The sequence below is a fragment of the Oncorhynchus kisutch genome, linkage group LG6, assembly GCF_002021735.2.
Source record: "Oncorhynchus kisutch isolate 150728-3 linkage group LG6, Okis_V2, whole genome shotgun sequence".
In the NCBI taxonomy this organism is placed as follows: Eukaryota; Metazoa; Chordata; class Actinopteri; order Salmoniformes; family Salmonidae; genus Oncorhynchus; species Oncorhynchus kisutch.
Genome location: NC_034179.2, coordinates 79,381,689 through 79,525,867, shown reverse-complemented (window position 1 = coordinate 79,525,867; position 144,179 = coordinate 79,381,689). Strand labels below are relative to the sequence as shown.

The 144,179-nt window shown below is 42.1% G+C and overlaps 1 protein-coding gene across 1 annotated transcript; it reads right to left on the bottom strand.

Annotated features, from left to right (window-relative positions):
• Positions 1–64,775: 64,775 nt before the first annotated feature.
• LOC109893561 (transmembrane protein 104) lies at positions 64,776–141,830 on the bottom strand. The gene is made up of 10 exons (XM_031827797.1): positions 141,631–141,830; positions 141,014–141,086; positions 132,982–133,103; positions 132,224–132,305; positions 130,873–130,960; positions 129,243–129,329; positions 122,513–122,612; positions 120,485–120,581; positions 89,079–89,172; positions 64,776–73,384 (listed from the first exon to the last, which is right to left on the bottom strand). Exons 2-10 carry the CDS (start codon positions 141,056–141,058, stop codon positions 72,621–72,623), a joined length of 1,479 nt encoding a protein of 492 aa, XP_031683657.1. The 5' UTR covers positions 141,059–141,086; positions 141,631–141,830; the 3' UTR covers positions 64,776–72,620.
• Between the last annotated feature and the right edge of the window lie 2,349 nt (positions 141,831–144,179).

The window sequence follows — 144,179 nt, the reverse complement described above, 5'->3', positions numbered from 1 at the left end:
CACACAGTCAAGGTCCCCTCCAATGACCAGGTTAGTATGGGAGATATCTGGAGTCAGGGCAAGGACTCCAAAAAAAAAAGGGGTTATCAATGTTTGGCCCATAGATATTTAGTAGAGTTACTGAGGTAGAGATTTCTCCTATTACGATCACATACCGACCCTCTTTACCCGCAAGGGTGGTTTTATGTAGAAAGGGAATTCCTTTCCGTACCAGAATCGCTGTGCCTCTCGTTTTGGCAGAGAAGTTATAATGATACACTTGCCCCACCCACCTACACTTAAGTCTGCTATGAGAGTTATTCTTCAGATGGGTTTCTTGCAAAAATATAATATCAGACGAGAGTGCTTTCAGGTGGGCTAGGACCTTGCCCCTCTTAATTGGTTCGTTTAAACCCTTGACATTCCAGGAAGTGAATGTAAGCCCCGCCCTCCTCTCATTTGTAGTTCCTATGGTGGCCTGCATACCATGTAAATTGATAAAAAGTTAAGAAAGCGCACCAAACCATCATGATCAGCATATGTAGCACCTACACCCGAGCAGTATCCAACCCAACCCTCCCACCCTGCAAGCACCTTTACTTCCCACCCTGTTCCCCTAATTTCCCCAACACTTACCCCCCCCCCCCATCAACCCATATTTAACAGGCATGCACAAACAGAAAAAAAAGGAAAAATAAAAATAATAAACACATTGTCTGGCCGATGCCAAAAAAGCACGGCGCGACCTCGAACAAGAGGTAAAACAAAAATAAAATACCAACTATACGTTCACCTCTCACTATCCTAGAACTTCTACTAACATATGAACTGAGGAGGCTCCCGCGAATAAAGTGTTCAGTTGGCATCTAATAAACCTAAACAGAATAAATTGCAACTTAAACATATTGCGCATTTAAGCGTCATCCTGGGTCAATCCCAGAGATAAGCAAGATATAGCCTCAAGATTATATTGCTAAGCACTGCCGGTCAAAAAATAAACCATCCGCAACCGACATAGTCAGCCGTACCTTTACATACTGTGGGTCTGGAGATCGGAACAAGGATTTGCTAAATTAAACGTTCCCCCCATTAAATTGTTTTATTTTTATAAAAAATAAAATAAAATAAAATATATATACATACACATACATACACACATGCACATACATACATATATATACACATACACACATACATATACATACATACATACATACATACACACACACACACACACACACACACACACACACACACACACACACACACACACACACACACACACACACACACACACACACATACATACATACCCACACAATTTTTTAAAATATATATTTAAAGAATATGTATATACATCCATATGCACACCTACACATACAAACATTCATACCCCAGAATAACAATCTACACTGATTTAAAATATACACATACATAATACTAAAATGCTAAGAGAAAATAGTAATAAAGTACAAATAGTAATTATATGTACGTACACCTACACAGACATAAGCACTACAGAGGGCTGGTGGGACTCTAGTAATAGTAATTATATGTACGCACACCTACACAGACATAAGCACTACAGAGGGCTGGTGGGACTCTAGTAATAGTAATTATATGTACGTACACCTACACAGACATATAAGCACTAAAGAGGGCTGGTGGGACTCTAGTAATAGTAATTATATGTACGTACACCTACACAGACATATAAGCACTACAGAGGGCTGGTGGGAATCTAGTAATAGTAATTATATGTACGTACACCTACACAGACATATAAGCACTACAGAGGGCTGGTGGGACTCTAGTAATAGTAATTATATGTATTATTATATTACATGAGCGTAAAAGGAGTATTCCCTACCCGTAGGGTTAGCGATCCTCCATATATCAAATAAGTTCACATTTTTTATGTAGGTATTCAAGAATTCGCTTGAATAGGAGGTAGGGGTTCGCCGGGTAGAGGATCTATCCAAATACTGGTCTAGCACACAGTCAAGGTCCCCTCCAATGACCAGGTTAGTATGGGAGATATCTGGAGTCAGGGCAAGGACTCCAAAAAAAAAAGGGGTTATCAATGTTTGGCCCATAGATATTTAGTAGAGTTACTGAGGTAGAGATTTCTCCTATTACGATCACATACCGACCCTCTTTACCCGCAAGGGTGGTTTTATGTAGAAAGGGAATTCCTTTCCGTACCAGAATCGCTGTGCCTCTCGTTTTGGCAGAGAAGTTATAATGATACACTTGCCCCACCCACCTACACTTAAGTCTGCTATGAGAGTTATTCTTCAGATGGGTTTCTTGCAAAAATATAATATCAGACGAGAGTGCTTTCAGGTGGGCTAGGACCTTGCCCCTCTTAATTGGTTCGTTTAAACCCTTGACATTCCAGGAAGTGAATGTAAGCCCCGCCCTCCTCTCATTTGTAGTTCCTATGGTGGCCTGCATACCATGTAAATTGATAAAAAGTTAAGAAAGCGCACCAAACCATCATGATCAGCATATGTAGCACCTACACCCGAGCAGTATCCAACCCAACCCTCCCACCCTGCAAGCACCTTTACTTCCCACCCTGTTCCCCTAATTTCCCCAACACTTACCCCCCCCCCCATCAACCCATATTTAACAGGCATGCACAAACAGAAAAAAAAGGAAAAATAAAAATAATAAACACATTGTCTGGCCGATGCCAAAAAAGCACGGCGCGACCTCGAACAAGAGGTAAAACAAAAATAAAATACCAACTATACGTTCACCTCTCACTATCCTAGAACTTCTACTAACATATGAACTGAGGAGGCTCCCGCGAATAAAGTGTTCAGTTGGCATCTAATAAACCTAAACAGAATAAATTGCAACTTAAACATATTGCGCATTTAAGCGTCATCCTGGGTCAATCCCAGAGATAAGCAAGATATAGCCTCAAGATTATATTGCTAAGCACTGCCGGTCAAAAAATAAACCATCCGCAACCGACATAGTCAGCCGTACCTTTACATACTGTGGGTCTGGAGATCGGAACAAGGATTTGCTAAATTAAACGTTCCCCCCATTAAATTGTTTTATTTTTATAAAAAATAAAATAAAATAAAATATATATACATACACATACATACACACATGCACATACATACATATATATACACATACACACATACATATACATACATACATACATACATACACACACACACACACACACACACACACACACACACACACACACACACACACACACACACACACACACACACACACACACATACATACATACCCACACAATTTTTTAAAATATATATTTAAAGAATATGTATATACATCCATATGCACACCTACACATACAAACATTCATACCCCAGAATAACAATCTACACTGATTTAAAATATACACATACATAATACTAAAATGCTAAGAGAAAATAGTAATAAAGTACAAATAGTAATTATATGTACGTACACCTACACAGACATAAGCACTACAGAGGGCTGGTGGGACTCTAGTAATAGTAATTATATGTACGCACACCTACACAGACATAAGCACTACAGAGGGCTGGTGGGACTCTAGTAATAGTAATTATATGTACGTACACCTACACAGACATATAAGCACTAAAGAGGGCTGGTGGGACTCTAGTAATAGTAATTATATGTACGTACACCTACACAGACATATAAGCACTACAGAGGGCTGGTGGGAATCTAGTAATAGTAATTATATGTACGTACACCTACACAGACATATAAGCACTACAGAGGGCTGGTGGGACTCTAGTAATAGTAATTATATGTACGTACACCTACACAGACATATAAGCACTAAAGAGGGCTGGTGGGACTCTAGTCGGGAGAGCGGCCCACGGCTAGCCAAAGGCAGAACGGCACAAAACATCAACTTGCTAACCAGGTGTCTGCGTCTGCCCCTTCCCAACCATCACCCCCAGTCCCCTGCAAGCAATAAATAAATGGTATGGTAATAAGAATAATGTAAGGATTGTAAAATAAATAACGAAACAAAACAAAAGTGGGGGAATATAAGTATATCCATCCGAAGGTGTCAGTGATCAAACCTGGAAGTAAAAATATGCATCGCTCTGAGCACAGCCGGGATGAAAGTGAATTTAACGTTAAATGAGAGCTCTGACCGCCATCCATTGGTCGGCTCAGCGTCTTACATGTTCGGTAGCCCTTGTTGAGCCCGTTTAATACGGTTTCACCCAATATGGTATAGTATGGATTCGAGTCCATGAGCAGGCCCTAACACGCAATGACAAGGCACTCTAACCTGTACAGGGGATTGGTGTATATCCCCGGATAAACTTCTCTGCGTCCAAAACCGAGGAGAGCCAAATCTTCTCACCGGAAAGCGGGGTAATTCTTAGTCTTGCAGGGAAGAGTAAGGCTGGGCGAAGATGGAGTTTGTAGAGTTTGGTCATGACATCTCTGTAGTCGGCGCGATGCTTTGCCACATCGGGCGCATAATCCTCATATACACGGAATGGATGCCCTTTATGTGACAGGTTGCCCCTCATTCGAGCTTCACGCAGGATAAGATCCTTGGTCTTGAAACTGTGACAACAGACTGGGCGAGGACGTTGGCCCGGTCCAGGCACTGGGACAAGGGAGCGATGTGCACGGTCCAGCTGGGGATCCGAATCCAAAACAGCCTCTCACGCACAGCCATTCACTCCAACATGTTAGCTCCGCCCCCCAGAGCTGGTGTAATTGAATCAGGTTTGTAGGCCTCCTTGCTCGCACATGCTTTTTCAGTTCTGCCCACATAATTTCTATAGGATTGAGGTCAGAACTTCGTGATGGCCACTCCAATACCTGGTCTTTGTTGTACTTAAGCCATTTTGCAACAACTTTGGAAGTATGCTTGGGGCCATTGTCAATTTGGAAGACCCATTTGCGACCAAGCTTTAACTTCCTGACTGATGTTTTGAGATGTTGCTTCAATATATCCACATAATTTTCCTGCCTCATGATGCCATCTTTTTGTGAAGTGCACCAGTCCCTCCTGCAGCAAAGCACCACCACAACACGATGCCGTGCTTCACGTTTGGGATGTTGTTCTTGGGCTTGCAAGCCTCCTCCTTTTTCCTCCAAACATAACGATGGTCATTATGGCCAAACAGTTCTATTTTTGTTTCATCAGACAAGAGGACATTTCTCCAAAAAGTACGATCTTTGTCCCCATGTGCAGTTGCAAACCGTAGTCTGGCTTTTTTATGGCGGTTTTGGAGCAGTGGCTTCTTCCTTGCTGAGCGGCCTTTCAGGTTATGTTGATATAGGACTCGTTTTACTGTGGATATATATACTTTTGTACCTGTCTCCTCCTGTTTCCTCCAGCATCTTCACAGGGTCCTTTGCTGTTGTTCTGGGATTGATTTGCACTTTTCGCACCAAATTACGTTCATCTCTAGGAGACAGAACACGTCTCCTTCCTGAGCGGTATGACGGCTGCATGGTCCCAGGGTGTTTATACTTGCATACTATTGTTTGTACAGATGAACGTGGTACCTTCAGGTGTTTGGAAATTGCTCCCAAGGAAGAACTAGACTTGTGGTCTACCATTTATTTCTGAGGTCACGGCTGATTTCTTTTGATTTTCCCATGTCAAGCAAAGAGGCACTGAGTTTGAAGGTAGGCCTTCAACTACATCCACAGGTACACTTCCAATTGACTCAAATGATGTCAAATAGCCTATCAGAAGCTTCTAAAGCCATGACATAATTTTCTGGAATTTTCCAAGCTGTAAAGGCACAGTCAACTTAGTGTATGTAAACGTCTGACCCACTGGAATTGTGATACATTGTTGGAAAAATGACTTGTGTCATGCACAAAGTAGATGTTCTAACCGACTTGCCAAAACTATAGTTTGTTAACCAGAAATTTGTAGTGGTTGAGGTTCAATAACATTTTGAATACAATTCATCCTGAGGAATACAATTTGCCTAATAATTGTGCATGCAGTGTATGTTGATCCAATTAAGAATGGAAATGGAGTGCTACATTACGTTTCTGGAGATAGAAAGTCAATGTACTGCTTCAATCAATTACACCATTTTTGGGCACTAAATGCTCCTCCTAGTGTAATTACGGTGATGAATAAATATTGATATTTTCTATCCTGAATTACATTATCAATGCACTGTGCTACGGATTCATTACAGGCTGGGTATTCAGATCATAGTTCCTTATATGAAGAATAATAAAACATGAATATGATTAAGGACGCAATTATGGGAATCATTTGTGTGTGTGTGTGTGTGTGTGTGTGTGTGTGTGTGTGTGTGTGTGTGTGTGTGTGTGTGTGTGTGTGTGTGTGTGTGTGTGTGTGTGTGTATGTGTAGGGGTGTGTGTCGTTATGAAAAAGTGGTTTGTCTGAGAGAAGCATTAATGTATGAAACACACTGAAGATAAGTCACAGGTTGAGAAGAGTTTGGAGCACATTGAAACATGTAATTGCTGTATTGTACCACATGAGATATAAATGTACGGTAAAGTGTAGGGATGCATTGCTATTAAAGAAGACAATATTACCTTCAAGTCGTATAAGGAATCAACCACTTTGGAAACACATCCAATGTTACCTACTCTACAGTACATGCAAATACCACTGGGATTACATACATTGTTGCGTGTGCCATAGCAATTACAAACTGATTGTTTGATGAATGTGTTGTATTTACTATGTCTCTTTTCAAAGGAACTCCTCTATCGTAAAGAACATGGAAATAATGCATGGGTACTGGGCTCATATTATTGACTTAAATGAAGCCATTAAAGTCCAAACAGAGACAGCTGTCTTCCTGTTGTGTAAAAGGCAGGAGTAGCTAGGTTTCCATCCAATTGGCAACAGATTTTCATGCGAACATTCTAAAATCTGCATTAAAAACAATATGCACATTACCACCAGAGGGATGTTTCCATCAAACTGACTTGTTATAAAAAGCTGTGAATGACGACGTAGTGCACATAAAAAAACACTTGTGGTTAAGTTTCCATGTACCGAATAAAGAATATCAGTTAAATGGGTTTCCATGGCATTTTCAACTCTACCAGTGGTTTTGTCACAAAACCGATAACATTGCGATAATATTGCAAACTTGCCCAATCTAGTTTTGGTGCATGCTCTATAGACAGTTCGCTGATAAATTGGACAGGGTAGGTTATATGATGAGACATGGATAAAAGCCAGATCATTTGTATTTGATAATTGCAGCCAAGCACCATTCAAATGATAGCCTACCCTCAATCTAAACATATTATCGTGTGACTCCAAGTTTACTGCGAAAACATGCTTTTAATATCAATATTTGTCCATAAATACATTTCCACTGGAATTTTTTCATAATCTATTTCACAGACCCAAAAAAATCCCACCTTGTCTTGTGTGTTTTGTTTTGTCGACATTGGGACATTTCACCAACAAATTAGCTGTTTCCATAAGTCCTGGTGTTTTTTATGCATCAAGTTATTCATTTGCCTGAAATGACTGGATCGAAACCTGCTTACTGATAGGTTTCATTTCACACCTTGAGGAACATGGACAGACAAATAACATTATATTTATCCAATGTAATTCCTAGAACAACTTTGAGCAAAGGGATGGAGGGAGGGAGGGGGAAGGGAGGGAGGGAGGCAGGGATGGAGGGAGGGAGGGAGGGAGGGAGGGAGGGAGGAAGGAAGGGAGGGAGGAGGGAGGGAGGGAGGGAGGGAGGGAGGGAGGGAGGGAGGGAGGGAGGGAGGGAGGGAGGGAGGGAGGGAGGGAGGGAGGGAGGGAGGGAGGGAGGGAGGGAGGGAGGGAGGGAGGGGTTAGGTGAAGGAGAATGTACCTCTCTACCTCCGACTGTCTGGAGGAAAATGATGTGACAGCCTATAAAAATGAGACTTTCCTCTTGCTTTCCGTAATACATTTTTCCAGCATTTTAGGTGATGCAATAAATAGGACAGCTGAAATGGGAAAAGGAGGCAATGGCTATTTCATCAGTCGGAAATGAGTCTTGTCTCTCACCTTAAAAGACTCCCGTCACTTCTGCTTCTGATACGCCTGCTATTGCCGTCCTCACAGACCTGTGGCAGCACGTTTGTCATTCACAGTGGACTCAACTTGCCCTATAGATCGTATTTACACACTTCTTCAGATTCCAATTCCAACAGGCCTGTCTCCTATGGGGTCCTTCATGATTTACCAGGAGATGGCTGGACACTAAGACAGAGGTGATACTGGGCGGGCGAGGAGGTGTTACTGCGTGGGGTCTGGGAGTCTAGTGCTGGTGACTGCATGTCAGGGTTAGGGTCAGGGTCAGGGTCAGGGTCAGGATCAGGCTCAGGCTCAGGCTCAGGCTCAGGCTCAGGCTCAGGCTCAGGCTCAGGCTCAGGCTCAGGCTCAGGCTCAGGCTCAGGCTCAGGCTCAGGCTCAGGGTTAGGCCAGTTTGTTTCATCATCCTTCCTAACATCTATCTATATTAAATACGGGCAGGAGAATACCACCCTGCATCCCACTGCTAGCTTGCTTCTGAAGCCAAGCAGGGTTGGTCCTGGTCAGTCCCTGGATAGGAGGGCCAGTAGGAGGCACCCTTTCCTCTGGTTTCTAAATAAATATCCCAACGCCACAGAGCAGTGATTGGGGACATTGCCCTGTGTAGGGTGTTTCGGCAGGAATGTTAAACAGGTGTCCTGACTCTCTGTGGTCACCATAGATCCCATGGCACTTATTGAAAGAGTAGGGGTGTTAACCCTGGTGTCCTGGCTAAATTCCCAATCTGGCCTTCGTACCATCATGGTCACCTAATCATCCACAGCTTACAATTGTCTCATTCATCCCCCTTCCTCTCCCCTGTAACTATTCCCCAGGTTGTTGCTGTAAATCATAACCATCCCACAGTATTGCCTGTGACCTCGATGGACATGATAGGAACGTGGCAGAACTGAGGCCAAATTTTAGGACTCATCTTGGTGCTGTTTCCAATATGCTCCTCTCTATTATAGAAGGAGTCATCTATCTCAAACACTATTTATCAAGCTAACAGTGATGAAATCTCATACATTGAAAGTCATTTCTGTACAATTAAACATAGCATTTGCTATCCAAAAACGCATGAACATATTCCCACCGTAGAGAGAAACACGTTTGAATGGGACGCATGCAATCAATCATTTATTTTCTTGAGAGGTTATTTTAATTTCACTATTTTAGTGAGAAAAAAAAATATATTCCTATTTTAATTTCACTAGGGCACATTACATTGATGTTGTTTGTCATCCATTTCCATAGTTGTTAGGGGTTTTTCAACAAGGCAATCTTTTGTTCAAGATTTGATACAGGTGCACTTGGCAACAATATAAATATCATGGCAGCAACTACTGTATACTTGACACTGATTAATGTTGTTCTCATTCACAACAAAACACTAACTCAGTCACTGAATACATTTACTGTCAGCGAATAAGAGTTATTTCTCATCTCCCACCTCCCAATAGGCTAACACCTGTTTGTACAGGAGTCATGAATTTTTTAGCAATGACAAAGACTAAAATAATGTTTTTACAGTGAGCTTAATTTTAAGCCGATAGTCATTTTGAGATGCATAGAACCACTGTATAGCCTCCAGGGACTCAGAACAACAACAATCAACTGGCAGACAATGAATGGATAAATTCCCTGTCTGAAATCATGAGGGTCGATGGGTTAACAAACAGATCCTTCCTTTAGCCAACACCCATCCTCTTCCCTCAGTCAATTAGTGCCAAAGTCCCTGGAGTTGCCCAACCAGACCAGCACAGAGCTGCCTTCTGCCCCTTCTCCACTCAGTCTCCCAGTCCCTTCAGATCAGCACAATATACTGTGTTATGGAAGGTTGCTTCTAGTCACTTGTTTCTACCAAAATTGTGGACCGTTGTGAGTAAAGAATGTGAATATTTAGGTGCCAAAAATCCCAACTCAAAAACATTCAATAACTCTAACATAGCACAGTGAAGCATGGAAGGACATCCCATTTTTTTAATATGCAATATCCCTGTCATAACTCAAATGTATGATCACTTTTTTGTTTTTACCTTGACAGCCCAAAGAGAAGTAGGGTAATTTCTTAACACTAAATGAATTAGAAAATAACACTTAACTTTTATTAAATGATTAAAAGGGATGGGTTATTATATAGCCCACTTAGAAATTAAACCCCTGCACAGTGTGTGTGTGTGTGTGTGTGTGTGTGTGTGTGTGTGGTGTGTGTGTGTGTGTGTGTGTGTGTGTGTGTGTGTGTGTGTGTGTGTGTGTGTGTGTGTGTGTGTGTGTGTGTGTGTGTGTGTGCGTGCGTGCGTGCGTGTGTGCGTGCGTGTGGTGAAGCCACGTGTTTGGTTTTAAATGAACATTGCAGAAGGGGTGATGCGAGTGCCATGGTTACCAGGATCCAGGCTCTCTAAGACCACCTAGAGCATGTCTCAATGAACATCAGGCTCTGGTATTACAGACAGTGTGGACTATTATTACAGTGCCTTGCGAAAGTATTCGGCCCCCTTGAACTTTGCAACCTTTTGCCACATTTCAGGCTTCAAACATAAAGATATAAAACTGTATTTTTTTGTGAAGAATCAACAACAAGTGGGACACAATCATGAAGTGGAACGACATTTATTGGATATTTCAAACTTTTTTAACAAATCAAAAACTGAAAAATTGGGCGTGCAAAATTATTCAGCACCCTTAAGTTAATACTTTGTAGCGCCACCTTTTGCTGCGATTACAGCTGTAAGTCGCTTGGGGTATGTCTCTATCAGTTTTGCACATCGAGAGACTGACATTTTTTCCCATTCCTCCTTGCCAAACAGCTCACACTCAGTGAGGTTGGATGGAGAGCATTTGTGAACAGCAGCTTTCAGTTCTTTCCACAGATTCTCGATTGGATTCAGGTCTGGACTTTGACTTGGCCATTCTAACACCTGGATATGTTTAGTTTTGAACCATTCCATTGTAGATTTTGCTTTATGTTTTGGATCATTGTCTTGTTGGAAGACAAATCTCCGTCCCAGTCTCAGGTCTTTTGCAGACTCCATCAGGTTTTCTTCCAGAATGGTCCTGTATTTGGCTCCATCCATCTTCCCATCAATTTTAACCATCTTCCCTGTCCCTGCTGAAGAAAAGCAGGCCCAAACCATGATGCTGCCACCACCATGTTTGACAGTGGGGATGCTGTGTTCAGGGTGATGAGCTGTGTTGCTTTTACGCCAAACATAACGTTTTGCATTGTTGCCAAAAAGTTCAATTTTGGTTTCATCTGACCAGAGCACCTTCTTCCACATGTTTGGTGTGTCTCCCAGGTGGCTTGTGGCAAACTTTAAACGACACTTTTTATGGATATCTTTAAGAAATGGCTTTCTTCTTGCCACTCTTCCATAAAGGCCAGATTTGTGCAATTTACGACTGATTGTTGTCCTATGGACAGAGTCTCCCACCTCAGCTGTAGATCTCTGCAGTTCATCCAGAGTGATCATGGGCCGCTTGGCTGCATCTCTGATCAGTCTTCTCCTTGTATGAGCTGAAAGTTTAGAGGGACGGCCAGGTCTTGGTAGATTTGCAGTGGTCTGATACTCCTTCCATTTCAATATTATCGCTTGCACAGCGCTCCTTGGGATGTTTAAAGCTTGGGAAATCTTTTTGTATCCAAATCCAGCTTTAAACTTCTTCACAACAGTATCTCGGACCTGCCTGGTGTGTTCCTTGTTCTTCATGATGCTCTCTGCGCTTTTAACGGACCTCTGAGACTATCACAGTGCAGGTGCATTTATACGGAGACTTGATTACACACAGGTGGATTGTATTTATCATCATTAGTCATTTAGGTCAACATTGGATCATTCAGAGATCCTCACTGAACTTCTGGAGAGAGTTTGCTGCACTGAAAGTAAAGGGGCTGAATAATTTTGCACGCCCAATTTTTCAGTTTTTGATTTGTTAAAAAAGTTTGAAATATCCAATAAATGTCGTTCCACTTCATGATTGTGTCCCACTTGTTGTTGATTCTTCACAAAAAAATACAGTTTTATATCTTTATGTTTGAAGCCTGAAATGTGGCAAAAGGTCGCAAAGTTCAAGGGGGCCGAATACTTTCGCAAGGCACTGTAGCAGCTGTGGTAACTGGATATTTTGGACGCATTAGAAAAGCTATTAGAAGATTCAGGTACGCTCTGCTGGTTGACTGTCGGCAACTGGAGGGAATGATTGGTAATATACAACAGGTATGTGTTGTGGCAATGGAAAGGAGGTCACCGGACAGGACGCTATAATACAGCGCTACAAAGATTTTAAAACCTAACGCATTTACTGTTTTGAAGGAGAATTAGGATGCAGCGGTCAATATTTCTATAAAGTCCATTGTGCATTTCAGCTGGAATCAACTGGACCCGTTTGTTTCTCCACACAGGCCGTCCTCCCACCCTAATGTACAGTACTCCTCATACTCACTGCCTGCTGCTGCCACCTGACCTGTGTCAGGATGTCACAGTGCAATTTTCCACCCTATAAAGTAGCAATACACTCTAACAAGCTTACCCTCCAGGCTGAAAGTCACAGTATGGTGTGTTTTTATTGCTTTCTCTCCATTTTAAACTTTCCAATAAACTCAATCTCCCTCCTTTCTCTCTCTCTCTCTCTCTCTATACTTTGCTCTCTAGGCTGTCTGAGAGACATCTAGGGTTGTGTTCACGTGAATTCATCTTAATTGTGTCAGGCTTTGGACTCGGAGGGAGTGGAACGAGAAGCTAATGGCTGACGTCGGATCAGCGTGAGGAAGAGAGCGACCTTCAGAGGGCATCGGTCCACAGAGAGGTCTCCCTGATAAGTGGAGCAGCAGCGTTCAGATTGCTCCACTAATCAGTAGCAGAGCCTCAGGTGATCCTTCAGTACCCCAGCGTCTACTCGACTGTGTCTATGCTAACTACGTGGCTAAATCAGCATTCTAATTTGTGCAACTTGTAGAGAGACAGACACGCTGACATCAAGGTTGCTCCTGATTCAATGTCATGTTCAATTTGTTTGGGACTTGTTTGAAGCTGAACAGCTTGTTGGAGGGATATGTGCGCTTCTGACAGTGCTATAGTTGTCTCTTAAGCCGTAACCCAAGGGCTGAGGTCATTGGTCTAACCCTGAGTTAATGCATACAGGATTGAGATTGAATGGGGGAAACACTGGTAAGAGGAGCAATAATGTGCTCATCCATAACTTGCTGGGCGAATATCCCATAATTACAGAACACATTAGAGTCCACAGATACATAAGCATTGATCATTACAGCACAATGCACCTGGTTGAACCACCTCAGCCGACAAATCCCTGGCATAATAAAACCCATTTAGCTTGACTGGCTAGTTTGCATGAGAGTGATTAGTTTAGTTGTGAATTAACACATCTGTCCCCATATGATGCAAAAGCTATGCTTTCTTGTACATCAGCAATTACCATGAACCAATTTAGGGGCTGTGGATGTGGCAAATTCTTTATATTCCTAGTTCCACAGAACCACAATGACAAACTACTGGCCATAAGCAGACCTTGAAAGTGCTTTAAAAGTCATTTTCAGAAAGTAATAGTTTGAGGTATATACAACCCATTGGGAGGTTTTCTCAGTTGGGATTTAAGAAAACGTAAATGGGGAAATAGTTTGATTTTCAAATGACTTTGGTCACTTAGCAAAGTGATGAGCCATTGCACTGTGCCCTAACGACTTGCTTCCCCAAGCTACTACAGGAACAAGCCTGTGGATTTATGGGTGTCGGTGTGTGTGTCAGAGTTGCTGTAAAATACATGTTATGGATAATGTTATGGATTAACATTATCCACAGGTAGGGATGGAAAGAGCAGGGGCAGGAGGCATTCAGGGATGGAAGGAGGGGGTCAGAGGAAAGGGGGGAGGGGATTTGGGAGAAAGACAAATCCCGGGTGGCGCAGCGGTCTAAGGCACTGCATCGCAGTGCTAGCTGCGTTACTACAGATCCTGGTTCGATACCGGGCTGTGTCGCAGCCGGTCGCGACCATGAGGTGACGCACAATTGGCCCAGCGTTGTCCAGGTTAGGGGACTCTCTAGCGACTCCTGTGGCGGGCCAGGCATATACACGCTGACACGGTTGCCAGGTGTACAGTGTTTCCTCCGACACATTGGTGCGGCTGGTTAAGCATGTATTGTGTCAAGAAGCAGTGCGGCTTGGCAGGGTTGTGTTTTGGAGGACGCACGGCTCTCGACCTTCGCCTCTCCCGAGTCTGTACGGGAGTTGCAGCGATGGGCCAAGACTGGAACTACCAATTGGATATGATGAAAAAGGGGGTGAAAAGAAAAGACGCGTCAACATTTAAATGTAATCATGTTGCTGCCATTTCACCAACTAAGCCCTTTCTCTTCAGCAATGTAAACTCAGTCACATTCAGATAGACATTAGATGTGAAGCAAACACTGTTTGATACTACTGGGAAACCTTCCCACAAACCTCCAGCCACCCAGATTTACTCTGCTGTCTCCCATTCTAATTGGCTGCTTCTAATTCTAAGTGGAACAAAGGTGGTGGGAATCTAACACCAATTAAGAGACAATGAGGACCAGAGGCTTTAGGGAGGCTCACAGGCAGTCAGAAGGACGCCTAAACCAAAGCCCTGCTGGGTGAAATAGTACCATTCCCAGGTCCACAAAACGGCCTGTGTCTGGCACGTGCCAAGGCACATTAGTAGTGATTTAGCTGTGGTGTGCACTGTGTCCCTGGGGAGGGAAACAGAGTGCTGGGGCTCCTGGGAAAAGAGAGGGCGAGGAGGAAGGCAGTGAGAAGGACTAGTGTAAATCTCCACAGCATTTCGGGGGGAAGAAGCAGCAAAGAAGTAGACAAATATTACGCATCGGCACCATAAATAGTGACTGTAAAAACAGGACCTCCAAGAGCTCTCAGCAAATCAACCCAGAATACTGAGGTAACAAGGGCACCATGTGTCCATGTGTATCAACTTGCATCTCTGGTGTGTTTACCACATGAAGCAATTGAAAGCAAGGTAGGAAATGACAACAATATGTAGCCCATACTGATATTTACAACTTTGCAGAGTCATTGAACCTATTCCTTTTCCAGAATGTGTGTGTTATAAGTCCACTGCCATCCTCTTATAAAACAAGCCCTTTTAAAGGTAAGTGCTGCTGTCTGTTAGAAGGCGATATAGAGCTAACTAGGAGCTTGTAAAGGACGTTTATGAAGGTGTTATATTGTCTTCCTGTCACGTCCTGACCTTAGTTCCTTTTTTATGTCCCTATTTTAGTTTAGTTTTAGTTTGGTGAGTTGGGGTGGGCATTCTATGTGTTGTTCTATGTATTTCTGTGTTGTTTTTTGTATTTCTGTGTTTGGCCTGGTATGGTTCCCAATCAGAGGCAGTTGTTTATCGTTGTCTCTGATTGAGAACCATACTTAGGCAGCCTGTTTTCCCACTATGATTTGTGGGTAGTTGTTTTCTGTGTCTGTGTTTCACCATACAGAACTGATTTGATTTTCATTGTTTCACTTTGGTTATTTTGTATTCAGTGTTCTGTTATATTTCATTAAAATGGACACTTACCACGCTGCGTTTTGGTCCGATCTTTCCTACTCCACCACAAATGGACCAAGCAGCGTGGTAACCAGGAGCAGAGGGTTCTGGACTCCCGGACTTGGGAGGAGATATTGGACGGCAAGGGACCCTGGGCACAGGCTGGGGAATATCGCCGCACCAAAGAAGAACTGGAGGCAGCTAAAGCTGAGCGGCGGCGATATGAGGTAAGGCAGCGCAACAGGCACGAGAGGCAGCCCCAAAAAATGTTTGGGAGGGGCACACGGGGAGATTGGCGGAGTCAGGAGATAGACCTGAGCCAACTCCCCGTGCTTACCGGAAGAAGCGCAGTACTGGTCAGGCACGTGTTATGCGGTCAAGCGCACGGTGTCGCCAGTACGCGCTATAGGCCAGCCCCCCGCAAGTGCCATGCGAGAGTGGGCATCCAGCCAGGGCGTATTGTGCCGGGCTCAGTGTGTTTGGTCTCCGGTACGCCCAGGGTATCCTGCACCGGCGCTGCATGCTGTGTCTCCAGGGCACCGGGAGGGTGCAGTGCGCCCTATGCCGAATGTGGGCATTGAGCCTGAGGGAGAGGTGCGAGTGGTATGCACCAGATCTCCAGTGCTCACCCACAGCCCGGTTCAACCTGTGCCTGCACTCTGGAGGGTCCGGGCTAAAGTGGCAGCTCCAGACAGGAGGGTGACAGGAGGGCCACAGGGCCCACCAGGCTGGGGAGACCTACAGGAGGCCTGGTGGGCCCTGTGGCAGCGCCAAGCACCAAGCTGTCTCTCCGTCTCCTACCTCCAGGTTCGCCCTCCTGTCCGGAGCTGCCAGAGCTGCCCGTCAGTCAGGAGCTGCCAGAGCCGCCCATCAGAGCCGCCCTTCACTCCGGCGCTGCCAGAGTCGCCCTTCACTCCGGTGCTGCCAGAGCCGCCCATCAGTCAGGAGCTGCCAGAGCCGCCCTTCACTCCGGTGCTGCCAGAGCCGCCCATCAGTCAGGAGCTGCCAGAGCCGCCCTTCACTCCGGCGCTGCCAGAGCCGCTCATCAGTCCGGCGCTGCCAGAGTCGCCCTTCACTCCGGCGCTGCCGGAGTCTCCCACCTTTCTGGTGCTGCCGGAGTCTCTCGTCTATTCGGGGCCCGCTGCAAGGGTCCCCAGTCCGAGGTCGGCGGCGAGGGTCGCTGCTCCTAAGGCGCCACCTAAGTGAGCCAAGACTAAGGTGGAGTCGGGTCCACGTCCCGCGCCAGAGCCGCCATCGTGGACAGATGCCCACCCAGACCCTGGGTGACCCTTTCATTCAAATGGACACTTACCATGCTGCGTTTTGGTCCGATCTTTCATACTCCTCATCAGATGAAGAAGATCGTTACACTTCCATTTGAAGCTTTCATGAAGTTGACAGCTGCAGAGACAAAAGAAGAGAGAGAGAAAGATGGAGAGGCAGGGGTCACCAGACCATGACTTCAATCGTTAAATCGATGAATAAAACTTCTGCTGAATTAAGTTTGAAAATGACACTGAAGCTTCTCTCCAAAGCTCCTCACCTTCAGTCGGCAGAGTCGTGAGTGGACGAACTCCAGGAACTGCAGATGTGACCGATTGGCTGATTCCTTATACTTGGCGGCCAAATGGGGCATGCTTAAGCAGGCCTATTGACAAGTAATTTGGGTGAAAACAAATTGGAGTTTCAGGCTGACATTAATAAAACAAAGTCATGGAGAAAGAGAAAGGGTGGGGTGACAGAGAGAGAGGATGAGGTGTGGGAAGAGAGAGGATGGGGTGTGGGGAGAGAGAGGATGGGGTGTGGGGAGAGAGAGGATGGGGTGTGGGGAGAGAGGGGATGGGGTGTGGGGAGAGAGAGGATGGGTGTGGGGAGAGAGAGGATGGGGTGTGGGGAGAGAGAGGATGGGGTGTGGGGAGAGAGAGGATGGGGTGTGGGGAGAGAGAGGATGAGGTGTGGGGAGAAAGGATGAGGTGTGAGGAGAAAGGATGAGGTGGGGGAGAGAATAAGGTGTGGGGAGAGAGGATGAGGTGGAGGGAGAGAGAGGATGGGGTGTGGGGAGAGAGGATGGGGTGTGGGGAAGAGAGGATGGGGTGTGGGGAGAGAGGATGGGGTTTGGGGAGAGAGGATGGGGTGTGGGGAAGAGAGGATGGGGTGTGCGGAGAGAGGATGGGGTGTGGGGAAGAGAGGATGGGGTGTGGGGAAGAGAGGATGGGGTGTGGGGAGAGAGGATGGGGTGTGGGGAAGAGAGGATGGGGTGTGGGGAGAGAGGATGGGGTGTGGGGAGAGAGGATGGGGTGTGGGGAGAGAGGATGGGGTGTGGGGAAGAGAGGATGGGGTGTGCGGAGAGAGGATGGGGTGTGGGGAAGAGAGGATGGGGTGTGGGGAAGAGAGGATGGGGTGTGGGGAGAGAGGATGGGGTGTGGGGAAGAGAGGATGGGGTGTGGGGAGAGAGGATGGGGTGTGGGGAGAGAGGATGGGGTGTGGGGAGAGAGGATGGGGTGTGGGGAAGAGAGGATGGGGTGTGCGGAGAGAGGATGGGGTGTGGGGAAGAGAGGATGGGGTGTGGGGAAGAGAGGATGGGGTGTGGGGAGAGAGGATGGGGAGAGGATGGGGTGGGGGAGAGAGGATGGGGTGGGGGGGCACACTGAGACTAATTAGATATGACATCCAAAGCCTGCTATCAATTTATACACCACACACCACACACAGACTGACCTAGAGGAAGGGCAAGGTAGGAGAAAAAAAACATACACCTTGTTGACATTGACCCTCTATTACTCTATGCTTGAAAGAGATAACTACACTAAGTCAAGGATGACTTAGACAGAGTAGGCCTTAATGGAGAATTTTCCTTTTTTACAACCAAATCTCTATTTTTGATGTAAATGGCATGTTATGGAAGGGTCCAGACACTTTTCTTTTGCGATTTCACTTGATTTTGAAAAACGTACCCCAAGCAGCGATTCATTTCCTCATCCTCTTTGTGCAGTACGGGGCTCTGGAATAACAAGAACAATGGCTCCAAAAACACCCAACTAAGCTCTCAGTATAGTGACGCAGGTCTTTAGAAGTTGTACACATGAAATTCTGTCATTCGGAACTTTATCCGCAACATTTTCATCTTCTTCCATTTTTTCCCCCACACCAGATACACATTTATACATAAGAAAAACCATTTACAGACGCACACAAACAATGACTACTATTATCTGCCCAGACCTGCATACTCACAACCCCATCCCTAGTGTCTGCATTATTGTTTGCCTGAAATTGTATCAATTTGTTTTTCTCGGTCGCCCATGCTATTTCAGTATTTACATAATAAATAATTCGATTTTCCCATTGTATTAATGATGGCGGATTGATATCCAAGTTTTTAGTATACGTTTTTTCAAGATGAGTTATATTCCATTTGGTTGCGACTCAAGTAATACCTCTCCATCCATTCTAGCAGCAGGCTACACTGAGAATGGAACAGCTGGATAAGGGAAACAGCTCGAGTGCACAAAACGGAATATAACATTGTGAATAAAGTTTGGGATGACACAATTTAATGTGTACAACATTGTCATGACGTTGCCCTCTTTGAGTACAGCGAGCACCATCCCCCGCTCTCTGCTTCTACAACCAGACTGCTGTGGTCAGAGGTCATAAATTCCTCAGAAGACCCTGCCTCATGGCCACACAGTATTAGAGATAGGGTAAACTTTCACAGAGGACAATGGAAATCCTTCCACCTCACAGAACTTGAGGTACGAACAAATTTCATGTTCCAGAGAAAGTGTAAAAGATCAGTGAAGCATCCAGCTACAAACTGGTCCGTTTGTCACAACTTGGGAAGCTCAAGAGAGATGGTGTGGCAACATTACCATAACGTTGTTTATATAATAGCCACAGATATGAGGTTTACATCTAATTGTTGTATAAGATGAATGAGTGAGTATGATACTGTTTGTATAATGGTGTAATATGATTGTGGACTGTTTAATGAAGAAAAATACTATTCGCAATTGGATTTGAACTAAATCAGAGGACCGCCCCTGAGCCCAGTTAGGGTCAGACATCCTGGGACAGCCCTTTTCTGCCATTCCGAATAAAACCCAACTTTGAGAACTTATCGTCAGACCAAGCTTACCTCAATTATGAGATGGCTGAAGGTTGTAGAATCTTTTAACCATACCACGTCGTTAAACTCTTAGACTATCGATACCGACAGAATAAGAACAAGTCTTTGATACTAATTACTAGTCCGTAGCTAGGAATTCGGTAGCATTGAACGTGAAGAACGACAACCGCCGAAACATCCTTTCTATAACGAATGTCTATCCCCTTTAACCAAGACAGAGAGAGAGAGGGAGAGAAACGGACAATTCTACAAAAGAAAGACTTTTCACCAGCGATCAAGACGACACACTGAGCGTAAATATATATATATTGATTGCAATTGTTCCCGAATGGGTGAGCATTCATGTGTAAAGGATTAGCATTTCAATTGTTATAATTATTAACTCTGTAGTGACTTCTTAGTCGACCCCCACTCCCCTTTTGTCAAACAAGCCGCCATGCCGGCTCAGCCCACTAGGGCACATTCTATCATTTCATGTAACCATATTTACTGTTTATTTATGCATTGCTGTGAATTACTTAGTTAGTAATAAATAAAGTATTTAAGACAATTGATGTATGGATGACTCATAGTGAAGACTGGGTTTGTGCAGATAACCAACAATTTACGACGTTTGGAATGAGACTAACGTGAGGTAAAATAAATACATCATTAATCAGAAGACTATTTGATCAGATATGAAAATATCTGAAAGGTTATATTAGGAAATTATAACTTTGTAATCTGAATACTTTCCTTGGTGCCCCAACTACCTACAGTGCCTTGCGAAAGTATTCGGCCCCCTTGAACTTTGCGACCTTTTGCCACATTCCAGGCTTCAAACATAAAAATATAAAACTGTATTTTTTTGTGAAGAATCAACAACAAGTGGGACACAATCATGAAGTGGAACGACATTTATTGGATATTTCAAACTTTTTTAACAAATCAAAAACAAAAAAATTGGGCGTGCAAAATGATTCAGCCCCCTTAAGTTAATACTTTGTAGCACCACCTTTTGCTGCGATTACAGCTGTAAGTCGCTTGGGGTATGTCTCTATCAGTTTTGCACATCGAGAGACTGACATTTTTTCCCATTCCTCCTTGCAAAACAGCTCGAGCTCAGTGAGGTTGGATGGAGAGCATTTGTGAACAGCAGTTTTCAGTTCTTTCCACAGATTCTCGATTGGATTCAGGTCTGGACTTTGACTTGGCCATTCTAACACCTGGATATGTTTATTTTTGAACCATTCCATTGTAGATTTTGCTTTATGTTTTGGATCATTGTCTTGTTGGAAGACAAATCTCCATCCCAGTCTCAGGTCTTTTGCAGACTCCATCAGGTTTTCTTCCAGAATGGTCCTGTATTTGGCTCCATCCAAATTCCCATCAATTTTAACCATCTTCCCTGTCCCTGCTGAAGAAAAGCAGGCCCAAACCATGATGCTGCCACCACCATGTTTGACAGTGGGGATGGTGTGTTCAGGGTGATGAGCTGTGTTGCTTTTACGCCAAACATAACGTTTTGCATTGTTCCCAAAAAGTTCAATTTTGGTTTCATCTGACCAGAGCACCTTCTTCTACATGTTTGGTGTGTCTCCCAGGTGGCTTGTGGCAAACTTTAAACGACACTTTTTATGGATATCTTTAAGAAATGGCTTTCTTCTTGCCACTCTTCCATAAAGGCCAGATTTGTGCAATATACGACTGATTGTTGTCCTATGGACAGAGTCTCCCACCTCAGCTGTAGATCTCTGCAGTTCATCCAGAGTGATCATGGGCCTCTTGGCTGCATCTCTGATCAGTCTTCTCCTTGTATGAGCTGAAAGTTTAGAGGGACGACCAGGTCTTGGTAGATTTGCAGTGGTCTGATACTCCTTCCATTTCAATATTATCGCTTGCACAGTGCTCCTTGGGATGTTTAAAGCTTGGGAAATCTTTTTGTATCCAAATCCGGCTTTAAACTTCTTCACAACAGTATCTCGGACCTGCCTGGTGTGTTCCTTGTTCTTCATGATGCTCTCTGCGCTTTTAACGGACCTCTGAGACTATCACAGTGCAGGTGCATTTATACGGAGACTTGATTACACACAGGTGGATTGTATTTATCATCATTAGTCATTTAGGTCAACATTGGATCATTCAGAGATCCTCACTGAACTTCTGGAGAGAGTTTGCTGCACTGAAAGTAAAGGGGCTGAATAATTTTGCACACCCAATTTTTCAGTTTTTGATTTGTTAAAAAAGTTTGAAATATCCAATAAATGTCGTTCCACTTCATGATTGTGTCCCACTTGTTGTTGATTCTTCACAAAAAAATACAGTTTTATATCTTCACGTTTGAAGCCTGAAATGTGGCAAAAGGTCGCAAAGTTCAAGGGGGCCGAATACTTTCGCAAGGCACTGTAGTTAATTACAGTTACATGATTATTCAGTTTAATCGAGTAACTAATTTCAGAGAATCTTTGATAAAAACGAAGTCTTTAGTTTAATGATAGTTTAACGACAACATCTAAAGACCTACATCACTATACTGAAGTTTCAGATTCTAAAAGGATGTATTTGGGTGTTTTTGGAGCGTATGCTCATGCTTTTTTAGAGTACTGCACAATGTACTGCACAACGAGGATGAGGAAGTGAATTGATGGTTGGGATACGTTTTTCAAAAACAAGCAAAATCCCATCAAAAATAGAGATTTGGTTGAAAAAAGCAAACTTCTCCTTTAACAACACCTTGCTGAATGCAATTAAGGCTGGCCATTATATAATGTAGTGGGTTGACTTAAATTGAACCTTGGCCTGTTTTATGGGGCCTCCGCCTCACCAATGCTCTCACATTACAACAGGACTTCACAGGGAAGTGCTTTGGGGGAATGTACATGAAGAGGGTTCCTGCGATTGGTCACAGGCAGATATCACTGTGGCGACAGCTTCACAATGAATTTAGACTTTCAGCCATTTACTCTGCCTAACAATGGGAAGGCGATGTCCCCTGGGGGAATGCAATTAAGACCCTCTCGTCACTGAACCCCCTCCTCCCTAACCCCCACCTCTCCTCCCTGTAAAGAAGGTAGTAAGACAGCAATGTGGATGGTATGTGGATGGTATTTCACTGTGCCTGTCTCACTATATAGACTAATACCCCAACAATTCGTAGTAAATCCTAACATTTGAATGCCCATTTTCGGTGTATAAAACCACTTTTTGGAGAAAAGATTAGACCTTTAAAACATTTTCTATATGTTCTGTGAAGTGTATTTCAATGAGGGCTGTTGTTGCCTCCTCGATAAGAGGATAAAGATGAAGAATGACCTTGACCCGTACCCCACTCCCCACTCTGCTCTCTATCTCTCTTCCCCCTCTCTGCCTCTTCTCTCTCTCTGGCTTAATGACAGGGTGATGAAGTGGCGAGCGAGGAGTTCTTTGTGAGCTTTTTGCCCTGCACCGCCCTGGCTGCAGAACACTGTGTGACTGCAGACTGCTGCGTGATGGTGTCACTGCACATCTGCCCAGCTGGCCATACCTCCAGCTTGGTAGTCGAGAAGGAGGAGGAGGAAGAGGAGGAGGGACAGGGCCGATATGGGACAGGGACAGATGGCTTCAGAGGAATGGGCAGCAGTACAGTATGCCGTCAATTCATTTGCAATGGAACCCAAATCCCAACTGGTGCCTCCATAAAATTTCAAAGGCAAAGGAACAGATTGAACCCTGAGCGTGTATGGAAATCCTGAAATTAGGGTTTAATTGGGAGTGAGGAGGTACAAATCTTACCTAATTTAATCATATAGTGCTGAGATAACATAATAGTAATGAACGATTCACCAAAATGTCAGTTTAATTTTGGGGGGTTATTAATAACTTTTCATGTTCAAAACTGTGCACTCTCCTCAAACAATAGTATGGTTTTCTTTCACTGTAATAGCTACTGTAAATTGGACAGTGCAGTTATGGGGTGGGGCCACAGTGTCTCCTGACCCCTCCTGTCTCAGCCTCCAGTATTTATGCTGCAGTAGTTTATGTGTCGGGGGGCTGGGGTCAGTTTGTTATATCTGGAGTACTTCTCCTGTCCTATTCGGTGTCCTGTGTGAATCTAAGTGTGCGTTCTCTAATTCTCTCCTTCTCTCTTTCTTTCTCTCTCTCGGAGGACCTGAGCCCTAGGACCATGCCCCAGGACTACCTGACATGATGACTCCTTGCTGTCCCCAGTCCACCTGGCCATGCTGCTGTTCCAGTTTCAACTGACCTGAGCCCCAGGACCATGCCCCAGGACTACCTGACATGATGACTCCTTGCTGTCCCCAGTCTACCTGGCCATGCTGCTGCTCCAGTTTCAACTTCCACCTGACTGTGCTGCTGCTCTAGTTTCAACTGTTCTGCCTTATTATTATTCGACCATGCTGGTCATTTATGAACATTGAACATCTTGACCATGTTCTGTTATAATCTCCACCCGGCACAGCCAGAAGAGGACTGGCCACCCCACATAGCCTGGTTCCTCTCTAGGTTTCTTCCTAGGTATTGGCCTTTCTAGGGAGTTTTTCCTAGCCACCGTGCTTCTCCACCTGCATTGCTTGCTGTTTGGGGTTTTAGGCTGGGTTTCTGTACAGCACTTTGAGATATCAGCTGATGTACGAAGGGCTATATAAATAAATTTGATTTGATTTGATTTGAGTTAGATTAACAAGAATTTAAGCTTTCTGACAATATCAGATATTTCCTTGGAAATGTTCTTGTTACTTACAACCTCATGCTAATCTCATTAGCCTACGTTAGCTCAACCATCCCGTGGTAGGGACACCGATATCGAAGAACTAATTGACTGACGTAGGTTCAATGACTTGAATTCGATTTAGTTAGGGTTTTTTGTGAGCTCAACACACCGTTTCTCTAGAAAGAAATCAAATCGTTCACTTGAGAAATTAAGTCAAGAACTACAGTGCCTTGCGAAAGTATTCGGCCCGCTTGAACTTTGCGACCTTTTGCCACATTTCAGGATTCAAACATGAAGATATAAAACTGTATTTTTTTGTGAAGAATCAACAACAAGTGGGACACAATCATGAAGTGGAACAACATTTATTGGATATTTCAAACTTTTTTAACAAATCAAAAACGGAAAAATTGGGCGTTCAAAATTATTCAGCCCCCTTAAGTTAATACTTTGTAGCGCCACCTTTTGCTGCGATTACAGCTGTAAGTCGCCCAATTTTTCAGTTTTTGATTTGTTAAAAAAGTATTCGGCCCCCTTGAACTTTGCGACCTTTTGCCACATTTCAGGCATCAAACATAAAGATATAAAACTGTATTTTTTTGTGAAGAATCAACAACAAGTGGGACACAATCATGAAGTGGAACGACATTTATTGGATATTTAAAACTTTTTTAACAAATCAAAAACTGAAAAGTTGGGCGTGCAAAATTATTCAGCCCCCTTAAGTTAATACTTTGTAGCGCCACCTTTTGCTGCGATTACAGCTGTAAGTCGCTTGGGGTATGTCTCTATCAGTTTTGCACATCGAGAGACTGACATTTTTTCCCATTCCTCCTTGCAAAACAGCTCGAGCTCAGTGAGGTTGGATGGAGAGCATTTGTGAACAGCAGTTTTCAGTTCTTTCCACAGATTCTCGATTGGATTCAGGTCTGGACTTTGACTTGGCCATTCTAACACCTGGATATGTTTATTTTTGAACCATTCTATTGTAGATTTTGCTTTATGTTTTGGATCATTGTCTTGTTGGAAGACAAATCTCCGTCCCAGTCTCAGGTCTTTTGCAGACTCCATCAGGTTTTCTTCCAGAATGGTCCTGTATTTGGCTCCATCCATCTTCCCATCAATTTTAACCATCTTCCCTGTCCCTGCTGAAGAAAAGCAGGCCCAAACCATGATGCTGCCACCACCATGTTTGACAGTGGGGATGCTGTGTTCAGGGTGATGAGCTGTGTTGCTTTTACGCCAAACCTAACGTTTTGCATTGTTGCCAAAAAGTTCAATTTTGGTTTCATCTGACCAGAGCACCTTCTTCCACATGTTTGGTGTGTCTCCCAGGTGGCTTGTGGCAAACTTTAAACAACACTTTTTATGGATATCTTTAAGAAATGGCTTTCTTCTTGCCACTCTTCCATAAAGGCCAGATTTGTGCAATATACGACTGATTGTTGTCCTATGGACAGAGTCTCCCACCTCAGCTGTAGATCTCTGCAGTTCATCCAGAGTGATCATGGGCCTCTTGGCTGCATCTCTGATCAGTCTTCTCCTTGTATGAGCTGAAAGTTTAGAGGGATGGCCAGGTCTTGGTAGATTTGCAGTGGTCTGATACTCCTTCCATTTCAATATTATCGCTTGCACAGTGCTCCTTGGGATGTTTAAAGCTTGGGAATTATTTTTGTATCCAAATCCGGCTTTAAACTTCTTCACAACAGTATCTCGGACCTGCCTGGTGTGTTCCTTGTTCTTCATGATGCTCTCTGCGCTTTTAACGGACCTCTTATACTATCACAGTGCAGGTGCATTTATACGGAGACTTGATTACACACAGGTGGATTGTATTTATCATCATTAGTCATTTAGGTCAACATTGGATCATTCAGAGATCCTCACTGAACTTCTGGAGAGAGTTTGCTGCACTGAAAGTAAAGGGGCTGAATAATTTTTTCAGTTTTTGATTTGTTAAAAAAGTATGAAGTATTCAATAAATGTCGTTCCACTTCATGATTGTGTCCCACTTGTTGTTGATTCTTCACAAAAAAAATACAGTTTTATATCTTTATGTTTGAAGCCTGAAATGTGGCAAAAGGTCACAAAGTTCAAGGGGGCCGAATACCTTCGCAAGGCACTGTATCGTTCTCACTCTTCTCAATGAGCAGCAGGTGCTGCCGTAGACCCCACCCCCATCCCAAAGCACGCACAGGCAGCCCAGTCCTCGTGCAGCAGTCTCTCCCAGCTGCAGTCAGAGCAAGAGATGTTCACCCCTCCGTCCAGACTTCAAATGAATCGTGCATGCGGGAAGCCGCCGCTGGCTTACATTCAGGGGGGATGTAAATGTGAAAAACAAATCTAATCAAAATCAAATCAAATGTATTTATATAGCCCTTCGTACATCAGCTGATATCTCAAAGTGCTGTACAGAAACCCAGCCTAAAACCCCAAACAGCAAGCAATGCAGGTGTAGAAGCACGGTGGCTAGGAAAAACTCCCTAGAAAGGCCAAAACCTAGGAAGAAACCTAGAGAGGAACCAGGCTATGTGGGGTGGGCAGTCCTCTTCTGGCTGTGGCGGGTGGAGATTATAACAGAACATGGCCAAGATGTTCAAATGTTCATAAATGACCAGCATGGTCGAATAATAATAAGGCAGAACAGTTGAAACTGGAGCAGCAGCACGGTCAGGTGGACTGGGGACAGCAAGGAGTCATCATGTCAGGTAGTCCTGGGGCATGGTCCTAGGGCTCAGGTCCTCCGAGAGAGAGAAAGAAAGAGAGAATTAGAGAGAGCATATGTGGGGTGGCCAGTCCTCCTCTGGCTGTACCGGGTGGAGATTATAACAGAACATGGCCAAGATGTTCATAAATGACCAGCATGGTTGAATAATAATAAGGCAGAACAGTTGAAACTGGAGCAGCAGCACGGCCAGGTGGACTGGGGACAGCAAGGAGTCATCATGTCAGGTAGTCCTGGGGCATGGTCCTAGGGCTTAGGTCCTCCGAGAGAGAGAAAGAAAGAGAGAAGGAGCGAATTAGAGAACGCACACTTAGATTCACACAGGACACCGAATAGGACAGGAGAAGTACTCCAGATATAACAAACTGACCCTAGCCCCCCGACACATAAACTACTGCAGCATAAATACTGGAGGCTGAGACAGGAGGGGTCAGGAGACACTGTGGCCCCATCCGACGACACCCCGGACAGGGCCAAACAGGAAGGATATAACCCCACCCACTTTGCCAAAGCACAGCCCACACACCACTAGAGGGATATCTTCAACCACCAACCACCATCCTGAGACAAGGCTGAGTATAGCCCACAAAGATCTCCGCCATGGCACAACCCAAAGGGGGGCGCCAACCCAGACAGGATGACCACATCAGTGAATCAACCCACTCAGGTGACGCAACCTTTCCAGGGACGGCATGAGAGAGCCCCAGAAAGCCAGTGACTCAGCCCCTGTAATAGGGTTAGAGGCAGAGAATCCCAGTGGAAAGAGGGGAACCGGCCAGGCAGAGACAGCAAAACAAAACAAACAAAAAAATAAAAAAATAAGTAACTCCGCCAGAGTGTCTCTTTTGGGTCACAAGCCCGGATAAAGGAGAAGGGTTGGAATTGTGACATAAAAAAAAACAAGAATCGAGAGAAGAAAGTTCATTTGAAGTTCTAAACATATTTAGGGTGTTTTTTACTCCCTTTTTGTCTCTCCCACAACGTTATTCCCCTCTCCTACAGCGTTCATCACAATTACATGCACATGGCCAATTATGCAAATTAGGTGATGACATCATTTAGCGACTTTTAGGACAGCCAATAGCTACTTTCCTTACTGAGGAGTTGGCAACACCGCACAGACCATATGAGACTGCATGAGAGCGGAATGACACAAAGACAAGAGGGATTACATTTCAAATTTAGCAGACGCTCTTGTGCAGAGCGACTTACAGGAGCATTTTGGTTGGGGACAATGCAAATAGTCCAGATAGGCATTTGATTAGCTGTTCAGGAGTTTTACGGCTTGGGGATAGAAGCTGTTAAGAAGCCTTTTGGACCTAGACTTGGTGCTCCGGTACTGCTTGCCGTGCGGTAGCAGAGAGAACAGTCTATGACTAGGGTGGCTGGAGTCTTTGGCAGTTTCTAGGGCCTTCCTCTGACACCACCTGATATAGAGGTCCTGGATGGCAGGAAGTTTGGCACCAGTGATGTTTTTTTTTTTTTTTTTTTCCCCACCTTTATTTAACCAGGTAGGCAAGTGGAAGAATGTGCAAAGTAGAAATAAAAATAATGGGGTGCAAAGGAGCAAAATAGATCAAATAAATACAGTAGTGAAAGAGATAGTTGTTTGGGCTAAATTTAAGGTGGGCTATGTACAGGTGCAGTAATCTGTGAGCTGCTCTGACAGTTGGTGCTTAAAGCTAGTGAGGGAGATAAGTGTTTCCAGTTTAAGAGATTTTTGTAGTTCGTTCCAGTCATTGGCAGCAGAGAACTGGAAGGAGAGGCGGCCAAAGAAAGAATTGGTTTTGGGGGTGACCAGAGAGATATACCTGCTGGAGCGCGTGCTACAGGTAATGGGCGACTTTACCTAGCAGGGTCTTGTAGATGACATGGAGCCAGTGGGTTTGGCGACGAGTACGACGCGAGGGCCAGCCAACGAGAGCGTACAGGTCGCAATGGTGGGTAGTATATGGGGCTTTGGTGACAAAATGGATTGCACTGTGATAGACTGCATCCAATTTGTTGAGTGGGGTATTGGAGGCTATTTTGTAAATGACATCGCCGAAGTTGAGGATTGGTAGGATGGTCAGTTTTACAAGGGTATGTTTGGCAGCATGAGTGAAGGATGCTTTGTTGCGAAATGGGAAGCCGATTCTAGATTTAACTTTGGATTGGAGATGTTTGATGTGAGTCTGGAAGGAGAGTTTACAGTCTAACCAGACACCTAGGTATTTGTTGTGGTCCACATATTCTAAGTCAGAACCGTCCAGAGTAGTGATGCTGGACAGGCGGGCAGGTGCAGGCATCGATCGGTTGAAGAGCATGCATTTATTTAGTTTTACTTGTATTTAAGTGCAGTTGGAGGCCACGGAAGGAGAGTTGTATGGCATTGAAGCTCGTCTGGAGGGTTGTTAACACAGTGTCCAAAGAAGGACCAGAAGTATACAGAATGGTGTCGTCTGCATAGAGGTGGATCAGAGACTCACCAGCAGCAAGAGCGACATCATTTATGTATACAGAGAAGAGAGTCGGTCCAAGAATTGAACCCTGTGGCACCCCCATAGAGACTGCCAGAGGTCCGGACAGCAGACCCTCCGATTTGACACACTGAACTCTATCAGAGAAGTAGTTGGTGAACCAGGCGAGGCAATCATTTGAGAAACCAAGGCTGTCGAGTCTGCCGATGAGGATGTGGTGATTAACAGAGTCGAAAGCCTTGGCCAGATCAATGAATACGGCTGCACAGTAATGTTTCTTATCAATGGCGGTTAAGATATCTTTTAGGACCTTGAGCGTGGCTGAGGTGCACCCATGACCAGCTCTGAATCCAGATTGCATAGCAGAGTAGGTATGGTCGGTAATCTGTCTGTACTGGGCCGTACGCACTAGCGTCTGTAGTGCCTTGCGGTCAGAGGTCGAGCATTTTCCATACCAGGCAGTGATGCTCTTGATGTTGCAGCTGTAGAACTTTTTGAGGATGCATACCTCGCAAGTGTTCCTTTTGTCGAGGTGGGAAAGGGCAGTGTGGAGTGCAATAGAGATTGCATCATCTGTGGATCTGTTGGGGCGGTATGCAAATTGGAGTGGGTCTAGGGTTTCTGGGATAATGGTGTTGACGTGAGCCATGACCAGCCTTTCAAAGCACTTCATGGCTACAGACCTGAGTGCTACGGGTTGGTAGTCATTTAGACAGGTGACAGGGTTGGTAGTCATTTAGACATCTTGGTGTTCTTGGACATAGGGACTATGGTGGTCTGCTTGAAACATGTTGGTATTACAGACTCGGTCAGGGACATGTTGAAAATGTCAGTGAAGACACTTGACAGTTGGTCAGCGCATGCTCAGAACACACGTCCTAATAATCCGTCAGGCCCTGTGGCCTTGTGAATGTTGACTTGTTTAAAGGTCTTACTTACATCGGCTATGGAGAGAGTGATCATACCGTCGTCTGGAACATCTGATGCTCTCATGTATGCTTCAGTGTTGCTTGCCTCGAAGTGAGCATAGAAGTCATTCAGCTCGTCTGGTAGGCTCATGTCACTGGGCTGCTTACGGCTTCCCTTTGTAGTCTGTAATAGTTTGCAAGCCCTGCCACATCTGACGAGCGTCGGAGCCGGTATAGTACGATTCAATCTTAGTCCTGTATTGACTCTTTGCTTGTTTGATGGTTCGTCAGAGGGCATTGGGGGATTTCTTATATTAGCCTAACGCTCTTATCTGCTAGGCTACATGCCGCAGATAGAGACAGTTTGTGAGGTAGCTCTACTTGATTGACAGTTGGGGTTAGTTGGTAATAAGCAGTCTTGAAAGTATAAACTAGTGAAATTATTTTGTAAGCCAACTAGGTACTACTACTAGCTTAGCTAAATAGGATGACTCCTTCAATGGGGAGCACAATGGCTGGCTGGCTGATACTACCTGAGCAGAGATTTGATGATGTCTTCAAGGAAAAATAATCATAAAATAACTAATGTGAATACATTATGGTTAATAAGTGATAAGCAGTAATGGATATTTACTAGCATCATGGGGCTCTTATTAATTGTTTTATTTGGTTTTGTTACAGAATTCAATCCACTGTCAGGGTCATGGAAAAGGCAGGTGATGATTTCATAATGCATTTAACATTTTAAAAAATGATTAGCCGAACCAACCTCAAAAAGCACTAATCGCTCAGCATTATATTGTAGATTAAAGACACTTTCAACAAAAATCAACATAATTAACAACTGTGTAAAATAAAGGTTGTCTAAATGCAGGTGTCCTTGTCAGGAATGTGATTAAGATCTTGTGAATCAATACTAGCCCATTCAGCACATGCAGGCAGGGCCCGGGTCCCAGGGACAGAGGACTATTCACAAGATGGATGCATAGAGGACTGTAGGAAAGTCAAACTGCGCTGCGAGACAGATGAGCTAAATGACCTCCCTGTTCTTTATCACACCCTTACAGTAAACATGAAGACACACACGATCAATGCCACACTTTGACACACATGTAGTGCACAACATATCTCACATTCATACAACATAAACATGTTCACAAATGCTGAAACAAAGTGTTTTATCTCTGTCCCTAAACATAAATACAGTTGATATACATACACTCTAGTTGACACAGTCTAGTATACACACACTCTAGTTGATATAAACTCTAGTTGATACACACTCTAGTAGACACACACTCTAGTAGACACACACTCTAGTAGACACACACTCTAGTTGACACACACTCTAGTTGATACACAGTCTAGTATACACAATCTAGTAGACACACTCTAGTTGACACACTCTAGTTGACACACACTCTAGTTGATACACATTATGGTAGACATAATCTAGTAGACACACACTCTAGTTGACACACACTCTAGTTGATACACATTATAGTAGACACAATCTAGTAGACACACACTCTAGTTGACACACACTCTAGGAGACACACACTCTAGTTGACACACATTCTAGTTGATACACACTCTAGTTGATACACATTCTAGTAGACACAATCTAGTAGACACAAACTCTAGTTGATACACATTCTAGTAGACACAATCTAGTAGACACATATACAAACACATTCTAGTTGATACACACTCTAGTTGATACACACTAGTTGAAACACTCTAGTTGACACACTCTAGGAGACACACACTCTAGTTGACACACACTCTAGTTGACACACACTCTAGTTGATACACATTATAGTAGACACAATCTAGTAGACACACACTCTAGTTGATACACATTCTAGTAGACACAATCTAGTAGACACACATACAAACACATTCTAGTTGATACACACTCTAGTTGATACACACTAGTTGATACACTCTAGTTGACACACTCTAGGAGACACACTCTAGGAGACACACACTAAAGTTGATATACACTCTAGTAGACACACACTAGTTGATACACACTCTAGTTGATACACACTCTAGTTGATACACACTCTAGTTGATACACACTGTAGTTGATACACATTCTAGTTGATACACACTCTATTTGATACACACTCTAGGAGACACACTTTAGTTGATATACACTCTAGTAGACACACACTAGTTGATACACACTCTAGTTGATACACACTCTAGTTGACACATTCTAGTTGATACACACTCGAGTTGATACACACTCTAGTTGATACACACTGTAGTTGATACACATTCTAGTTGATACACACTCTAGTTGATACAAACTCTATTTGATACACACTCTAGGAGACACACTTTAGTTGATATACACTCTAGTAGACACACACTAGTTGATACACACTCTAGTTGATACACACTCTAGTTGACACATTCTAGTTGATACACACGAGTTGATACACACTCTAGTTGATACACTAGATGAAACACACTCTAGTTGATACACACTAGATGAAACACATTCTAGTTGAAACACATTCTAGTTGAAACACACTCTAGTTGATACTCACTCTAGTTGATACACATTCTAGTTGAAACACACTCTAGTTGATACTCACTCTAGTTGAAACACACTAGTTGAAACAAACTCTAGTTGATACACACTCTAGATGAAACACACTCTAGTTGATACTCACTCTAGATGAAACACACTAGTTGATACTCACTCTAGATGAAACACACTCTAGTTGATACACACTCTAGATGAAACACACTCTAGTTGATACTCACTCTCGTTAAAACACACTCTAGTTGAAATACACTCTAGTTGATACGCTCTAGTTGAAACACATTCTAGTTGAAACACACTCTAGTAGATACACTCTAGTTGATACACACTAGTTGAAACACACTCTAGTTCATACACACTCTAGCTGAAACACACTAGCTGATACTCACTCTAGTTGAAAGACACTCTAGTTTAAACACACTGGTTGAAACAAATTCTAGTTGAAACACACTCTAGTTTAAAAACACTCTAGTTTAAACAAATTCTAGTTGATACTCGCTAGTTGATACACACTCTAGTTGATATTCACTCTAGTTGATACACACTAATTGATACACACTCTAGTTGAAACACATTCTAGTTGAAACACACTCTAGATGAAACACACTCTAGATGAAACACACTCTAGCTGATACACGCTAGTTGAAACACACTCTAGTTGATACTCACTCTAGTTGATTCACAGTCTAGTATACACAATCTAGTAGACACACTCTAGTTGACACACTCTAGTTGACACACACTCTAGTTGATACACATTATAGTAGACACAATCTAGTAGACACACACTCTAGTTGACACACACTCTAGTTGATACACATTATAGTAGACACAATCTAGTAGACACACACTCTAGTTGACACACACTCTAGGAGACACACACTCTAGTTGACACACACTCTAGTTGATACACACTCTAGTTGATACACATTCTAGTAGACACAATCTAGTAGACACAAACTCTAGTTGATACACATTATAGTAGACACAATCTAGTAGACACACATACAAACACATTCTAGTTGATACACACTCTAGTTGATACACACTAGTTGAAACACTCTAGTTGACACACTCTAGGAGACACACACTCTAGTTGACACACACTCTAGTTGACACACACTCTAGTTGATACACATTATAGTAGACACAATCTAGTAGACACACACTCTAGTTGATACACATTCTAGTAGACACAATCTAGTAGACACACATACAAACACATTCTAGTTGATACACACTCTAGTTGATACACACTAGTTGATACACTCTAGTTGACACACTCTAGGAGACACACTCTAGGAGACACACACTCTAGTTGATATACACTCTAGTAGACACACACTAGTTGATACACACTCTAGTTGATACACACTCTAGTTGATACACACTCTAGTTGATACACACTGTAGTTGATACACATTCTAGTTGATACACACTCTATTTGATACACACTCTAGGAGACACACTTTAGTTGATATACACTCTAGTAGACACACACTAGTTGATACACACTCTAGTTGATACACACTCTAGTTGACACATTCTAGTTGATACACACTCGAGTTGATACACACTCTAGTTGATACACACTGTAGTTGATACACACTCTAGTTGATACAAACTCTATTTGATACACACTCTAGGAGACACACTTTAGTTGATATACACTCTAGTAGACACACACTAGTTGATACACACTCTAGTTGATACACACTCTAGATGACACATTCTAGTTGATACACACTCGAGTTGATACACACTCTAGTTGATACACTAGATGAAACACACTCTAGTTGATACACACTAGATGAAACACATTCTAGTTGAAACACATTCTAGTTGAAACACACTCTAGTTGATACTCACTCTAGTTGATACACATTCTAGTTGAAACACACTCTAGTTGATACTCACTCTAGTTGAAACACACTAGTTGAAACAAATTCTAGTTGATACACACTCTAGATGAAACACACTCTAGTTGATACTCACTCTAGATGAAACACACTCTAGTTGATACACACTCTAGTTGACACATTCTAGTTGATACACACTAGATGAAACACATTCTAGTTGAAACACATTCTAGTTTAAACACACTCTAGTTGATACTCACTCTAGTTGATACACATTCTAGTTGAAACACACTCTAGTTGATACTCACTCTAGTTGAAACACACTAGTTGAAACAAACTCTAGTTGATACACACTCTAGATGAAACACACTCTAGTTGATACTCACTCTAGATGAAACACACTAGTTGATACTCACTCTAGATGAAACACACTCTAGTTGATACACACTCTAGATGAAACACACTCTAGTTGATACTCACTCTCGTTAAAACACACTCTAGTTGAAATACACTCTAGTTGATACGCTCTAGTTGAAACACATTCTAGTTGAAACACACTCTAGTAGATACACTAGTTGATACACACTAGTTGAAACACACTCTAGTTCATACACACTCTAGCTGAAACACACTAGCTGATACTCACTCTAGTTGAAAGACACTCTAGTTTAAACACACTGGTTGAAACAAATTCTAGTTGAAACACACTCTAGTTTAAAAACACTCTAGTTTAAACAAATTCTAGTTGATACTCGCTAGTTGATACACACTCTAGTTGATATTCACTCTAGTTGATACACACTAATTGATACACACTCTAGTTGAAACACATTCTAGTTGAAACACACTCTAGATGAAACACACTCTAGATGAAACACACTCTAGCTGATACACTCTAGTTGAAACACACTAGTTGAAACACACTGTAGTTGATACACTCTAGTTGATACAAACTCTAGTTGAAACACTCTAGTTGATACATTCTAGTTGATACTCACTCTAGTTTAAACACACTAGTTGATACACTCTAGTTGATAAACCCTTATTGATACACACTAGTTGAAACACACTCTAGATGAAACACACTCTAGATGAAACACACTCTAGCTGATACACTCTAGTTGAAACACACTAGTTGAAACACACTGTAGTTGATACACTCTAGTTGATACAAACTCTAGTTGAAACACTCTAGTTGATACATTCTAGTTGATACTCACTCTAGTTTAAACACACTAGTTGATACACTCTAGTTGATAAACCCTTATTGATACACACTAGTTGAAACACTAGTTGATACACACTCTAGTTGATATACTCTAGTTTAAACACTCCAGTTGAAATACACTCTAGTTGATACACCCCAGTTGAAATACACTCTAGTTGATACACACTAGTTGAAACATTCTAGTTGAAACATTCTAGTTGAAACACACTCTAGTTGATACACATTCCAGTTGATACACTCTAGTTGATACACATTCTAGTTGATACACACTCTAGTTGATACACATTCTAGTTGATACACATTCCAGTTGATACACTTTCTAGTTGAAACACACTAGTTGATACACATACTAGTTGATACACACTCTAGTTGATACACCCTAGTTGATACACATTCTAGTTGAAACACACTCTAGTTGATACACTCTAGTTGATACATACTAGTTGATATGCTCTAGTTGATACACTCTAGTTGATACACTCTAGTTGATACACTCTAGTTGATACATTCTAGTTGAAACACACTCTAGTTGATACACATTCCAGTTGATACACTCTAGTTGATACATTCTAGTTGATACACTCTAGTTGATACACTCTAGTTGATACACTCTAGTTGATACACTCTCGTTGATACACATTAGTTGATAGAAACTAGTTGAAACACTAGTTGATACACACTCTAGTTGATACACTCTAGTTTATACACCCCAGTTGAAATACACTCTAGTTGATACACACTAGTTGATACACACTAGTTGAAACACTAGTTGATACACACTCTAGTTGATATACTCTAGTTTAAACACTCCAGTTGAAATACACTCTAGTTGATACATTCTAGTTGATACACTCTAGTTGATACACTCTAGTTGATACACTCTAGTTGATACACTCTCGTTGATACACATGAGTTGATAGAAACTAGTTGAAACACTAGTTGATACACACTCTAGTTGATACACTCTAGTTTATACACCCCAGTTGAAATACACTCTAGTTGATACACACTAGTTGATACACACTAGTTGAAACACCATTTGATACACACTCTAGTTGATATACTCTAGTTTAAACACTCCAGTTGAAATACACTCTAGTTGATACACCCCAGTTGAAATACACTCTAGTTGATACACACTAGTTGAAACATTCTAGTTGAAACATTCTAGTTGAAACACACTCTAGTTGATACACATTCCAGTTGATACACATACTAGTTGATATACACTCTAGTTGATACACATTCTAGTTGATACACATACTAGTTGATACACACTCTAGTTGATACACCCTAGTTGATACACATTCTAGTTGAAACACACTCTAGTTGATACACTCTAGTTGATACATACTAGTTGATATGCTCTAGTTGATACACTCTAGTTGATACACTCTAGTTGATACACTCTAGTTGATACATTCTAGTTGAAACACACTCTAGTTGATACACATTCCAGTTGATACACTCTAGTTGATACATTCTAGTTGATACACTCTAGTTGATACACTCTAGTTGATACACTCTAGTTGATACACTCTCGTTGATATACATTAGTTGATAGAAACTAGTTGAAACACTAGTTGATACACACTCTAGTTGATACACTCTAGTTTATACACCCAGTTGAAATACACTCTAGTTGATACACACTAGTTGAAACATTCTAGTTGAAACATTCTAGTTGAAACACACTCTAGTTGATACACATTCCAGTTGATACACTCTAGTTGATACACATACTAGTTGATACACACTCTAGTTGATACACATTCTAGTTGATACACATTCCAGTTGATACACTTTCTAGTTGAAACACACTAGTTGATACACATACTAGTTGATACACACTCTAGTTGATACACCCTAGTTGATACACATTCTAGTTGAAACACACTCTAGTTGATACACTCTAGTTGATACATACTAGTTGATATGCTCTAGTTGATACACTCTAGTTGATACACTCTAGTTGATACACTCTAGTTGATACATTCTAGTTGAAACACACTCTAGTTGATACACATTCCAGTTGATACACTCTAGTTGATACATTCTAGTTGATACACTCTAGTTGATACACTCTAGTTGATACACTCTAGTTGATACACTCTCGTTGATACACATTAGTTGATAGAAACTAGTTGAAACACTAGTTGATACACACTCTAGTTGATACACTCTAGTTTATACACCCCAGTTGAAATACACTCTAGTTGATACACATTAGTTGAAACATTCTAGTTGAAACATTCTAGTTGAAACATTCAAGTTGAAACACACTCTAGTTGATACACATTCAACGTTGATACACTCTAGTTGATACACATACTAGTTGATACACACTCTAGTTGATACACATTCTAGTTGATACACATTCCAGTTGATACACTTTCTAGTTGAAACACACTAGTTGATACACATACTAGTTGATACACACTCTAGTTAATACACCCTAGTTGATACACATTCTAGTTGAAACACACTCTAGTTGATACACTCTAGTTGATACATACTAGTTGATATGCTCTAGTTGATACACTCTAGTTGATACATACTAGTTGATATGCTCTAGTTGATACACTCTAGTTGATACACTCTAGTTGATACACTCTAGTTGATACATTCTAGTTGAAACACACTCTAGTTGATACACATTCCAGTTGATACACTCTAGTTGATACATTCTAGTTGATACACTCTAGTTGATACACTCTAGTTGATACACTCTAGTTGATACACTCTCGTTGATACACATTAGTTGATAGAAACTAGTTGAAACACTAGTTGATACACACTCTAGTTGATACACTCTAGTTTATACACCCCAGTTGAAATACACTCTAGTTGATACACACTAGTTGATACACACTAGTTGAAACACTAGTTGATACACACTCTAGTTGATATACTCTAGTTTAAACACTCCAGTTGAAATACACTCTAGTTGATACATTCTAGTTGATACACTCTAGTTGATACACTCTAGTTGATACACTCTAGTTGATACACTCTCGTTGATACACATGAGTTGATAGAAACTAGTTGAAACACTAGTTGATACACACTCTAGTTGATACACTCTAGTTTATACACCCCAGTTGAAATACACTCTAGTTGATACACACTAGTTGATACACACTAGTTGAAACACTAGTTGATACACACTCTAGTTGATATACTCTAGTTTAAACACTCCAGTTGAAATACACTCTAGTTGATACACCCCAGTTGAAATACACTCTAGTTGATACACACTAGTTGAAACATTCTAGTTGAAACATTCTAGTTGAAACACACTCTAGTTGATACACATTCCAGTTGATACACATACTAGTTGATATACACTCTAGTTGATACACATTCTAGTTGATACACATACTAGTTGATACACACTCTAGTTGATACACCCTAGTTGATACACATTCTAGTTGAAACACACTCTAGTTGATACACTCTAGTTGATACATACTAGTTGATATGCTCTAGTTGATACACTCTAGTTGATACACTCTAGTTGATACACTCTAGTTGATACATTCTAGTTGAAACACACTCTAGTTGATACACATTCCAGTTGATACACTCTAGTTGATACATTCTAGTTGATACACTCTAGTTGATACACTCTAGTTGATACACTCTAGTTGATACACTCTCGTTGATATACATTAGTTGATAGAAACTAGTTGAAACACTAGTTGATACACACTCTAGTTGATACACTCTAGTTTATACACCCCAGTTGAAATACACTCTAGTTGATACACACTAGTTGAAACATTCTAGTTGAAACATTCTAGTTGAAACACACTCTAGTTGATACACATTCCAGTTGATACACTCTAGTTGATACACATACTAGTTGATACACACTCTAGTTGATACACATTCTAGTTGATACACATTCCAGTTGATACACTTTCTAGTTGAAACACACTAGTTGATACACATACTAGTTGATACACACTCTAGTTGATACACCCTAGTTGATACACATTCTAGTTGAAACACACTCTAGTTGATACACTCTAGTTGATACATACTAGTTGATATGCTCTAGTTGATACACTCTAGTTGATACACTCTAGTTGATACACTCTAGTTGATACATTCTAGTTGAAACACACTCTAGTTGATACACATTCCAGTTGATACACTCTAGTTGATACATTCTAGTTGATACACTCTAGTTGATACACTCTAGTTGATACACTCTAGTTGATACACTCTCGTTGATACACATTAGTTGATAGAAACTAGTTGAAACACTAGTTGATACACACTCTAGTTGATACACTCTAGTTTATACACCCCAGTTGAAATACACTCTAGTTGATACACATTAGTTGAAACATTCTAGTTGAAACATTCTAGTTGAAACATTCAAGTTGAAACACACTCTAGTTGATACACATTCAACGTTGATACACTCTAGTTGATACACATACTAGTTGATACACACTCTAGTTGATACACATTCTAGTTGATACACATTCCAGTTGATACACTTTCTAGTTGAAACACACTAGTTGATACACATACTAGTTGATACACACTCTAGTTAATACACCCTAGTTGATACACATTCTAGTTGAAACACACTCTAGTTGATACACTCTAGTTGATACATACTAGTTGATATGCTCTAGTTGATACACTCTAGTTGATACATACTAGTTGATATGCTCTAGTTGATACACTCTAGTTGATACACTCTAGTTGATACACTCTAGTTGATACATTCTAGTTGAAACACACTCTAGTTGATACACATTCCAGTTGATACACTCTAGTTGATACATTCTAGTTGATACACTCTAGTTGATACACTCTAGTTGATACACTCTAGTTGATACACTCTCGTTGATACACATTAGTTGATAGAAACTAGTTGAAACACTAGTTGATACACACTCTAGTTGATACACTCTAGTTTATACACCCCAGTTGAAATACACTCTAGTTGATACACATTAGTTGAAACATTCTAGTTGAAACATTCTAGTTGAAACATTCAAGTTGAAACACACTCTAGTTGATACACATTCAACGTTGATACACTCTAGTTGATACACATACTAGTTGATACACACTCTAGTTGATACACATTCTAGTTGATACACATTCCAGTTGATACACTTTCTAGTTGAAACACACTAGTTGATACACATACTAGTTGATACACACTCTAGTTAATACACCCTAGTTGATACACATTCTAGTTGAAACACACTCTAGTTGATACACTCTAGTTGATACATACTAGTTGATATGCTCTAGTTGATACACTCTAGTTGATACACTCTAGTTGATACACTCTAGTTGATACATTCTAGTTGAAACACACTCTAGTTGATACACATTCCAGTTGATACACTCTAGTTGATACATTCTATTTGATACACTCTAGTTGATACACTCTAGTTGATACACTCTCGTTGATACACATTAGTTGATAGAAACTAGTTGAAACACTAGTTGATACACACTCTAGTTGATACACTCTAGTTTATACACCCCAGTTGAAATACACTCTAGTTGATACACACTAGTTGATACACACTAGTTGAAACACTAGTTGATACACACTCTAGTTGATATACTCTAGTTTAAACATTCCAGTTGAAATACACTCTAGTTGATACACCCCAGTTGAAATACACTCTAGTTGATACACACTAGTTGAAACATTCTAGTTGAAACATTCTAGTTGAAACACACTCTAGTTGATACACATTCCAGTTGATACACATACTAGTTGATATACACTCTAGTTGATACACATTCTAGTTGATAAACATTCCAGTTGATACACTTTCTAGTTGAAACACACTAGTTGATACACATACTAGTTGATACACACTCTAGTTGATACACCCTAGTTGATACACATTCTAGTTGAAACACACTCTAGTTGATACACTCTAGTTGATACATACTAGTTGATATGCTCTAGTTGATACACTCTAGTTGATACACTCTAGTTGATACACTCTAGTTGATACATTCTAGTTGAAACACACTCTAGTTGATACACATTCCAATTGATACACTCTAGTTGATACATTCTAGTTGATACACTCTAGTTGATACACTCTAGTTGATACACTCTAGTTGATACACTCTCGTTGATACACATTAGTTGATAGAAACTAGTTGAAACACTAGTTGATACACACTCTAGTTGATACACTCTAGTTTATACACCCCAGTTGAAATACACTCTAGTTGATACACACTAGTTGAAACATTCTAGTTGAAACATTCTAGTTGAAACACACTCTAGTTGATACACATTCCAGTTGATACACTCTAGTTGATACACATACTAGTTGATACACACTCTAGTTGATACACATTCTAGTTGATACACATTCCAGTTGATACACTTTCTAGTTGAAACACACTAGTTGATACACATACTAGTTGATACACACTCTAGTTGATACACCCTAGTTGATACACATTCTAGTTGAAACACACTCTAGTTGATACACTCTAGTTGATACATACTAGTTGATATGCTCTAGTTGATACACTCTAGTTGATACACTCTAGTTGATACACTCTAGTTGATACACTCTAGTTGATACACTCTAGTTGATACACTCTCGTTGATACACATTAGTTGATAGAAACTAGTTGAAACACTAGTTGATACACACTCTAGTTGATACACTCTAGTTTATACACCCCAGTTGAAATACACTCTAGTTGATACACACTAGTTGAAACATTCTAGTTGAAACATTCTAGTTGAAACACACTCTAGTTGATACACATTCCAGTTGATACACTCTAGTTGATACACATACTAGTTGATACACACTCTAGTTTATACACCCTAGTTGATACACATTCTAGTTGAAACACACTCTAGTTGATACACTCTAGTTGATACATACTAGTTGATATGCTCTAGTTGATACACTCTAGTTGATACACTCTAGTTGATACACTCTTGTTGATACATTCTAGTTGAAACACACTCTAGTTGATACACATTCCAGTTGATACACTCTAGTTGATACATTCTAGTTGATACACTCTAGTTGATACACTCTAGTTGATACACTCTAGTTGATACACTCTCGTTGATACACTCTAGTTGATACACTCTCGTTGATACACATTAGTTGATAGAAACTAGTTGAAACACTAGTTGATACACACTCTAGTTGATACACTCTAGTTTATACACCCCAGTTGAAATACACTCTAGTTGATACACATTCCAGTTGATACACTCTAGTTGATACATTCTAGTTGATACACTCTAGTTGATACATTCTAGTTGATACACTCTAGTTGATACACTCTAGTTGATACACTCTAGTTGATACACTCTCGTTGATACACTCTAGTTGATACACTCTCGTTGATACACACTAGTTGAAACATTCTAGTTGAAACATTCTAGTTGAAACACACTCTAGTTGATACACATTCCAGTTGATACACTCTAGTTGATACACATACTAGTTGATACACACTCTAGTTGATACACATTCTAGTTGATACACATTCCAGTTGATACACTTTCTAGTTGAAACACACTAGTTGATACACATACTAGTTGATACACACTCTAGTTGATACACCCTAGTTGATACACATTCTAGTTGAAACACACTCTAGTTGATACACATTCCAGTTGATACACTCTAGTTGATACACATACTAGTTGATACACACTCTAGTTGATACACATTCTAGTTGATACACATTCCAGTTGATACACTTTCTAGTTGAAACACACTAGTTGATACACATACTAGTTGATACACACTCTAGTTGATACACCCTAGTTGATACACATTCTAGTTGAAACACACTCTAGTTGATACACTCTAGTTGATACATACTAGTTGATATGCTCTAGTTGATACACTCTAGTTGATACACTCTAGTTGATACACTCTAGTTGATACATTCTAGTTGAACCACACTCTAGTTGATACACATTCCAGTTGATACACTCTAGTTGATACATTCTAGTTGATACACTCTAGTTGATACACTCTAGTTGATACACTCTAGTTGATACACTCTAGTTGATACACATTAGTTGATAGAAACTAGTTGAAACACTAGTTGATACACACTCTAGTTGATACACTCTAGTTTATACACCCCAGTTGAAATACACTCTAGTTGATACACACTAGTTGAAACATTCTAGTTGAAACATTCTAGTTGAAACACACTCTAGTTGATACACATTCCAGTTGATACACTCTAGTTGATACACATACTAGTTGATACACTCTCTAGTTGATACACATTCTAGTTGATACACATTCCAGTTGATACACTTTCTAGTTGAAACACACTAGTTTATACACATACTAGTTGATACACACTCTAGTTGATACACCCTAGTTGATACACATTCTAGTTGAAACACACTCTAGTTGATACACTCTAGTTGATACATACTAGTTGATATGCTCTAGTTGATACACTCTAGTTGATACACTCTAGTTGATACACTCTAGTTGATACATTCTAGTTGAAACACACTCTAGTTGATACACATTCCAGTTGATACACTAGTTGATACATTCTAGTTGATACACTCTAGTTGATACACTCTAGTTGATACACTCTCGTTGATACACATTAGTTGATAGAAACTAGTTGAAACACTAGTTGATACACACTCTAGTTGATACACTCTAGTTTATACACCCCAGTTGAAATACACTCTAGTTGATACACACTAGTTGAAACATTCTAGTTGAAACATTCTAGTTGAAACACACTCTAGTTGATACACTCTAGTTGATACACTCTAGTTGATACACTCTAGTTGATACACTCTAGTTGATACATTCTAGTTGAAACACACTCTAGTTGATACATTCTAGTTGATACACTCTAGTTGATACACTCTAGTTGATACACTCTAGTTGATACACTCTCGTTGATACACATTAGTTGATAGAAACTATTTGAAACACTAGTTGATACACACTCTAGTTGATACACTCTAGTTTATACACCCCAGTTGAAATACACTCTAGTTGATACACACTAGTTGAAACATTCTAGTTGAAACATTCTAGTTGAAACATACTCTAGTTGATACACATTCCAGTTGATACACTCTAGTTGATACACATACTAGTTGATACACACTCTAGTTGATACACATTCTAGTTGATACACATTCCAGTTGATACACTTTCTAGTTGATACACTCTAGTTGATACACTCTAGTTGATACACTCTAGTTGATACACTCTCGTTGATACACATTAGTTGATAGAAACTAGTTGAAACACTAGTTGATACACACTCTAGTTGATACACTCTAGTTTATACACCCCAGTTGAAATACACTCTAGTTGATACACACTAGTTGAACCATTCTAGTTGAAACATTCTAGTTGAAACACACTCTAGTTGATACACATTCCAGTTGATACACTCTAGTTGATACACATACTAGTTGATACACACTCTAGTTTATACACCCTAGTTGATACACATTCTAGTTGAAACACACTCTAGTTGATACACTCTAGTTGATACATACTAGTTGATATGCTCTAGTTGATACACTCTAGTTGATACACTCTAGTTGATACATTCTAGTTGAAACACACTCTAGTTGATACACATTCCAGTTGATACACTCTAGTTGATACATTCTAGTTGATACACTCTAGTTGATACACTCTAGTTGATACACTCTAGTTGATACACTCTCGTTGATACACATTAGTTGATAGAAACTAGTTGAAACACTAGTTGATACACACTCTAGTTGATACACTCTAGTTTATACACCCCAGTTGAAATACACTCTAGTTGATACACACTAGTTGAAACATTCTAGTTGAAACATTCTAGTTGAAACACACTCTAGTTGATACACATTCCAGTTGATACACTCTAGTTGATACACATACTAGTTGATACACACTCTAGTTGATACACATTCTAGTTGATACACATTAGTTGATAGAAACTAGTTGAAACACTAGTTGATACACACTCTAGTTGATACACTCTAGTTTATACACCCCAGTTGAAATACACTCTAGTTGATACACACTAGTTGAAACATTCTAGTTGAAACATTCTAGTTGAAACACACTCTAGTTGATACACATTCCAGTTGATACACTCTAGTTGATACACATATTAGTTGATACACTCTCTAGTTGATACACATTCTAGTTGATACACATTCCAGTTGATACACTTTCTAGTTGAAACACACTAGTTTATACACATACTAGTTGATACACACTCTAGTTGATACACCCTAGTTGATACACATTCTAGTTGAAACACACTCTAGTTGATACACTCTAGTTGATACATACTAGTTGATATGCTCTAGTTGATACACTCTAGTTGATACACTCTAGTTGATACACTCTAGTTGATACATTCTAGTTGAAACACACTCTAGTTGATACACATTCCAGTTGATACACTAGTTGATACATTCTAGTTGATACACTCTAGTTGATACACTCTAGTTGATACACTCTCGTTGATACACATTAGTTGATAGAAACTAGTTGAAACACTAGTTGATACACACTCTAGTTGATACACTCTAGTTTATACACCCCAGTTGAAATACACTCTAGTTGATACACACTAGTTGAAACATTCTAGTTGAAACATTCTAGTTGAAACATACTCTAGTTGATACACATTCCAGTTGATACACTCTAGTTGATACACATACTAGTTGATACACACTCTAGTTTATACACATTCTAGTTGATACACATTCCAGTTGATACACTTTCTAGTTGATACACTCTAGTTGATACACTCTAGTTGATACACTCTAGTTGATACACTCTCGTTGATACACATTAGTTGATAGAAACTAGTTGAAACACTAGTTGATACACACTCTAGTTGATACACTCTAGTTTATACACCCCAGTTGAAATACACTCTAGTTGATACACACTAGTTGAACCATTCTAGTTGAAACATTCTAGTTGAAACACACTCTAGTTGATACACATTCCAGTTGATACACTCTAGTTGATACACATACTAGTTGATACACACTCTAGTTTATACACCCTAGTTGATACACATTCTAGTTGAAACACACTCTAGTTGATACACTCTAGTTGATACATACTAGTTGATATGCTCTAGTTGATGCACTCTAGTTGATACACTCTAGTTGATACACTCTAGTTGATACATTCTAGTTGAAACACACTCTAGTTGATACACATTCCAGTTGATACACTCTAGTTGATACATTCTAGTTGATACACTCTAGTTGATACACTCTAGTTGATACACTCTAGTTGATACACTCTCGTTGATACACATTAGTTGATAGAAACTAGTTGAAACACTAGTTGATACACACTCTAGTTGATACACTCTAGTTTATACACCCCAGTTGAAATACACTCTAGTTGATACACACTAGTTGAAACATTCTAGTTGAAACATTCTAGTTGAAACACACTCTAGTTGATACACATTCCAGTTGATACACTCTAGTTGATACACATACTAGTTGATACACACTCTAGTTGATACACATTCTAGTTGATACACATTCCAGTTGATACACTTTCTAGTTGAAACACACTAGTTGATACACATACTAGTTGATACACACTCTAGTTGATACACCCTAGTTGATACACATTCTAGTTGAAACACACTCTAGTTGATACACTCTAGTTGATACATACTAGTTGATATGCTCTAGTTGATACACTCTAGTTGATACACTCTAGTTGATACACTCTAGTTGATACATTCTAGTTGAAACACACTCTAGTTGATACACATTCCAGTTGATACACTCTAGTTGATACATTCTAGTTGATACACTCTAGTTGATACACTCTAGTTGATACACTCTCGTTGATACACATTAGTTGATAGAAACTAGTTGAAACACTAGTTGATACACACTCTAGTTGATACACTCTAGTTTATACACCCCAGTTGAAATACACTCTAGTTGATACACACTAGTTGAAACATTCTAGTTGAAACATTCTAGTTGAAACACACTCTAGTTGATACACTCTAGTTGATACACTCTAGTTGATACACTCTAGTTGATACACTCTAGTTGATACATTCTAGTTGAAACACACTCTAGTTGATACATTCTAGTTGATACACTCTAGTTGATACACTCTAGTTGATACACTCTAGTTGATACACTCTCGTTGATACACATTAGTTGATAGAAACTATTTGAAACACTAGTTGATACACACTCTAGTTGATACACTCTAGTTTATACACCCCAGTTGAAATACACTCTAGTTGATACACACTAGTTGAAACATTCTAGTTGAAACATTCTAGTTGAAACATACTCTAGTTGATACACATTCCAGTTGATACACTCTAGTTGATACACATACTAGTTGATACACACTCTAGTTGATACACATTCTAGTTGATACACATTCCAGTTGATACACTTTCTAGTTGAAACACACTAGTTGATACACATACTAGTTGATACACACTCTAGTTGATACACCCTAGTTGATACACATTCTAGTTGAAACACACTCTAGTTGATACACCCTAGTTGATACACATTCTAGTTGAAACACTCTAGTTGATACATACTAGTTGATATGCTCTAGTTGATACACTCTAGTTGATACACTCTAGTTGATACACTCTAGTTGATACATTCTAGTTGAAACACACTCTAGTTGATACACATTCCAGTTGATACACTCTAGTTGATACATTCTAGTTGATACACTCTAGTTGATACACTCTAGTTGATACACTCTCGTTGATACACATTAGTTGATAGAAACTAGTTGAAACACTAGTTGATACACACTCTAGTTGATACACTCTAGTTTATACACCCCAGTTGAAATACACTCTAGTTGATACACACTAGTTGAAACATTCTAGTTGAAACATTCTAGTTGAAACACACTCTAGTTGATACACTCTAGTTGATACACTCTAGTTGATACACTCTAGTTGATACACTCTAGTTGATACATTCTAGTTGAAACACACTCTAGTTGATACATTCTAGTTGATACACTCTAGTTGATACACTCTAGTTGATACACTCTAGTTGATACACTCTCGTTGATACACATTAGTTGATAGAAACTATTTGAAACACTAGTTGATACACACTCTAGTTGATACACTCTAGTTTATACACCCCAGTTGAAATACACTCTAGTTGATACACACTAGTTGAAACATTCTAGTTGAAACATTCTAGTTGAAACATACTCTAGTTGATACACATTCCAGTTGATACACTCTAGTTGATACACATACTAGTTGATACACACTCTAGTTGATACACATTCTAGTTGATACACATTCCAGTTGATACACTTTCTAGTTGAAACACACTAGTTGATACACATACTAGTTGATACACACTCTAGTTGATACACCCTAGTTGATACACATTCTAGTTGAAACACACTCTAGTTGATACACCCTAGTTGATACACATTCTAGTTGAAACACACTCTAGTTGATTTTTATTTTTATTTATTTATTTTACCTTTATTTAACCAGGTAGGCAAGTTGAGAACAAGTTCTCATTTACAATTGCGACCTGGCCAAGATAAAGCAAAGCAGTTCGACAGATAAAACAACACAGAGTTACACATGGAGTAAAAACAAACATACAGTCAATAATGCAGTATAAACAAGTCTATATACAATGTGAGCAAATGAGGTGAGAAGGGAGGTAAAGGCAAAAAAGGCCAAGATGGCAAAGTAAATACAATATAGCAAGTAAAATACTGGAATGGTAGTTTTGCAATGGAAGAATGTGCAAAGTAGAAATAAAAAAAAATAATGGGGTGCAAAGGAGCAAAATAAATAAATAAATTAAAATTAAATACAGTTGGGAAAGAGGTAGTTGTTTGGGCTAAATTATAGGTGGGCTATGTACAGGTGCAGTAATCTGTGAGCTGCTCTGACAGTTGGTGCTTAAAGCTAGTGAGGGAGATAAGTGTTTCCAGTTTCAGAGATTTTTGTAGTTCGTTCCAGTCATTGGCAGCAGAGAACTGGAAGGAGAGGCGGCCAAAGAAAGAATTGGTTTTGGGGGTGACTAGAGAGATATACCTGCTGGAGCGTGTGCTACAGGTGGGAGATGCTATGGTGACCAGCGAGCTGAGATAAGGGGGGACTTTACCTAGCAGTGTCTTGTAGATGACATGGAGCCAGTGGGTTTGGCGACGAGTATGAAGCGAGGGCCAGCCAACGAGAGCGTACAGGTCGCAATGGTGGGTAGTATATGGGGCTTTGGTGATAAAACGGATTGCACTGTGATAGACTGCATCCAATTTGTTGAGTAGGGTATTGGAGGCTATTTTGTAAATGACATCGCCAAAGTCGAGGATTGGTAGGATGGTCAGTTTTACAAGGGTATGTTTGGCAGCATGAGTGAAGGATGCTTTGTTGCGAAATTCGCCAATCCTTGTCGCCAATTCTAGATTTAACTTTGGATTGGAGATGTTTGATATGGGTCTGGAAGGAGAGTTTACAATCTAACCAGACACCTAAGTATTTGTAGTTGTCCACGTATTCTAAGTCAGAGCCGTCCAGAGTAGTGATGTTGGACAGGCGGGTAGGTGCAGGCAGCGATCGGTTGAAGAGCATGCATTTAGTTTTACTTGCATTCAAGAGCAATTGGAGGCCACGGAAGGAGAGTTGTATGGCATTGAAGCTTGCCTGGAGGGTTGTTAACACAGTGTCCAGAGAAGGGCCGGAAGTATACAGAATGGTGTCGTCTGCGTAGAGGTGGATCAGGGACTCACCAGCAGCAAGAGCGACCTCATTGATGTATACAGAAAAGAGAGTCGGTCCAAGAATTGAACCCTGTGGCACCCCCATAGAGACTGCCAGAGGTCCGGACAGCAGACCCTCCGATTTGACACACTGAACTCTATCAGAGAAGTAGTTGGTGAACCAGGCGAGGCAATCATTTGAGAAACCAAGGCTGTCGAGTCTGCCGATCAGGATATGGTGATTGACAGAGTCGAAAGCCTTGGCCAGATCAATGAATACGGCTGCACAGTAATGTTTCTTATCGATGGCGGTTAAGATATCGTTTAGGACCTTGAGCGTGGCTGAGGTGCACCCATGACCAGCTCTGAAACCAGATTGCATAGCAGAGAAGGTATGGTGAGATTCGAAATGGTCGGTAATCTGTTTGTTGACTTGGCTTTCGAAGACCTTAGAAAGGCACGGTAGGATAGATATAGGTCTGTAGCAGTTTGGGTCAAGAGTGTCCCCCCCTTTGAAGAGGGGGATGACCGCAGCTGCTTTCCAATCTTTGGGAATCTCAGACGACACGAAAGAGAGGTTGAACAGGCTAGTAATAGGGGTGGCAACAATTTCGGCAGATAATTTTAGAAAGAAAGGGTCCAGATTGTCTAGCCCGGCTGATTTGTAGGGGTCCAGATTTTGCAGCTCTTTCAGAACATCAGCTGAATGGATTTGGGAGAAGGAGAAATGGGGAAGGCTTGGGCGAGTTGCTGTTGGGGGTGCAGTGCTGTTGTCCGGGGTAGGAGTAGCCAGGTGGAAAGCATGGCCAGCCGTAGAAAAATGCTTATTGAAATTCTCAATTATGGTGGATTTATCAGTGGTGACAGTGTTTCCTATCTTCAGTGCAGTGGGCAGCTGGGAGGAGGTGTTCTTATTCTCCATGGACTTTACAGTGTCCCAGAACTTTTTTGAGTTAGTGTTGCAGGAAGCAAATTTCTGCTTGAAAAAGCTAGCCTTGGCTTTTCTAACTGCCTGTGTATAATGATTTCTAGCTTCCCTGAACAGCTGCATATCACGGGGGCTGTTCGATGCTAATGCAGAACGCCATAGGATGTTTTTGTGTTGGTTAAGGGCAGTCAGGTCTGGGGAGAACCAAGGGCTATATCTGTTCCTGGTTCTAAATTTCTTGAATGGGGCATGTTTATTTAGGATGGTTAGGAAGGCATTTTTAAAAAATATCCAGGCATCCTCTACTGACGGGATGAGATCAATATCCTTCCAGGATACCCCGGCCAGGTCGATTAGATACACATTCCAGTTGATACACTCTAGTTGATACATTCTAGTTGATACACTCTAGTTGATACACTCTAGTTGATACATACTAGTTGATATGCTCTAGTTGATACACTCTAGTTGATACACTCTAGTTGATACACTCTAGTTGATACATTCTAGTTGAACCACACTCTAGTTGATACACATTCCAGTTGATACACTCTAGTTGATACATTCTAGTTGATACACTCTAGTTGATACACTCTAGTTGATACACTCTAGTTGATACACTCTCGTTGATACACATTAGTTGATAGAAACTAGTTGAAACACTAGTTGATACACACTCTAGTTGATACACTCTAGTTTATACACCCCAGTTGAAATACACTCTAGTTGATACACACTAGTTGAAACATTCTAGTTGAAACATTCTAGTTGAAACACACTCTAGTTGATACACATTCCAGTTGATACACTCTAGTTGATACACATACTAGTTGATACACACTCTAGTTGATACACATTCTAGTTGATACACATTCCAGTTGATACACTTTCTAGTTGAAACACACTAGTTGATACACATACTAGTTGATACACACTCTAGTTGATACACCCTAGTTGATACACATTCTAGTTGAACCACACTCTAGTTGATACACTCTAGTTGATACATACTAGTTGATATGCTCTAGTTGATACATTCTAGTTCATACACTCTAGTTGATACACTCTAGTTGATACATTCTAGTTGAAACACACTCTAGTTGATACACATTCCAGTTGATACACTCTAGTTCATACACTCTAGTTGATACATACTAGGTGATACACACTCTAGTTGATACACTCTAGTTGATACTCACTCTAGTTGAAACACTCTGGTTGAAACACACTCTAGTTGATTCACATTCTGGATGAAACACACTCTAGTTTAAACACTCTAGTTGATACACTCTAGTTGATAAACTCTAGTTGATACATTCTAGTTGACACACTCTATTTGAAACACACTCTAGTTTAAACACTCTAGTTGATACACTCTAGTTGATAAACTCTCGTTGATACACATTAGTTGATAGAAACTAGTTGAAACACTCTAGTTGATACACACTCTAGTTGATACACACTCTAGTTGATACACTCTAGTTTATACACCCCAGTTGAAATACACTCTAGTTGATACACACTAGTTGAAACATTCTAATTGATACACTCTATTTGAAACACACTCTAGATACACATTCCAGTTGATACACTCTAGTTGATACACATACTAGTTGATACAGACTCTAGTTGATACACTCTAGTTGATACACTCTAGTTGATACACATTCTAGTTGATACACACACTAGTTGAAACACATACTAGTTGATACACACTCTAGTTGATACACCCTAGTTGATACACATTCTAGTTGAACCACACTCTAGTTGATACACTCTAGTTGATACATACTAGTTGATATGCTCTAGTTGATACATTCTAGTTCATACACTCTAGTTGATACACTCTAGTTGATACATTCTAGTTGAAACACACTCTAGTTGATACACATTCCAGTTGATACACTCTAGTTCATACACTCTAGTTGATACATACTAGGTGATACACACTCTAGTTGATACACTCTAGTTGATACTCACTCTAGTTGAAACACTCTGGTTGAAACACACTCTAGTTGATTCACATTCTGGATGAAACACACTCTAGTTTAAACACTCTAGTTGATACACTCTAGTTGATAAACTCTAGTTGATACATTCTAGTTGACACACTCTATTTGAAACACACTCTAGTTTAAACACTCTAGTTGATACACTCTAGTTGATAAACTCTCGTTGATACACATTAGTTGATAGAAACTAGTTGAAACACTCTAGTTGATACACACTCTAGTTGATACACACTCTAGTTGATACACTCTAGTTTATACACCCCAGTTGAAACACACTCTAGTTGATACACACTAGTTGAAACATTCTAATTGATACACTCTATTTGAAACACACTCTAGATACACATTCCAGTTGATACACTCTAGTTGATACACATACTAGTTGATACAGACTCTAGTTGATACACTCTAGTTGATACACTCTAGTTGATACACATACTAGTTGATACACACTCTAGTTGATACACATTCTAGTTGATACACACTCTAGTTATACACATTCTAGTTGATACACACTCCAGTTGAAACACATTCTAGTTGATACACACACTAGTTGAAACACATTCTAGTTGATAAACACTCTAGTTGATACACACTAGTTGATATACACTTTAGTTGATACACATTCTGGTTGATACACACTCCAGTTGATACACTCTAGTTGATACATACTAGTTGATACACTCCGGTTGAAACACTCTGGTTGAAACACTCTGGTTGAAACACACTCTAGTTGATTCACATTCTAGATGAAACACACTCTAGTTGATACACACTAGTTGATACACATTTTAGATGAGATACACACACTAGTTGATACACACTAGTTGATAAACATTTTAGATGAGATACACACTCTAGTTGATACACATTCTACTTGATACACACTCTAGTTGATACACATTCTAGTTGATACTCACTCCAGTTGAAACACATTCTAGTTGATACACACACTAGTTGATGCACACTCTAGTTGATACACACTAGTTGATACACACTCTAGTTGATACACATTCTAGTTGATACACACTCCAGTTGAACCACATTCTAGTTGATACATACACTAGTTGAAACACACTCTAGTTGATACACACTCTAGATGAAACACACTCCAGTTGATACACATTCTAGTTGATACACACTCCAGTTGAAACACAATCTAGTTGATACACACTCTAGTTGAAACACATTCTAGTTGACACACACTCTAGTTGATTCCCACTAGTTGAAACACTAGTTGAAACACATTCTAGTTGAAATACACTCTAGTTGATTCCCACTAGTTGAAACACTCTAGTTGAAACACATTCTAGTTGATACACACTCTAGTTGAAACACATTCTAGTTGATACACACTCTAGTTGACAAAGCGATAAATTGTCCGTCTCAAAGTGACAGGGACAGGGACAGAGACAGGGACAGAGATGGATGGGGACAGGGAGGGGGACAGAGACAGAAACAGGGACAGAGACAGTACGAGGACATTGACACTGACAGGGACAGGAGAGGTGACAGTGACCAAAGCTGCTGCCTGGCTGCCGCGTCTCTCTCAAGTCCCTCTGCGGCTGTTTCAGCATCATCACTCTACGGGGCTTAAGCTGCCATCAGCGGCAGACATTTTACATTCCGCCGGCGTATCCTAATGAGAGGCGTGGAGCTGACTGTCTGACACTGTTGGACCGCATCAATCCAAACTATGTCTCTTAATCCTCTCTTGCCAGGCGCACGCTAGCCTGCCTCCTTCCTCCTGCCGACGGTCAGAGCCCTTGGGGAAGGGGGCGGGATGGTCGACGGGTGGGTACACACACTTACACAATCACACAAACACACAGAGTTTAAATTCTCACTGTTTTTGTCAGACGAGTTAGATAGCCCAGGGGAAGTCTATGGACTGCATCCTGTCTGAGAAGCTTTGGACTGCTAGTCTCAGATCACTCATTCATGCCAATTACCCACCCAGCACACACACAGATGTAGCATGCCTGTCATATTACCACCCATGACCTTCTCCATATCTGGGGAATGTGATCACATAGACTCAGTGCTGTCCAGAAGTTGAGTGATGGCCCATTTAAATGTTCAGGCCCAGTGTGAAATATCCCTATACGTTCCCCCATACTGATTACCTACATGGGAAAGGTAGCTTATAAATAATGAGAGAGCAAGGTATTGAGAGAATGCATGATTAGCAACTGCCACTGTCATCCTCAAAGAGACTGTGTAGTACTGTCGTAATTAACACTATTAACCTTGCCAAGGGTTTGCCTGCAGGTGTGTCAGAGGCAGTGAATGTTCCAGTCCCTGTGCTGCGCTGATGTTGAGCCAAAACGTGTATAGGGACTGTAACTAACATGACATTTGAGAAACATAAGAAACCAGGCTCAGGACCTATGCTGCAATGTGTCTGGGCTGTGTGTGTGTGTGGGGGGGGGGGGGGGGGGGGGGACTGCTGCACTCTGCCCCATCTGCTATGCAGCACACATTGCGGCGATGCGATTGTGGCGGTGGCGGCTCCCCAGGCCAGTGATGGATGGCGAGGCAGGGCTCAAACAGCTCTGGGCACTGATAGAGAGAGAGAGCCTTATCGCCCAGATCAAATTCACACACCTCCACCCCCTCTTACCAGCACCCCCTCCTCCTCCTCCCCTCCTATCATCTAAAATCTATTATCAGTTTTTTTGGAGAGGGAGCGGACCGCACTCCAAAGGAGCCAGTCGATTGGTCAAATGTCTAAACCAAAACCACAGCAGTTTGTGGTCAGCAATGGCTTGAGAGTGAGGGAATAGGGGTTTAAGATAAACCTTTATTCTAAAGAAAATATTGATGCAATCAGACAGTAACTAAGACTCCCATATAAATCATCTTGACTAAGCATTACGTTGTCACATGGGCTCGCCAAGATAAACCGATTTAAAAACATTTTAAAAACATCAAAAACAGACATTAGGGTAAATCCGGGACATGAGAGAATTATGTTGAAATAATATGGGTTTGCCAGTGTCTGCGGATTGGTAACTGACTGTTTGCACACTGTTCCAAGGACACTCCTGACACTGTAGCGAGAGTAAACAGCAGCCAGCCAGCGAGACAACCCCACCCATGGTGTTTGCTCACTCACTGTGATCCTCAGGGAGAAACCCTTGTGAATCCTGGGTAAATACGGCAGATTGAGAGCCCGGTCCGGTCTGAGGCTGGGCTGCCATACTGTCATGGAGCTATGCAAACACGCAACAAGACAGAGAGTAAGGCTCCGTGTAGCAGGCCTACAGTATGAGTGCACGTCTGCATCCTGGACTGGGACCTTTCCTAGTGCTACCCCACCTAAACACTGACCTCCAGGTGACTGATAGCTAACCAGACAGATCATCTTCTACTAGGACACCCCTGAGTGGACACTGTCAGTGTTGTACTGTAGGGGCAGAGAAAGGGTAAGAGGTGAGTATGGACTGGAGAAACCCATGCCATGTCACAGGCAATTTCATGCCATTGAGAGTGTGTTAACCAGACAGGCGTCAAGTCCTCCCCCGTAGACAGCAGTGAGATAGGAGACAGCAGATAGGATTAACCTGTTCTAGCCACCTGTGTCCTGAATCCTGAACAGCTGTAATGGTACATAAAGATACCATCATGTGGTCTGTCTGTCACTTATACAGAACACGCTTTCTACTATCACCTTTTCCAAACATCAGATATTCCTCTACATGTATATGCAGTATTCCAGGCATGGATTAAACATCCATTTGAAACTCTCTACAGCCCAGCATGAGATAAGCTATTCACACATTTTGGTATTCCATCTATAGTCTGTTACGATGCTACTTTTGAGGAACCAGTGCAGACCGAATGAATATTGAGTATTGTGACAGTAGGCTGATAAAGTTGATTAATGATGAACAGCTGAAGGGAAAGGCAGATCACACAGACTCCTTAACATCCCTAAAACGTAAACAATATAAACTTAAGTCAATTGTATTTGTGTTCCACTGTGAGTCCTGTAATGGTCATAAATCAACCACTGAGATGTTTTCCAGACAGTGGCTCCTCTAGAATATTCAACCAGTGCTGGCTTCCTACCTATCGATAGAGAGAGAAAAAGGGAGAGCAATTTAAAAACGATTTAAGACAGGTAACTGGAGAGGAGGGGTAATTTAGTTGGAACCTATTATCCCTACTATCGATGCCTGTCTATTCCCTTCCCGATGCTAGCCAATAAGACGCTAAGAGCTTTTTCTACACGCAGGGCTTGGCCATCGTCCCTAAAACACTTCTTCCAATGTGACCTGAATCTCTCCCATTAAACTTCCATTAAACCCACCGACTGCTAAGGAGGCTCAAATACATGATACATACTGCATGCCGTGAAAAATATATTACTCTACTAATAAATATCCACTTTAGCAATTAAACTGACTGTATTCAAAACTGGACTATCACATAGTATATATACAGTGCCTTGCGAAAGTATTCGGCCCCCTTGAACTTTGCGACCTTTTGCCACATTTCAGGCTTCAAACATAAAGATATAAAACTGTATTTTTTGTGAAGAATCAACAACAAGTGGGACACAATCATGAAGTGGAACGACATTTATTGGATATTTCAAACTTTTTTAACAAACCAAAAATTGAAAAATTGGGCGTGCAAAATTATTCAGCCCCTTTACTTTCAGTGCAGCAGACTCTCTCCAGAAGTTCAGTGAGGATCTCTGAATGATCCAATGTTGACCTAAATGACTAATGATGATAAATACAATCCACCTGTGTGTAATCAAGTCTCCGTATAAATGCACCTGCACTGTGATAGTCTCAGAGGTCCGTTAAAAGCGCAGAGAGCATCATGAAGAACAAGGAACACACCAGGCAGGTCCGAGATACTGTTGTGAAGAAGTTTAAAGCCGGATTTGGATACAAAAAGATTTCCCAAGCTTTAAACATCCCAAGGAGCACTGTGCAAGCGATAATATTGAAATGGAAGGAGTATCAGACCACTGCAAATCTACCAAGACCTGGCTGTCCCTCTAAACTTTCAGCTCATACAAGGAGAAGACTGATCAGAGATGCAGCCAAGAGGCCCATGATCACTCTGGATGAACTGCAGAGATCTACAGCTGAGGTGGGAGACTCTGTCCATAGGACAACAATCAGTCGTATATTGCACAAATCTGGCCTTTATGGAAGAGTGGCAAGAAGAAAGCCATTTCTTAAAGATATCCATAAAAAATGTTGTTTAAAGTTTGCCACAAGCCACCTGGGAGACACACCAAACATGTGGAAGGAGGTGCTCTGGTCAGATGAAACCAAAATTGAACTTTTTGGCAACAATGCAAAACGTTATGTTTGGCGTAAAAGCAACACAGCTCATCACCCTGAACACAACATCCCCACTGTCAAACATGGTGGTGGCAGCATCATGGTTTGGGCCTGCTTTTCTTCAGCAGGGACAGGGAAGATGGTTAAAATTGATGGGAAGATGGATGGAGCCAAATACAGGACCATTCTGGAAGAAAACCTGATGGAGTCTGCAAAAGACCTGAGACTGGGACGGAGATTTGTCTTCCAACAAGACAATGATCCAAAACATAAAGCAAAATCTACAATAGAATGGTTCAAAAATAAACATATCCAGGTGTTAGAATGGCCAAGTCAAAGTCCAGACCTGAATCCAATCGAGAATCTGTGGAAAGAACTGAAAACTGCTGTTCACAAATGCTCTCCATCCAACCTCACTGAGCTCGAGCTGTTTTGCAAGGAGGAATGGGAAAAAATGTCAGTCTCTCGGTGTGCAAAACTGATAGAGACATACCCCAAGCGACTTACAGCTGTAATCGCAGCAGAAGGTGGCGCTACAAAGTATTAACTTCAGGGGGCTGAATAATTTTGCACGCCCAATTTTTCAGTTTTTGATTTGTTAAAAAAGTTTGAAATATCCAATAAATGTCGTTCCACTTCATGATTGTGTCCCACTTGTTGTTGATTCTTCACAAAAATATACAGTTTTATATCTTTATGTTTGAAGCCTGAAATGTGGCAAAAGGTCGCAAAGTTCAAGGGGGCCAAATACTTTCGCAAGGCACTGTATATATATATTATAAATATATTTTTTAAATGCCTTCCTCACCATCTTAAATAAGCATGCCCCATTCAAGAAATTTAGAACCAGGAACAGATATAGCCCTTGGTTCTCTCCAGACCTGACTGCCCTTAACCAACACAAAAACATCCTGTGGCGTACTGCATTAGCATCGAACAGCCCCCGTGATATGCAACTCTTCAGGGAAGTTAGAAACCAATATACACAGGCAGTTAAAAAAGCCAAGGCTAGCTTTTTCAAGCAGAAATTTGCTTCCTGCAACACAAACTCAAAAAAGTTCTGGGACACTGTAAAGTCCATGGAGAATAAGAGCACCTCCTCCCAACTGCCCACTGCACTGAGGATAGGAAACTCACTACCGATAAATCCACTATAATTGAGAATTTCAATAAGCATTTTTCTACGGCTGGCCATGCTTTCCACCTGGCTACCCCTACCTCGGTTAACAGCACTGCACCCCCCACAGCAACTCGCTCAAGCCTACCCCATTTCTCCTTCTCCCAAATCCAGTCAGCTGATGTTCTGAAAGAGCTGCAAAATCTGGACCCCTACAAATCAGCCGGGTTAGACAATCTGGACTAGAGGTCGACCGATTATGATTTTTCAACGCCGCTACCGATACCGACTATTGGAGGTCCAAACAAACCAAAACCGATTAATCAGCCAATTTTTTATTTATTTATTTGTAATAATGACAATTACAACAATACTGAATGAACACTTATTTTAACTTAATATAATACATCAATAAAATCAATTTAGCCTCAAATAAATAATGAAACATGTTCAATTTGGTTTAAATAATGCAAAAACAAAGTGTTGGAGAAGAAAGTAAAAGTGCAATATGTGCCATGTAAGAAAGCTAAAGTTTAAGTTCCTTGCTCAGAACATGAGAACATATGAAAGCTGGTGGTTCCTTTTAACATGAGTCTTCAATATTCCCAGGTAAGAAGTTTTAGCAGGCAGTTAACCCACTGTTCCTAGGCCGTCATTGAAAATAAGAATTTGTTCTTAACTGACTTGCCTAGTTAAATAAATAAAAATAGGCTGGGTCGACACCGGAACAGGTTCTCATACCTGATAATCTATGGCCAGAATAACAAGAGTCTAGCATTTAGAGAATAAGGGAACCTTCCAGCCTCCAGCACCCTCTTGTTTGAATAAGGGGATCTTCTAGCCTCCAGCACCTTCTTGTTTGAATAAGGGGATCTTCTAGCCTTCAAATCAAATCAAATGTATTTATAAGCACTTTTTACATCAGCTGATGTCACAAAGTGCTATACAGAAGCCCAGCCTAAAACTCCAAACAGCAAGCAATGCTGATGTATAAACATCTGCAACAGGTCAGCACCTCAGTAGTAAATGTCAGTTGGCTTTCATAGCCGAGCATTCAGAGTTAGAGACAGCAGGTGCGGTAGAGAGAGAGAGAGTCGAAAACAGCAGGTCCGGGACAAGGTAGCATGTCCAGTGAACAGGTCAGGGTTCCATAGCCCCAGGCAGAACAGTTGAAACTGGAGCAGCAGCATGGCCAGGTGGACTGGGGACAGCAAGAAGTCCAGGTAATCCTGAGGCATGGTCCTAGTGCTCAGAATCAAAGAGAGCATACTTAAATTCACACAGGACACCGAATAAGACAGGAGAAATACTCCAGACTTAACAGACCCTAGCCCCCTGACACATAAACTACTGCAGCATAAATACTGGAGACTGAGACAGGAGGGGTCGGGAGACACGAAGGAACCCGTCCGTCGATACCCCCGGACAGAGCCAACCAGGCAGGATGTAACCCCACCCACTTTTCCAAAGCACAGCCCCCACACGACTAGAGGGAAATCTTCAATTCACCAAATTACTACCCTGAGAAAAGGCTGAGTATAGCCCACGAAGATCTCCCCCACGGCACAAACCCGAGGGGGCCCCCAAACCCGGACAGGAAGATCACGTCAGTGACTCAACTCACTCAAGTGACGAACCCCTCCTAGGGATGGGATGGAAGAGCACCAGTAAGCCAGTGACTCAGCCCCCGTAATAGGGTTGGAGGCAGAGAATCCCGGTGGAGAGACGGGAACCGGCCAGGCAGAGACAGCAAGGGCGGTTCGTTGCGCAAGTGCCTTTACGTTCACCATCAATACCTTCAGCACCCTCTTGTTAGAATAAGGGGATCTTCTAGCCTCCAGCACCCTCTTGTTAGAATAAGCGGATATTCTAGCCTCCTGCACCCTCTTGTTAGAATAAGCGGATATTCTAGCCTCCAGCACCCTCTTGTTAGAATAAGAGGATCTTCTATCCTCCAGCACCCTCTTGTTAGAATAAGAGGATCTTCTAGCCTCCAGCACCCTCTTGTTAGAATAAGCGGATATTCTAGCCTCCAGCACCCTCTTGTTAGAATAAGAGGATCTTCTAGCCTCCAGCACCCTCTTGTTAGAATAAGGGGATCTTCTAGCCTCCAGCACCCTCTTGTTAGAATAAGAGGATCTTCTAGCCTCCAGCACCCTCTTGTTAGAATAAGGGGATCTTCTAGCCTCCAGCACCCTCTTGTTAGAATAAGGGGATCTTCTATCCAACTGCTACTACTGCTTTCTCTTTAATGACTTCCTCTGCTATGTCGGTTTGGGCACCTCTCCTAATACAACACCTAGAATAAGCCTCTCTAGCCAGGTTGATCACATCCTCTCTTCCCCCAGGGTGTGGAGGAGAGAGAACAAATGAGAGTTTAGGGAGGACAGAAGGTGTCCACTGATAAGGAGCAGGTGGTACCCTCCTCTGTGTCTCAAGGCTGCAGCAATTCCAGTAGCAGAGAGCCCTGCCTCACGCTTCCCTGTGCTACCTACCTGGCACCCAGAATCATGCACCTGCCTGCTGCTCTCTATCAATGCTGGTTAAGACAGCAGATACATGATCAATAGGCTCCTCTCCCACATCAATAACATCATGATCAAAGACTACAGCACAAAATGAAGTGCAGTGATGAAGATTGTGTTGTGGGTGAAAACACGGTGGAATCAGTGCACAGCAAAGGCTGGTATGGTCAGCACAGCGGAATAGACATGGTCGATCAGCATGGATCAGGGGATCAGTTTGAGCCAGCCAGTTGAACAATCATTAATGCAGATCACATAATGAGTAGTAGCAAATACAGACAACACTTCTGCAGGCCTATTGCATGTGTCTGAGGATGAGTCATTATATTGTTAACTGAGCCAGCATTGGGAATGGTCTACTTTCTAACTAACCACGTGTCACTGGCCCTGTGCTGGGGGAGTACTGATGAGGCCAACCAGGTCAGAGAAAAATCCTAATTTGATCCAATTAAAGCAGTGCAGTCAATTTCAGTAACACCCCATACCCTCTTCCTTCCCCTCTTCCCCTCTCCATCCAAACATGGTATAAATCATGAAGACATTAAATAAACTGTGAATAAATTAAGCCAAGCAAAGTTTTAATTTCCAATTACAGCTCTACCCTCAAACACACACACCCACATACAGTGCCTTCAGAAAGAATTCACACCCCTTGACTTTTTCTACATTTTGTTGTGTTACAAAGTGGGATTAAAATGGATATAAATGTATTTTTTTTCAAAGATCTACACAAAATACTCTGTAATGTCAAAGTGGAAGATTCTTACATTTGTATAAAAAAAAAATAATATATGAAAAATAAAATACAAATATATCTTCATTAGATAAGAATTTGACCCCCTGAGTCAATACATGCTACAATTACCTTTGGCAGCAATTGCAGTGTTTCTTTCTGGGTAAGTCTTTAAGAGCTTTCCACAACTGGATTATGTTCTTTTCAAAATGTCAAATTGGTTGTTGATCATTGCTAGACAACCATTGCTAGACAAACATTCACTGTCTTCTTGGTAAGCAACTCCAGTGTAGATTTGGCCTTGTGTTTTAGGTTTTTCTCCTGCTGAAAGGTGAATAATAAATGTATGCTTTTTTAATGTGAGGCATTGGAAAAGCTCCATGGTCTTTGTGGTTGAATCCGCGTTTGAAATTCACCGCTCGATTGAGGGACATTACAGGCTATTGCGCGTGGGGTACAGAGATGAGGTAGTCATTCAAAAATCATATTAAACACTACTAAACACCATTTTTGCAACTAATGTGACTTGTTAAGCAATATTTCCTCCTGAAGTTATTTAGGCTTGCCATAACAAAGGGGTTGAATACTGACTCAAGACATTTGAGCTTTCATTTATAAAAATGAACATAATTTTTCCATTATGTGGTATTGTGTGTAGACCAGTGACAAAACATCTCAATGTAATCCATTTTAAATTCCGCTTGTAACACAACAATATGTGGAAGAAGTCAAGGGGTGTGAATACTTTCTGAAGGTTTTGTACATGAAAGGCCAGAGGGTGAATTAAATGACTGTGTCGCAGCCCTGTCAAGATTGAAATTCAGCAGGAAGGTTTATTATGACCATAAAAAGAGGGATCTGTTGTCACTGACAAAAGACTATGGAGGAGCTTCACGTGACACAGAGAGTGGAAAAACATGAAGTGATGCCAGGAGACCACACACACCCTCCAATGACACTTTCTTCCCAAACTCCGCCACATGATGACAGGAGATAGATGACAGCGATAAAAATGACACAAGTTACAGAAAATGAACATTTAACTAGTGATTCATGCATTCTAAATATGAATATGAAAAAGTAAACGGATAAGGTGCTTAATAGCATTGTGAGGGATAGTTTGACAGTTGCATTTTGTCCAAACCAGGCCGTTCCAATTGGAAATGTTTCAAACCCTCATCATCAAAGAGTTTCTAACGGAACATTATTGGTCTTTTGAAACAGGAAGTGAAATGTAAGTACAAGTGAATGTTAAATGAGAACAGAACTTCACCATAGAGTTAATTTCAAACATCTGTTCTTTAATTAAGGTTCAAAAGGTCCAAACAAAATGCTTTTATTTCCTTTTCGAAACAGAAACATATGAATCATACAATTGAAACATTTAGAATGAGCATTGATTGAATTCACATACAGGCAAAATCATTGAAAACCATTGTAAAAAGAACAACAGTTGAACTTATGCAACACAGTGAATTAAAGGTACTACATGTAACAACTCAACAACGAACCGTCTCTTGTCAAATTGACTGGAGACAGCAAATCTCGTTGTCAAATTGACTGGAGACAGCAAATCTCGTTGTCAAATTGACTGGGGCCAGCTAATCTTATTGTCAAATTGACTGGGGCCAGCAAATCTTATTGTCAAATTGACTGGAGACAGCAAATCTTGTTGTCAAATTGACTGGAGACAGCAAATCTTATTGTCAAATTGACTGGGGCCAGCAAATCTTATTGTCAAATTGACTGGGGCCAGCAAATCTTATTGTCAAATTGACTGGAGACAGCAAATCTTATTGTCAAATTGACTGGAGACAGCAAATCTTATTGTCAAATTGACTGGGGCCAGCAAATCTTATTGTCAAATTGACTGGAGACAGCAAATCTTGTTGTCAAATTGACTGGAGACAGCAAATCTTATTGTCAAATTGACTGGGGCCAGAAAATCTTATTGTCAAATTGACTGGGGCCAGCAAATCTTATTGTCAAATTGACTGGAGACAGCAAATCTTATTGTCAAATTGACTGGAGACAGCAAATCTTATTGTCAAATTGACTGGGGCCAGCAAATCTTATTCTCAAATTGACTGGAGACAGCAAATCTTATTGTCAAATTGACTGGAGACAGCAAATCTTATTGTCAAATTGACTGGAGACAGCCAATCTTATTGTCAAATTGACTGGAGACAGCAAATCTTATTGTCAAATTGACTGCAGCCAGCAAATCTTATTGTCAAATTGACTGGAGACAGCAAATCTTATTGTCAAATTGACTGCAGCCAGCAAATCTTATTGTCAAATTGACTGCAGACAGGTCTGTGGTTGAATTGACAAGAGATTTGCTTGCCTCAGTCAATTAACCAACATTTCAGTTATCTTTCAGTTTTTAAACAACTTATTGGCTGACCTTGGTTCAATTAATTGAATTCCATTTAGTTTTTTCTGTGAGCTCAGTAGGAAGTTGTAGTTTCCAACAGGCCAATATTCTACATCGTTTAGTGCAGAAAACATGGTAATTAACTACAATGACCATAATCCATTGCATGCCTACTTCTCTGGTCTGTGTGGGGCATACACAGAGGGAGAGAAGAGAAGAGACAGAAAAACGCGTGATAGAGCAGTTGCGTGAGGTATCTCTACCTGAAAATACATGATTTAAGTGAAGCTGCTACTCTATCTTATTATGCATGTCACTTTAATAACTCTACCCACATGAATATATTACCTCAATTACCTCGACTAAATGGCATCCCCTGTAACTAGCCTCGCTATTGTTGTTTTACTGCTGCTCTTTAATTATTTGTTACTTTTATTTCTTTTTTTTTGTGGTATTTTTCTTAAAACTGGTTGGTTATGGCCTTGTAAGTAAGCATTTCCCTGTAAGGTCTACACGGGTTGTATTCGGCACATGACAAAATTTGTATTGGTATCAGCAATCATAAAATGTATTTAACTAGGCAAGTCAGTTAAGAACAAATTCTTATTTACAATGACAGCCTACCCCGGCCAAACCCTAACAACGCTGTGCCAATTGTGCGCCGCCTTATGGGACTCCCAATCAAGGCCGGTTGTGATACAGCCTGAAATTGAACCAGGGTCTGTAATGACCCCTCCAGCACTGAGATGCAGTGCCTTAGACCGCTGCGCCACTCGGGAGCCTTAAAAGTGCCTTATTTACTTTGAAGAATCACAAAAAAAGTGATTATGTCAGACAGCAGCTCTATATAGATGAGATGACTTGGAATGAAATAAAGTCATCAAATAGAGCTAATGTAATATACACAACGGAAATATTTTATTAAAGTCATGTGAATAAATGATGGTTAAAAGATTATATGTAGTAAGGGGCAGTCTACCATCATGGGACTTTAATTCATTGTTTATTCTGTGTTACAGCATTCAACCCACATAATGCATAGTGCATTTGTTTTAAAAATTTGTAAAACCTAAAACAACCCCAAAAATAAAATAAAAAAACACTAATTTGACAAGAGCCAGCCCATCTTTTGTTGGCCAATAACGTTGCACCATTAGAATGCACATTTTGTGTGGGCCCAATAAAAACATTTTGGAAAAAATATTGTGAAAAACTATCATTCCACTATTAAAACATTGATATATTAAGGACAGGTTCCGAAATTACAATGTTAATATTACATATATCTCTTTAATAATCACAAAACTGTCTCAAAGTCACAAAGACGAGGCGAACCCACACTTTAGAAGACAAGGTTTTCCCAGTTTATTTTGAGGAGACATTGGTTGTCAGTTAATTTAACTGGCTTACATGCAGATCTTATCTGACAGGCTGTTTAAAACAAAGACGTGCCAGGAAAAACAACAGTCAACAAATGATTGGAAACAATAACCCCGGGAAAAAGGCACATTTCACAACTCCAAATAAGAGTCAGACATACGCATTTAAAATCTTTTCAAAGTGACACATACACTGACACAGAAGAATACACACACAGACAAACACTCTCAGAAACAGTTATAATTTGCTTGAAATCTTACTTCCCCAACCCAGTTCAAAACATATTGCACATTTGTATTGAAAAGAAGATGAGGAAAAATAATAAGAGGAGTAACTATCCATCACAATCTGGAGGCTTAAAGGAACAACTGACTACTGAATTTTGAAAGGAGCTGCATGCAGAAATGTAATTTTGACAATAATTACCAGAAGGAACCCAAGATTGAAGAGAAGGAACCCAAGATTGAGAGAAGCAGTGTTACAGAAAGTCAGCACTCTTTTTCTGTCCTAACACACACAATACCAACAACATGCAGAGGTCTCTCATTCAATAGTCCTCAACAATACTGTACTGCCATCAATATGTTACAATGCATGACTATTAGTCTAATGATTTTAAATAGTGTCAAGCTGTATATATTGATGGGTTAAGAACACCATTGAAGACTGTTAGATAAATACCATAGTTATCAACCCTTACAAACATCTTGATGATAAACCATTTGCAAAAGTCTACGTAAAACACACAAAAGGTCAAACCCAAGGCAATTATGTGCAAACTTGTGCAATGTTGCAGGTGCAAACCATGAATGGTAATAAGTATTTCCCTTTTTGACCAGGTGAGTGCTCATGACAGCCAGCTAACGATACACTTTAGCTATTACTTTAGCACTTACATAGTAAAAGAAAACCACTATTCTAAATGTGACCATGTAATATGGAACCCTACACCACAAAACATGATTTACATTCCCCAACAACAATACTGTTTCACAAAGATATGACTCCTGTAGTTGGGCTCCAAACTTGATGACAATAATGGGACATAATATATATTCTATAGAGCAGAGATATAAATAGATATATAGAACCAGAGGATATGACAATGAGGAGACAGAAAGCGTATAACGTGGACATTAGCATGAGCAGAGCTCGGGGCGAAGAGGCTGTTCCCACGTCTGGAAGTAAAATCGAATTAGTCGATCAAACTGAGCTACCAGGAAACTGTATTAAAACCTCAAGTAAAGAGCTGTCAACAAATCAGAAAGCTGAGAAATTCTTGTTACGAGCGAGCACGAGACAGATGGTTAAAATCAAACCAAACTTTATTTGCCACATGCGCCGAATACAACAAGACTTTACCATGAAATGCTTACTTACAAGACCTTAACCAACAGTGCAGTTCATGGTATGAGAAAACCAGTGATTGCAAAAAGAGATATACTGGGACTACTGTAGAGGCATCTTTGTGTGGCACAGTAGGCACTGTACCAGCTGGCTCCTGGTGATGTAGCCAACATAAACCTTCCTGTGTCCATTGATTACTTTCTGGGGTCAAAGTTCAACAAAGAGCAGTCGGGTGCTGACATGGAATTGATGAAGGGCTGATGATTTGGTGGTGAACAGTAAAACATGAGGGTGGTATGTGTACAGAGTTTGAACTCAAGATCGGTCTCCTGATGACCAGAGACGGAGCTCTGTCATCAGGCCCATCAGTCAGAGACCTGTCATGGACAAAGGTTCATTGTTCACAGGGAAGACGAGGAGAACTAAGGCAGAGCCATCAGTGAGGAATGTAGAAATGCCAGCCATAATAAACTGATTATAACAGATTCATTTAGCTTGCTTTCTTCACCATCCCAAGTTCATTTTAAAGCCACATTAAAGTCTCTCTGCATTGCCATTAGGAACAGGAGCGTTGAGTTAGTTGTCAGGTTCTATTTTTCCTCCACTGAGCTCTATCCATAGTTTCAGCATATTCTGTCTTGAGCCGCAACACTGTTTCTGAAGGTCCAGAGGAACACTGACACCTCCCTGCTCTATCCTTCCTTCAGTTATTTTGGATTTAAAATGAAGCATTTGGAAACAAGTTGACCAGCTCTTTGTATATGCTTAAAAACAGTGCTGTTGTGTAGTGCAATGCCTTGCTAATACAGTCAGATTGCTCAGCTTGTATTTTTCTACAGAGGGACACTGGAACAGAGTGAACAAGGTCCTCTTCCTTGTGTTCCTACATACGGTAGCAGCTTTCATACAATCACGAGATATTTGGTCCCTTTCCACAAATGGTATAGATTACTCTTAAAAGGGGTGATCTGCAGTTGATATAATTAATAAATGTATGTGCCCATTGATTATTGAAGAATATAACTTGTAAATCCGCTTAGTTCAACTCTCACAACTGATCAGTACCTATAATATGAGCTTGTTGTACTCCAATGTTGTAAACAAAGTAAATGTAAATAAACACTCTATAGCCTCAAAACATGGTTCAAATGATAATTGTGATATCATGGAAGGTTAGTCCTTGCATGCATAGCTTGATCTATGAATTTGATAATGATTTATATCTCCAGCCCCAACCTCAAGCTTTTTACCGAAACAGGGACTGTTTGTAAACAAAGTAAATGTAAATAAACACTATATCCCTTTAAAACATTGTTAAAACTATCCTTTTGATATCATGGATGGCTAGTCCATGAATTTGATAAATGGTTACATTTCTCCAGTCCCATCCTTTGTACTGACACAGGGGTGGGGAGGACACTTTATAATGGTTACATTTCTCCAGTCCCATCCTTTTTACTGACACAGGGGTGGGGAGGACACTTTATAATGGTTACATTTCTCCAGTCCCATCCTTTTTACTGACACAGGGGTGGGGAGGACACTTTATAATGGTTACATTTCTCCAGTCCCATCCTTTTTACTGACACAGGGGTGGGGAGGACACTTTATAATGGTTACATTTCTCCAGTCCCATCCTTTGTACTGACACAGGGGTGGGGAGGACACTTTATAATGGTTACATTTCTCCAGTCCCATCCTTTGTACTGACACAGGGGTGGGGAGGACACTTTATAATGGTTACATTTCTCCAGTCCCATCCTTTTTACTGACACAGGGGTGGGGAGGACACTTTATAATGGTTACATTTCGAGACAGATGGTTAAAATCAAACCAAACTTTATTTGCCACATGCGCCGAATACAACAAGACTTTACCATGAAATGCTTACTTACAAGACCTTAACCAACAGTGCAGTTCATGGTATGAGAAAACCAGTGATTGCAAAAAGAGATATACTGGGACTACTGTAGAGGCATCTTTGTGTGGCACAGTAGGCACTGTACCAGCTGGCTCCTGGTGATGTAGCCAACATAAACCTTCCTGTGTCCATTGATTACTTTCTGGGGTCAAAGTTCAACAAAGAGCAGTCGGGTGCTGACATGGAATTGATGAAGGGCTGATGATTTGGTGGTGAACAGTAAAACATGAGGGTGGTATGTGTACAGAGTTTGAACTCAAGATCGGTCTCCTGATGACCAGAGACGGAGCTCTGTCATCAGGCCCATCAGTCAGAGACCTGTCATGGACAAAGGTTCATTGTTCACAGGGAAGACGAGGAGAACTAAGGCAGAGCCATCAGTGAGGAATGTAGAAATGCCAGCCATAATAAACTGATTATAACAGATTCATTTAGCTTGCTTTCTTCACCATCCCAAGTTCATTTTAAAGCCACATTAAAGTCTCTCTGCATTGCCATTAGGAACAGGAGCGTTGAGTTAGTTGTCAGGTTCTATTTTTCCTCCACTGAGCTCTATCCATAGTTTCAGCATATTCTGTCTTGAGCCGCAACACTGTTTCTGAAGGTCCAGAGGAACACTGACACCTCCCTGCTCTATCCTTCCTTCAGTTATTTTGGATTTAAAATGAAGCATTTGGAAACAAGTTGACCAGCTCTTTGTATATGCTTAAAAACAGTGCTGTTGTGTAGTGCAATGCCTTGCTAATACAGTCAGATTGCTCAGCTTGTATTTTTCTACAGAGGGACACTGGAACAGAGTGAACAAGGTCCTCTTCCTTGTGTTCCTACATACGGTAGCAGCTTTCATACAATCACGAGATATTTGGTCCCTTTCCACAAATGGTATAGATTACTCTTAAAAGGGGTGATCTGCAGTTGATATAATTAATAAATGTATGTGCCCATTGATTATTGAAGAATATAACTTGTAAATCCGCTTAGTTCAACTCTCACAACTGATCAGTACCTATAATATGAGCTTGTTGTACTCCAATGTTGTAAACAAAGTAAATGTAAATAAACACTCTATAGCCTCAAAACATGGTTCAAATGATAATTGTGATATCATGGAAGGTTAGTCCTTGCATGCATAGCTTGATCTATGAATTTGATAATGATTTATATCTCCAGCCCCAACCTCAAGCTTTTTACCGAAACAGGGACTGTTTGTAAACAAAGTAAATGTAAATAAACACTATATCCCTTTAAAACATTGTTAAAACTATCCTTTTGATATCATGGATGGCTAGTCCATGAATTTGATAAATGGTTACATTTCTCCAGTCCCATCCTTTGTACTGACACAGGGGTGGGGAGGACACTTTATAATGGTTACATTTCTCCAGTCCCATCCTTTTTACTGACACAGGGGTGGGGAGGACACTTTATAATGGTTACATTTCTCCAGTCCCATCCTTTTTACTGACACAGGGGTGGGGAGGACACTTTATAATGGTTACATTTCTCCAGTCCCATCCTTTTTACTGACACAGGGGTGGGGAGGACACTTTATAATGGTTACATTTCTCCAGTCCCATCCTTTGTACTGACACAGGGGTGGGGAGGACACTTTATAATGGTTACATTTCTCCAGTCCCATCCTTTGTACTGACACAGGGGTGGGGAGGACACTTTATAATGGTTACATTTCTCCAGTCCCATCCTTTTTACTGACACAGGGGTGGGGAGGACACTTTATAATGGTTACATTTCTCCAGTCCCATCCTTTGTACTGACACAGGGGTGGGGAGGACACTTTATAATGGTTACATTTCTCCAGTCCCATCCTTTGTACTGAAACCAGGGTGGGGAGGACACTTTATAATGGTTACATTTCTCCAGTCCCATCCTTTGTACTGAAACCAGGGTGGGGAGGACACTTTATAATGGTTTCAGCTGCTGATTACCGCTGTAATTAAAAGGGTTCACATGCTACAAGAGCAGCATAAAAAGGCACACCGTTCGACCTGTACCATGTTCTGGAAGGCCTCAGGTAGAGAGAATGTAGAAATACAAGACACCCACACAGAGAAACCGGTCTTTCACAACCAGTCCGTGTCCTCATTTCTTGGTGTCCTCCAGGATGATGTTGGCTGTGACAAACATGAGGCAGAAGGTAGCCCACACCACTACAAACCACACCCAGAAGGTGTGGCGGAATGGGGACTGGTGCTTGTTGACCTCGTCCGTGCCCAGCAAAGGTACCAGGTGGCGCCGGCCAAAGTACACCAGCAGGGCGGGGATGACGTACTGGATGCCCGTGCCAGCGTAAGCGCCCGTGATGCCCACCAGGGACTCCAGGTTGTGGGTACAGAAGGCCACGATGATGGGCGGCACCAGGGTGATGAGAGGGAAGACGATGCGGTCAACCACCCAGGGGTAGGTGCCCCCGTCACGGTGGAAGAGGGTCTTCCAGTTGTTGCGCAGCGTGACTGCGATGATGGGGAAGTTGGTACTGATGGTGAAGACGGGGAAGAGGCCCAGGAAGTAGCGCAAAGCGGGGATGTCCAACACGTCACAGTTGTCAGTGAAGTTGAGGGTGTACATGTCGTGTAGCAGCGAGCTGTCGAAGCAGAAGATGGCTGTGAAGGAGAGCAGGCCGTAGAAGCCAAGGATGAGGACATAGTCACACACCACCAGGGTACCCACACGGCTCTTATCAGAGATGGGCGTCACCAGGGAGGGCAGGGAGTGCTGGCACATGAAGGAGTAGACACACACTCCAAACAGGTTTGGCACCCCAGAGATCTGGGCCATACGGGGGTGGCCTTCGCCCCGGCCTTTACCAATACGGATCAGAGCCAGGATAATCATCATGGTGAACGCTGAAAGACACACAGAAAAACAGTGTGTACTGGAGTTAAGTAATGTGACAACACCAAAACAAACAAGTAGTGTGTGTGTGTACGACATTTCAAAAGGTAACATCAGCTCCCACAGAGGGACTGTTATAGCCTCATGCAGTTTAAATCAAGGCTCCCATGAGGCTATCTACTAGGAGAGTTGAAAGGGAAGCTGTTACGGTAAAATAAAGCTCAAATTTCCTTTCATTTGACAATTTAGACCAAATCAAACCCATATTTTACTTGGTTGCATGCAAACTAAAACACAAAAATCCTCAAGAGTAAAGTATAATATTTAATGTAAAAAGTGATACACCCACATCATCTCATGACAACAGTAATATGATTGGCCAAGTAAAGAAATGACATGGAGGCATTTAAGGATACCGATAATAAATATACATTTTTATGACATTCGACTTCGGGTCACCCGGTTCACATTATTGTATATTTCTGATGCCAAATTGTGATCCGGTGCATGCCAACTAGTCAAAGCTACACACTGCTTAATCCCTGAATGCTTTTGATGGGTCCAGATATTGCAACATCCCAGAGGTCAGATTAGGGCCAAACCTCTGGAATGATCCCTTTATGTAGCCCTCCCCTAATCCACCCCTACCTTTCATTATAGCACCACTGTTTTTAAAAATACCTTTTAAAGGGCAAGCCTTTTACCATTGCTAATCTGAAAGCGATTAATGTTGACAAGGCAAGATTGTTTAGGCCCTAATGGGCTGTGGGAGAGTGCTGAGCTGGCCAGGACGGACACATAACTCAGCTTCCTCCTCTGTCCTCCATGCTGCTAATGCCTGAGCATGGCCATCCAGGTAGAAACACAAGCCAGCATCCATCAGCTGACTGCAGAAACAATATGCAGTCCATCTAGTTATGAACTAAACTCCCCCCCCCCCCCCCCCCCCCCATCAAAGGGCAGGAAGCTTTATGCCTCATGAGGATAATACTGAAACCACTTAGTAAGATATTGCCTTCCAGCTGCCTGATCCAGAAACTATCCCGCGGGCAAAGACTACAGCCTATAGGAATGCTATGGATTATATACAGTATGTGAAGGCTCTCTGACTCTCAGTTCATCCAACCTAAAGCCAGCAGAGGTTGAAGGCTGGGTGGTACAAAAGGCGTCAGCGTCTCCACCTCCTACTGTTTGTGCAAAGGCCATCCCCAAATCGATTGGTGCGACTGCCTCTTGTGGCTGTTGGGCTGGGCGTTACTAAATGAGAGCTTTAAGCATGGATGCCAGTCTTGTTAAAGGCTCAAGAGTCCTGCCTGCCCCCCCCCCATCTCCTCACCTTCCCAAACCCAATCAGGCCATTAAACTGGGAATCAGTCACAGACGCACTCCACGGCCCACTCCTCAGCTTTCATCACACTCACACGGGGTGACGTTCAGAACGCACATTGCTTCACTACTCACCCCACTACACCATACCACTAGGATCCCACTTCAAAACACACCCACACAGCCCTGTGTAGCTATGAAGGTTAGAGTAGAGCCAAAGCGCTCTTGTACTTGCCGGCAATATCTCAACATCCATCTGGGCCCAATTGCCAGGAGAGGCAACCCATCAGTGTCAGGGGGGAGGATGGATTGGCTCTTTAGATAGGGCCTGAGTGAGAGGCCAGCAGATTACCAATTCTTCTGCAGCAACTGGGGCGGTGGGAGGGGGTATAGGGAGGAGACGTGGGAGAGGGGTGCCACCGGCAGCCTCATCCTCCTTCAAGGTCTCTCACTAGCATCAGGTGAGGTCGGGACAGGAGTGTCCTCTGATCCAATCCTCCACTGATAGGGTTTTTTACACTCTTCAGGGCACAGGTGAAATATTCCAGAGCTAGCAAGGGGTAAAGGGGCTGGGAATGTGGAGTTTTAATCTGCCCCTATTAATCAGGTACTGTGTACTTCTGCCGTGGCACTTTAATGTATGTCAGGGGGATGAAATGATTCACTCCAATTACAAGGACAAAATGTTCTGAGGAGGGGATGGGGGAAAAACGACCAATGACAGAGGTAGTAGGATAGCTAACAAGTAGTGGGATTATGCCTTTGGAGAGAACAAGCAGAAATAAGACAAGAGTTGTTAACTAACAGGCTAAATGCAAACATCTTAATTTGACTAATGTGATTTCTTACTCATCTTAAAATAGGACAAGATACTCTTAAAAACAAGTTTTCCCTTGTGCTTTGTGTGGACTTAGTTTGGGGTGGACACTGAGATAAAGATGCCCAGCAGTGGCCAAAGCCCCAGACCTGTTGAGGATTAAAGCTCAGATAGTCAAGATTTAATGGATACCTGGCCTACATCCATTGTCAACATTGGCTCAGGACAGGAGAAGCAGCCAGAGCAGAATCCTGTTTTAACACAGTCTATGTAGAGAATGGGACTGTGGGCAGTGGACCAGCACTCAAGGACATCGGCAAATAAGAGCAAATAACACCTTCACAACAAGTATAATCCCCAAAGACATCACGTCAAAACATATGGAAAAACTATGCAGATGAGGTCAACACTCAATGTGCTAACATGAGCCACATTGGGACTCTGAGAATACAGTATGTATTGTAGTGACGTTGTCTTTGTATCTTCATCTGACTGGACATGAGAGACTGTAGGTGGGGATAGTCATCAGCTGTCCCTCTCACTTCAGGCATGGAACACAATGTGCTGTATGACAGTCTGCCTGCTGTACTCTCCCTCTCTCTCCCCGAGAAGTAATGTACATCCGCTGTGTGTGAAACAGCCATCAAAAGGAGCCGTCCCGCTGGTCATGACAGAGGACGGACAGCGGGAGACGCTTCTCCTCTATTCCCTGACATTAACGGTAACAGGCTATACAGGAAGGAACATGGGCGGAGGGCGTTTAATTAAGAGTCTTATAGGACGGGACGCCACGCACGGCTAGTGTAGATGCTTAACCTTCACCAGAGCAACATGTCTTTTCTCTGCCAGCAAGGCTGAAATGTTAGGTTGTCGTGGTGCAACAAGCACAGTGATTCATCAAACTCCCCTCTTATCCCCTCGGTGAGGCCCATGGAAGCCTGGAGGAAAATGGCACTGGTATTTATGTTTACAGTCTTCTTCATCTTGATGTATCTGTCTCTGATGCCGCAGCCCAGCGCGCTCCTCTCGGCAGGGTTTGAACTGTAAAACCCATGGTGACACGGTCAGTGACTGGCTCTTTTATGAGGGAAGGGCCACGCTTTAAAAAGCTGATAGAGAACTTTGCTCTTTTCCCACCATACGGCGGCACAGGCTAAGGTTGGGACAAGGAGGCTCGGCATCACGCCTCAAATTGATAGTGAATGGCAAAAAGGCATAGCGGCTCCGCGGGTATCTACACAGGCTGATCAGACAGTGTGAAGGGCAGGGAGAGTTTGGGGGAAAGATCTTTTTTTAACCATGACTTTCAGGTCAGGATGCATCACATGGTATTAGAATGGAATGACATTGGTAGCAATCTTTGACACGGCTCCATTTTGAGCAGGTATACTGGAGCAGCTGAATGGAACCCACCCAAATAACTGGTGCTACCTTCTGGGTTATAGATCGGGAAGCCATAGCCAAGTCACAACTTAAAGCTGTTTGACAAACACACATCTGTGATAGAGAACAAGTGAGGTTCAAAGGTTCAATGGTAAACAGTGTTCTGTAAAAAAGCATAGTCGACCCTTCTACTGTAGTTCTGTCCCCTAAAGTTGGAGTGACAGAATTTCTCTCCTATGGCAGAAAAGTTAGAGTGACAGAGAATTTCTCTATGGCTCTGATCCCAACTATCATGCTTTAGTGCTCATTAAAGACAAGGCCTCATTTGTCTTACTTAAGGCCCTGAACTAACTCCTCTTATCTTTGAAAGAGATTGAAAGTTGATCAGATGAAAGAACTGAACACTAAGTAGAACAAAGTACATTTTGATAATGTACTCATTCATCATTCCTTTACAATTGGATCATGCTACACGAGTTAGGGCAACCATGTGTGGGTTTTATAGTACTTGGTGCAGCCTTAGCTATGAATCTCACTGGTTTTATCTGTCTAACGGCAAAGAATAGGAGGACATCTTTGATCACTAGGAGGGCTTTAGAGGCACGGGGACAGTATGTCTGGAGAGAAAATCCAACGCCGTTAGTCAGATTACAAGATTACCAGCCATTGGTGATAACATAGAGCCAGTATTAAATAAGTTATTGCATCAAAAAATATATACATTTTACATTCCTTATTGCGGCCATATTGCTCTCCTCTCTCTAAAGGGCAGTGTCATTGACTTCCTGATAGGAGTCTAATCTGAAGCACTCGTTTCATCCTCCTGGTAATCCTCAATTAACAATGGAAACTCCTTCTTGCCTCTCCATCGATGGACACTCAGGTGAAAAACAAATAAATTCAGATGGGATGAGACATTTTCTTTGCAGGGATATCTCTGATGATATGGTGATTACCTGGACTTTTACATTAACACTCTCTGCTCTTCACGCCTGTCTGCAGGTTACACTCGTCACACGGCATCGGGGAGGGACTGAGTGCATTGTGTAGGTGTCAAACAGTCACATATCACATCCACGTAACTGCTATCGGTGATATATAGCACTTCAATGGGGATGGCAATGACCTTGTGGGGAATGTTTCAACTTAAACACACCCCAGAGGAGGCACTTACAGTTGTATCTCCAGTGGTAGCAAACAAAGCGTTTGCGGTTAAGCCAAGGTTGGCCGGCACTCTCAACCCCCCAAGGAACTGTAGAATACAGTATCTGTGGAAGAGGGACTCCTCTTCAGCCGCTGCCCTGGGACGGGTTTCCTTGACTTCATTAAGGAGCACAAAATGACTTCAGGTGAGGAGCTTTGAAGCACACCACTGTTATGATTTTGTGAGTAGTACACTCTCTGTAGCAATGCTTTTGCGCTTGATGTGGTAAGAAGAGTCTATAATAACAGTTGACAGGTCAAGGGCTTTTCATGTACTTTCATCTTTCTGACATTAAAAGACATATGGGATATTATTCTAGCAAAGGCTTTGACAGTAGATAGGAACATTAATCTCTACTGGTATACAAACTGGCTTCTTGCTACTTCCATTGCTTAATAGATTAAAATCCAAGTCCAAGTCCAAGTCCAACTCCAGCAGCACTCCTTTGCAGCAATCATCTCATCATTAATTAAAGGGCAATTCCACCTCTTTTCAACCTCCCATTCATTACCTCCAGCACCAAAACAGTATTTCTATGATCTGTGGTTAGCCTTTTTGGGATAGGGGGCAGCATTTTCACTTTTGGATGAATAGCGTGCCCAGAGTGAACTGCCTCCTACTCTGTCCCAGATGCTAATATATGCATATTATTAGTAGTATTGGATAGAAAACACTCTGAAGTGTCTAAAACTGTTTGAATGATGTTTGTGAGTATAACAGAACTCATATGGCAGGCAACAACCTGAGAAGAAATCCAACCAGGAAGTGCGAAATGTGAGGTTTGTAGTTTTTCAACTCAGCCCACATTGAAGATACAGGGTGATATTAGTTATGTTTCACTTCCCAAGGCTTCCACTAGATGTCAACTGTATTTAGAACTGTTTTGAGGATTCTACTCTAAAGGACGGGCTCATAAGGGCTCTTTGAGTGAGTGGTCTGGCAGAGTGCCACAGCCTCGGTCTGGCGCGCTCACGTGAAAGGTAGCTACGTTCCACTTCATTTGTACAGACAAATGAATTGTCTGGTTGGAACATGAATGACGTTTTATGTTAAAAAAGCATCCTAAAGATTGATTCCATACTGTGTGTGGCATGTTTATGAACTTTTTGAACTTTTCGTCCCACGTTCGGTGTGACCTGAAATCGCTTTTGGATTTGTTTACCCATCGCCCTAACAAAAGAAGATATTTGGACATAACTGATGGACATTATCGAACAAATCAAACATCTATGGTGGAACTGGGATTCCTGGGAGTGCATTCTGATGAAGATCAAAGGTAAGGGAATATTTAAAATGCTATTTCTGAGTAATGTTGACTACCCAATATGGCGGGTGTCTTTTTGGCTGCTTTGTTGTATAAAGGCTGTACTCAGATTATTGCATGGTTTGCTTTCTCCGTAAAGTTTTTTTGAAATCTGTTTGGGGTTTAATGGCTGGGTTTCTATACAGCACTTTGTGACATTGGCTGATGTCAAAAGGGCTTTATAAATACATTTGATTGAAGACCTATTTTCTATCTGAACAACTCCGTGGTCTATAAGTAATGTCCGTTGTGATAAGAAAAGAAATGATGCATTCGAATCTGGAGTTTTCCTTTAATGCAATTTTCAGGACTTCTGAACTGTGCTGATGTTGGAAAGTTAATGAACGCCCAGCTATACTCTACATTAGCCTCTCTGGGCAAACTCTTAGGTTCCGCTCAATCAGCCACTAGTAGAGGTCCCTCCCTGACCTTCAAAAACAAATACTACCCTCTATCTCTGCTTGAAATGGCAATAGATAGCTGTACTGGATAGGGATCCACAGATCACTGTGGGCTGGGGTTTCAGCTATTCATTTCTCCAGAGAGAGTAACAGCCCTAGTTCATTTCACAGCCTCTTTTCCTATTGAGCCGGAGGTTACTCCACACAAAGCTTGGCTGGGGTGGTGTAGTTCACCATGTCTAGAAAAACAAATGTGACAGTGGGAGGACAGTGTTCTCAGAATGCATGATTTCTCCATTCCCAGCATACAGTAGGATCTATATGCCATGGCTGTAAGGGTAATAAATAGCGCCTCGGAGGCTCTTCACCTATCCATCCATCCATCCCTGTGGAGACAGAAGCGGGGTGAATAATGCTCGTTTACCGAGCTAGGTGCCTTTCCGTCTATTCCTCTCCACTCAATATCAATTAAAGTGCCGGCTCTTAACCCTTCTCCCGGTCTGCTGTCGAATGCAGATAATGATCCCCCTCTTTCTCTTCACAGTGTGCTGCTAGAGAGGATGGGGACAAGGTAACAAGGCAGCAAGCTTTATCTATTCACATAACTCACCCAATGGAGATGGGTTTCAACAAACGAGCGTGTGAGCACCTATGGGAGTTCATAGAGACTGGGTGCAGTATGTGAGCGATATAGTCATTCAACTAAGAACCTATGAGGTCATCAGGCAACAGAACTGTGACATTAAAAGATGGGTCAGGGGAACCGAGTATAGAGTAGGAGGAATAATAAACAGGAACACGAACGGGAAACACAAATGGGTCTGGAAACAGGGCTACACAAATAGTTTCTAATGGCTCCAAATCGTTACAAATAGTTTCTAATGGCTTCTGTCCATGGGACCATGGACAGAAGCAGCTACAAGCTGAGTGATGGGATCACAACTGGGACAGGAGATGGAGTTACAAGAGGACTACACATATGGACTACTATGTAAGTCATGTCCTCAGTGGGGGAAGACAAAAGTGGTGGAAAGTCATTCAATCCAGCAAATGGGGAAAACAAATAGTGGTGGAAAGTAATTAAATCCAGCAAATGGGGAAGACAAATAGTGGTGGAAAGTAATTAAATCCAGCAAATGCAGGTTAATGTAAAAATTAAGAAAAAAGGAGACTAACATGCACTGTCAGTTTTGTAAGACAGTTTGCTATAATGCAGTTATATTTTAAGGATAACTGCATACTGGCTGGCAAAAAAAGGAAAAACTCAGTAGTACTAATTGCTTATTAAAATATATGAGTTGTCAATAGGTGAGAATCCTGTGAATAATGTGGTTCGATGTTGTGATATGGTTTCAGAGTGACAAGAACATTAATATAATTGCTGTCTAAAAACATATCATACTGTACAACATCTGTGTCATTATGAAAATCATTTGACTGAAAACAAAAAAACCTGGAGGACTTGTTACGAGTTTCAAACACGTCTTAAGACATTCTCAGTCTCCTCATAAGCTGTCTCATAAAAAAAGAAATATTCTTACACTTGAGGGTTTTGTTTTGTTTGTAACTCTTCATTAACATTAATGAGGATCTGTTGGGGGCTTTAAGGTGCGGAGACGGAGTCACAGGATGATTCGGAGATACCTGGTACATGAAGGTGTAAAACCATGGGCCTAATCCAGAGACGTATTCACAGTGCATACTAATGACATTCTTAAAACAATCATGAATCCCATCATCGTGACAGAAATAAGAGGTTTACTATTACTTTCATGATATCGTTAAGTTGGTATTAAATTCCTCCCTTGACACCAAAGCTTTGTTAAGTCACAACCTTCGCCAAGACATAAGCTATGCTACAGTACACGCGTATGCATTCAAGTCCAACAACGTGTCCAATTCAGCAGCTTCAGTGGGTGAAAAGAGTGGAGCTAAATCAGAGTGAGGAGATGAGTCAGAGGACACGTGATAAAATGGATAACAGGTGAAATGAATCACTCCCGAGTCCCATTTTCTTGCTGCAGGGCAACGATAAAGCACAGTATCTTTAACAGGACAGACAATCAATGCCTTGAGAGCATAACACATCCTCTTTAACCACAAGGCCCTCGAAATGACCACATACATAATCAAAATCGCTTTTAAATGGGAAACGTTTGAGGAATTGGAAAACATAGGTTACCTCGGAAACATTGAACTGGTGCCAGAGGCTGTAACTTTGAGAGAAAGACAGCTAAAGATTGTATAAATGACTTAATAACAGTCATGGAGAAAAAGACCCAGAATACATTCTGGCTGACGATGCATTGGCTCGGTAATCAATTATTTGCCTTGAAGTGGTACCCTTTGTGCTGAACCCACTCGCTCGCTTTAAGTTTATGGCCAGAGCATCATGCCATAAAAAATGAATATATACACTGAACAAAAATATATACGCAACATGTAAAGTGCTTCCCATGTTTCATGAGCAGAAATAAAAGATCCCACAAAGATATTTCGGTAACATGTTGCGTACAAATTTGTTTACATCATCCCTGGGGACAATAAAAGGCCACTAAAATGTGCAGTTTTGTCACAATGCCACAGATGTCTTAAGTTGAGGGAGCATGAATTGGCATGCTGACCACAGTAAATCCTCCAGATCTGTTGCCAGATTAATTGAATGTTAATTTCTCTACCATAAGCCATCAGTGTAGAGAATGTGACAGTACGTCCAACTGGCCTGTAACCATGCTAGCCCAGGACCTCCACAGCTGGCTTGTTCACCTGCAGATCTTCTGAGACCGGATAAAACCCGATTTTAACTGTACCGGGGCAGATGTGTGGGCGAGCGGTTTTCTGAGGTCAACATTGTGAACAGAGTGCCCCATGGTGGCGGTGGGGTTATGGTAGGAGCAGGCATAAGCTACAGACAACAAACACATTCACATTTTGAACGTACTGAGATACCGTGATGAAATCCTGATGCCCTTTGTCATGCCATTCATCTGCCTCCATCACCTCATGTTTCAGCATAATGCACAGCCCCATGTCACAAGGATTTGTACACAATTCCTGGAAGCTGAAAATGTACCAGTTCTTCCATGGCCTGCATACTCACCAGACATGACACCCATTGAACATGTTTGGGATGCTCTGGATACGACGTGAACGACAGCATGTTCCAGTTCCCGCCAATATCCAGCAACTTCACACAGCGGAACAACATTCCACAGGCCACAATCAACAATCTGATCAACTCTATGCAAAAAAGATGTGTCGTGCTGCATGAGGCAAATGGTGGTCACACCAGATACTGACTGGTTTTCTAACAACTCCGCTACCTTTTTTTTAAAGGTATCTGTGACCAACAAATGCACAGCTGTAGTCCGTGTCATGTGAAGTCCATAGATTAGGGCCTAATGAATTGATATCAATTGACTGATTTCCTTAAACTGTAACTAAGTGAAATCTTTGAAATTGTTGCATGATGCATTTATATTTTTGTTCAGTGTATTTATGCGTTACTTAATGGAGTAACATTTATCCATTTGCCGGTTCTATTTTTTATTGCGCATCCAATTACTCGAGACCATTGTCAGTGAGCTCTCTCTTTCAGAGTTGGATAGGCTGGTATAGCCAGACAAACAAGCCCTAACAGTTTAGCAGCAAATCTAGTCCAGACAGATGCTGTTTTTGTGTCAAAATGAGACTAGAAAAACTGTAGAGACAGGGTGGAGAGGTCAGACAGATAAATTGCCAGAAAATTCTTCAACACTAATTTCAGAGGGCAAAATCAGTTGAATACGTCTTTAGACAGCCACTTGCCTTTCATGAAAAACAAAATAGAAATAAAAGCAGTAGCAGGCTGAAATACGGTGATCGCTACATAAATAGTCATATTAAACATTCATGAAAATACAAGTATCTCACATGTATCGAAAGCCTAGAATCTTGCTAATCCAACTGCGTTGTCAGATTTAAAAAAGGATTTACTGCGAAAGAATACGATGCGATTATCTGAGCATAGAGCCCCATAAAAAACAACAATTTCAACCAGCACAGGCATAACATGTTCACAAACTGCATTAAAATAAATTGTTTACCTTTGACGATCTTCGTCTGTTTGCAATCCCAATGCTCATTGTTACACAATGAATGATCTTTTGTTTGATAAAATCCGTTTTTATAGCCTAACACAAAACATTTTGTGAACCGCTTGGGTCATGAATTCCGTCTCATTTAATTTTCGACGACACATTCCAGGTAAATAACCCACACAAAACGTGACTTTTCCAGTCATGTTTGGTTTGATTGCAATCAACTGGTTTGTTTGTAACACAACCATACCTGATGGGCCATTTCGCGGGACGTATTGACTGAAAGAAACCGATTTGAAGACAACAAGTAATGACATCACTGTGCACCAATGATATGACCACGGTTTCGTTGATTGACTGTATTTTAACCCAATGACCACTGATCATCTTGAAATCTAGCTGGGTAGATAGCCAATGAGCTGAGGTAAATGGCAATATGCAATGGTTGTGTGTTGGAAGACCAACCTATGTCGTAAACTCCGGCGTAAAGAGAGTCATTCGCTATTGAAGTTTTATTTCGGAAGGAGCTACGCATTTTACACACAGCGTCATTTTGGTAAACGTGCAGATTCAGCTGTTTATATATCAATCAGTATGGCGACTAAGTCAGGGAAAGCTAAATCTAAGTCTAGATATACAGATGTACACACAATTTTAGAAGAAATTGATCGGAAAAGTGAGACAGAGATTGTTGTAGGACGATTCATTTAGCGATTCCCAAGTGGAGGAATATTTTTTGAACGGAGAGGACACCGTTGTAGCTACTGTGTATAATCTGTAACGTGCCTGCAGAAGAGAAACAATGTCACCGTTTTAGACTGGTAAATTATTTTCATGCTAATGCCCTTGTTTGAAATTAATAATATAAAATATTTTTTGTGATTTTTTAGACATTTTAGAAGCAATATATAAAAATGTAATGTGATGAAATTATGTAATGAAATGTAATGAAAAGTGATGAAATGTGTCTGCCGCCCCACCCCAACCCACATGAAATAGCCTATTTGAGGCTGTTGAGGGGAGGGCAGGCCCACAACAATGGCCAAAGTGAAATGGAGACAGTAGATACAGCTGGTCTGTTGTAATATAATAAAGACAGTAGATCTAGCTGGTCTGTCATAATATAATAGAGACAGTAGATCTAGCTGAAATGTCATAATATAAAAGAGACAGTAGATCTATAATAATATATTCAACCTTATGTTCCCTGTACTCTATATAAACAGTGGGGCAAAAAAGTATTGAGTCAGCCACCAATTATGCAAGTTCTCCCACTTAAAAAGATAGAGGCCTGTAATTTTCATCATAGGTACACTTCAACTATGACAGACAAAATGAGAAAAAAATTCCAGAAAATCACATTGTGGGATTTTTAATGAATTTATTTGCAAATTATGGTGGAAAATAAGTATTTGGTCAATAACAAAAGTTTCTCAATACTTTGTTAGATACCCTTTGTTGGCAATGACAGAGGTCAAACATTTTCTGTAAGTTTTCACAAGGTTTTGTGGACTTTCAAGGACTTTCAACTCCCTCCAGAGATTTTCTATGGGTTGAGATCTGGAGACTGGCTAGGACACTCCAGGACCTTGAAATTCTTCTTACGAAGCCACTCCTTCGTTGCCTGGCGGTGTGTTTGGGATCATTGTCATGCTGAAAGACCCAGCCACGTTTCATCTTCAATGCCCTTGCTGATGGAAGGAGGTTTTCACTCAAAATCTCACAATACATGGCGCCATTCATTCTTTCCTTTACGCAGAAAAACAGCCCCAAAGCATGATGTTTCCACCCCAATGCTTCACAGTAGGTATGGTGTTCTTTGGATGCAACTCAGCATTCTTTGTCCTCCAAACACAGCGAGTTGAGTTTTTACCAAAAAGTTATATTTTGGTTTCAACTGACCATATGACATTCTCCCAATCTTCTTCTGGATCATCCAAATGCTCACTAGCAAACTTCAGACGGGCCTGGACATGTACTGGCTTAAGCAGGGGGACACGTCTGGCACTGCAGGATTTGAGTCCCTGGCGGCGTAGTGTGTTACTGATGGTAGGCTTTGTTACTTTGGTCCCAGCTCTCTGCAGGTCATTCACTAGGTCCCCCCGTGTGGTTCTGGGATTTTTGCTCACCGTTCTTGTGATCATTTTGACCCCACGGGGTGAGATCTTGCGTGGAGCCCCAGATCGAGGGAAATTATCAGTGGTCTTGTATGTCTTCCATTTCCTAATAATTGCTCCCACAGTTGATTTCTTCAAACCAAGCTGCTTACCTATTGCAGATTCAGTCTTCCCAGCCTGGTGCAGGTCTACAATTTTGTTTCTGGTGTCCTTTGACAGCTCTTGGCCATAGTGGAGTATGGAGTGTGACTGTTTGAGGTTGTGGACAGGTGTCTTTTATACTGATAACAAGTTCAAACAGGTGCCATTAATACAGGTAACGAGTGGAGGACAGAGGAGCCACTTAAAGAAGAAGTTACAGGTCTGTGAGAGCCAGAAATCTTGCTTGTTTGTAGGTGACCAAATACTTATTTTCCACCATAAATTGCAAATAAATTCATTAAAAATCCTACAATGTGATTTTCTGGATTTTTTCTCCTAATTTTCTCTGTCATAGTTGAAGTGTACCTATGATGGAAATTACAGAACTCTCTCATCTTTTTAAGTGGGAGAACTTGCGCAATTGGTGGCTGACTAAATACTTTTTTGCCCCACTGTATATCTGTTTATTATACCTCAGCAGAACAATTTTGTGTAGAGCTTTGGCAAAGTGGGTGATGCTATATCCTTCTTGTTTGGCCCTGTCTGGGGGTCTCATCGGATGGGGCCACAGTGTCTCCTGACCCCTCCTGTCTCAGCCTCCAGTATTTATGCTGCAGTAGTTTATGTGTCGGGGGGCTAGGGTCAGTTTGTTATATCTGGAGTACTTCTTCTGTCTTATCCGGTGTCCTGTGAATTTAAGTATGATCTCTCTAATTCTCTCTCTCGGAGGACCTGAGCCCTAGGACCATGCGTCAGGACTACCTGGCATGATAAATCTTTGCTGTCCCCAGTCCACCTGGCCTTGCTGCTGTTTACTCTTGAGGTGCTGTCCTGTTGCATCCTCTACAACTACTGTGATTATTATTATTTGACCCTGCTGGTCATCTATGAACGTTTAAAAATCTCTGCCATGTTCTGTTATAATCTCCACCCGGCACAGCCAGAAGAGGACTGGCCACCCCTCATAGCCTGGTTCCTCTCTAGGTTTCTTCCTAGGTTTTGGCCTTTCTAGGGAGTTTTTCATAGCTACCGTGCTTCTACACCTGCATTGCTTGCTGTTTGGGGTTTTAGGCTGGGTTTCTGTACAGCACTTTGAGATATTAGCTGATGTACGAAGGGCTATATAAATACATTTGATTTGATAGAGTACTGAGGGTCTTCCAAATATTGAAAGTGTAAATAGTTACCCACGTTATTTTGTAAATGTATATATTTTTTTATTCATATTTTTTCTCTCCATTTTTTGGGGGGTGTGTTAGAATACCATTTTGGCATTTTGTATATAGTTATTTGTTTCAAAATGTATACCTTCACCAATTTGGCCACTTGGGTACATTTGGGTTACTTGTGTGGGACACCTGGGTGACTTCATGATAAATGTCATGTAGCACACTCATTATGGAAGTTATCATTCTGAAACTTTGCACAAGTACTGTTGCCCTCTTATATCTTTCACTGAAATTGTCCCAATCATCCTATCTGAATGTTTGTTTTATGTTGTTCATTTTAAAGATGATACATACAACAATTCTCCTACATTCAATTCACATTTACACAAACTTCAGAGTGTTTTCTTTCAAATGGTACCAATAATATGCATATCCTTGCTTCTGGCCCAGATTACAGGCAGTTAGATTTGGGTATGTCTTCAGGTGGAAATTGAAAAAAGTAGGGGGTAGCTCTAAGAGGTTTTAAATTGATCAACTAGGTTAGGTCTCCTGTTAATTCCTCTGAGATGAGCTAAACATTAGAAATGTACCTAAACAAAAAAAACAAAAAATTGTCAAGCATGCTGTCTAGCCCATTCATTTTTCTTCAGCCGTCTGTACCTCCTAAACTTCGGGCCCATAATGTTTTTCTTATAGGATTTAAAACTGTGTTTGATGGCTGCATAAACACCTCAGCTTTCAGTGCCCTATACTTTGAAGGCAGGCCATCTATCCCCATGCTCTGTGGCACCGGTGCAGTAAGGAAACAAAGAGCTGCCACTGCGGCCATTTTGAATCGTTAGCTGGTGCTGTAGAGAAGCCTGCAGAGGTGACACAGCCAATCAATCAAAGGTAGAGCCAGGGGAGGGCGGGAATATAAAAGGGAGGGAGAGTGGGAAGGTTGTAGCCAGAATCCCAGGGTGCTTTGTCGATAGCCAGATAATGGACAGTGTGTGTTGTTTATGTGCACGCAACTGTGTGTGTGTATGTGTGTGCGCATGCGCATGCGCGCCTGTGTGTGTGTATGCCCTGTGTGTTGTTGTGGGTGCCAGTAGTATGCCCACACGAGGGTGGCGGTAGAGCCATGATTCAGTAGTGTTGTGATTTTAACAGCAGGTCCAGGACGGGCGGTTTATTTTCGTCCGTCGCCCTGTGAGTGACGGTCCAATCAGGCCTGGGATGGGCTGTCAGGCCTGTCAGGCTGAGGGATGAGAGGAGATGGGAATCAGGACACAGAGCGGGACTGCCGTATGATCGACGGACCCAGGCACAGGAGCCACGGAGAGGAGAGGGGAGAGGAATGAAAGAGGAAGATGAAGAGGAGGACTGCTCCCACCAAGGTTCAGAACGTCAGCCAGGTGGAATAAAGTGTTTTTTTCCTAAACATTTGCAACAGTGACAAAGAGCAATCTGGGAGAAGGTGTGAGACCGTGACCTGGGGATAATGGAGTGTGATATTTAATCGAAGGAATGACACACCCTCCATCATGCAAACAAACTTGGAGATAATGCACATTAAAGCACTTCCTAAATAAATACCCATGACAGATTCACCGTTTCGATAAAGTTCCTGGGAATTTCACAGCTTGAATTGCTCTACCTACAAAATAAATTGAGATCCACATTTAATGTGATTATTTGAAGATGCATGCCTTGAGTCTGTCCAGAGCAACCTTTATCAGCCTATGGTGTTTGTATACCTTAAGGTAAGATAGGTTACTCTTACCGATCCAGCGCATGAGTGAGGTGAGGATCTGGAGGTATTTAGTCTTCTGAGCATCGAAGAAGACGAAAGGGCCCAACATCAAGGTGAAGATGCTCTGTAGAGAGGGAGAGATCATCTTAAAACACATTGGAAATCACTTTATACAACATATTCACAAACCAGTGTGTGTTTGGGTTGTGTTTATACTTCCACATTTATGCTTTACTTTGTCCACAGCATGGGAAATAAATGACAAATGGTACAATTGGATTTTTCCAAGATGAAAAGAGATAAAACTCTGTTTTCATGAGAACATGAGGCTATTTATTCCCTTTCCACCCAATATACACCAAACCCCAAAATAAAAAATGTAAGTTGAAATCCTATGAAGCCATCATAGTACCGATTGCCTCATAACAAAGATAGGTCTTATCGAGAGTTGTAATAATCAGTGGCATCAGCCCCCTCTCTCTATTCCCCATCTATCCCATTCTCTCTGACAATCCCATGTCTGATAACGGAGAATGAGTGACGTGTGATCTCAAGGCCAGTCACTTCAGTGGCATGTCATCTGAAGAGCAGCCTGCAGGGTAGAACTCACACAGTCAGACACAATCATCTCTAACAGGGCCTGGGGGTGAGAGCTCAATCAGGACACCAAAGTAGGGACAGAAAGACAGAAAGATACAGATGGAGAAATGTTCCACTCAGAAAACCGATCTGCTCCAGTCACTCTCCATCTCCAGGACCTCTGACCCCTCCCATGAACCTCCCTAACTCCACCCTCACTCTGTGCTGTATTTACAGGGTGGGCCCATGGGTTGTGAGGGCAGGACACAGAGGTCAGTGTTGGTGAAATAAGTGTGAGACAGGACAGAGAATGTACACAGCCTTTACCTGCACAAGGAGGCCATCCACTGGGGACAGGGAAGGGTACAGTGCTGGCTGAATGCTAATACCAAGGACCAGCCGACAGGGAAGGGTGGGATAGGTGGGACCAGACTCATTTAAAACTTTATTATTTCCAGAATTATGGAGGAGAATTGTGAATCCCAGGTGTCAGGAGATGAAAGTGCTGAATAGCACTTAATACCAGCTACGGGTGACTGCTACAAATCAGTGCAGAATTCCCGAAAATGTACTACATCTTGGAGCGATGGACATAAATTTGCAATAGTCATTAATGTGTAATGGAGGAGGCATTATGGAAAGTGTGGAGTGTCCTAAAGAAGGTTAAGTCGTTAACGGTTGAGTGACAGTGAGACATATTTCAGCGCTGAATGGTCAGTGGTGTCTGGGTCTGTCTCTGTACCTGTGGTATGAGACAGTCTAACGTGTCATACTTCATCCTCCAGCCAGACAACAGTCCATCACAGGCCTGATGATACCTCCCATCCATCTGCCACCAAGTGATGGACTGCTACCACTCTTGGCCTGAGAAGACATGGTATATGCCATCTCAGAGGTGGGGAATATGTGCTTTTCAAGAATAGGGAGGCAGGTAGCCTAGTGGTAAGAGCGTTGGACTAGTAACCGAAAGGATGCAAGATCGAATCCCTGAGCTGACAAGGTAAAAATCTGCCGTTCTGCCCCTGAACAAGGCAGTTAACCCACTGTTCCTAGACCGTCGTTGAAAATAAAAGTGTTAACTGACTTGCCTAGTTAAATAAAGGTAAAATAAAAAAGGGCCCTCAAGGCTTTACATTGGAGAGAGAGAGAGAGAGAGTCTACTGGACCGGACAAAGACCCATATAAACAGAGATTCTCCATGAACGTGAAGAGCATGTTAGAACGGGACCTTTACACTGCCATAGCTGGAGGCAACATATGGTCTCTACAGAAGAGGAGATAGTTCTGTGGATGAGACTCTGGTGTTGGCCTGGTGTTAAGGCAGTAGTGCGCATGTGGCTGGAGGGGAGAGCTGAGTGGGCCTGCTATGAAAGAAATATGTTTTTTAAAGCAAACAAAAAAGTAAGAAAACAAAAGATGATGCAAACTTCTGTCTATCTCATGAAAGAGAAAAGAAACAAAGTTATAATTTTAAAACGGATCTTGTTTATAAAAAAATAATAATACGAGTGGGGGAGGCATAGTGTCTGTGGGGTGGCTGATGAATTTCACCCTTCTTGTGCAGTTAGCACCACACATGAATCAAGACCCCTCCTCTAACCAATTACAACCTCCCACCACCACAGCCAGACAATAAGGCCTCAGGACACTGGACTACACTTAACCACAGCACAACAGCCAGAGGAAGCAACACAAAAACACAAAACAATTCAAATGGATAAAGAATACGAACAGCAAAAACAGCTCTGTGCTGTATCTTGATAAGGATTTGTCGGTGAAGGCCAGCATTGACTTACAGAAAGTTGGAGAGAGCCTTTCATCTCTGACAGAGAGAGCAGAGAAGAAAGAAACCATTTTGCCAACAAGGTTTTGTGATGGTAATGACAAATAGGATGGGGAATGGGATGGCATCACACTGGCAAGCAATGCCAAAGCCAGGACCGGAAGGGAAGGCTGGCAGAGGGGCAGGGCTGGAGGCAAGAGAGGCATGGCTTGTGTACAGTATGGGGAGGAGAGGAACAGAGGGAGTGTGGGCAAGGGGAGAGGGCATCAGGTGCCATGTGCTGTAGGGTGACTCAGACCCAGTGTTGGCAGGGCCTTAGGAGCAGGAGGGCACAGGGGGGAGCAGAGAGAGAGAGACAGAGGAACAGAGGGACAAGAGGCACTGCTGCAGGAGATAACACTTTCCCAGTCACTCTCAGAACCTAGAACTACACACTCTGCACCATCTTACTATAGGACGGAGAAGGAGCCTAGAGACAAGGACAAGGAAGTGAAAAGGCCAAAAGAAACCTCATTAAAATAAAAGCTGCAAATTCAGAGCCATAGACGGACGTTTTTAGAGCAAGGAGGCCTACAAACCTGACTCAGTTACACCAGCTCTGTCAAGAGGAATGGGCCAAGATTCACCCAACTTATTGCAGCAAGCTTGTGGAAGGCTACCTGAAACTTTTGACCCAAGTTAAACAATTTAAAGGCAATGCTACCAAATACTAATTGAGTGTATGTAAACATCTGACCCACTGGGAATGTGATGAAAGAAATAAAAGCTGAAATAAATCATTCTCTACTATTATTCTGACATTTCACATTCCTAAAATAAAGTGGTGACCCTAACAGGGAATTTTTACTAGGATTAAATGTCAGGAATTGTGAAAAACTGAGTTTAAAGGTGTATGTAAACTTGCAACTTCACTTCAACACACACACACACAATAATTGTTGTGACAGGAAAATATCAGACTTCACCAATCAAAGGCTGGCTCATTCATGGCTTCTGACTGAGACTTGAGGACAACATCTCTAATAAAGCGGTTGGGACTGTGATTCAATTCAAATCCATTTTGGGCCAGCTATTATCATCCTCAGAACCAATGACAGTGAAAACATGTCCTTTCAAATCCCTAGCCCTCAGCGCCATCTGTGTTCAGTGATCTTTCATTTGAAAGGCGGTTCTGCTATTAATAAGGTTTGGTGTAGACGGAGTCAGTGCCCACGGGCCAGCCAAGCACTCAGGTGGACTTATTTAGGACTGTCAAGGAGACACAGGAAGCAAAGCGCTCCCTGCCAAGTATGCAAGAGGGAAAAACATAGACAATATAGGTAGAGTTCAATGTCTTAGGAAGATTGACTGGCACTTGGTTTCGATGCATTTAATTCTACGTTCAAGACGCTCTACTGATTTGTTAATCTCACTCTTCCCTGCGCTGCACTGAAATGGATTTTTGTCTATGCATGTTCTTTCCTGACCCAGAGTGCTTACGTTTCAAACTTATGCAATAAAAGTATCCATAGTGAGAACAAACCCTGTCATGGAGAAAACATTATTTTCCTTCCCTCTCTTCGCGGTGTGCTGATGATTTTGTTCCGGCAGAGTGACACCCTCAATCATGACTAGGAGTGTTTCATTTTTGACGACAATGACATTCTTAAGCATCAGCCATTTCTTGCCTCAATATCAGACAACGGTGAGCAACACCAAATCTGCCACAATCACACACTTGAGTGAAATGCAATAAACAATAAGTCAGAGATGAAAACTGCAAAAGTGACCAGGCTGACGACGGATACAAACACTGACTTATTCTATTACCCCGGCGGAAAGGGTACACACTCTCTCCACAGACCATTAGAGCACTTCTGGAAGCAAGAGACAAGCGAACAGACCCCCAAGGACAATATCCTATCTGATAACAATGACAGGAGAACATGTAGTAGTTCTGTTTTTGCCATAATAATTAGTCAATATGTGGTTTGTTGCCAGGTGGACACACAGTAAAATAGTGTTTTAACCACAATTCTGGCACTACACACAGACCCTTAATTTAGATTGTGACCAATGTTCCTACACGCAGCTCCCCGGGGCTGCCGCCCACAATTGCCAGCCTGCACAGAGACGCACAAAGGTGAACTTCACTCATCTTTACTAGTTTGTTTGCCCCAAACGTGTACATTTCTGGCCATTTAGAAAAGCGAGTCAGGTAAAGAGCTGTTTATGTCTTGAAGGGGCAGTGTTGTATTTTAAGACAGGCTTGTACAAGCTAAGAAGCCAATAGTGAGGGTAGCATACAGTTTTATCTGATTATTCGTTATAATAATGTATGGGGATAATAATACATTTTATTTCGTAAAGTGGTTTCTTGCATTAAGCACAATACAACTACATTTTCAGTTACCTCAATGTCTGAAGGACAAGTGGCTAAACAGGTTAATGTCAGGCTTACAATGAACACCGCAATGGCTGCTACTGTAGGCTGTATCATAGAACAGCTTTCAATAGCTATTTCCATGTTCAAATGTTATGGGATGCATTTCTCCATTGTTTTTGATGGTAAACCACTCTTGTAGGGCCTGCATTATGATCAAATAGCCACAGTTGTCTACTTTGCCACTTAACTTAAAAAGCAGGTAGAGCCAGTGTTCACAGTAAAAGCGCCGGAAGTTGCACAGAATTTCTACAAGGTTCAAGTTTGTACTCAGCAGACCTAAGAATTTGCTCAGTGCCGAAAGAAATGATGGAACATTGATGGTGACCCAGAAAAAGAGAAGGCTCAAAGGACACCATCCGTTTCTCATCATGTCCCAATGTCAGGACCAGAGGGCCTGGAGATCTACTGCCGCCTCCTCTCTCACATTCGCCATCTCTTTTCCATCTCTCTCTCTCTCTTCCTCTTCACACAGTAGGTATCTCCAGCAGGCCATCCCACTCCAGACAGCCATGTGGCTACAGTAATGAGCTCCCCAGCCGAGCAGGCCACCTCCTGTGCATGGTGGGGAGGTGAGCTCATTCACTGGAGTGCTGGGAATGACTCACCTGTCAGTTCAATCACCATGGGACTAGAGTCACCAAAGTGCTGGAGAAGAAGACTTTCTGGGTTTGGTGCTTTTGTTGAAAGTGCCCTCTCAGTTTGGTTATAGAGCTGAGAGATGGTGTGTGATCATGAAATATACTAGTAGTGTTATTTCTGGTGTTTGGGTGGAGGCGGAGGGGGTTAATGGATGAAAACCCGGAAGCCAGAGACCACTCATGGTGAATTCTCTACGGTCATGGGAATGCCATGTGGTCATGCAGCCTGGAACACTGTAATCCACCCACCATCAAAACAGCAGAACAAGGATTACTATTCCCAATCCCCACAGTCCCAAGATCCCCAGCCATTTGTTTCAGATGTTAATCTTCATTTCGGACAGATTTCACATGGAAAAACCTACATGGGTGGGGATTGGGGAGATAGGATTCCATTCCGGCTCATTTCTGACTAATGAGGATAAATGATCAAATACATTAAATAACAATTCAACTGAGGTCACTGGTTTCCTTTCAATTTCCTTCGAAAGAAAAGGGAAAACAAGAGAGGTTGGGTGGATGCGGCTCTACTGATTTATACAGGTACAGAGGAGCGTGGTACCATCTTTTAGAATGTGTTTATTAATTTATGGAAGACTGCTTGACAGGATATTGGCATCTCGAAAGGAAAAATCAGCATGTGCACAAGCGAATGGATAGGCTAACAAGATGGACGACTGCTACAAACCAAACATTCACATATTTGAATAAAAACGCCAGGTCGATTGATTTGCCTTCAACCAAATTCAACCCTACTCAACGCATATTCATTGTTAAATATTCAGACTCCTTTCATTCTCAGAACCATCACTATCTCTACTCTGGTGGTGTTTCCTGTGATTCAGAGAGGGAAAGGGTTTGTCCGTTCGGAGTGACTGTACGACTGGAACCATTATTCAGAGGCCAGTGAGAGCAGGTCTGTGGTTGCGGCCCTGTAGTGACTGATGGGTGTGAGCTGGGAGACTGGGTCAACGTGTGATGAACACTGAAGTGACAGTGTCTCTCCCAGCTGGCCACTGGCACTCAGTGGAGGGACGTTATACAGCAACAGGAGGAGTGTGACGGTTTGGTGGCGAACACAGAAACTATGATACACTACTGACAGCACGGGCCCACTGATCTCAGAGATCTAAGTGGGCTCTGCCAAGGCTGTTCATCACTGGGCTGTTGCTTTCCCTCATACTCATAAGTGACACTGATGATGAGCCTCAATAGGATGTACTGAGAATGTGAGAACAAAAAAACAGGGTTATTCCCAACTCCGAGCATGTGCTGACCAACTGGCAAGTGTCTTCACCGACATTTTCAACCTCTCTCTGTCTGAGTCTGTAATACTAACATGTTTCAAGCAGACCACCATAGTCCCTGTGCCCAAGAAACCTAAGGTAACCTGCCTAAATGACTACTGACCCATAGCACTCACGTCTGTAGCCATGAAATGCTTTGACAGACTGGTCATGGCTCACAACACCATCATCCCAGACACCCTGGACCCACTCCAATTTGCATAACGCACCAACAGATCCACAGATGATGCAATATCTATTGCACTCCACACTGCCCTTTCAAACCTGGACAAAAGGAACACTTATGTGAGAATAGTATTCATTGACTACAGCTCAGTGTTCAACACCATAGTGCCCTCAAAGCTCATCACTAAGCTAAGGACTCTGGGAATAAACACCTTCCTTTGCAACTGGATCCTGGACTTCATGACGGGCCACCCCCAGGTGGTAAGGGTGGGTAAAATCACATCCACCACACTAATCCTCAACACGAGGCCCCCTCAGGGGTGCGTGTTCAGTCCCCTCCAGTGATCCCTGTTCACTCATGACTGCACGGCCAGGCACGACTCCAACAACATTAAGTTTGCTGATGACAACAGCAGTAGGCCTGATCACCGACAACGATAAGACAGCCTATAGGGAGGAGGTCAGGGACCTGGCCGTGTGGTGCAAGGACAACAACCTCTCAATCAACGTGATCAGCAAGGCACTACAGAGGGTAGTGCGTATGGCCCAGTTCATCACTAGGGCCAAGCTTCCTGCCATCCAGGACCTCTATACCAGGCCGTGTCAGAGGAAGACCTTAAAAATTGTCAAAGATTCCAGCCACCCTAGTCATAAACTGCTCTCTCTGCTACAAGTCTAGGTCCAAGAGGTTTTTAAATAGCTTCTACCCCAAGCCATAAGACTCCTGAACATCTAATCAAATGGCTACCCAGACTATTTGCATTGCCCCCCCCCCCCCTCTGCCGCTACTCTCTGTCATTATCTATGCATGGTCACTTTAATAACTCTACCTACATGTACATACAGTGGGGCAAAAAATTATTTAGTCAGCCACCAATTGTGCAAGTTCTCCCACTTAAAAAGATGAGAGAGGCCTGTAATTTTCATCATAGGTACACTTCAACTATGACAGACAAAATTAGGAAATAAATCCAGAAAATCACATTGTAGGATTTTTAATGATTTTATTTGCAAATGATGGTGGAAAATAAGTATTTGGTCAATAACAAAAGTTATTACATCAAAGAAATCAGCCCAAAAAATTGTAGACCTCCACAAGTCATCCTTGGGAGCAATTTCCAAACACCTGCAGGTACCAAGTTCATCTGTACAAACAAGAGTACGCAAGTATAAACACCATGGCACCACGCAGCCGTCATACCGCTCAGGAAGGAGACGCGTTCTGTCTCCGAAAGATGAACATACTTTGGTGCAAAAAGTGCAAATCCATCCCAGAACAACAGCAAAGGACCTTGTGAAGATGCTGGAGGAAACAGGTACTAAAGTATCTATATCCATAGTAAAACAAGTCATATATCGACATAACCTGAAAGGCCGCTCAGCAAGGAAGAAGCCACTGCTCCAAAACTGCCATAAAAAAGACAGATTGCGGTTTGCAACTGCACATGAGGACAAAGATTGTACTTTTGGGAGAAATGTCCTCTGGTCAGATGAAACAAAAATAGAACTGTTTGGCCATAATGACCATCGTTATGTTTGGAGGAAAAAGGGGGAGGCTTGCAAGCCCAAGAACAACTTCCCAACCGTGAATCACGGGAGTGGCAGCGTCATGTTGTGGGGGTGCTTTGCTGCAGGAGGGACTAGTGCACTTCACAAAATAGATGGCATCATGAGGCTGGACAATTATGTGGATATATTGAAGCAACATCTCAAGACATCAGTCAGGAAGTTGAAGCTTGGTCGCAAATGGGTCTTCCAAATGGACAATGACCCCAAACATACTTCCAAAGTTGTGGCAAAATGGCTTTAAGGACAACAAAGTCAAGGTATTGGAGTGGCCATCACAAAGCCCCGACCTCAATCGTATAGAAAAGTTGTGGGCAGAACTGACAAATCGTGTGCGAGCAAGGAGGCCTACAAACCTGACTGAGTTACACCAGCTCTGTCAGGAGGATTGGGCCAAAATTCACCCAACTTATTGTGGGAAGCTTGTGGGAGGCTACCTGAAATGTTTGATCCAAGTGAAACAATTTAAAGGCAATGCTACCAGATACTAATTGAGTGTATGTAAACTTCTGACCCATTGGGAATGTGATGAAAGAAATAAAAGCTGAAATAAATCATTCTCTCTACTATTATTCTGCCATTTCACATTCTTAAAATAAAGTGGTGATCCTAACTGACCTAAAACTGGGGAATTTTTACTGAGATTAAATGTCAGGAATTGTGAAAAACTGAGTTGAAATGCAGTTGGCTAAGGTATGTAAACTTCCGACTTCAACTGTACATACAATAGGCCATAAAAGCCCATGAGGGATGTATAAACCCAAACTGATGGTGATAACAAGTCAATTGATTCATTGTACATGGTGAGAGCAAGGGGAACAAGGAGAGAAATGAGAGGAGAAAGCAGAAGAGAGTGAGATTAAAAGGAGGGGCAACACATATGAGAAGGAAAGAGGAGGGCCTACGGGGCAGTAGCACCATGTACTCTCAAACGTTCTGAAGCTTTGCGTATGTCAGGATGAAAGAGAGACTACCTTCTGCATCATTAATCACCAAAATGCATTATTATCAAGCAGCCATAATTAAAAAACTAAATTAATTATCAAATAAATTGATGCTTAAATAGAAAAGATTGCCTTGCCGAATTTCCTAAACAACCAACACCCAGTCCTTGCTCTAATGAAAAAAATGAAAGCAATTAAGAAACAAGGCTATATTTTGCCTCAGTCAATTTATTGAGACAAATTGAATTAACTGATTTAGGGATACAAACATTAGGCCTACCCATTTTAATCTGTGTGCAGAGGAACACTACAGACTGTCACGAAAGTGTCTCAAGCTCATCCATGATCACTTATTAAACAAGGGTAGTAGGGTACTAACACAGTGTAGGAGGATTGGGATGTTTCTACTGCATGGACCAAGGGGGCTCAATTCAGTGTTAAGAGGCATAAATCATAAACACCATTCTTTATTTGCAGCGAGGGGGAATGTTCTAATTCAAATGTATCAAGTACAGTTTTTTCACAACATTAACATTTTTTTTTTCTAATTAGAAAATGACAGTTCATACCTGCATTCTTGATGAGCAAAAATAGTTGTTTTTATGTTGGAGATATTCAGTTACAACAGAGTTGAATTCAAATAGGCCTAAAGTTTTCTAATCAGAAGCACGCTTCCCATTGGCGTCACCGTAAAACTGCATTCAGACGATCTTCAAAACTGAAACTAAGGGCTCAGACACGTCAATAGCTTTTGCTGCCCGAGAGTGTTTAGCACCTCTGAACTTAATTTGCGAACTGAGTGCGCAACTATTTTTAGGAACGACCAATATTAATCGATTGTTTGGTCGTTAGCTGTTGGTCGACAGAGATTGCTTTAGTAGAGAAGTAACAAATAAAAAGATATTTAAATATTTGCGCCCATCTCAGTGAACTAATCGATTGCGGAGGCCTAGACTAAAAGCCAATGTATGCTTGATTCAAAAATGTGGTTGGAGGTTCCATGTGGAGTGTGTGAAGCAACAGCGGAACCTCCAGAGGCATGCAGAGGCCAAATCGAGCTCTGTACCCCTTTACCATGCGCCTCCCAAATTGTTTAACAATGCAGAGGGCTCTGTACAGCTCCGCATTGACATGATTGGTTGATGGTAGGTGGGGGCGGAACATCCTATATAAAAACAAACTCACTTCCGTGACAACAGCTCTGCACTGCTCCGCGAAGGGCAAGAAGTATGAATTCCCTGACTTCTGCTGAGACCATATCACCGTTAATGCTTCATGGCCAACGCTGACGACTGATTGATCATGCGCCCAGATGCACAATGCACTTCCCTCTCCAGAATGCGCTCTCTCTCCTGCCAATTTGTGCACATTAATTGATTCAGAATTTTGTGCGAATTGTTTACATTTGATTGTTAGTGTACATCAATTCCCCATTACATACAGTACATTCAGAAAGTATTCAGACCCCTAGACTTTTCCCACTTTTTTAACGTTACAGCCTAATTCTAAAGTGGATAAAATCGTTTTTTCACCCTCATCAATCTACACACAATACCCCATAATGACAAAGCAAAAATCATTTTTGCATTTTTGGCAAATTTATTAAAAAGAAAAACCTGAAATACCAGTTACATAAGTATTCAGACCCTTTACTCAGTACTTTGTTGAAGCACCTTTGGCAGCAATTACAGCCTTGAGTGTTCATGGGCATGACGCTACAAGCTTGGCACACCTGTATTTTGGAAGTTTCTCCCATTCCTCTCTGCAGTTCCTCTCAAGCTCTGTCAGGTTGGATGGGGAGCGTCACTGCACAGCTATTTTCAGGTCTCTCCAGAGATGTTAGATTGGGTTCAAGTCTGGGCTCTGGCTGGGCCACTCCAGGACATTCAGAGACTTGTCCCGAAGCCACTCCTGCATTGTCTTGGCTGTGTGCTTAGGGTCATTGTCCTGTTGGAAGGTGAACCTTCGCCCCAGTGAGGTCCTGAGTCCTCTTGAGGAGGTTTTCATTAAAGGATCTCACTGTACTTTGCTCCGTTCATCTTTCCCTCAATCCTGACTAGTCCCCCAGTCCCTGCCACTGAAAAACATCCCCACAGTATGATGCTGCCACCACCATGCTTCACCGTAGGGATGGTGTTAGGTTTCCTCCAGACGTGAAGCTTGGCATTCAGGCCAAAGAGTTCAATCTTGGTTTCATCAGACCAGAGAATCTTGTTTCTCATGGTCAGAGTCCTTTATGTGCCTTTTGGCAAACTCCAAGCGGGCTGTCATGTGCCTTTTACTGAGGAGTGGCTTCTTGGTGGTTCCAAACTTCTTCCATTTAAGAATGACAGAGGCCACTGTGTTCTTGGGGACCTTCAATGCTGCAGAAATGTTTTGGTACCCTTCCCCAGATCTGTACCTAGACACAATCCTGTCTCGGAGCTCTACGGCCAATTCCTTCAACCTCATAGCTTAGTTTTTGCTTTGCCATGCACTGTCAACTGTGGGACCTTGTATAGACAGGTGTGTGCCTTTCCAAATCATGTCCAAACAATTTAATTTACCACAGAATAAGACAGCAACGTAATAAAATGTGGAAAAGGGGAAGGGGTCTGAATAGTTTCTGAATTAACTGTATATTACCAATAGTACATTTAAGGTAAATTCCTATAATTTTTCATCTACAATGTTTGTTACTTTGGTTGCGGTCATTTAATTTAATGCATTCAATATTATTCCAGTCTTCCTGTTCTCATTGTCGAAGTGAACACATTGTTTGCAGAGTGCACAACCTATGCTACTCTTGGTTTGTTTAATTCCATTTACGGGTTCTGTCAATTTAGTCATTGTATTTTGTTTAGAGCGCTCCTGTCAATGTTGAGTAAGGATGCACACACATAGAAGTAGGCTTATTTGCTACCTGGCCTGCGCACAAATGTAGGCATATAAATATGCCAATTTGGGGATCTGCTAGTATTCCTGATTGGCTTAACACACCACCACTAATGAATGACCTGTGGAGCTTCTCAAAGTGATGTTTTCTTCACCTCAAACAGCAAGCAAACAAAGTCTGTTTTTACATCCATTGATAATTACAATAGTTCCTCGATGCATTTGAAAAATCTTTCCAGCTCTCTCCCTTTCGATAACCACTCAGCGTGGGGAAAAATGTCATGCCCTGATCCAGTGAAAAAGTCATAAAATAGGCTTCTTATCAGTGCTGGACTTAGGTTCCGGTATGGTTTATATTTAGGTGCAGGAGCTCCACAATCATTTTGAGCTAATATTCTATAAGAGGAACAGCTCTCAGCTCCAGTGAGCTCCAGCCCAAGTCGAGCACTGCTTCTTAGCCTACAGCTGTGTCTGTACCGAGCTCACTGGCGCAGCAAACTGAGGGCCCAGAATATTTTATACAATGTTGCAAGTTCACTAGCGCAAGCTTTGGGCCAGAACCAAGTTAATAGTTGATACCATGTTTAAAGTTTGTTGCAGACAGGCCATGTGTAGCCAATGTGATTTAAAGGATATAAATATATATATTTTTTATATGGATATTTCTACCTGCAGGCTGCAATGTTTTTATTTGTGGCTTTATAAAGGCAATTTTTACATAGTTAGAAATGGCAATAGAAGTGACTTTTTTAGGGTTGTATCATTTTCATTTAGATAGAATTTTAATAAACCACATGACAATGATTGAGATATGTTGAAGATGTTATTATAAATAGAATCGCATGAAAAATGTAGGCAGTCCGACATCTACAGCGGAGGTCCCTAAAACAAAGCGTGCTGAATGATCTGCAGAAGAATGCTAGATCTACATTCAGTGCGATGTGTGTGAGCCCCAACTCCTGCAGTCTTCAGAAGAATTACATTACTAGAACTGCATCGAACAACTTGTTTTGATCCCCCCCAAAAAGCAATTCTGCTGTACAAACACAAAATACATAAATGACTTGAAGGGATGTTAGGCCTGGGGTCATTCATTATTTTCCCATTATTTTCCCCTCAGGAGAGCTTATCTTGTGGTAGCAGCAGCCTTGCCATCCCCCTGTGTGACAAACAGCCATAGACTCATCAATGTCAGATCTCCTCTGCATCAACTGTGGATGCATCAGGCCCCGAGGTCACTATCAGGCAAGCGGAAACTGAACACTTCCAAAATAAAACAGGCATATAAAACCACCAGAGATGAATAAATTACACTGTCTCTCTCCGTGGACATGGCTTGTGTGTGAAAGTCCACCTATGGAGGAGGCTTCAGGAAGCCAGTGAGCCAGGCTGAGACTATGGACGGGTTGGAAACCTGTCAGATAGAATGGGTCAGTGTCTCTGACAGGATCTTTATACAGAGGTGTGTGTGGACCCAAGTAGCCTGACATACAGGGTTCCCACTGGACCTCCACGTGTTACAGCTGTCCCACAAACACTCAATGACACACCCAGTACATACAGACTCTACCCAAAACTGAGCTTGCTTCAATAACTGTCTAGAAAATTGCAACTTTGACAAGGCTACAAGAAACACATTTTATCTAGATTCCATTAGCTTCACACTCACCAAGGTCAAGCTGATGTCCAGATGTATGAGCCTAATGGTTAGCTCATGGCTACCATCACTGTGAGATGTGTGAAAATAATAAAAACCACCTCAACACTCATCTTTCTCATACACAGCTCGCTCTCAGTGGAAGTGGGATATACTCAACACAGACACTTTTACTGTTAATTAAGTAGATGACCTAGGAGACAACCATCTAGTCTCTACGCAATTAAAGATGACTGTAATGAGAGGAAGGATGACAGCAGCCAGAAGATGGGATGGGACAGGACATGGAGGAGGTAAGTGTAGGTGAGGGGGGGTACGTGTAGATGGGATGGGACAGGACATGGAGGATGTAAGTATATATATATATATATTACCTTTATATACATTACCTTTATTTAACTAGGCAAGTCAGTTAAGAACAAATTCTTATTTTCAATGACAGCCTAGGAACAGTGGGTTAACTGCCTGTTCAGGGGCAGAACGACAGATTTGTACCTTGTCAGCTCGGGGATTTGAACTTGCAACCTTCCGGTTACTAGTCCAACGCTCTAACCACTAGGCTACCCTGCAGCCCCTGGGACAGGACATGGAGGAGGTAAGTGTAGGTGAGTGTAGGTGAGGAGGGGGGGTAAGTGTAGATGGGATGGGACAGGACATGGAGGAGGTAAGTGTAGGTGAGGGGGGGGAAGTGTAGATGGGATGGGACAGGACATGGAGGAGGTAAGTGTAGGTGAGGGGGGGGGGTTAGTGTAGATGGGATGGGACAGGACATGGAGGAGGTAAGTGTAGATGGGATATTTTGCCACCTGCCTGTGACTATTTAACACATCAGAATTGCTCAACACTACAGTAATGCAGTTGAGCCCAATTCCTCTTCACTCTGTCTCAGTAGATGACAGAACACTAATGAAGGAAGTGATAGCAGACGTCAGTAAAATCAAAGGAGTTTGACCTGTGGTATTTCAAATGTACACACCTCTGTAGGGCTAGCCCACATATAGATGCATCTTTATTTATTTCACTGCAGTACTAATAAATCACACTGGCTGGGCTTGTCATGGCCAACTAGTATTTGTTAGGCCAAGAGTTTCACAATCCACCAGCATTCCTAGGTCAGCATACGGTCTCAGGACAGTCAGAGAGAATCCATGTGTAGGCCTAAACTTTTTAAAAGGCAAATGCTCAACTATTAAGAACCATTTACAGCATGATTAAGCAAGTGATTGCAGGGTTCCACTTGTGTGAGTCTATTTGAGACTAAATGGTGAGGACCACTGAGGTCTCAAATGTATGCCCTCACACACTGAAAATACATAATTGTATGGATGAACCTCCTTTACGTCCCATAGTGTCAGGTAACAGTAGCCCTGTTGAACACCTATCTCAATATGATGATTTATTCATCTTAACATTTGTGCCAGCATTGCCAGCCCTTTTAGGATACCACGATGTGCTTAAGATCATCAATAACTATAAATGCGACAGTGAAAGCATCTTGGTTACACTTGACGTTCAGTCTCTCTACACTAATAGCCCGCATGACGCAAGCCTACAAGCGCTCTCACGCTATCCCAACACTAGACCCGAGGGTCTCTTACCCCCGTCTAACTTCATTCTGTCTCTCACTAAAAAAGCCCTCACATCAAATTACTTCCAATATGCGGGCAGTTTCTACCAACAGATTCAGAGTTCCTCAATGGGAACAGACTTTGTTCCTAACTATGCAAATGTATTCATGGGACACTGGGAGGAGACCTTCATTTATGATGTCCAGAAAAAAACATATTTCCAGAATATCACCCTTTGGAAAAGATACATAGACGACATCCTACTGGTATGGAACAGTACTGAAGGTCTCCTCTCAGAGTTCATTTCTTATAATTTATCTGAACCCAATCTCAAATTCACAACAGAGAGAAGAGAAGAAAACAGACTTGGAGTCTACTATCTTCTGCAAGCCGCACAGACAGTAACAACCCCGTACACCATAAGCGGAACATACTGGTAGCTCAATTCCTAAGACTCCGAAGTAACTGTAGCACAGACATAGATTTTGAGCGCAAAGCTAATCGTATGCACACTAGGTTCCTGCAATGTGGGTATGATAAGGGAGTTATTGAACAGACCTATACCCGTGATAGAGAGACTGAACGTCAAAGCCTACTCACTGGCACTAATAGTGGTGATTCTCTGATCCACCTCTACGCAGAAAACACCATTCTGTATACTTCTGGCCCTTCTTTAGACACTGTGTTAACTAACCTCCAGATGAGCTTCAATGCAATACATTTCTCCTTCCCTGGCCTCCAACTGCCCTTAAATGCAAGTAAAACTAAATGCATGCTCTTCAACCGATCGCTGCCCGCACCTGCACCAGACTCATATTAAGCATCTCCAATCCAAAATTAAATCTAGAATCGGCTTCCTACTTCGCAACAAAGCATCCTTCACTCACGCAACAAAGCATCCTTCACTCACGCTGCCAAACTTGACTATCCTACCGATCCTTGACTTCAGCGATGTCATTTACAAAATAGCCTCCAACACTACTCAGCAAATTGAATGCAGTCTATCACAGCGCCATCCATTTTGTCACCAAAGCCCCATAATCTACCCACCCCTGCGACCTGTATGCTCTCGTTGGCTGGCCCTCGCTTCATATTCATCGCCAAACTCACTGGCTCCAAGTCATCCACAAGTCTCTGCTAGGTAAAGCCCCGCCTATCTCAGCTCACTGGTGACCATAGCAGCACCCACCTGTAGCACACGCTCCAGCAGGTATATTTCACTGGTCACACCCAAAGCCAATTCCTCCTTTGGCCGCCTTTCCTTCCAGTTCTCTGCTTCCAATGACTAGAACGAATTGCAAAAATCACTGAAGCTGGAGGCTCATATCTCCCTCACTTGCTATATTGTATTTACTTTGCCACCATGGCCTTTTTTTGCCTTTACCTCCCTTATCTCACCTCATTTGCTCACATCGTATATAGACTTGTTTATACTGTATTATTGACTGTATGTTTGTTTTACTCCATGTGTAACTCTTTGTCGTTGTATGTGTCGAACTGCTTTGCTTTATCTTGGCCAGGTCGCAATTGTAAATGAGAACTTGTTCTCAACTTGCCTACCTGGTTAAATAAAGGTGAAATAAATAACATAAAAACTAACTTTAAGCATCAGCTATCAGAGCAGCTTACAAATCATTGCACCTGTACATAGCCCATCTGTAAATAGCCCATCCAGATACCGCATCCCCATACTGTTATTTATTAATTTTTTGCTCCTTTGCACCCCAGTATCTCTACTTGCACATTCATCTTCTGCACATCTATCACTCCAGTGTTTAATTGCTAAATTGTAATTATTTTGCCACTACGGCCTATTTATTTCCTTACCTCCCTAATCTTACCTCATTTGCACACATATACTTTTCTATTGTGTTATTGACTGTACCCTTGTTTATCCCATGTCTAACTCTGTGTTGTTGTTTGTGTCGCACTGCTTTGCTTTATCTTGGCCAGGTTGCAGTTGTAAATGAGAACTTGTTCTCAACTGGTCTACCTGGTTAAATAAAGGTGAAATAAAAAATAAATAAAAAGACAAAACTCCCCCATGTTTGTGTTTTTCCACGGAGTACAGCACATGTGCCGGTTGCGTCAAATCCAATGTATTAAAACACTGGAACAAAAGTAATCCCAATCTACGAGTTTCCACCATATTACCCCCTCACATTTTTTGGGGGGCCATACCAGAATATAGCCGATTCCATGACCCACAGCATGAAGCTACCTAAGAAGCATGACACTTGGCTACCAGGCCCACCCAATGGCAATAACAAGTGTGGCCACTGTGTACATTGTGACAGTACAGCAAATATGAAAGTGTTCACTCCTCTGAATGAGTATAGTGAAGTAAAAGGAGATAGAAACTGTTTCTGTTTATTATTATTATTTTCTTGTTTTTATTTAACCTTTATTTAACTAGACAAGTCAGTTAAGAACAAATTCTTATTTACAATGACGGCCTACACCGGCCAAACCCGGACGACGCTGGACCAATTGTGCACCACCCTATGGGACTCCCAATCACGGCCGGTTGTGATACTGCCTGGAATCGAACCAGGGTGTCTGCAGTGACGTCTCTAGCACTGAGATGCAGTGCCTTAGACCGCTATGCCACTCGGGAGCTCTTGTGCTGTCTGACAGATCTTTCACTCAAAGGCTCTGTATCTGTATGCTGTATATGTATGATAAGATACATAACGAATACACGAGCCAAATTAATTCCACTAAATTATGCAAATGAACCTATTGACCGATAAGCATGACCAGTCAAATGTGTTTCCATCAACTGGTATTTCCATCAATTAATAGGCTAAAAAGCATTATTGTGCAATTTTTTTCTGTGTCGCATTTACAGTGGACCAACTTTAAACATTAGAAATCAAGAGGAAGATTACTAATGGCACTTTATCCTCCAAAAGGAGCTGGACCAATTAAAGAAGTCTTGAGGTATTGCTTGCCTGAGGTAGAGTACCGTATGATAAGCTGTAGACCACACTATCTACCAAGTGAGTTTATATCTATATTATTCGTAGCCATCTATTTACCACCACAGACCGATGCTGGCACTAAGACCGCACTCAACCAACTCTATAAGGCCATAAGCAAACAAGAAAATGCACATCCAGAAATGGCGCTCCTAGTGGCCTAGGGACTTTACTGCAGGCAAACGTAAATCAGTTTTACCAAATTCTAACCAGCATGTCACATTTGCAACCAAAGGAAAAAATAAAATAAAAACTCTAGACCACCTTTACTCCACACACAGAAATGCATACAAAGCTCTCTCCCGCCCTAAATTTGGCAAATCTTACCATAATTATATCCTCCTGATTCCTGCTTACAAGCAAAAACTAAAGCTGGAAGTACCAGTTACCCGCTCAATATGGAAGTGGTCAGATGACGCGGATGCTATGTTACAAGACTGTTTTGCTAGCACAGACTGGAATATGTTCCGGGATTCATCCAATGGCATTAAGGAGTATACCACCTCAGTCATCGGCTTCATCAATAAATGCATCGACCCCGTCATCCCCACAGTGACAGTGCGTACATATCCCAACCAGAAGTCATGGATTACAGGCAACATCCGTATCAAGTTAAAGGCTAGAGCTGCTGCTTTCAAGGAGTGGAACACTAATCCGGACACTTATAAAATATCCCGCTATGCCCTCAGAGAAACCATCAAACAAGCCAATACAGGATTATTGTCAATACAGGATTAAGATTGAATCAACTGGCAAGTGCCTTCACTGACATGATCAACCTCTCCCTGACTGAGTCTGTAATACCTACATGCTTCAAGCAGACCACCATAGTCCCTGTGCCCAAGGAAGAGAAGGTAACCTGCCTAAATGATTACCGCCCGTAGCACTTATGTCGGTAGCCACGAAGTGCTTTGAAAGGCTGGTCATGGCTCACATCAACAGCATCCTCCCGGATACCCTAGAACCACTGCAACTGGATCCTGGACTTCCTGACAGGCCATCCCAGGTGGTAAGGGTAGGCACCAACACGTCTGCCACACTGATCCTCAACACTGGGGCCCTACACTGGGGTGTGTACTTAGTCGCCTTCTGTACTACCTTTTCACCCACGACTGCGTGGCCAAACGACTCCAACACCATCATTAAGTTTGCTGACGACACAGCAGTGGTAGCCCTGATCACCGACAACGATGACAGCCTAGAGGGAGGAGGTCAGAGAACTGGCAGTGTGGTGCCAGGACAACAACCTCTCCCTCAATGTGAGCAAGACAATGGAGCTGATTGTGGACTCCAGTCACCCAAATCATAGACCGTTTTCTCTGCTACCGCACAGCAAGCGGTACCGGAACACCAAGTCTAGGACCAAAAGGCTCCTTTACAGCTTCTACCCCCAAGCCATAAGACTGCTGAACAATTAATCGGTACCGGTACTCCTTGTATATAGCCTCGTTACTGTTAAGTTATTGTGTAACTTTTGATTGATTTTTTATAAACTTTTTTAAACTTTAGTTTATTTGGTAATTATTTTCTTAACTCTTCTTGAACTGCACTGTTGGTTAAGGGTTTGTAAGTAAGCATTTCACGGTAAGGTCTACACTTGTATTCAGCGCATGACAAATAAAGTTTGATTTGATAGATATGAGTCAGTAACTTCAGGGATATCCCCAAGCCATTACTGAAACAGAAAGAGACTGTGAAGCAATGAGGAGAGGAAATGATGAAGATGATCAACTCTATACTGTACATATAAGACTGGATTACTCAATTTATCCTAGCTTCAAAACCCCTCTGATGTTCAGAGTTTCAAGCCTTTGAAGTTTATCAGAGAATGTTATGGCATACAACAATCACTGAACAGACATAACATCGGCGTAAACTAATACTGAACGTGGGTGTGACCTGTAAAGGTCATTCTTAGTTTAACAGAGCAATTGAGGGGCTGATCTAAAGCTGTGCCTTTACACTGGATCTCCAAATTCACTTCTCTCTGGAGAGATGAGAGGATACCAAGGATAAGACATGAGCTAAACTCTTAGCCAACATTTAAAACTATTCCCTACTTTATCATTCACAACTTCCCAGAAGTATGGGTTTGGCTTAACCAGACCTCCCGAAAAACTGTTGCTGATACATTTGTGCCAGCAGCCTCTATTTGGGTAGCCACAGTAAATTGGGAAAGTAAACAATGATGAGCATAGCATTCATTTGCTACACTGAACCATTATGACTTCATATGGGGACCTGGGGTGCAGTTGCCTTCCAGTTGCTTTGTCTAATTAAAATCTCTGGCTCCTCAAAAGATACCATTATACACCTAGGTAAAAATAACGAGCAACGCCGCATAGGGAAGATTTATGACAGGCAAGGGACATATCTGGAAGGAAATTCTAAACGATAATTTGCCTGTGGTTTAATAGGACCTCGGCTATTTCACTCTCCCGATCGTTATAACTTTTAGTAGGGGATGGGGAGAAGGGGGTGCCATATCGCACAGAGAACAAGGTCTCATTAAATTATGACGATGGACCCTATGAAGAATAAATTAAATAATACATCAACTAAGGGGCCTTGTCATGAATATGCTCCATGTCACGGTGTAATTGAAAAAGCTCTATTTGAGGAAGGAAACGGTACATTTTTATTTCCTGGCTTTGGAGAAGGGTGGAAACGGTTGGGTCATTCTTTTAATAGGAGGCTTGGTCTGGTCAGCCTAACCAGCAGGCCCAGACAACTACACCAACACACAGCCATACAAGCAATCAGCCCAAGGTCACAGGGTCTGAATTGTCATGATGTTGCCCTCTTTAGGTATAGCAAGCCCCAGCTCCCTCTCCCTGCCTCCCCCTTGCCTCCTTCAACTAGGCTGCTGTGGTCAGAGAGAGGTCGTAAATTCCTAAGGAGAAGACCCTGCCTCATGGGCACACAGTATAAAAGGCAGAGTAAATTTTCATAGAGAACAAAGGAATTTCTTCCACCTCACAGAACTTGAGGTACGAAACAATTTCATGTTCCGGAGAAAGTATAAAAGATGGGTGAAGAATCCAGCTACGAATTGGTCCGTTTGTTACAACTTGGGGAAACTCATGGGAGACGGTGTGGCCACAATACCATAATAGTGTTTATATAATAGCCTCAGATATGAGGTTTACATCTAATTGTTGTATACGTTGTATACGATGAATGAGTGAGTATGATACTGTTTGTAAAATTGTGTAATATGACTTTGGACTGTTTAATCCAATTCCCTTTTGATTTGAAATAAATCAGAGGACCGCCCCTGAGCCCAGTTAGGGTCAGGCATCCTGGGACAGCCCCTTTTCTGCAATTCCGAATAAAACCCAACTTGAGATTATCACCAGACCATGTTTCAGACTGTGATTGAGACCATGTTTCTCTCAATCACAGGAGTACAAAGGTTGTAGACCATTGCTGAATCTTAAACACTTAGACTATCGATACCGACAGAATAAGAACAAGTCTTTGATATTAATTACTAGTCTGCAGCTAGGAATTCGGTATCATTGAACGTGAAGAATGACATCCGCCGAAACATCCATTCTATAACGAATGAAGGAATGTCACTCTGAACAATCCACTCTAACCACAACCGAGAGAGAGAGGGAGAGAGACGGACAATTCTACAAAAGAAAGACTTTTCACCAGCGATCAAGACGACACACTGAGCGTAAATATATATATTGATTGCAATTGTTCCCGAATGAGTGAGCGTTCATGTGTAAAGGATTAGCATTTCAATTGTTATAATTATCAACTCTGTAGTGACTTCTCAGCTGGCCCCCACTCCCCATTTTGTCCACCAAGCCACGATGCTGGTTTAGCCCACTATGGCACATTTCCTATCATTTCTTGTAACCATATTTACTTTGTTTATGCATTTCTGTGAATTACTTAGTTAGTAATAAATAAATGATTTAAGACAATTGATGTATGGATGACTCATAGTGAAGACTGGGTTTGTGCAGATAACCAACAAGTTACGACATTTGAAATGAGACTAACGTGAGGTAAAGTAAATCATTCATTAATCAGAAGACAATGGATCAGATATGAAAATATCTGAAAGGTTATATTGGGAAATTATAACCTTGTAATCAGAATATTTTCCTTGGTGCCCCGACTTCCTAGTTAATTACGGTTACATGATTAATCAGTCTAATCGCGTAATACTAATTACAGAGAATCTTTGATAAAACGAAGTCTTCAATTTAATGATAGTAAAGACACGACAGAATGTAAAAGTCTCTTGAAACCTGTCCCTTTTAAAATAGGAGCTTGTGTTCCGTTTAAGCGTCAGATTAATTTCATGAGAATCACGTTTGTTAGCTTTCAGCCACCCACCGAGCAAGACCCTTACATCATTCTGCAATGTCCTTGTACCAGATAACCAGCTTTTCAAAACAGAAAACAATATTGTACTCAGCATGTAGATTTTCTCCTTAAACACGAGGCACGGACTTTAACAACGTGTTAGACAGGCCAAATACGTCTATTTTATCTTACTCCCCTGAGAAAAAGAAAGAATAAACAATTGACACAGACAATGACATTAAAAGTAATAGAAAGCAATGGGCTACACTACTCCCATGTTTTGTTTTCTCAAAACCAATGAGTGAAATAACTTCTCAAATGATGATCGTCTGCAGAGTCTATAAGCAGAAAGACAGAGGAAAAACTGAGTTAAATAGACAGGCTGAAGGCAATAATTAAACCATGTATTACCTTGGTTACAAATCACAGGCACACAAGCCACATTGAGTTCTGTAGTGACAGCTGCCAAAAAGATCCTTAAGCACATTTGATGGCGTTAGCAATTTGTCTCGTGTGGCTAACTGCCACTCTTTATGGTAATGTGATAGCAGCACCAGCACAACTCACACAAAAAAGGGTTAACAACTGCTCAATCTGCTGGAGTGGAAGCAATATGCTGTAGTTAGCAAACACAGATGGGACAAACTCTTCCTAAACAGGGTAAGTATAGGTTCTAGTCTTTCAAAAGTCTTTGACTAGATGATCAGTTGGATCCTCAGCCTACATGATTGTTCTCTGACTCAGAGAGCCTGTATCCTCTCTCCTGCATTACCTCTAAGCCCCCCTTGCCAACAGTCCCGCCAGTCCTCTCCAAGTATGGCTGTGTTCCTCTGCAGTGTCCTGATCTGCAGCTCTGATTGGGTTCTGCCTCGTGGTGGTGCGGAGTGGACTCCTCTTGTGTGGTTACCAACTCAAAACACTTCCCCCTGCTGAGGTAATCTCTATTAAACCATCTGCACTGTCATCTCCCTGCAGCTCTGGGATGGCTCCACCACAACAGAGCTGCAGCTACACTACAGCACCCTCACTCCCTCTCCTCCAAAGTGAAACACACAAACATCTTTAGAAAGTATCACTCGCTTTTCACCATACAGACAGGCAAGAAAATAAACCCTGGGGTAAAATACAGTATCTGTGTGTATTATCTGGGCTTATCTGCGTCTGTTCTCTCTGTGGGTCCCTGAGTGTGTGAGTGAATCTGACTCGTTCAATGGAGTGGATCTAAACAGATGGTTGACACAAAGGTGGCCTCGTTTCATGGTGGGTGGCGCCCGCTGAGAGAATATTTCAATTCACTGGGCATCCACTCACTTTGAGTTGTCGAATAGACACAGCCTTTAATACGCTCATATGCAAAGACAAACAGGGAAAGAACGCAGTGTCAGCAAAGCCTAATTTTGAGCTGATATACAGTATTGATTTCCATCATTTTCTCAACCACAAGAAAAAGATTCTCAATATAAAATCTGCCATTTAAATCACAGTTAGGTTATCCAACAGTATATGTATGCATTATGGAACCAGTGGACAGCTAGGGCCTTTTTTATGTAGTAAATTCCCAATGGTGTTGCTAATTGCAATTGAAAATGAAAAGGTAAGCCTCGCCAGGGAGCAACAACGGACAAAGAGATTTAATTGAGGTCTCAGGAAATCTCTCTGCTGGGGTTAAGCCAGTCCCCAGAAAGACCCCATTGTTACACTTTCAAGCCGAAACCTAATCCTTACAAATAAAACTGTGGTCCAATGTAAAGGGCAGGTCAACGGCTAGGAGTGGTCAAGCACACAATGACCTACAACCCTACGCTTGGATATGCACGACTGAGGAAAAGCCCAATCTAAGTGAGCGGGTAAGATGTAAGATTTCTCTTATTGTCTAAAGATAATGTATATTAGTTTTAAGGGAGAGTGAAAACAGCCTGGGTACCGGACACGAGAATCAATCAGCAGCAGATCAAATCTCACCCAACTCATCTTCGTATTCCTTTACACTCGTACCGTGTACAGGTTGAAAATGGCAGATTTGGGCACGGATAAATGCCTAAATTAGAACGCAGTGGCTGAATAGTAACATGCTACACATGACGTCAGAGCTCTGCGCTTCACGTCACTGTAAGGGTTTGACTGACCGCTGTTCTGAACTTGAGTGTGACAAGTAGTTGCAGTTACTTACACAAACACACACACCCATTAAAATTAAGAGGATTATATATTTTAGAAGATGACGTTTGTTATGTAATATGTCATACAATTGAGTACAAATGTGCACTTCACATTTCTATATCACAAAGTCACGGAATGAACTGATATGACTTTTAGTTTCAAAAGAACTTGCAGAGCTGGCCATTGATGATAAGTCAACCTGACAAATATTCCAGACACGTCAGGGTAAGGTGTGAGGCTAACCTCCAGAATTGTGAATTCCATTCCGAATTGTGAATTCCATCCAGTGAATATTGTTATTGAGTTTCACTCATGTCCTCTGCATTTATGTATGTATGAGGTGCAACGTTCATACTATGTGTAGGCACTACCTCTCAATCCTAGAGAGAGTGGTTTGGCAGGCTTAGTGACGGGGGGGGGGGAATCGATACAGTTACATATCGGTACATTGTTTTTGGACAATATTATATTGATACTTTGACTTCAAGTATCGATTTGTAAACAATAATTTAAAAAAATGTATACATAAATATTCATACACATACAGTTTAAGTCAGAAGTTCACAGACACTTATGTTGGACTCATTAAAACAATTTTTTCAACGACTCCACAAATTTCTGGTTAACAAACTATAGTTTTGGCAAGTCGGACATCTACTTTGTGCATGACACAAGTCATTTTTCCAACAATTGTTTACAGACAGATTATTTCACTTATAATTCACTGTATCACAATTCCAGTGGGTCAGAGGTTTACATACACTAAGTTGACTGTGCCTTTAAACAGCTTGGAAAATTACAGAAAATGTCATGGCTTTAACTTCTTGGTGACAGGGGGGTAGTATTGAGTAGCTTGGATGACTAAGGTGTCCAGAGTAAACTGCCTGCTACTCTGGCCCAGATGCAAATATATGCATAGTATTAGTAGTATTGGATAGAAAACACTCTGAAGTTTCTAAAACTGTTTGAATGATGTCTGTGAGTATGACAGAACTCACATGGCAGGCGAAAACCTGAGACAAATCCAACCAGGAAGTGGGAAATCTGAGGTTTGTAGTTTCATTTAAGTGATTGCCTATCCAATATGCTGTGTCTATGGGGCCCGATTGCACTTCCCAAGGCTTCCAGCAGATGTCAACAGTCTTTAGAAAATTGTTTACGGCTTCTATTGTGGAAGGGTGTCGAATAAGAGCTGTTTCAACAAGTGGACTAGGCTGAGGCCAATCAGTTGTTTACTGCGCGGTCACGCCGCTCCTTCTTTTTCCTCTGTAATGAATACGCTATTGTCCGGTTGGAATATTATTGAAGACGTGTTATAAAAAGACCCTAAGGATTGATTGTAAACATCGTTTGACATGTTTCTACAACTGGAATAGTGAACTAAACGCGCATACAAAACGGAGGTATTTGGACATAAATATGGACGTAATCTAACAAAACAAACATGTCTTGTGGAAGTGGGAGTCCTGGCAGTGCATTCCGACGAAGATCAGCAAAGGTAAGTGAAGATTTATAATGCTATTTATGACTTTGTTGACTCCACAATTTGGCGGGTAACTGTATGGCTTGCTTTTGTGGCTGAACCTGTTCTCAGATTATTGAATATTGTGCTTTTGCCGTAAAGCTTTTTTGAAATCTGACACAGCGGTTGCAATAAGAACAAGTTCATCTTTAATTCTATGTAAAACATGTATCTTTCATCAAAATTTATGATGAGTATTTCTGTTTCAGAGATGAACATACTTTGGTGCGAAAAGTGCAAATCCATCCTAGAACAACAGCAAAGGATCTTGTGAAGAAATGGAGGAAACAGGTACAAAAGTATCTATATCCACAGTAAAATGAGTCCTATATCGACAAGATCGTACTTTTTGGAGAAATGTCCTCTGGTCTGATGAAACAAAAACAGAACTGTTTGGCCATAATGACCATCGTTACATTTGGAGGAAAAAGAGGGAGGCTTGCAAGCCCAAGCACACCATCCCAACCGTGAAGCACAGGGGTGGCAGCATCATGTTGTGGCGGTGCTTTGCTGCAGGAGGGACTCGTGCACTTCACAAAATAGATGGCATCATGAGGATAGGAAATGAGGTGGATATAGTGAAGCAACATCTCAAGACATCAGTCAGGAAGTTGAAGCTTGGTCGCAAATGGGTCTTCCAAATGGACAATGACCACAACCATACTTCCAAAGATGTGGCAAAGTGGCTTAAGGACAAACAAACAAAGTCAAGGTATTGGAGTGGCCATCACAAAGCCCTGACCTCAATCCCATAGATAATTTGTGGGCAAAACTGAAAAAGCGTGTGCGAGCAAGGAGATCTACAAACCTGACTCAGTTCTGTCAGGAGAAATGGGCCAAAATTCTTCCAACTTATCGTGGGAAGCTTGTGGAAGGCTACCCGACACATTTGACCCAAGTTTAAAGGAAATGCTATGAAATAGTAACTGAGTGTATGCAAACTTCTGACCCACTGGGAATGTGATGAAAGAAATAAAAGCTGAAATAAATCACTCTACTATTATTCTGACATTTCACATTCTTAAAATAAAGTGGTGATCCTAACTGACCTAAAACAGGTAATTTTTACGAAGATTAAATGTCAGGAATTATGAAAAAGTTTAAATGTATTTGGCTAAGGTGTATGTAAACTTCCGACTTCAACTGTGTGTGACATATATATATATATATAATAGCAAGTCGGCTGTACCCGAGTCCAAACTCCGGCATTTTTCATCCTACAGCTTGTTCTCCATCTTTTTAAATAGTGAGCCAAAATGTTTTTAGCACTTATTTCCATGACTGATCAAAACTAATTTTCTCATGCTCTCGTCTCTCTGCAGCATTATCGAATTTAAATACACATAGAATCACAATACATATCATATTGGCACCTAAGTATCGTGATAACATCTTGAGGTCCGTGGAAATTCCCAGCCCTAGACAGGCTGTGAAGACGGTAGCTTCTTCACAATTGTTCAGATAAGCTGAAGAAATCTATTGACAGCAGTTATCAAAATAGTCCCTCCTATATAATAAAGGATCCTTGATTTGGTCAGTGTTTTTCTCACCTCTCTCCCCTTCTCTGTGCTGATCCCCAGAGCCTTGTGGGTCTGCTATTAGAGCAGAACTACTTTTCTGAACTGGGACAGCTGTTCTGTCACATACTAAAAATAACCTACAATCTGTTGTCCAAGCACAACAAACACTGCTGCAACCACCGTGGGGCAACTGTCTGAGGAAAAATGACAAATGAAATGAGAGATCTACAAGCATAATGTGAGGTACACTATATATACACACAGACACAAGTGTGTGGACACCCCTTCAAATGAGTCGATTTGGCTATTTCAACCACACCTGTTGCTGACAGGTGTATAAAATCGAGCACACAACCATGCAACACCCATGGACAAACATTGGCCCGTACTGAAGAGTTCAGTGACTTTCAACGTGGCACCGTCATTGGATGTCACCTTTCCAACAAATCAGTACGTCAAAATTCTGCCCTGTTAGTGCTGCCCTGATCAACTGTAAGTTATATTATTGTGAAGTGGAAACGTCTAGGAGCAACAATGACTCAGCCGCAAAGTGGTAGGTCACACAAGCTCACAGAATGGGACCGCAGAGTGCAGAAGTGCGTAGACCATGATTTTGGAATGAGATGTTCGATGAGCAGGTGTCCACAGTTTTGGTAATGTAAGGGAAAGGGGGATACCTAGTCAGTTGTAAAACTGAATGCCTTCAACTGAAATGTGTCTTGTATCTTGTTCTGATAAAGGGACTAGGACATTCAAATCGACCAACGAGATCTAGAATAAGACTAGCTTGTGGCTCAGTTGATGACGATTAGAACGGTCTGGCCGGGCAGACCACTGATATGTGGGTGGCATGTATAAAAACCTGGTCTGATGATTGAGGCCGGTGGTCTGAAACACGCAATGCCCAGGGTTGTGACTTTCAGACCAACACAGTACAGGGCAGGTGAAAAAAAGCTCTTAAGCCTGTCTGTATGGACAACAGTCCATTCTTGAGGGTGCAGAGGGTAGAAAGCCCCCTGGAGGAACCACTCCATCAACCCTACTTCTGTCTGTGACAGCCTGAGTTCTCTACATCATGCTCTCTCCTTCTCTTTCACTCTATCAGTCTCTCTTTCCTTCTCTCTCAAACAGCCACCCACACAGGGATTACAGCTGTGCACCGTTATGCTGTAATCGGGCTGCCCTTTAATCTTTCCTTGCTTCCTTTTCTAAACCCTAATAACGCTGTGGCTGGACTAATGTGTCCGACATCAATCCCACTCCCCCTGTGGCAGCCAGTGGTGCCCTACACAGTACGGCAGCCCAGGCAGACCAAATACGCACCCAACTGAGGAAGTTCAGGTTGTGTTAGTGCTTAGCACAAAACCACAACATACACATTACACACACTATTGATTATTTTAGATGAATAAGTATGGTACACAGAGCAGTTACCACAGTAAAATCCCTTAAGGAAACAGATAATACCATAGCAAGGGATTAAAGACCCTTATCAATGACACCTATAAAACTGGGAGCTACAAATGCCTGGTCAAGGTACAAATGGAGGATTAACTGACAATCTGTTGCCAGGAGAGACTACACGAATTTGACGTTTAAAAGGTGTGATGGTGAGGAGATAAATGTTGTTGATGAGGACAGGAGAAGGGCCATTAACAGATAGAATGTAATGACGACTGAAATACAGAGAACCTCCTGAACATAGTTCAAAGACCAGCTTTGAGCAATTCCATTGGTATACAACAACTGAGCAGCAACTAAAGCTAACATATTGAACGCAGTGTGTTTGCTAATGCCAACACCCTCTTAGAGGCTCAAAACTAAGCCAAACTAATTGCATAACCATAACAAAAAAAGTAATTAGGAATTGTAATTATGGTTCTTTTTGTAATGCCTTTTTCAAACACTCAAAGAATGGGACGGCATAATAAATGAATAGGCTCATTTGAATTCTTTAGCTAAACCGAAACAAAATAATTAAGCATTTCCCAATGCCGTATTGTCAGCCTTTCTGACAACTGTTCCAATGTTTTCCAAAGTCTGATTAAGCATATTATAATAGGAGTCAATACTAAAGCACCCTCTGACTCACTCAGTTCATAAAGAGGCTGGCAGTAGGGTGAGAAAGCAGGTCACTTAGTTTGGAGCTTGAAGCCTTCCAGTGAAATGATATGGACGTTGTAAAGAAAAGGGAAAATACTGGGCTGCATAATGACTCCAGATGGCAAAGACTCTAGATGTTGTGGACATTGTGCCTAGATAGACCCATCATTAGGACGAAGGGCACCTTGGTCTTTGGGGTGGGGCAGAGACATGTCAGAGGGCATAAGCAGGCATAGCGTAGGTGGGAGAGGAGAGGTATTTCCATTGGGCAGGACAGAGCGGTGTATGGAGAGCGGCTGGGCTTAAAAGGAATAGTCAATCAATTATTTAAAGTGATCATGGGGAGTGGTGGGCAGTGGCTAAGGGGCCAGAGCGTTTGACCCAGGCACGTCAAAGACAAAGGGGGGCTGAGGAGAAGGAAAACACTCCACTCCCTGTGTGCTAACAGAAGCTGATGAATGTTTTATCAAAGCCCAATTATTTATTTAAGGACGAGTCCACCATGGGAAGAAATCTAATAAGGTTTCATGGAGAAGGAAATGGGAGAAAATACAACTAAGCCCCTAGAAGTCCAAATGCCTGTACGCAGGAGAGACCAAAACTAATAACAGGAGACAACTTCTTCAAGAAACACCAGAGAACAGTTGACTTTGTGTCAAATACGGTCAATTTCTTAAAACATATTACCAAGCAGACATCTCCTCAACATCTATTATAATAAGAAGCAATACGTTAGATTAATTAACACAGAGGTGGAAATGTCTCTTTCCCTAAAAGGAAACTTTGTGAAACTGCAAGGTAAACAAAAAATACAGGAGATTATAAATCAGCATAATTTCAATTCGTTGACATGATGTAAGAGGCTTATCCAGACGAGATAAAAAACAACAATGCATTTATTGGAGAATTGTTTGGGTATGCTCGTTGTGTTGAAAATGAGTGAGGGTGGAGAGAGGAGTGAGGGTGGAGGGAGAACAGTGGAGGGGGGAAATATTACAGGAGGAGATCAGCACATCTATCACTGTCGGCCGGCAAAGTTAAAGCAAAAGTGGAAATCGCAGGAGTTTCGCTCTCTTAAGACTTCAAGGGCACACACACTTGGCTGCGGGAGGGGAGGCGTGAGAGGGAGACCGAACTGGAAGGGGCTCTCTGGGCTGAGGCTGACACTAACACAGACAGGGGTTGGCACATTGGGGCTCAGTCACGATGGCAGGGGCTGACAGAGAGAGGTGTGGTACACCATGTGTCCTCCAGGGGCCTTTGGGACGAGGGTCGAAGGACAGGGGTGAGAAACAGGGGTGCAGTATGTACTCACCAGAAACACCTTGTAGGCATCTTTCCTGGTGACAGGCCCCCAGCACAAGTCGGTGTCGTCGTATTTCACACTGCCAGCACTGCATGAGTGGTTACCACTACAGAGAGAACAGACAGACTGGTGATCATTACAGGTCCCTTCATTAACAGATCAAATCAGTCCAAGGATAACATACGACAGGAAAGACTAGTTTACAATGTTGCAAAAGAACATGAAACAATGATAAAAGATTAAATATGACAGGGCAGAATTACTAAAACTTTGCAGACTTGTCAGTTCCTTCCTCGGAGCGGTTAGATTATCAGGGAGGTCAGTTCCTTCTACCTCGGAGCGGTTAGATTATCAGGGAGGTCAGTTCCTTCTACCTTGGAGCGGTTAGATTATCAGGGAGGTCAGTTCCTTCTACCTCGGAGTGGTTAGATTATCAGGGAGGTCAGTTCCTTCTACCTCGGAGCGGTTAGATTATCAGTGAGGCCAGTTCCTACTACCTCTGAGCGGTTAGATTATCAGTGAGGCCAGTTCCTACTACCTCTGAGCGGTTAGATTATCAGTGAGGCCAGTTTCTTCTAGCTCGGAGCAGTTAGATTATCAGGGAGGTCAGTTCCTTCTACCTCTGAACGGTTAGATTATCAGTGAGGCCAGTTTCTTCTAGCTCGGAGCGGTTAGATTATCAGTGAGGCCAGTTCCTACTATCTTGGAGCGGTTAGATTATCAGTGAGGCCAGTTCCTACTACCTCTGAGCGGTTAGATTATCAGTGAGGCCAGTTCCTACTACCTCTGAGCGGTTAGATTATCAGTTAAAGAAAAGTATCAGTAAAAGTTATATCACTGCACAAGACTTTACTGAGTTGAAGTGATGATCCAGTCTTCCTGGTGGAAAATGACATATTGTCATTCTGAGGCAATCACAAAACCCTTTCAGTGCTGCCAACAAGGTGCGGCAGACTGAGCATCAATTATGGGACATAAATCATTAGAATCTGCCTCTGCCACCGAGAAGTGTGCTGCGGCAAGGCTTTACAAAGAGATACCGCTCTACGATCTCAATCGCCTGGCTCTCCTCAGTGGCAGAGCCAGTCGAGCGGGGAGCTCCGGTCTGTGCCATAGGGTAATTCCTTTTTAAGTTTCTGTTCCGCCTCACATTTTGGCAAGAATGTTACCACGGGACTTTTCGACCCCGCTGAGTCCGAGGGACAAACTTATATCTTTTTATGCTACTAGATTGATTTGTTAATAGAACTTCCTCTGATGTGGTAAGTGGTTCAATTGTAATCTTGAATTGAAATGTATTCACTCACCTTCACCTTTAAAAACTAAGTATCTCTATACATTTTTTAAGGATCTCATCCTCACCACATTATGTTCATAAGATACCCCTATATGGCACTCCCAGGGCTCACTGAAACCTTAAAAAGTCACTGATAATCTAACGTCATTTGGGCAAAATGGGAGAGCGCTTTAGTTTTTGGAGCGGCGGTCCTTTTTTGAAATTGTACTTTTTGGTACACCATGAGAAAGTCAATCATCTTTCTGTCATAAAGCTACACCAAATTGAATTGTGATCCTGACGGTTAAGGTGGTCTCACCAGAACAATAGTTTCTCTAGAGAAGAGCCTCCCTTAGATCAGGAGGGAGGCTAAGTCATACTGTCTGAGACTGGAACCATATGGAATATGTGATATTCACCCAGCCCCACCGGGCCAGTGGAGGAAACTTGCAATAAAAACCTGTCTGGGAGCCAGTCAACAAAAAGTAAATGCCAAGAGCACTGGTGGGAGGTCAGGAAGGCTAAAGGCCCCCTCATCAGAAAGTTTTACTGAGGCAGAAGGTCAGGGAACAGCCAAAGTGCAGAGATAAAAACAGAACTGAGAGAAAGGGATATGCTTTGTCCTGCCAAACGTAAATGCTGCAAGTACTTGGGAAAGTCAGCTGCACCCACATTAGTCATAAAGTTGCTTGAAATAACACCCCCAAATAAGAAACCCATGAATGTAATGAATCAGCAGCAAGCTGGCTGGCTGGTCTTACCAGGCTACTTCCATTAGTGATATGGGCACAGCAGCAGCATAGATGGCCAGGTCTCCGTACAGGTAGACTACCATGCAGATGTAGAACATGTTGACACCAACTAAAAGACAAAACCAAAGGGTTAAGACATGAGCAGATTATACCTGGATCTATACATACAATGTCATACATTATATATTTCTAGTGTATATGACTGTGTTATCAATTCATCATATCTCCGAGAGAATCTGCCTAACAGCCGTCAGATGCCTGATTATGAAACATGGTCAATGCAACTTGTGTCAAACTTCAACCGCTAAACGTGCAGTCTCCATCAGAGGCAATCTCCTCCGTCTCTACACCTCCACTCCTCCATCAATCCCCTGCTTCTCCCTCCGGGATGGCAGCCACAACTACAGCAGCACATTTCTCCGCTCCTCCGGAAGAATATTAATCACACTAATTAAGAAAGTAATCACTTCATGATGAAAATTCTCCTCATTACATCCCCCACACACTACTGGCCCATCCAAGCTGGCACGAGGGGAGATTGAGAGCTTTCAACAACGGGAGACCGATAGCCATGTTGTGCCAGGCATCCATCATACACTGGAGTTCTCGTGTGGGAGGCTCCTGTGTCCTACTGGTCCTGGCAGCCAATTCATTACTGACAGGGAAATTAGAGTGTGGAGTCCATTAAAAATCAATAAAAAGTGAGGGGTTTATAGTTTTACAGGGCTAAATTGATTCATCTGATCTGAGAGTAAAGGGACGAATGGCAACCTTCTGCTGCCCATCACACAGCCGAGCTGAGGTAAACAAGAAAAGGGATATGGAAGAGGACTAGCTGGTCCAACAGCCAGATAAGCCCATGTAGTTGTAAAACAGTCATCACCTGTCTTATGGCAGGGATTGATGGACACTTACAGTAGACTGCATTATGATATGAAGCTATATTACAGTTGCTACACTAAGTTTCTGCAGCCCTGTTTGAGTTAGATGGAGAGTCTAACAGCAGGTAAATTCTGTGGGAAAGGGCGATGACCGCAAACATTTACCTAGCTAGCACCACCACCCATCTTACCGCCATTGAGGACAATGTGGTGCTAAAGTACTGTAGCCAAGTTGTGTTTGTTCTCTTACAGGACCATCTGATCACAACATTGTGCAGTGGTGCACTGAGGTCATAAAACACAGGCTGGGGAAAATAAACACTGATAACTCAAGAAGACGCCAGTGTGTGTGATTACACTATACTGTACCTATCAGTATTGATCTGCACACTGATTACAGTATGAAAGTATCTCACAGGTTGGTGGGGGGACTCGATTCTCTCTCGATTCTCTCTGCATCAATTCTACACATTCCATTTCACCTCCTCTCCGACAACCCACTTTCAGAGGTTAGCACTGTACAGTACGCTCTACCATTCCTGCATGTCTCCATCTGGCCCTATGGAAAGGAAGCCTGTTAGAGCATTTGCCTCAGATAGGGGGAATCAGGGCTGCCCCTGTCAGTGAGCGATAGCTAGGTGAGGACCCAGCATGACCAAGAGGATGCTGCCCTGCCAGGCTCTGTCACTAATACCTCCCCATTACCCACGGCCAGAGGCTCACACGCTGCTGCTGCAAATGACTCTTCACCTAGGAGCTCCACTCAGTCCCCTAGCGGCATGGACACACGTCACTATCCATCACCCCACTGTTGCAGACTGACAGAGGCTCTGATAGCCTCTCTAGCTGGATCTGGAGGAGGAAGGAGTGGTTCCCAGAAGAAGAGGTACGTTAGGAAGTAGCTTCCTTCCAACATCCACAGCCATTTTGTTGAATGCCAACCACGCTGGAAGCCACAGCTGTACTGGGCTCCGCTCTGCTATCGTGGAGCTTCATCAGGCAGGAACGTGAATAGGAGAGCCTGACAACTAAAGGCAGTTTGTTGGATGCAACAGAAATTACTTTCCTTAGGTTTGATTTTGAAACCCCAATGGGCTTTCATTGAGTGAAATGTATTCTCTGTGCTAAAACTTGGGATATTGATCTGGATCTCGGGTAATCATAGAGTTGAGCAGTAATAGCAGCAGGCCCTCTGAAAAGGAAAGCGCATCCTTTATGTTCATATACAATAGAGACTTGAAAACTATTTTAGTTGAGGCTTATGTAATTGGGGTGGTGGGAGGGGGGCTGACATAAACATGTCCATTTATCTTCTTAGTGGCAGCGCTGCTCCCCATTTTCCTTTTGTCAGTGCCCCTCATAGCGTACAAGTATGACATTTAAGAAAAGTCATTCAAGTATAGAAAATGTATGCGTCGGTGTTAGGTACTCATTAAAGCTGGGGTCTGTAATAAAGGAGACTGGATTAGTATTCCTCTCCATGGTCTCTATAAGTCAAGGGTATAGGGTGGTCCATGTTATAGAGCCTGTACTTTCTCCCTCTGTTTGCACACCATCCATATCCCCATACATCACTTCTACTGCCTTTTCTACCTAAAGGGACGGCGGGCTGAGATGGGAGCAGGAGCACACAGACCAGCCTCTGTTGTTCACCCCCCTTTGTGATATTAGCCAAAGTCGTCTTCTAATCAACTTGCAAATTGTGGATGAGGAAAGTTACAGTAACCCTACAGGCACTCTCCTCGCTGCTCCGCTGATAAAACAGCCCGCATCAAAATTCCTGTCAGTACCGGCAGGGCCGATACCTATGGCCTTATTCCAAGCTTGCTCTGCTGCCAGTGGTGCCCAGTGTGTTCAAACAGTCCCATCAATAACCAGAACCTGGGCCGAGGTAGTAAGGATTCAAGAGGCCAGCTGATTGGCTGTGAGCTGCCCTTCCCCACCGCAGGCCTCAGCCAGCCCATTAACTCCAACAACATATTCAAAAACACTCCACTATCCTATCCAATCCCTCAACAAAAAACAAGAGATTTTGTTTTAATGCCTGACAGCTTTACCACACCAGTAAAACTCCCTGATCAGACATACCACTAATCCTATATTACCTCCCAGCACTAATTAAAACAAAGAAGAGTTCATATCAGCGGAGATCTGGGTAGAGAGACAAACGAGACTTCCATTATGCTGGAGCGCCATTGAGCTGAGACAAAGAGCTGCATCTCTCACTCCTCTCTCATGCGCGCTGGGCCCAGCACCCATCTAATTCATTTCTGATTAGAGTCACTGGGCAGCACTCCCACATCACACAGAGAGATAGAGGGGACTCTTATCTCTGCCACCGATCAATACTTCCCCGTGGTGCCTCACCCTTACCTGCAGCCGAGGACAACACCACACCAGACACACACAGGGAGAGGTCATCACCAAAGAGTGTTTTAACACATCAACTTTAATAGGGCTGAGAGAAAGAAGAGACTGCAGCCGAAGTGTTCCACAAGGGAACAACACGCTGCTTTTCTAACAGCATGTTGCATGCCTGCCTGGCTTTGTGTGAGTCACTGAATCATTTTGTGTGCGAGTGTGCCAAGTGCACCACCTAGTGGCCAGAGCCGGATCACAACACAGGAAGAGATCTGCACACAGATGACATTGTCAGAGTGAAGCAGAACGGTTTGACATTGTTATCAGAGATGACAAAAGCGATGCTGTTGAAGTATTGGCGCTGCAGGTGCGTATGCTGCAGACTGTTGAGTCACCTACCTGGTTAATACTACTTGAGAAACAGGCCGACCTGCCAGCAGAGGAGGAGAAGGTGGGGAGGGGGTAGTGAGCGGGCCCAGCACACCGAGGAGTGTCTACTCTGACGTAGGTGAGTAATGTAAATCAGCAAGGTTGTTCTGTTTCTGGTTCAAGGTGAACATGATTCTGCTTTCAATTAGCTCATCACTCAGGCTGCAGAGGCTTTAACATGTTCACCGCCGCTAGTGCAGCCTGCAGGAGGCCCCCACACACAGCTGGGGAGACTAAAACAGCAGCAGTGTGATGGCCTGGGAAATACAACCATTTATCCATATACACTGAGGGTACCAAACATTAAGGAACACCTGCTGTTTCCATGACATAGACTGACCAGGTGAAAGCTGTGATCCATTATTGATGTCACCTGTAAATCCACTTCAACCAGTGTAAATGAAGGGGAGGAGACAGGTTAAAGAAAGATTTTTAAGCCTTGAGACATTTGAGACATGGATTGTGTATGTGTGCCATTCAGAGGGTGAATGGGCAAGACAAAATATTGAAGTGCCTTTGAATGGGGTTTGGTAGTAGGGGCCAGGCGCAGCAGGTATGTATCAAGAACTGCAACGCTGCTGGGTTTTTCACGCTCAACAGATTCCTGTGTGAATCAAGAATGATCCACCACCCAAACGACATCCAGCCAATAGCAGGCCAGTGGTCGAAAACGGATCATTGATGAAAGAGGACAGAGGAGGCTGACAAATTGTGCAGTGCAACAGACGGGCTACAGTTAAGTCAACTGATAGTCTAGTACAACATTGGTGCCCAAAGACCCATAAAATAATGCACAACTAGTCGTACCTTGACACAAATGGGGTATGGCAGCCAACCACCTTACAGAGTTCCACTTCTTTCAGCAAAAAACAAGAAACTGCGATTGCAGTGGGTTAAGGAGCAAAAACAATGGAAACTGGAAAACTGGAAAAACATTGCCTGATCTGAAGAACCCCGGTTCTTGGTGATGGGAGGACTAGGGAATGGAGAAAACCACGAGTACATGCATCCATCATGCTGTGTGTCAACATTGCAAGCTGGTGGTGGTTGTGGTAGTATAATGGTGTGGGGTGTGTTTTCATGGCATACATTGGGCCCCTTGATAAAAATGGAGGAACATTTGAATGCCACAAGATATCTGAACATTATTGCCAGTCAGGTGCATCCCTTCATGGCAGCAGTGTATCCATCTGCAATTTTATTTTTTATTATCAGGATAATACCCAATGGCACAAGGTTAGGATTGTCCAGGAATGGTTCCACGAACATGACAGTGAATTCAGCTTACTGCAGTGGCCTACCCAGTCACCAGATCTCAATCCAATTCAGCATCTGTGGGATGAGATGGAACGATGCTACTAGTAGAGATCTTCTACCAGCCAACTGGACACAACTGTGGGAAGCATTGGAGTCAACATGGGCCAGCATCCCTGTGGAATGCTTTCCACACCTTGTTTTTATTTTTTTATTTCACCTTTATTTAACCAGGTAGGCTAGTTGAGAACAAGTTCTCATTTGCAACTGCGACCTGGCCAAGATAAAGCATAGCAGTGTGAGCAGACAACAAAGAGTTACACATGGAGTAAACAATTAACAAGTCAATAACACAGTAGAAAACAAAGGGGGAGTCTATATACAATGTGCAAAAGGCATGAGGTAGGCAAATAATTACAATTTTGCAGATTAACACTGGAGTGATGAATGATCAGATGGTCATGTACAGGTAGAGATATTGGTGTGCAAAAGAGCAGAAAAGTAAATAAATAAAAACAGTATGGGGATGAGGTAGGTGAAAAAGGGTGGGCTATTTACCAATAGACTATGTACAGCTGCAGCGATCGGTTAGCTGCTCAGATAGCTGATGTTTGAAGTTGGTGAGGGAGATAAAAGTCTCCAACTTCAGCGATTTTTGCAATTCGTTCCAGTCACAGGCAGCAGAGAACTGGAAGGAAAGGCGGCCAAATGAGGTGTTGGCTTTAGGGATGATCAGTGAGATACACCTGCTGGAGCGCGTGCTACGGATGGGTGTTGCCATCGTGACCAGTGAGCTGAGATAAGGCGGAGCTTTACCTAGCATGGACTTGTAGATGACCTGGAGCCAGTGGGTCTTGCGACGAATATGTAGCGAGGGCCAGCCGACTAGAGCATACAAGTCGCAGTGGTGGGTGGTATAAGGTGCTTTAGTGACAAAACGGATGTCACTGTGATAGACTGCATCCAGTTTGCTGAGTAGTGTTGGAAGCCATTTTGTAGATGACATCGCCGAAGTCGAGGATCGGTAGGATAGTCAGTTTTACTAGGGTAAGCTTGGCGGCGTGAGTGAAGGAGGCTTTGTTGCGGAATAGAAAGCCGACTCTTGATTTGATTTTCGATTGGAGATGTTTGATATGAGTCTGGAAGGAGAGTTTGCAGTCTAGCCAGACACCTAGGTACTTATAGACGTCCACATATTCTAGGTCGGAACCATCCAGGGTGGTGATGCTAGTCGGGCATGCGGGTGCAGGCAGCGACCGGTTGAAAAGCATGCATTTGGTTTTACTAGCGTTTAAGAGCAGTTGGAGGCCACGGAAGGAGTGTTGTATGGCATTGAAGCTTGTTTGGAGGTTAGATAGCACAGTGTCCAAAGACGGGCCGAAAGTATATAGAATGGTGTCGTCTGCGTAGAGGTGGATCAGGGAGTCGCCCGCAGCAAGAGCAACATCATTGATATACACAGAGAAAAGAGTCGGCCCGAGAATTGAACCCTGTGGCACCTCCATAGTAGGGCAAAAGGGGGTGCAACTCACTATTAGGAAGGTGTTCTTAATGTTTTCTACACTCAAGTGTACAATTACACCCCATTAGAGAGCTAACAGCCTCACATTTGGAATCTAACAATGATTCCCATTTAAAGGTTAAGAAACTTTCCCCAAATTATCCCACAACCTTCAAGACTCCAGATAGTTGTTAGACAAGGAGGACAGGTTTTACAATGCCCTGCACATAGCGGCATCAGCAGCACTTCATTCAATAACGGAATGTGGGTTCATCCTATCCCCTCAAAGTACTGAATGAGAATAGGCTCTTACCTTTGTTGAAGAACATGGAGGCCATTTGACCCATCTCTACCCTCTCCACAATGTCAAAGTGATCAACGTGTCCTCCTCCTGTTCGCTCTGTGATAATGCATAGACATGAGAACGCAGTGGTGAGTCATTCCAATCCGAGTCATTCCTTCCTTCTATAAAACATAGACATTAACCAATGACATGGAGGATACATACAATTTATGATTGATCTGATTATGTCATAATCAACATATGCTTAAGAATTGAGACCTTCAAAAAGGAGGGATGACAAAAAAGAGAATTCCGAATTCTCCACAAGACTCAATGTTTTCACATATAAACTACATGGCCAGACGTATGTGGACACCCATCAAATTAGCGGATTTGGCAATTTCAGCCATGCTAACAGGTGTCTAAAATTGAGCACATATTCATGCAATCGCCATAGACAAACATTGGCACTAGAATGGCTCGTACTGAGCTCTTCTAAAATCAAGCTTTGTGTCAAATCCACTAATTTGAAGGGTGTCCATTTTAACGTGGCGCCGTCATAGGATGCCACCTTTCCAACATGTCAGTTTGTCAAATTTCTGCCTTTCTAGAGCTGCACCGGTCAACTGCAAGTGCTGTTATTGTGAAGTGGAAACGTCTAGGAGCTACAACGGCTCAGCCACGAAGCGCGTAAAAATAGTCATTGCGCGTAAAAATAGTCTGTCCTTGGTGGCAACACTCACTTTGGAGTTCCAAACTGCTTCTGGAAGCAACGTCAGCATAAGAACTGTTCGTTGGGAGCTTCATGAAATGGGTTTCCATGGTCGAGCAGCCTAACACAAGCCTAACATCACCATGCGCAGTGCCAAGCGTCGGCTGGAGTGGTGTAAAGCTTGCCGACATTGGACTCTGGAGCAGTGGAAACGCATTCTCTGGAGTGATGAATCAATCACACATCACTATCTGGCAGTCCAACAGACGAATCTGGATTTGGCAGATGCCAGGAGCACACTACCTGCCCAAATGCATAGTGCCAACTGTAAAGTTTGGTGGAGGAGAAATAATGGTCTGGGGATGTTTTTCATGGTTCAATTAGTCTAGGCCCCTTAGTTCCAGTGAAGGGAAATATTGACGCTACAGCATACAATACAATTCTAGACGATTCAGTGCTTCCAACTTTGCGGCAACAGTTTGGGGAAGGCCCAATCCTGTTTCAGCAGGACAATGCCCCCAAATGCACAAAGCAAGGTCCATACAGAAATGGTTTGTCGAGATCGGTGTGTTAGAACTTGACTGGTCTGCAACAGAGCCCTGACCTCAACCCCATCAAACAACTTTGAGATTAATTGAAATGACTGAGTCAGGCCTAATCTCCCAAAATCCGTGCCTGACCTCACTAATGCTCATGGCTGAATGGAAGCAAGTCCCTGTAACAATGTTCCAACATCTAGTGTAAATCCTTCCCAAAAGAGTGGAGGGTATTATAGCAGCAAAGGGGGTGACCAAACCCATATTAATGCCCATGATTTTGGAATGAGATGTTCGAGCAGATGTCCACATACTTTTGGCCATGTAGTGTACCTTATTTTCAACACATTCTTAACACGACCTTAGCAGTGTGTCTAGTCTTCAGGAGGGATGAGAGGAACACTATACTCACGGACTGACAAAATGGGCCTCGTCTCTGGCTCTGATCGTCCCCGGACATCATCATCCGAATAATCAGAAGTGGAGTCATTGTCTTGGACCTGAAGATGAGGGTGATGGAAAGAGGATAACCAGCCTGCCTCCACCCAACACTGACTTCACTCCTAATCTACAAGTCCTAATGCTCAGTGCCAACAACAGTCAGTTTACAACCTTATTAACACTGTGTTTTATTTGCTGGACATGTAACGTGGAGGGGAGCAGCATCTGGAAATTGTCTGGAACAGCTGGGATATGCTGGGGAGGATGAGGGAGCTGTCCCCCTCATATACAATAGATATGAGCGCCTATCTGACGCCCTCCCATAACTCTTCATCTACCAAATTCACTACAAATTCATATTAATTAATGCTCAATTACAATCGACATTGAGGATGTCATTATCAGTTGAATTAACAAGAGCAGCTACAGCTGGTTGGGCAGGGTGTGGGAGAGACTAAGAAGTGGGTGGCTGACTGGAAGAGAATATGCCAGCAACAGAAACAGAGCATCTAACATCAAAGTGTCAGATGTGTCCTTGGCTGAGTCAAAAGAGCAGATCTATCCTATTTCTCTGTCACATCCGAGAGATGCAGTCAGTCCCCCTCCCCCCCCCCCCCCCCCCAATTCAAACTAATACAATTTTATGGGACTTTCTCAGAAAATGTTAGCCAGTATATCACTTTAAAGGAACGGCTTAATTTTTTTTATGTGCTTCATTCGAGCGGAAAGAAATAAAGAATGTTCAAGGGTAAACATTCCCACTCTGTGCCTCCCTTCTCCCATTATGTGGGAGGAAATGTTGGAGGAAGACTAAGTGATCCATGAATCAAGGCCATGGGGTTTGGGGCTCTGTCAAAGCCAGACCCATTGTCCTTACGCTCATAACTCCTCCAGCGGAAACCTTGGCCATTAGGCAAAATGACTTGCTGCTTTTCTGTAAAAAAAGAAAATGAACTCCACCAGCTCCATCAATCTCTGCACGAGATTACTTTCTCTTAGTATTTAAAATGACTAAAGTAACAATGATTAAAAACTAAACTGCCCCCCCAGTGAGTCAGTAGAGGACACTACAAGGCTTGTTTAATCACACATTTGTGGGAGTGGCAAGTGCTCCATTCCCCATATTATTCTTTAATGGTCTATTGAGCGCCTTGAGGTTATTCTTCCCGTAAAGGTGTTGCGGTTTAAGGGGTAGTGAACTAGCAAATCTGGGCCTTCACTTGATGAGTAGGGATCACTGGAAAAGACAGTATGTATGAGTGTCGACTATCACTCTTCCTCCATTACTTCCACCTGTTGGTTATTTATATGTGCTAACTCACCTCCTCCTGCTCCCTCCTCTTCCAACGCAGCTGAGCGTTGGCTGCTGCCATGGCCTCGATCACAAACGTAGTGGTCATGTAACTGATGAAAATTAAACAAAGTGGGTTCAGAAAAATATATATTATTATATATACATATTATATACCGAGCATAACAATTTTATACAAACGTAGAATTTTATGACCCATTGTCAACAACTGTCACAGAATATCATTGTGTTGTATTTGTTGTAGTCTGTGACCTTGCCTAACTGCACACTATCCTTGGTGACAAAATAGGATCACTAGATCTCAACTATCCAAAAACAAAGCAATATAAAAAGATGAAACTGTTAAAAGGCACAGTGTATGTTTAAATCCACATCACAAAGCTAAAGTACTGGCCTCTGTTCTGTATCTCTGTGTGTCCACTGTCTCCCCCTTTTCCTCATATAGTACCCTAATGAAACACATCCTGCATCATCAACTTCCTCTTGCTGACTGACACGGTGCATCAACTCATCTGCAACTCCTCCTGCTCTGGTTGTTCCCTGCTAGATTACTGACACGCCTCATCAGTGGCATCCCATTTGATAGGGAGGGCAATAACTCTCCACTTAGGATGCTGGGAGGACCTTAGGTGTGGAAGAAAAGGATTAAATATGGTAAATTCCTCTTGTGCTATGGTGTGCTTAAACTAAAGTGAGAGCTGGGGAAGTGGATGAAAGGCAACAGTTGTGGAAATGAATGGAAAGGCAGTGAGCCTACGAGGAACTCGCCTCATAAACGCCAGGAAGGAGATGAGCGCCAGGCTGACCGCCCAACCTGCTTGGGCAAAGGCCTTGGGCATCGTCAGTGCCCCCGTGCCCACGATCAGATTAAACATGTACACCAAGCCCACCTGCAAAGACACAGAATATTAGAGGGTGTCGTTGTCTTGGGGGTCCACAAGAGGCCAGTACGTCTGGACGCTCCTGTTTACTGGACATTATCCTCCCTTCACTTAACGCAACACCCCACTCTGGTCAAGGGAGTGAAGTTTGAACCCTGGAAATCATGCGACAGTTTAGCACGGGTGTAAAGAAAAACATGTTGACCTCACATTGCCAAGTTGCAACGCACTGGTCAACTGAAGACATTATCTTGATCTTATTCAAACACTGTCCTCAGCTGTGGACTATTACAGTCCCATCTAGCAGTAAAGACGTAGGGCTGACACCGTGACATATAGGTAGACCAGTGAACAGAAGGTCAGATCACTTATCCCCATCCATTTCCTTCAGCCCGTTAATATTTCACCTAGAAAGGGCACTTTAACCACAAGACAACTAGCCTTAAAACAGCTGAAGCAGACACAACCATGCTGATATCAGTCCCTGCAGAAACTTGTGACATACCTAGACAGGCCTCACAATAATGCTTTCTAAACAGAATTTATGGTTTGGGTCATCAAAGTTCATCAATGGTAGCCTTTTTCAGTGCCTAAGCATTCCTTCTTCCTCTTTTCAGTGTCCTGACTAGATGAGTAACCACCGCACGTGCTCCCCGCAACATTTCTGCTCTACATCACAATTGTATAATTTAAAGATGTATTAAGTTCTTGTTTTTCAAATCAACAAACAAAACAGATTCCATATTCACAGATGTGGCAGACAAATTATAGAATAAAATATCAAACAAACAAATTGCAGCAGCACTATCAGTAATCGTGTAGACATTTCCAGCTTTAGCAGAGACAACAATTAAAGAATTAGCTTTAGAGCAACTTACACTTCCTGTATACACACACACACACACATTTCCTTAAATCACCCCATCCACTCTGTCCCATTTGAAATATAGTTGAGTAGTGGAGACCAGAGTTTATCATAACTGGGATGTCTCTTGTGGAGGTCGTAAGTGAGCTTTTCAAGAGGAAGGAAGTCAACAATCTGGTCAGGCCACATTTTAAAATGCAGGTGGAGGAATTAGAATCCCCCAGCAGGAGAACACATTTTATAGCAAAGTATGTGATAGTCTTAAACAAATTCTCTCTGTCTGGATCAAGAACAAAGTCCTGCTGAACATTAAGAAGATAGAGACACAAGGTCATATCAAACTGTACATGTATAGATGACCAGATCTCTCTACAACTCCAAAATACATGCATATAAGTTATACTTTCAGAGGTATATATTTTACAATAAGGAAAACTGTCTGTATTCTTTCTATTGAGTCTCACTGGGGTGTAATACAATTTGAACAAAAATGTGTAATGATTTATTTTCATTTTTGTATTAGTAGAGGACCAGCATATCCTGTGGCAAACCTCCACTCACAACTCATCACTGATAATCAGACAAAGGTCCTTTTCCCAGATTATTTTAAGAGTAAGGAGGAACCCACAATCTCGTATAGGAATTTATAGATATTGGAGATTTTGCCTTTGTTGGATTGTGCTGTAGCAAGAAGGGTCTCAACTTAATTGAGAAGAGCTCTAAACCCCCCCTTGGAAGTGAATGAGGAAATGACGTGTCTAATTTGAAGGTATCAACAACAAAAAATGTGCACATCGAATTCCCTGCAGAGCTCTTAAAAGGATTTCAATGTAGTTGCGTTCTGGTGAAACAGGTCTGAAAGGGTCCTGATCCTGAGAGTATGCCAAAGATTAAAGTTGGCATCACTCTGGGCTTTTGGCGATTCTGGGTTGTTTACTATAGGCAAGTGAGAGCATATCTGGGAGGAAATGCCAAGGTATTTCTTGCAGTCCTTCCATGATATTAGGGTGTTGTAAATCAAAGGTTTTGGGTATGTTCCCCACATCACTAAAGTCATTAATGAATATAATTGAGCTTAGGGGAAATCACAATCATAACCACAGATTGGGCCTCTATCTGAATCCACATTGAGTCTTGTCTGTTTGTGATCCATGTTAACATGTTGCTGATTTGGGCAGACCAGTAGTACATAATGTTGCTGCTACCGTCTCGTATGACCAAAAAGAGCTTCTGGACATCAGAACAGTGATTACTCACCTTGAATTGGATGAATAATTTTTCTTTAATGAGTCGGACGAGAGGGATTTACTCCCGACACCCGAACAAGTCCTCATCCCCGTCATTTGCAGGAGAAAGAGACGGAAGAGGTATTACGGAAGGAGATCAGGGTGCCTTGTGAGGATCTGCCAAATAGTGGCTAATCTGCCTCCTATTGGCCAACATACAATTGCTGGATAATTAATTGGATGAACTAAAAGCATGTATTTCCTACTAACGGGACATTAAAAACGAATATCTTATGTTTCACCGAGTCGTGGACGAACGACAACATGAATAACATTCAGCTGGTGGGTTATACACTGTATCGGCAGGATAGAACAGAAGCCTCTGGTAAGACAAGGGGTGGCAGTCTATGTATATTTGTAAACAAAATCTGGAGCACGATATCTAAGGAAGTCTCTAGGTTTTGATTGCCTGAGGTAGAGTATCTCATGATAAGCTGTAGACCACACTATCTGTATTTTTTTGTAGCTGTCTACATACCACCACAGACCGATGCTGGCACTAAGACACCCCGAGGTGGCACTCCTAGTGGCTGGGGAAATTAATGCAGATAAACTTAAATCAGCTTTACCTCATTTCTACCAGCATGTTAAATGTGAAACCAGAGAGAAGAAAAACTCTAGACCACCTTTAATCCACACACAGATACGCGTACAAAGCTCTCCCTTGCCCTTCATTTGGCAAATCTGACCATAATTCTATCCTCCTGATTCCTGCTTACAAGCTAAAATAAAAGCAGGAAGCACCAGTGACTCAGTCTATAAAAAAGTGGTCAGATGAAGTACATGCTAAAATATAGGACTGTTTTGCTAGCACAGACTGGAATATGTTCTGGGATTCTTCCGATGAGATTGAGGAGTACACCACATCAGTCACTGGCTTTATCAATAAGTGCATCGATGACATCGTCCCCACAGTGACTGTACGTACATACCCCAATCAGAAGCCATGGATTACAGGCAACATCCGCACTGAGCTACAGGTAGAGATTCTGCTTTCAAGGAGCGGGACTCTAACCTGGAAGCTTATAAGAAATCCCACTATGCCCCCTGACGAACCATCAAACAGGCAAAGCGTCAATACAGGATTAAGATCAAATCGTACTACACCGGCTCCGACGCTTATCAGATGTGGCAGGGCTTGCAAACTATTACAGACTAAAATGGGAAGCACAGCCGAGCTGCCCAGTGACATGAACCTACCAGACGAGCTAAATTACTTCCATGCTCACTTCGAGGCAAGGAACACTGAAATATGCATGAGAGCATCAGCTGTTCCGGACGTCTGTGTGATCACGCTCTTCACAGCCGATGCGAGAAAGACCTTTAAACAGGTCAACATTCACAAGGCCGCAGGGCCATACGGATTACCAGGATGTGTACTCCCGAGCATGCGCTGACCAGCTGGCAAGTGTCTTCACTGACATTTTCAACCTCTCCCTATCTGAGTCTGTAATACCAACATGTTTCAAGCAGACCACCATAGTCCCTGTGCCCAAGAACACCAAGGTAACCTGCCTAAATGACTACCAACCCGTAGCACCTCAGGTCTGCAGCCATGAAGTGCTTTGAAAGGCTGGTCATGGCTCACATCAACACCATTATCCCAGAAACCCTAGACCCATTCCAATTTGCATACCTCCCCAACAGATGATGCAATCTCTATTGCACTCCACACTGCCCTTTCACACTGGATGCTTGCAACCAGCATCCAGTGAATCCAGCAGAACAAGGGTCTTCCGTGTGTTTACTTTATCTATAATATCAAAAAAATGGCGAATGTTATCAGAAGAGTACCTGTCTCTAATAAATCAATTTTGGTACACTTTTATTATTTTGGGAAGAAGAGTGTTTAGTCTCGTCGAGCAGTATGGTAATTATTTTGTAGTGGCCAAAAAGCTTTGTGGAACTGGATGTTCTTATAGGCACTTTAGTATTGCCAGTGTAACAGTATAGCTTCTATCCCTCTCCTCGCTCCTCCCTGGGCTCGAACCAGGAACACGATGACAACAGCCACCCTCGAAGCAGCGTTACCCATGCAGAGCAATGGGAACAACCACTTCCAAGTCTCAGAGCGAGTGACGTTTGAAACGCTATTAGCGCGCATCCCGCTAACTAGCTAGCCATTTCACATCGGTTATACCAGCCTCATCTCGGGAGTTGATAGGCTTGAAGTCATAAACAGCGCAATGCTTGACGCACAACGAAGAGCTGCTGGCAAAACGCACAAAAGTGCTGTTTGAATGAATGCATACGAGCCTGCTGCTGCCTACCACCGCTCAGATACTTGTATGCTCAGTCAGATTATATGCAACGCAGGACACGCTAGATAAACTAGTAATATCAACCATGTGTAGTTAACTAGTGATTATGATTGATTGATTGATTGTTTTTTATAAGATAAGTTTAATGCTAGCTAGCAACTTACCTTGGCTTACTGCATTCGCGTAACAGGCAGTCTCCTTGTGGAGTGCAACGAGAGGCAGGTGGTTATAGCGTTGGACTAGTTAACTGTAAGGTTGCCAGAATGGGTCCCCCGAGCTGACAAAGTGAAAATCTGTCGTTCTGCCCCTGAACGAGGCAGTTAACCCAGGCCGTCATTGAAAATAAGAATGTGTTCTTAACTGACTTGCCTAGTTAAATAAAGATTAAATAAAGGTGTAAAAATTTATTGAAATTTAAAATCAGCAAAATCGGTGTCCAAAAATACCGATTTCCAATTGTTATGAAAACTTGAAATCGGCCCTAATTAATCAGCCATTCCGATTAATCGGTCGACCTCTAGTATGCAATATCTCTCAGAGTATAGTCCAAGTTTAGTTTTGCTTTAGCTGCTTTAAGTTGAATCCAGGAGGTGCTGTCTGGAGATGTACTTCCAGTTCCGTCTCAAGCTCTAACCTGTGTACTTCCATTGCTTTTTTCTCTGAGGAATCATATACAATCAGATGACCTCTTAGGGTGGCTTCGGCAGCGTCTCACATTTGGCCGGAGAAACAGGAGAGTCTTTGTCTTGTGTGTAGTTGTCTATCCATGAAGTGACCAATGTATGGAATGCTTCATTTGATAACATGGAGGTGTTGAATTTCCAGGTCTTTGATATCAGGATGTTTTTATAGAGGTCAAAGCGGAGGCGGACAAAGGCGTAATCTGAAAGTGCTATATTTTAAATAATTTTGTCACATATTATGTGGACTTTGAATTCATGCAGGTAACTTGAACTAATTTAGCCTAGATCATTTTTCAGCATTTGCTATCCATTGTACATTTGTCAACCTCTCTTCGGAATTTACAGCACACTTAAAAAAGTTACAAATCACAAAATTTTGATTTGAAATCTTTGACATCAGAGCAACCTTGAGGGAATCTTATTTGAGTAAGAAAATTATGTTCATATGATAGGGAAAACCTGGCATAGACCACATCCAACTGACAATCTCTTCGTGAAAAAAACAATTGGAACAAAGATGTAAAAAATAACTGATGTTGGAACAAGATGGAGGGAAAGTTGGAGTATAACTAACGACATTACAATTAACTAACATTTACACTTAATCCTGTATAAACTAATATATAGAATATTACACTGCTCAAAAAAATTAAGGGAACACTAAAATAACATCCTAGATCTGAATGAATGAAATATTTTTATTAAATACTTTTTTCTTTACATAGTTGAATGTGCTGACAACAAAATCACACAAAAATGATCAATGGAAATCAAATTGATCAACCCATGGAGGTCTGGATTTGGAGTCACACTCAAAATTAAAGTGGAAAACCACACTACAGGCTGATCCAACTTTGATGGCCTCCACTTGCCTGTATGACCTCCCTAAAACGCCTGGGCATGCTCCTGATGAGGTGGCGGATGGTCTGCTGAGGGATCTCCTCCAGACCTGGACTAAAGCATCCGCCAACTCCTGGACAGTCTGTGGTGCGTTGGTGGATGGAGCGAGACATGATGTCCCAGATGTGCTCAATTGGATTCAGGTCTGGGGAACGGGCGGGCCAGTCCATAGCATCAACGCCTTCCTCTTGCAGGAACTGCTGACACACTCCAGCCACATGAGGTCTAGCATTGTCTTGTATTAGGAGGAACCCAGGGCCAACCGCACCAGCATATGGTCTCACAAGGGGTCTGATGATCTCATCTCGGTACCTAATGGCAGTCAGGCTACCTCTGGCGAGCACATGAAGGGCTGCCCCCCAAAGAAATGCCACCCCTCACCATGACTGACCCACCGCCAAACCAGTCATGCTAGAGGATGTTGCAGGCAGCAGAACGTTCTCCACGGCATCTCCAGACTCTGTCACGTCTGTCACATGTGCTCAGTGTGAACCTGCTTTCATCTGTGAAGAGCACAGGGCGCCAGTGGCAAATTTGCCAATCTTGGTGTTCTCTGGCAAATGCCAAACGTCCTGCACGGTGTTGGGCTGTAAGCACAACCCCCACCTGTGGACGTTGGGCCCTCATACCACCCCCATGGAGTCTGTTTCTGACCGTTTGAGCAGACACATGTACATTTGTGGCCTGCTGGAGGTCATTTTGCAGGGCTCTGGCAGTGCTCCTCCTGCTCCTCCTTGCACAAAGGCAGAGGTAGCGATCCTGCTGCTGGGTTGTTGCCCTCCTACGGCCTCCTCCACGTCTCCTGGTGTACTGGCCTGTCTCCTGGTAGCGCCTCGATGCTCTGGACACTACGCTGACAGACACAGGAAACCTTCTTTCCACAGCTCGCATTGATGTGCCATCCTGGATGAGCTGCACTACCTGAGCAACTTGTGTGGGTTGTAGACTCCGTCTCATGCTACTAGTGAAAGCACTGCCAGCATTCAAAAGTGACCAAAACATCAGCCAGAAAGCATAGGAACTGAGAAGTGGTCTGTGGTCACCACCTGCAGAACCACTCCTTTATTGGGGGTGTCTTGATAATTGCCTATAATTTCCACCTGTGGTCTATTCCATTTGCACAACAGCATGTGAAATGTATTGTCAGTGTTGCTTCCTAAGTGGACAGTTTGATTTCAGAGAAGTGTGATTGACTTGGAGTTACATTGTGTTGTTTAAGTGTTCCCTTTATTTTTTTGAGCAGTGTATTATATACACAAGACTAAATTCACAAATTCTACAGCACTTTAGTGTAAAACTAATCATGACTCAATAATCCATGCTTTCTGGGAATTATATAAAGTCTGGAAGTTGTGGGCAGAGCTAGAAAGTTGATTGTCATAAGTATTACAATGTAAACTTTATTTTAATCCTTCTGTCTGCATATTTCAAGACATGACATAGGGGGATGTAGTGAGACACCCAATGGGCTGGACAATTCTCTTCTCATCTTCAAAAAACTTTCTCTGAAGACTTGGAAATCAAATCAATACACCAATCATTAACATGTTTTTTTATCTAATTATTTATGTCAATATTGAAAAGGCATGGGCAACAGAGAAAAACAAATTGATACAATTTCAGGGCAAGTGGCAAACAATAATACAGGCACTATGGCAAACAATAACACAGGCACTAAGGATGGGGGTGTGAGCATGCGGGTCTGGGCAGATGAGATGTAGTCGTTTTTAGTGTGTGTCTGGAAGTTGTTGTTCGTATGTATAAGTTCGTATATGGTGTATAAGTTCGTATATGGAGTGACATTTTTTTTGGAGTGACATTTTACAAAAATATTGTAAAATAAAAAGTAATGCACACCAAATACCTGACATGAAACAGTTAGGAGAATGAGCATAACACTGCAGGGTCTAATAGTGATACTCACATACGGGGAGTAGAGCTCCCCGGTCTCTGTGATGCCTCCTGCCATGATGGGCACCAATACTGGAGATCACAACCTGGGAGATACAGTAATGGCAAATCCTAAATCAAATTATTCACAAAACTGTGTCCTACCAATCACAATGTTTCACTTTCATAGATACCGCTTTTATACACATCTAGTTTACTGTAGCTTCCTGACAGCCGTCAGGAAAAATGCAGAACACCTTGTGAGAAAGCAGATAGCTAGCTAGCTAGCTAGCACTGATAACTATTCCATGCCATCACACCAGTGAGTAGTTGGCTAAGGCCCTTATATCTGCTGCTATGTGGAATAAATGTATTGCACTCACTAGATAACGTTAACTACGCTAGCTAACGTTAGTTACCTAACGATAGCTAGCTAAACAACATGCCCTAACTGAGCTACAGCAGTAAGTAGCTAGCACTGTCTAGACACATTCTCCTGTCTAACGTTAACGTTACTGTAGCTAGTACCATAATGTGCACTGTAACTAGATTTAGTATGAACGTTGAACTGGTTATCTAGTTACGTTTACCATCTCTAGACATTGTTTTCAAGCACTTGCAAAGTCAAAGTAAGATGTAAACAACACGCACCTGCGTTCAGTTAATCTTTTTCAGGGTAATTAAACCAGAAAGCTAAATTTCCAGCCAACAAGACAACGAATGGTAATAATAAATAACTCGGGCAGAAAATAAACATCCTCCGCCAATAAACTTTATATGTGCATTCTTCTATCTCATGCACATTCAATGACTGTGTGCACAACAGGGGTGTAATCATTAGCCAAACAGTTGCAAAACGAGAGTTTCTATTGGACAAATCAAGGTAGGTCCCTCCCCCGTTTCGTTCCGTTTGCTTCCGTTAAAGAAATGTTTTGCAACAGAATTGTCGTAATGAATATATCGTAAAAATGTATGAAAACTAAAAATGTGTTTTTGGTCTTAATTTAAAGTTACATGGTTAGCATTGTGTTTAAGGTTCAAGTAACATTTTTAAAATAAAAATTTTAGGGGTTTATGACTTTATCTAGTATTTACTAGGTCACGAGACGACAAAATTCGGAACGCCACCGTGATTCTGGATATACTAACAATATATAGGTCTCTCCGCCCTAACGATTGAGTCGATGTCCATAAAGCGGCACTGTGGGCTGTCTTAACGGCCTATTTTCTTTGCATTGGTGGATACATGTGATTATTGTAATCATATTTTTAATATTCGATGACTGTAGTTGACGTCAAAAGCCTGTATTAAATGGAGAGATATGCAACTGCCGCGTTCAAAACAACTGAGAACTCGTAAATCTCTGACTTCCGTGCGTTCAAAATAACTTGCAATTTATTTTTAAAAACGAATTACGACTGGGAAACGGTCATCCAACTCTGAATTTGAACTCGGGCCGCTTTCTTGAGCTCCGACCTGAAGATCACTGACGTCATGATTTGACCTCGTATTTTCCGAGTTCCCAGTTGTTTGAATGCGGCATAAACTAGATTCGCCATGCTATGAATATGCATAGCTATTTCGAGACAACGCCTATATAAAGTGATTTTTCAAAGTTGCCGCGATGTCATGTTACTTATATCAGTACACTCGTAACAACTTTTGCATTACGAAACTTCTATTCGGTCAAATAAATCTTATGGATCCACTAAGCCATTCATTTTTAGGTTGGCCAAATTCGACACTCATTGGTGGGGGAAAAAACGCCACCTACTGGAGGGAGACAGATTTGTCTCTAAGCTTCCTCTCTGATCATGTGATACATACCGGATGCTTCAGAACCCGGTCAAAGATGTCACGTTCTTATTATGACGAACACCAAAGATAGTACAGTATGAAGATAGGCTAACACTGAAATTCCCGGTCACACCTGTAGGCGATGTCATGGCGAAGTTGGTTAGCTAAGATCATGCGTAGAAACACGTCATCGGGTCTAACAGTCGTCTCGCGCCATACTACTACGCATGTCCAAGCTGTCAAATCAATGGCATGTATCATTTTTTATTTGATTTAACCTTTATTTAACTAGACAAGTCAGTTAAGAACATTCTTATTTACAATGACGGCCTATGAACAGTGGGTCAACTAGCTTGTTCAGGGGCAGAACGACAGATTTGTACCTTGTCAGCTCGGGAATTCGATCTAGCAACCTTTTTTATATAACCTTGTATATAAAGTTGTTTTTGACCAAAATGAAAACGTATCAGTTTGTCACTCTCATGAGTTTGGAGTAATAAGTTCAACTACTTAGGACATTGCCTCGAATGTAAGTTGTGCCTTTAGATTTCGAGAAATTAAAAAAAAAAATGCACTTCTCTCAATGACTTCTCAAACCCCAAACCTTGGACTGGTCTGTTTCGCAAGCGTTCCCGGAAGTCTCTCGCGATGTTGCGCTTCTGGGTTTAGAAACTCTGTGGAAAGTCTCTTTTCATGGCACTCTGTATAAAGACTCTTTTCAAGTGATTTACAGTACCTCAGTATTTTTTATAATATTTTTTTTGATATTCCTTACATTTTGAAGGATACAAATTCAAATGTGTTACAAAAATCCATACATCCTTCTTAAAAATGGTAACAGAAAACATCACAAACAAACAGATAAACACAAAAACAGAAACAAATAGAGGGTTTTTACAGACAAATCAATTTGAAAAGTTTAAACGAGGATCAATTTATTTCATTACCTTCTTATTCTTACAGAGCATAGTATTCAATGTGGCAAAGTAATTATTTAATCTAGGATGTTTTGTTCTTTAAAAAATGCATTTTATGGATGTAATATTTAGCAAGAATTATAATCAAATTCATCACATACTTCTAGTGGAGAATCTTGGACTATCAAAATAAAAAAGACAATCACTTGCAGATGGACATCCCTACCAAGTCCAGCTGAAGATCCACCCAGAACAGTCACATACACACATTGGAATACAAACACCCAAGTGATTCTGTCCCAGATTGACATTTCTCATCAACATTTATAATATATTTACAAATAATTTAATTGGAGAGGTAATATATATGAGCTATTTTGACCAATTTACAACACATTGCAAGTCCCACCAACATTTTGCTTTTGGAACATCACTGTCGTAAAAAGCTTCAATAATGAATTAATTGTCAAATTTTTTATCAATTA

Coding starts and splice junctions, on each gene's coding strand:
- LOC109893561 (XM_031827797.1), bottom strand. CDS start 141,058: ATGGCAGGAGGCATCACAGAGACCGGGGAGCTCTACTCCCCGTAT. Junction 133,104..141,013: donor GGGAGCTCTACTCCCCGTAT/GTGAGTATCACT, acceptor GTGTCTTTGCAG/GTGGGCTTGGTGTACATGTT. Junction 122,613..129,242: donor CTCCATGTTCTTCAACAAAG/GTAAGAGCCTAT, acceptor TTTGTCTTTTAG/TTGGTGTCAACATGTTCTAC.